Source organism: Strix aluco, chromosome 30 (assembly GCF_031877795.1).
Source record: "Strix aluco isolate bStrAlu1 chromosome 30, bStrAlu1.hap1, whole genome shotgun sequence".
Classification (NCBI taxonomy): domain Eukaryota; kingdom Metazoa; phylum Chordata; class Aves; order Strigiformes; family Strigidae; genus Strix; species Strix aluco.
This window is the reverse complement of record NC_133960.1, coordinates 753,086-883,311: the sequence shown is the minus strand read 5'-3', so window position 1 is coordinate 883,311 and position 130,226 is coordinate 753,086. Positions and strand designations below refer to the sequence as shown.

The 130,226-nt window shown below is 61.3% G+C and overlaps 15 protein-coding genes across 22 annotated transcripts in view; 8 read left to right on the top strand and 7 right to left on the bottom strand.

Annotated features, from left to right (window-relative positions):
* Window positions 1–1,701, top strand: part of TXNIP (thioredoxin interacting protein) — a 3,714-nt gene extending 2,013 nt beyond the window's left edge. The window contains exons 4-8 of the mRNA XM_074809413.1: window positions 68–170; window positions 287–543; window positions 632–788; window positions 885–1,033; window positions 1,134–1,701. Coding sequence (XP_074665514.1) covers window positions 68–170; window positions 287–543; window positions 632–788; window positions 885–1,033; window positions 1,134–1,169 — 702 coding nt within the window. The 3' untranslated portion in view covers window positions 1,170–1,701. The remainder of the gene's footprint in view (window positions 1–67; window positions 171–286; window positions 544–631; window positions 789–884; window positions 1,034–1,133) is intronic.
* A 3,524-nt stretch (window positions 1,702–5,225) lies between these two features.
* Window positions 5,226–7,414, bottom strand: POLR3GL (RNA polymerase III subunit GL). The gene is made up of 7 exons (XM_074809275.1): window positions 7,210–7,414; window positions 6,964–7,093; window positions 6,455–6,523; window positions 6,275–6,331; window positions 6,072–6,145; window positions 5,830–5,943; window positions 5,226–5,741 (listed from the first exon to the last, which is right to left on the bottom strand). The coding sequence occupies exons 1-7, from the start codon at window positions 7,327–7,329 to the stop codon at window positions 5,655–5,657; spliced, it is 651 nt and encodes a 216-aa protein (XP_074665376.1). The 5' UTR covers window positions 7,330–7,414; the 3' UTR covers window positions 5,226–5,654.
* A 1,692-nt stretch (window positions 7,415–9,106) lies between these two features.
* On the top strand, window positions 9,107–10,986 carry ANKRD34A (ankyrin repeat domain 34A). Its single transcript, XM_074809490.1, is given in 2 exon segments — window positions 9,107–9,319; window positions 9,321–10,986. Coding segments are annotated over 2 exon segments (1,293 nt in total). The 5' UTR covers window positions 9,107–9,163; the 3' UTR covers window positions 10,458–10,986.
* Window positions 10,987–12,602: 1,616 nt separating this feature from the next.
* LOC141916731 (gonadotropin-releasing hormone II receptor-like) lies at window positions 12,603–14,670 on the top strand. Its single transcript, XM_074809488.1, has 4 exons — window positions 12,603–13,185; window positions 13,285–13,489; window positions 13,690–14,096; window positions 14,256–14,670. The coding sequence occupies exons 1-4, from the start codon at window positions 12,703–12,705 to the stop codon at window positions 14,556–14,558; spliced, it is 1,398 nt and encodes a 465-aa protein (XP_074665589.1). The 5' UTR covers window positions 12,603–12,702; the 3' UTR covers window positions 14,559–14,670.
* On the bottom strand, window positions 14,670–17,190 carry RBM8A (RNA binding motif protein 8A). The gene is made up of 6 exons (XM_074809489.1): window positions 17,092–17,190; window positions 16,607–16,666; window positions 16,289–16,366; window positions 15,945–16,081; window positions 15,615–15,751; window positions 14,670–15,197 (listed from the first exon to the last, which is right to left on the bottom strand). Exons 1-6 carry the CDS (start codon window positions 17,156–17,158, stop codon window positions 15,152–15,154), a joined length of 525 nt encoding a protein of 174 aa, XP_074665590.1. The 5' UTR covers window positions 17,159–17,190; the 3' UTR covers window positions 14,670–15,151.
* Window positions 17,191–17,574: 384 nt separating this feature from the next.
* LIX1L (limb and CNS expressed 1 like) lies at window positions 17,575–31,050 on the bottom strand. The gene is made up of 6 exons (XM_074809307.1): window positions 30,672–31,050; window positions 25,275–25,438; window positions 24,089–24,229; window positions 23,289–23,384; window positions 21,496–21,573; window positions 17,575–21,367 (listed from the first exon to the last, which is right to left on the bottom strand). The coding sequence occupies exons 1-6, from the start codon at window positions 31,003–31,005 to the stop codon at window positions 21,125–21,127; spliced, it is 1,056 nt and encodes a 351-aa protein (XP_074665408.1). The 5' UTR covers window positions 31,006–31,050; the 3' UTR covers window positions 17,575–21,124.
* Window positions 31,051–31,658: 608 nt separating this feature from the next.
* PEX11B (peroxisomal biogenesis factor 11 beta) lies at window positions 31,659–33,932 on the top strand. The gene is made up of 4 exons (XM_074809460.1): window positions 31,659–31,766; window positions 31,879–31,994; window positions 32,090–32,291; window positions 33,404–33,932. The coding sequence occupies exons 1-4, from the start codon at window positions 31,711–31,713 to the stop codon at window positions 33,768–33,770; spliced, it is 741 nt and encodes a 246-aa protein (XP_074665561.1). The 5' UTR covers window positions 31,659–31,710; the 3' UTR covers window positions 33,771–33,932.
* A 4,238-nt stretch (window positions 33,933–38,170) lies between these two features.
* On the top strand, window positions 38,171–40,618 carry LOC141916552 (toll-like receptor 2). The gene has a single exon (XM_074809176.1). The coding sequence runs from the start codon at window positions 38,171–38,173 to the stop codon at window positions 40,616–40,618; it is 2,448 nt and encodes an 815-aa protein (XP_074665277.1).
* Window positions 40,619–41,054: 436 nt separating this feature from the next.
* On the top strand, window positions 41,055–54,859 carry ITGA10 (integrin subunit alpha 10). 2 transcript variants are annotated; one of them, XM_074809300.1, is made up of 30 exons: window positions 41,055–41,420; window positions 42,665–42,776; window positions 43,939–44,036; window positions 44,191–44,270; window positions 44,368–44,482; window positions 44,565–44,692; window positions 45,496–45,644; window positions 47,302–47,452; window positions 47,554–47,719; window positions 47,839–47,912; window positions 48,223–48,367; window positions 49,236–49,384; window positions 49,480–49,623; window positions 49,962–50,165; window positions 50,303–50,433; window positions 50,659–50,825; window positions 51,436–51,578; window positions 51,693–51,800; window positions 51,868–51,953; window positions 52,037–52,178; window positions 52,684–52,776; window positions 52,862–52,938; window positions 53,068–53,151; window positions 53,238–53,322; window positions 53,392–53,505; window positions 53,600–53,701; window positions 53,792–53,905; window positions 54,028–54,123; window positions 54,230–54,343; window positions 54,454–54,859. In XM_074809300.1, the coding sequence occupies exons 1-30, from the start codon at window positions 41,369–41,371 to the stop codon at window positions 54,517–54,519; spliced, it is 3,489 nt and encodes a 1,162-aa protein (XP_074665401.1). In that variant the 5' UTR covers window positions 41,055–41,368; the 3' UTR covers window positions 54,520–54,859. The 2 variants fall into 2 exon arrangements, with proteins under 2 accessions (XP_074665401.1, XP_074665400.1); XM_074809299.1 differs by having other exon boundaries at window positions 41,056–41,420; window positions 44,182–44,270.
* Window positions 54,860–55,561: 702 nt separating this feature from the next.
* On the bottom strand, window positions 55,562–76,076 carry RNF115 (ring finger protein 115). Its single transcript, XM_074809311.1, has 9 exons — window positions 75,855–76,076; window positions 65,661–65,719; window positions 64,515–64,566; window positions 61,780–61,991; window positions 61,235–61,306; window positions 60,978–61,050; window positions 59,220–59,313; window positions 57,672–57,787; window positions 55,562–57,055 (listed from the first exon to the last, which is right to left on the bottom strand). Exons 1-9 carry the CDS (start codon window positions 75,939–75,941, stop codon window positions 56,924–56,926), a joined length of 897 nt encoding a protein of 298 aa, XP_074665412.1. The 5' UTR covers window positions 75,942–76,076; the 3' UTR covers window positions 55,562–56,923.
* Window positions 76,077–76,186: 110 nt separating this feature from the next.
* Window positions 76,187–86,256, top strand: POLR3C (RNA polymerase III subunit C). The gene is made up of 15 exons (XM_074809306.1): window positions 76,187–76,263; window positions 76,837–77,013; window positions 78,218–78,473; window positions 78,800–78,985; window positions 79,102–79,190; window positions 82,612–82,716; window positions 82,869–82,961; window positions 83,113–83,193; window positions 84,169–84,220; window positions 84,324–84,384; window positions 84,457–84,607; window positions 84,750–84,851; window positions 85,657–85,706; window positions 85,825–85,974; window positions 86,058–86,256. The coding sequence occupies exons 2-15, from the start codon at window positions 76,867–76,869 to the stop codon at window positions 86,137–86,139; spliced, it is 1,605 nt and encodes a 534-aa protein (XP_074665407.1). The 5' UTR covers window positions 76,187–76,263; window positions 76,837–76,866; the 3' UTR covers window positions 86,140–86,256.
* A 99-nt stretch (window positions 86,257–86,355) lies between these two features.
* On the top strand, window positions 86,356–89,503 carry NUDT17 (nudix hydrolase 17). 3 transcript variants are annotated; one of them, XM_074809309.1, is made up of 8 exons: window positions 86,358–86,548; window positions 86,905–87,027; window positions 87,112–87,295; window positions 87,379–87,404; window positions 87,522–87,614; window positions 87,730–87,828; window positions 88,416–88,540; window positions 89,089–89,503. In XM_074809309.1, exons 1-8 carry the CDS (start codon window positions 86,477–86,479, stop codon window positions 89,255–89,257), a joined length of 891 nt encoding a protein of 296 aa, XP_074665410.1. In that variant the 5' UTR covers window positions 86,358–86,476; the 3' UTR covers window positions 89,258–89,503. The 3 variants fall into 3 exon arrangements, with proteins under 3 accessions (XP_074665409.1, XP_074665410.1, XP_074665411.1); XM_074809310.1 differs by lacking the exon at window positions 89,089–89,503 and adding an exon at window positions 88,642–88,822; XM_074809308.1 differs by lacking the exon at window positions 87,379–87,404 and having other exon boundaries at window positions 86,356–86,548; window positions 88,642–89,222.
* PIAS3 (protein inhibitor of activated STAT 3) lies at window positions 89,472–107,880 on the bottom strand. 5 transcript variants are annotated; one of them, XM_074809303.1, is made up of 15 exons: window positions 107,754–107,880; window positions 106,614–106,671; window positions 102,898–103,354; window positions 99,128–99,212; window positions 98,342–98,392; window positions 96,429–96,519; window positions 94,808–94,942; window positions 94,545–94,650; window positions 93,904–93,977; window positions 93,210–93,370; window positions 92,635–92,771; window positions 92,017–92,188; window positions 91,632–91,765; window positions 90,726–90,763; window positions 89,472–90,203 (listed from the first exon to the last, which is right to left on the bottom strand). In XM_074809303.1, exons 2-15 carry the CDS (start codon window positions 106,626–106,628, stop codon window positions 89,967–89,969), a joined length of 1,893 nt encoding a protein of 630 aa, XP_074665404.1. In that variant the 5' UTR covers window positions 106,629–106,671; window positions 107,754–107,880; the 3' UTR covers window positions 89,472–89,966. The 5 variants fall into 5 exon arrangements, with proteins under 5 accessions (XP_074665404.1, XP_074665406.1, XP_074665403.1 ...); XM_074809305.1 differs by lacking the exon at window positions 102,898–103,354 and having other exon boundaries at window positions 107,754–107,874; XM_074809302.1 differs by lacking the exon at window positions 106,614–106,671 and having other exon boundaries at window positions 107,754–107,855.
* Window positions 107,881–109,064: 1,184 nt separating this feature from the next.
* ANKRD35 (ankyrin repeat domain 35) lies at window positions 109,065–115,232 on the bottom strand. Its single transcript, XM_074809287.1, has 12 exons — window positions 115,088–115,232; window positions 113,705–113,835; window positions 113,512–113,600; window positions 113,171–113,235; window positions 112,732–112,789; window positions 112,572–112,642; window positions 112,385–112,491; window positions 111,742–111,896; window positions 110,084–111,633; window positions 109,510–109,599; window positions 109,357–109,422; window positions 109,065–109,195 (listed from the first exon to the last, which is right to left on the bottom strand). Exons 1-12 carry the CDS (start codon window positions 115,124–115,126, stop codon window positions 109,136–109,138), a joined length of 2,481 nt encoding a protein of 826 aa, XP_074665388.1. The 5' UTR covers window positions 115,127–115,232; the 3' UTR covers window positions 109,065–109,135.
* A 480-nt stretch (window positions 115,233–115,712) lies between these two features.
* Window positions 115,713–129,610, bottom strand: ARHGEF2 (Rho/Rac guanine nucleotide exchange factor 2). The gene is given in 25 exon segments (XM_074809284.1): window positions 115,713–116,422; window positions 116,514–116,706; window positions 117,317–117,733; window positions 118,618–118,668; window positions 118,805–118,846; window positions 118,939–119,006; window positions 119,126–119,221; window positions 119,563–119,754; window positions 119,837–119,904; window positions 120,021–120,190; window positions 120,270–120,346; window positions 121,146–121,403; window positions 121,493–121,509; window positions 121,511–121,608; window positions 121,847–121,911; window positions 121,914–121,971; window positions 122,064–122,224; window positions 122,227–122,313; window positions 122,909–123,055; window positions 123,155–123,264; window positions 123,355–123,484; window positions 123,723–123,786; window positions 123,929–123,996; window positions 124,415–124,561; window positions 129,497–129,610. Coding segments are annotated over 25 exon segments (2,922 nt in total). The 5' UTR covers window positions 129,549–129,610; the 3' UTR covers window positions 115,713–116,336.
* Between the last annotated feature and the right edge of the window lie 616 nt (window positions 129,611–130,226).

The following is a 130,226-nucleotide window of genomic DNA, read 5'->3' as shown; positions in this document are numbered from 1 at the left end:
CAGAAGGAGGAGCGGGGTGGGGACGGCGGGCGGGTTTCGCCCGACTAACAGCCTCCTTCCTCCGCAGTCCCCGGTCGCTGCCAAGAAGGAGAAGAAGGTGACTTGCATGTTCATTCCCGACGGGCGCGTGTCGGTCAGCGCCCAGATCGACAGGAAGGGCTTTTGTGAAGGTGAGGGGAGAGAGGGGCGGCGGGACGACCCGCACCTGCGCGTCTCCGGCTTAAAAACCTCCAGAGGGGGGAAAAAAAAGAAAAAAACCCAATCCCGGTGATGCTTCTCTCACCAGGTGACGAGATCTGCATCAACGCCGACTTCGAGAACACCTGCTCCCGCATCGTGGTGCCCAAAGCCGCCATCGTGGCCAAACACACGTACCTGGCCAACGGGCAGACCAAGGTCTTCGCCCAGAAACTCACCTGCGTCCGCGGCAACCACATCATCTCGGGCTCCTCCGAGTCCTGGCGCGGCAAAACCATCCGCGTCAAGAAGCTCAAACCCTCCATCTTGGGCTGCAACATCCTGCGCGTGGAGTATTTCCTGCAGGTGAGCCCCTCGCCGCCTCGTTAACCCGCCTCGCTTCGTTAGCGAGCCCGCGACCGTTCCCTCACGCTCCCGCTCCTCGTCCCGGCAGATTTACGTCAGCGTCCCCGGCTCCAAAAAAATCCTCCTGGAGCTGCCGCTCGTCATCGGCAGCCGCTCGGGCATCGGCAGCCGCAGCTCCAGCATGGCCAGTCAGACCAGTTCCGAGATGAGCTGGGTGGACTTGAACCTCCCGGACGCCCCGGAAGGTGAGTTGTGCCCCCTGCACCCACCCCTCGAGAGTTTTTGGGGGGGGGATTTAAGGCGGGTTATGATGGGGGGGAACTGACGGGGTCTCTCCACAGCCCCCCCGTGTTACCTGGACATCGTCCCCGAGGACCATCGCCTGGAGAGCCCCACCACCCCCCTGCTGGAGGAGTCCGACAGCTTCGACAGCCCCATCTTCATGTACGCCCCCGAGTTCAAGTTCATGCCGCCGCCCACCTACACGGAGGTGAGGAGGGGGGGCCTGTCCTGTGCTGGGGCAGGGGGCCCGTGCCGAGACAGGCCGGCGTTTAGGCTTGGGATTAATTAAACTTTGGTCTCGGCCGCAGGTGGATCCTTGCGTGGCCAACAACAACGTCCAGTGAGCGCCGCGGCGCGGAGGGGGGGGGCAGCGGCTCCGCTCCCGCTTTTCCTGGACTCTGGAATTCCGCCGGTGCCGGACGCCGGGCAGCGGTGAGGGCTCGGCGCGCGCGGAGGAGGAGGAGGAGGAGGAGGAGGCGCCGCCGTCGCTACCGAGATTTGGCCTTGGTTGGGCCCAGAGGCCCCGCGGCGGCTCGGGGAGCCCAGAGGCTGAAAAACCGGAGAAGGGGGGAGAAGAAAAAACCCCCAAAATGTCCCAAAAAATCACCGTTGTGATGCCTTCGAGCCGCGGTGCCAAAGCCGGGGGGGGGGGTGTCGGGGCGGATCCCGGCTCCAAAACCCACCGGCCGCCTCTGGCAGCCGCAAGGTCAAGGTCGTGAAGAACTTTTGTACTGTTTTGTATTTTTTTTCTTTTTTTTTTTTTTGAGGGGAGGGAGGGAGAAAAATTTAAAAAAAAAAAAAGTCTATTTTGTACTATTGATGCTCTGTGCGCCCCTGGGGGGCGACGTTTTTAATAAAGATGGAAACGAGCTGGTCCTGAAGCCTCTTGGACTTGACCTTGGGGTGGGGGGGGGGCCCAAAACGGCCTGTGAGGGCCCTTTGGGTGCGGCCGCTCGTTAACGGGGCAGCTGCTAATTATGTTCTCACACTCCCCCCCCCAGTGTTCTTGGGCTCTGCTCCCCAAAAACCGTGAGGGGAAACTGAGGCACGTGGGGGGGGACCAGGGGGCCCCCCCCAGCCCTTTTTTTGGGGGGATGTAGGTGAAAGGTGACACCTGGGAGAAAAACAGCCTTGACCTTGGGGGGGGGGGGCTCTGCGCCCTCACCCCTCCCCGACTTGGCACCCCCCTGCCTCAGTGTCCCTGGGGGGGGGCTGGGCCCTGGCTGCCCCCCAAGTGGGTGAGGGGTCAGTCCCAGTATGGGTGGGGGGGGGCTGAGCCGGGGGGGCCCCCCCAGGGGTATTGTGAGGCCTCAGTCCAGCCCAGGCCATATGGGGGGGGGTTATTTGCAGCGAGCTGGGGAAGCAGCGAAATTGGGCCAAAAATAGTGATTTCCTAGGGAAAAAAAAAAAGGGGGGGTGCGATGTCCCCCCCCCGCGCTGGCCCCAGCTCTTGGCACGAGGCTGGTGCTGGCCCCGGCCCAGCTGGGACAAAGGGCCCGGAGAGGGGGGGGGGGACACACACAGGGCCGGGGCCCCTCCCCACACAGGCAGTGGCAGGCGCTGCCAGCGCCTGCTGCCTGTGCTCCTGCCCACACTGCCCACACTGCCCGCATTCCTGCCAGTGCTCCTGCCCACACTGCCCACACTGCCCGCATTCCTGCCTGTGCTCCTGCCCACACTGCCCACGCTCCTGCCCCTGCTCCTGCCCGCACTTGCCTGCACTCCTGCCTGCACTCCTGCCTGCACTCCTGCCTGCACTGCCTGCATTCCTGCCCCCACTCCTGCCTGCATTCCTACCTCTGCTCCTGCCCACACTCCTGCCCACGCTGCCTGCTTCCCTGCCCACGCTCCTGCCTGCATTCCTACCTCTGGTCCTGCCCCTGCTCCTGCCCACACTCCTGCCTGCATTCCTGCCCACACTGCCCACGCTCCTGCCCCTGCTCCTGCCCACACTTGCCTGCATTCCTGCCTGCACTCCTGCCTGCACTCCTGCCCACACTGCCTACATTCCTGCCCATGCTCCTGCCTGCATTCCTACCTCTGCTCCTGCCTGCACTCCTGCCCCTGCTCCTGCCTGTGCTCCTGCCTGTGCTCCTGCCCACGCTGCCTGCTTCCCTGCCCACGCTCCTGCCTGCATTCCTACCTGTGCTCCTGCCCTTGTTCCTGCCCACACTCCTGCCTGCATTCCTGCCCACACTCCTGCCCCTGCTCCTGCCCACACTTGCCTGCATTCCTGCCTGCACTCCTGCCCACACTGCCTACACTCCTGCCCATGCTCCTGCCTGCATTCCTGCCCCCACTCCTGCCTGCATTCCTACCTCTGCTCCTGCCCACACTCCTGCCCCTGCTCCTGCCTTTGCTCCTGCCCACGCTGCCTGCTTCCCTGCCCCCACTCCTGCCTGCATTCCTACCTCTGCTCCTGCCTGTGCTCCTGCCCCTGCTCCTGCCCACACTCCTGCCCCTCACAGTTTTCCGTCTCCCCTTGGTGACTCGGGGCGGCTCTGGGGGTCCTGGCCGGGGGGATCTGTCACACTCAAACCCCCCAAACCCCCCTGGGACCGACCCCCACCCCCCCCCCCACCCCTTCCGCGGGGGCAGCGGGAGCCCCACGCGCCGCCGGGGAAACTGAGGCACGAGCCTGGCCCGTGGCGGGCGGGGGGGGGGGTATGACACCCCCAAATCCCTCCCCAGCTCCTTTCCCAGGGGATTTGCAGCAGCTCCCCCCCCCCCCCCCTCACCCCGGTCCCAAATTCCCCCTTCCCACACCGGGGGCTGGAGGTGGGAAATCGCCACCTCCTGGAGTCCCGTGATGGGGGGGGGGGGGGGGGCGCAGGAAGCGGGGGCGCAGGCGGGAGGGAACAAGTGTCGGGTTTTGCTGAGCGGCCGCTTCTGGTCGGGGATTTTTTTTTTTTTTTTTTTTTTAATCACTCGGAGCCTGAAAATCCGCCGCAAACAGGAACCGGCCGGGGGAGGGGGGGGGGGCGGGGGGGGGGGGGTGGCAGCGCTTCCCCATCACATGAGCTTCATGTGAGCGACCCCGCCCCGCCCCGGCCTTGGCCCGTCGCACAAAACACCTCCCCCCCCCCCGAAAAACACCTTTCCCCCCCCAAAAAAAACCTTTTCCCCAGAAAAAACACCTTTGCCCCCCAAAAAAAACCCACCTTTTCCCCCCAACACTTTTTCCCCCCAATAAAACACTTTTCCCCAAAAAAAACCCTTTTCCCTCAAAAAACACCCTTTCCCCCAAAAAAACATTTCCCCACCAAAACTTTTTCCCAAAAAACCCCACCTTTTCCCCCAAAAAAATCACCTTTTCCCTCCAAAAAATCACCTTTTCCCTCCAAAAAAAACCTTTTCCCCAGAAAAAACACCTTTCCCCCCAAAAAACCCACCTTTTCCCCCCAACACTTTTTCCCAAAAAACCCACCTTTCCCCCCCCAATAAAACTTTTCCCCAAAAAAACCCCCTTTCCCCCCAAAAAAACCCTTTTCCCCACCAACAAAACTTTTTCCCCCAAAAAATCACTTTTTCCCCAAAAAAAACCTCACCTTTTCCCCCAAAAAAAATCACCTTTTCCCCCCAAAACCTTTCCCCAGAAAAAACACCTTTCCCCCAAAAAACCCCACCTTTTCCCCCCAACACTTTTTCCCCCCAATAAAACACTTTTCCCCAAAAAAAAACCCTTTTCCCTCAAAAAACACCCTTTCCCCAAAAAAAACATTTCCCCACCAACAAAACTTTTTCCCCAAAAAAAACACCTTTTCCCCCCAAAAAATCACCTTTTCCCCTCCAAAAAAAAACCTTTTCCCCAGAAAAAACACCTTTCCCCCCAACACTTTTTCCCAAAAAACCCACCTTTTTCCCCCCAATAAAACTTTTCCCCCAAAAAACCCCCTTTCCCCCCAAAAAACACCTTTTCCCCAGAAAAAAAAACCCTTTTCCCCACCAACAAAACTTTTTCCCCCAAAAAATCACCTTTTCCCCAAAAAAAGCACCTTTTCCCCCCAATAAAACATTTTGCCCAGAAAAACCACCTTTCCCCCAAAAACCACCTTTTCCCCACCAATAAAACCCTTTTCCCCCCACAATAAAACACCTTTTTCCCCCCAAAAAACCCACCTTCCCCTCAATAAAACTTTTCCCCCAAAACCCCACTTTTCTCCCCAAAACCACCTTTCTCACACCACTTCCCCCCCCCCCCCCCCAGAACCCAGAGCTGCCCCCACAGCCCTGGGACAACGTGGGGGCGGGGGGGGGACACACACGGTGCTGCTGCATCCCCTGACTCCAGGAGCTGGGGATTTGTACACACAAGGGCGCAGTGTGAGAACCCCATTATCCCCCCACCCCAAAATCCTGGGGCGGGGGAGGTGAGGCCACGGGACAAGACAAGCTGGAAATACACAAATCCACTTTAATCCACCCAAAATTTGTTTTTTAAGAAAAAATAAAAATCATAAATGTTAAAAAGCTGCTGCAAAAAAGGGGGGGGGGCACAAGGGAGGGGTTTGAGGGAGCCCCCCGCCCCCAAACTGCCTCTGGAAGGGACGGTCCTACCCACCGCTGGCTTGGGGATAAACCCGGGGGGTCCTTCCCCCCCCCCCCAAAAAAAAAAGTTTGGGAGCCCCGCGGGACCCCCCCAGGTTGGGGGGAGGGGGGTGTCCCCATGTCCCCCCCCCCCATCCCTGGAGCACCAGCACCACCTGCAGGCCGCAGGGGGGGACACAGGGGACACCAGTGTCTGTATGGGGGGGGGGGTGTGAGAGGGGCCCCCCCGTGTCCTGGGGGGGGGACAGGGGCCCCCCCGTGTCCCCCCGGGGGGGGGGGTGTCAGTAAACGGCCTCGTCCATGTTGTCGTCGCTGTCGGCGCCGAAGTCCTCCCCGTTGTCGAAGTAGGACATGATGTAGTCGGTCTCCTGGGGGGGGACACACACGACATGGGGGGGGTCAGGGGTGTCCCCAGGGATGTTCCCAACCCCCCCGTGCCCCCCCCTCACAACTCACCTCCTCGTGCTCCTCCTCGTCGTACTCCTCTTCCTCCTCTTCCTTCCCTTCTTCTTCCTCCTCCTTCTCCTCCTCCTCCTCCGACGTCACCTCCTCCTCCTTCTTCTCCAGGCTCTGGGAGGGGGGGGGGGAGCCCCCACAGTGTTAAACGCGGGGGGGGGACACCCCAAAATCCAACCGGGCCACCCCAGCGAGGACACCCCCCCCCCCCCCACCAGGGGACGAGCCTTCGGCCTCGTTACCTCCAGCTTCTTAATGGCCTCCTCCTTGTCCAGGGCGACCCGCTGCTTGCACTTGGGGATGAGGATGGTGGTCCCTGGGCGGGGGGGGGGGGGCAGAGGGCAGCGTTACCCCCCCGGGGGGGCAGAGTCCGGCCCCACGGAGGGGATGGGGGGGGGGGGGGACACAATGCAGGGGGGGGGACACAATGTGGGGGGACACTCACTGCCTTTCCGCAGCCGCCGCACCCGGATCTTCAGCTCCCGCGGCAGCCGCCTCCAGTCTGTGGGGCAGAGCGAGGGGCTGGATCAGGCCCCCCCGCCAGCCCCCCCCCCCGACCCCCCCCCAGGTCCCCAGCCCCCCCCCCTCGGTCCCCTCTGTCCTGTCCCGTCCCCCCCCCCCAAACCTGGGTTCCAGTCGATGGCGCTGTCAACGGGGCTGGAGATCTGGTACTTGTCTGAGTAGCGCTCGATATCTGGGGGGGGGGGCGATAAGGGGGGGTCAGCGGGGTGTGGGGGGGTCAGTGGGGTGGGGGGGTCACTGCGGGGGGGGTGGGGACACTCGTGGGACACGCAAGGAAATGGCTACAATGGGGCCGGGTGCTGCGGGGCTGGGGGGGGAGCACGACACATCAGTTTGGGGGGGTCACAACAGTGAGGGGGGGGGGGTCACGAAAGTGGGAGGGGGTGTCACAAAAATGGGGGGGTGTGTCACAAAAAATGGGGGGGGTGTCACAAAAATGGGGGGGGGGCACAACGGTGTGTAGGGGGTCACGAAAGTGGGGCTGGGGGCTATGGGGAGGGGGGGGGGGCGCTATGTAAGAGCGTGTGTGTCCCGCCGCTCAAACGGGGGGCGCGGGCGGATCGGGGCGGGGGGGGGGGGGGGGGGGGTCGGGGTGTGCCCCCCCCGCGGTACCTCTCCGGGGCGCCCCGGGTTTGACGAAGTAGGGGAGCCCCTTCATGGCGCCCCGCAGCTCCTGCTTCAGCGCCAGCATGTACTCGCCCTCCTCCCCCCCCGGCAGCGGCGCCGCCCGGTGCTCCAGCGGCTGCGGGGGGGGGGGACACACACACACACACATGCAGCGAGTGCGCCAGGGCTCAGCGCCCCTGGGGACCCCCCCCTCAAATCGGGGACACCCCCCCCCCCCCCTTAAGGACTTACCGGGAAGAGGGGGGAGGGCTGGAGGGTGGGGGGGGGCAGCGCGTCCCCCTTCCCGATCCCCACCGCCTCCACGTTGAAGGTCATTTGCCCGCGGCCGCGGCCCCGGCCCCGACCCGCCATGGCTGGGGGGGGGGGGGCCGGGGGGGCGCTGGGGATGAAGCGGGGGGGACGCACAGGGCAGCCCCCCCCCCCCCCCCGGTGGTGTGTGTCTGCCCCCCCTCCCGCTCCTCGCACGGCGCATGCGCGGCCACGGCACCTGGCGGTGACGCGAGGGGGCGTGGCCGCGCGCGGCAGCGCGGGCGCTGATTTGTGGGGGGCGGAGTCAGTCAGAGGGAAGGGGCGGGGCGGGGGGAAGGAGGGAAGGGATGAATGAAGGAGGGAAGGGATGAATGAACGGGACGGGGGGCGGGAAAAGGGGGCGCGGAGGCGCCTCTGCCCCCCCCTCCGCCCCGCCCCGCTGCCCTGGGGCGTCTCAGCGCCCCCCCCAGCCCCGCTCCCCCGTGGCCCCCCCAAATCCCCAGGGCCCCCCGCCCCCGTGCTGTGACCCTCCCCCGACGCTGCCCCACGGCCCCCGTGACCCCCAGTCCCGCTGCCCCACGGCCCCCCCCAATCTCCGATACCCCATGGCCCCCCCCAGCCCCACTGCGCTGGGCCCTCCAGTCCCGCTGCCCCATGCCCCCCCCCCCCCCCAATCTCCGATACCCCGTAATCCTCAGCCCCGCTGCTCTGGGACCCCCCTCCCCGTGTCCCCAGCTCCCCCGCGCTGTGCCCCCCACTCCCGCTGCCTTGTGCCCCCCCCCCGCCCCCCCGCGCAGGCAGCTCGGCGCAGCGGGTTCGTCGCTGCCTGCGCCGCCGGGTGATTCATCCGGCTCCAGCGCTCCCCGCGCCAGCGGCTGCCAAAAATAGCGATGCAGGGGGGGGAAAAACCCTCCAAATAACCTCCCCTGCCTCCCCCCCCGCACTCCCCGCCCCCCCCTCCCGCCACGCCGGCGGCGGGCCGGGATGGCGGCCACCGGCCGATGTCCCCGACATCTCCATCCCCGGGACACCCGGGACCGGGACCCGTCGCTGAGGGATACCCCGCTCCGGTTACCATGGTAACAGAAGAAGGGATGGGGGAGAGAAAGGGGTTGGGGTGGGGGGGGGGGTCCCCTCTCTGGGGTGTCTCCCCTAACGGGGGGGGAACGGTGCAGCCCCGAGTGCCGGGCCCAGGCTCGGTGGCAACGGGGGAAGGCGGGGGGGGGGGGGCGGTTCACCAGTGGGGGAGATGAACTGGGGGGAGTGGGAAGGTTGGTGGTTTCTCCCCCCATTTTCTTGGCTGGTCAGAGGAGCGGGATGAGCTGCCGTCACCATGGGAACCGTGCAGGCAGGGATGCAGGAGGGGGTGGGGGTACGGGCAGGGATGCAGGGGGGATGCAGGACAAGATGGGGGGTGCAGGAAGGGGGCGGGGGGTACGGGCAGGGGATGCGGGTACAGGCAGGGGCTGCAGGAGCGGGGGGGGGGTACGGGCAGGGGATGCGGGGGAGGCACAGGCAGGGGATGCAGGAGGGGGATCAGGCAGGGGGAATGAGGGGTACAAGGAGAGGGTGCAGGAGGGGATTTGGGGGAGCACGGGAGGGGATAGAGGCAGGGGACAGGCAGGGGGGGGTCACAGGCAGCGGGAGGGGGGGTGGAAGGGGGACACGGGCAGGTGGCAGCGGCAGAGAGGCCCCGGGGGGGGGGGCTCAGGACACCGCGGGCTGCGGTGACCCCCGCAGGAACCGTCCCCTGGGTGGGCCCCAGCTGGGGAAACTGAGGCAGGGGAGCCGGGGGGGGGGGGGGCTCATTGAGGGGGGGTGTGGGAACGGGGCAGGGGGGGGGCTTCAACGTGCACCCCGTGTCCCGTTGCAGTGAGCGGGAGCCGCTCCCGGAGCAGCCGCCCCACGCGCCATCGCCGCTGCCGTGAGCGCCGCGATGCCCAGCCCCGTCCGGCGCCCCCCCGGCACCGCCGGCCCCCCCGGTTTAACCCCGTTACCGGCGGACGGGTCGGCGCTGCTGCGGGCCGTGGCGCAGGGCAAGTTTCGGCTGACGCGGCTCTTGTTGGAAGGGGGAGCCTACATCAACGAGGGCAAACGCCGCCGGGCAAACGCCGCTGATGGCCGCGTGCCGGGCCGGCTACGCCGACCCGCCGGAACAACCCCGCATGGTGCGATACCTCCTGGAGAACGGCGCCGACCCCAACATCCCCGATAAAACCGGCAAGACGGCGTTGATGCACGCCTGCGCCGAACGCGCCGGCCCGGCGGTCGCCGCCGTTTTGTTGGCTCACGGCGCCGATCCCAGCGCCCGCGATTACGCCGGAGCCTCCGCTTTGGTTTACGCCATTAACCGGGGCGACCGCGAGACGCTGCAGGTGCTGCTGGACGCCTGCAAGGCCCGGGGGAAGGAGGTGATCATCATCACCACCGACACCTCGCCCTCGGGTACCAAAACCACGCGGCAATACCTCAACTCGCCCCCGTCGCCGGGCCTGGAGGAAAAACGCTCGCCGGCGCTTTGCATGTCGCCCTCCGACATCGAGGTGCGGACGGCGGCGTCGCCGGCCGGCAGCGAGAAAGAAGAGGAGAGGGACGTCTTCTGCTTCCCGCCGCCGCCGCCGGCACCGGTCAGCGCCGTACCGGAGCCGCCGCGTGCCCGGGGCCGGCCGCTGAAGCGCCTCAATTCGGAGCCCTGGGGGTTGGTGGCCCCGGGGTCGGAGGGGCCGCGGGGTCCCCCCGAGCGTTTGGTGACGGGGATGGAGGGGCTGAGCCTGGGCGGGCGCCCGCGGCGGCACAGCGTGGAGGGGCGGGAGGCGGCGGGGCTGCCGGGGGCCGCCTGGGCCGAGCGGGTGCCCCCCGCTTGCCCGTTGGCGCGGCGCAACACGGCCCCCGACACGGCGCGGGTCAAACCGCCCCGCTGGGAACCCCCCGAGGTGGAGGTCATGGCGCTGCCGGCCGCCGAGTCCCCCCCCGGCACCCGCCGGCGCCCGCCCGGTTTGTTGGAGCGTCGCGGCTCCGGCACCCTCTTGCTGGAGCCCTTGGCCCCGGGGAGGGCTGGCTTCTTGCCCCCCCTGCACCCTGGCCCACACCCCCCTGGCCCCCGCGGCCCCCCGGCCCCCGGCTCGCCCAAGGGTCGCCGCAAGCTGCTGCGCCGCCACTCGATGCAGACGGAGGAGATGCGGCAGTTGGCCAACTTCCAGAGCAGCGCGGCCCCGGAGCCGGGCAGTTAGGGACCCCCCCGTGTCCCGTGTGTCCCCCACCGGAGTGGCACCCGGATGCCTGGGACCCTCTCCCGGCGTCCTCAGGGACCCCCCCCGTGAAGGGATCACCCCCAGCCCTGCCCGGCTGCTCTCATGCCAGCGTGGAGCCTCTTTGTGCAGGCGGTGGCAACGTTCACTCTGAACCCTACTGATGACTGCAGGCATACGACAATTCTTCCATTGCTGCCATTGGCAGAAACTTTGCACGATCCCAAATTCCTTCAGGAGCCCGCGAGTCCCCTCTCTCCGAGCTCCCCTGCATCTTCCTCCTGCTCCCTCCTCATCCTCCCAGCAGCGCTTTTCCCTACGGACCTGCCGCCAACTGCCCGACCTGCCCCACATTTGGGGGTCCCCACGTCCTCGCCGGCGCCAGGCGCTGCGCGGGGCTGGGTGCTGTGAGCAATAACAGCCGCCGGACCCCCGTGCCCCCCGACAGTCCCTCCCCAGGGGGGGTTCTCCCCCTGGTTTTGGGGCGCGGGGTCCCAGCGAGGGGGTGCCAGGGTGGGAGCAGGTTGGGGGTGGGGGGGAACACGCTGTCGGTGTCCCGGTGAATAAAGGCCCCAGCTCAGCTCAGCCCGTCTCCGAGTTCTGGGGGGGCCGGGCAGGGTGGGGGGGCAGCACATCTGGGTGCCAGCACATCTGGGCACAGGGACCCCGAGGGGTTTTGCTGGCGGAGTTGGGGGGGGGGGGGAGGAAGAGGCTGCAGATGTGGGGGGGTCCCGAGCTGCGGTGTGGCCATGGGACGGGGTGCCCCAGCCCCCACGGGGCCCCGTGCTGTTCCCCCCGGGGTGGGGGTGGGAAGTGGGGGCACTGGCTGGGCCCCCCGAGGGGCAGCGCTGTGCCGGGGGTGGGGGCGTGGGGCCCGTGGCCCCCCGGTGAGACCGAGGCCGGGCCTTGTGCCGCAGCGGGAGGTTGGGCTGTGCCGGGCGCTGGCGGCACCGGCTGCGGCAAAGCGTGGCCGGGCAGCGCTGCAGAGCGGTACCGCACCGGGGGGGCTGCCGGGCTGGGGGGGCACTGCTGGCGCTGGGGGACACTGCCGGTGCTGGGGATACTGGTGGGGCTGGGGGACACTGCTGGGGGGCACCAGTGGGGCTTGGGGACACTGCTGGGGGGCACTGCCGGTGCTGGGGGACACTGCTGGGGCTGGGGGACACTGCTGGGGGGCACCAGTGGGGCTGGGGGACACTGCTGGGGCTGGGGGACACTGCTGGGGGGCACCAGTGGGCCTGGGGGACACTGCTGGGGGGCACCAGTGGGGCTGGGGGACACTGCTGGGGGGCACTGCCAGCGCTGGGGGCACTGCTGGGGCTGGGGGACACTGGTGGTGCTTGGGGACGCTGCTGGGGGACACTGGTGTGGCTTGGGGACACTGCTGGGGGGCACTTCTGGGGCTGGGGGACACTGCTGGGGCTGAGGGACACTGCTGGGGTTTGGGGACACTGCGGGGGGGCACTGCCAGGGATGAGAGACACTGTTGGGGGACACTGTCGGGGCTGGGGGACACTGGGGGGCCACTGCTGGAGCTGGGGCCACTGCTGGGGGGTCCTGCTGCTGCTGGGGGGGCACAGCCAGGGGACACCGCTGGGGCTTGGGGACACCAGTGGGACTGGGGACAGTGGCATGGGGGCACCCCCACTGCCTGGGGCCACTGCTGGGGACGGGGGGGGGGGGGGGGGGGGGGGGGCGGGGTGGAGGACACTGCCCCAGGGCACGGCTGGGGACACGGGGACAGCACCCAGGGGACAGCCAGGCCCTCCCCCCGTCCCCTCCCACCCCCCCAAAGCTCAGCTGGATAAAAACACCCCGCGGGGGGGCCCTGGGGGGTCAGACATGAGGATGGGGAGCAGCCCCCCCCCCCACTGTCCCTTTCTCGGTGACACGAGGGATTTTCAAACCCCCCGCAGGGTTATTCCCAGGGCGAGGAGGAGGAGGAGGAGGAAGGACACGGCCGGGGTGATGGTGGGGGACACGGGTGAGCGGCCTCGTCCCGCTGGGTGCTGAAGGGTCCTGGGGGTGACCTGGGCGGGGGGGGGGGGGGACGGGACCTCAGCGACGGGCTCCTTGACCCGGGTCCCACCACCACCCCCCCAGGCTGAGACCTGACAAAACTCAGGACACGCGCTGGCAGAATCGGGGGCAAACCCCCAAAAATGCCGAACGTCCCCACGTCCTGCTGCGGGGACGAGCCCGAGCGCGTCCCCGGGCTCCGGCCACCATGAACGTCACCGGGCTGGCGGGGAACCGGAGCTGCGTGGGCGCCGGCGAGGAGCCCGTCCCGCTGCCCACCTTCTCCACCGCCGCCAAGGTGCGGGTGGGAGTCACCTGCCTCCTCTTCCTCTCCTCGGCTTGTTGCAACGGGGCCGTGCTCTGGTCGGTGGCCCGGGCGCGACGGCCACCCCGCGTCCGCGTCCTGATGGCCAACCTGGCGGCGGCTGATCTTCTGGTGACGGTGGTGGTGATGCCGTTGGACGCCGCTTGGAACGTCACCGTGCAGTGGTACGGGGGGGAGGCGGCGTGCCGGGGGCTTATGTTCCTTAAATTAGCCGCCATGTACGCCTCGGCCTTCGTCACCGTCGTCATCGCCGTCGACCGGCACGCCGCCATCGTCAACCCTTTGGCGGTGGCTCGCGCCGAGCGGCGCAACAAGGCCATGCTGGGCGCGGCGTGGGCGCTCAGCGCCGTGCTGGCTCTGCCCCAGGTGGGTGAGAAAAGCGCCGGGGAGGCCTCAGCGGGGATGAAGATGAGGAGGAGGAAGGGCGGGCGGGCGCTGACAGCCCCCGCGGGGGCCCCCTCGCAGGCGTTCGTCTTCCGCACGGTGAGGCGGCGGCGGCCGCGGCGCTTCGTGCAGTGCGCGACGGTGGGCAGTTTCGGGGCGCACTGGCAGGAGACGCTCTACAACATGTTCACCTTCGCCTTCCTCTTCCTCCTGCCGCTCCTGGTGATGCTGCTCTGCTACGGCCGCATCCTCGCCGCCATCTCGGGCAGGACCGGGGACGCCCGCGGTGAGCACGCGCCGGCGCCGCTCCCCGACCCTTCCTCGGTCACCGTTCTCCTTCTTCACCTCTCGCCGTTCCGTTTGGGGTCCGGCGCCCCCGCTCAGGTCCCCTCTCCCCAGCTCGTTAACGCAGCGCTCTTAATTAACCGCCGGGCGACGCGTTCTTCCTCTCCCGCCGCTACCTCCGGCTCCGTTTCCGCCCCGCAGTCGCCTCCCGGGAGATCCAGCTCCGCCGCTCCTGCGACAACATCCCCCGGGCCAGGATGCGGACGCTCAAGATGTCCATCGTCATCGTCCTCACCTTCATCGTCTGCTGGACGCCCTACTACCTCCTGGGCCTCTGGTACTGGTTCTCCCCCGAGATGCTGACGCGGGAGACGGTGCCGCCGTCTCTCAGCCACATCCTCTTCCTCTTCGGCCTCTTCAACACCTGCCTGGACCCGCTCATCTACGGGCTCTTCACGGTGCATTTCCGCAGGGAAATGTGGCGCGTTTGCCGCCGCCGCAGCCGCCGCCGCGAGGAAGCCGCCGCCCGCGCCGGCTCCTGTCGCGTCTCTGCCGCGGCCGGGAGAACCGGGAGCAGCCTGGGGGGATCCCCAAAACAGGAGCTGGAGGTGACGGTGGGACGGAGCTGTGAGCCGCGCCGGGGGAGGCCGGCGGAGAGCTCCATGTGACGGGGAGGCCGGCAGAGCGCGGGGAAACCCCCCCAAAGTGGGGTGGGGGTGCCCCCACAAAGCCGCTCAGCAATAAACTCCCCGTTATTTTCGCAGCAGGAGCCTGTCTCTGCGCCACGGGATGGTTTCATCGGCACGTTTCCGCGCCGGGCAGGGTCTAACGGCACCGGCGATAAGCCAGAAGCAAAGCGCCCCGTGTCGGGGAAAACCTGCGTCAAAAATCCCTTTAAAAAACACCACGAGGGCTCCTTAGGGGAAAAAAAAAAAAGAACCATATTTGAATTTAAAATGAGCCCCTTCACCCGCGCTGGGGAGAACTCAACGCTACCGGAGCCGAGCTACGCCGCGAGCCCGCCGACCCGCACGGTGGAACAAACCCGTCGCTTCCAAAGACTATTTTAAGGAAAAAGCGCTTTTTCAACGGCTCCTGCCAGCCCCGAGATCCAGAGCCGTGGCGGTGACATCGACTGGTTTTAAATCTAGAAATAGCAGAGGCAGGAAAGGAACCGGGGCTCGGTGACAGCTCCTCAGAATGTTTAATTAAGGACAAATAACGAGAGGACAATTTTGCACAAAATCAGTTATTTAAAAGGCCGAGTTCACTCGCAACCGTAAAGCCAACAGAAGAAACCCCTCGGGTGATTTAAGGAACCTTTGCCTGGGGTACAGAAAACTTCTCTCCAAAAGAAGAGCAGCCAGGTCACTCGCAGGTGTAACAAAACGCTTAAAAACGTCGCGGTTTGGGGCGTAACCAGGCCCAGGGGCCGCATCCGCCGCGACCACCAGCGACAGCGACCCCCCGAAACCTCAGGTTTTGCTTCTTCAACTCGAGTTTTCTCGTTTAAAAACAATAAAATCTTGTAAGAAGCCGATGAACTGGTTTTTTTACTCCTCCAAATGCCCCGTTCCCAACATACAAACCCCACCCCGCTCCCCTTTTCCCTCCCAGTTCCCCCAGTTTGGACTTGGAACGCACGGGTGGAAATGAGGATCCATCATCGGCGTCTCCTGTCCGGACTCCTGCTCCGTCGGCGCCCGCCCCTGGAAGAGAGAGTGAATCGGGTGGTTTATTGGTATTTCTACCAATGTGGTGATGTCACTCTTCTACGGAGTGATGTCATCAGGGGATAAGTGATGTCATCGCCCTGGGTACACGGTCACCTCTACGCTGGGAGAGCTACAGGAGCGAGGGATGGACTGTTGGGGGGACACACGAGGAGTTACAGAGCTCCGGCCAACAGCTCAACGTTCAAGTGGAAACCAGTAACAACCAGCGTCCCGTACTGGGACTGCAACACCCTTCGTAGGACGGAGAGGGGGGACGGGGCGTGCCCTCAGCGGGGCTGCGGGTGACACCCAGCAGAAAACATCAAGACGGTCTTCAAAGGTCCCTCCCAACCCAAAGCCTTCCAGATTCACCCCAGTTTTCTCGGCTCGGGCTCACAGCGCGGCTCTTACCGTCTCTTCCCTTTCGGGGGGCCCCTCACGAAGCACCAGTCCACGCTGATGGGCTGCCCCATCAGCTCCTGCCCGTTCAGCCCCTCCATGGCCGCCTGCGCCTCTTTATAGGTTTCGTACTCGACCAGAGTGTAACCCTGCGGGGCGGGAGGGAGGGAGCGTGAGCCGTGGCAGAGGGGGAGCCCCGGGGAGCGGCCGGATACAGGAATAATCCTCCCGGCCTCCGCGGCAGCGCGAGCGGGCGTCGCGTCCAGCCGCCGTTCAAACACCCCGCGAGCCAAAACGGAGGTCGAGGGGCGAGCGCAGGCGGCGCTGAGCACCCCCTCCTACCTTCAGGTAGCCCGTGCGTCTGTCGAGGTTGAGGTGGATGTTTTTTATCTCGCCGTACTCGGCGAATTTGTCGTGGATGTCTTCTTCTGTCGCCTCCTCGTGAACCCCCGTGACGAAGAGAATCCAGCCCTCCACCGCTGCGGCGTGGAAGGGGTAAGAGTTACCGGAGACCTGCGCTCTTGGCGTAGCCCAAAATAAACCCTGGCAAGGCGGGGGAAGGCTCCGTCCCAGCGAGGTCTGAACCCCGATACGGAGCCAAAGACCCCGCGTTCCCCCGCCGTCTCCCCTCCCTCCAGTGAAGCGCCCACGGGGAGGGCTGGGAAGGTGCCCCCGGGGATACTCACACCTCTGCGGGCCCGGCTCATCCCCGTCCTGCTCCACGCTGTCGTAGTCCTCACGCACGCGGGCCCGCGAGCCCTCCTCTGGGCACGGGGAAAGAGAAATGGGCAACCGGTAGCATCACTCAGGAGGACAACAGGGCCCAGACAACCACAAACCCATTTAAAACGCCCCCAAAGCACGACGACAGCGGGGGGTTCACACCAAACCGCTCTCCGAGTGGCTCTGGGGGAAGCGTTTCACCCAAACAGGGAAACTGAGGCTCGGAGGGGTGGGGGACACCCCAGACCCCGGCGTGGCTGAGCGCGTCGGGTGCTCCTCACCTGAGCCGAAGCCTCGGCCTTTCCGCTTCTTGGCTTTCTCCTTCAGCTTGTGGATGCTCTCTGAGGGAGAGAGGGGAGAGGGTCAGAACCGAGGAGGGGACCCAGACCACGGCCCCGGGTCAGACAGGGCCCCCCGAGGCCAGGGACAGTCCCCCCGGGCCGGACTTGGCACCGAGACTTGCGGGGAGGGGAGAGAATCGGACCGGGACTGGCTGAGGGGGGACCCCAAAGGGAAGGAGACCGGGCCCGAAGTGGGGATGAACCCGAGATGAACCGGCCTCCAACAGGGACTGCGAGGGGGGAACGACACAGGGCCGGGGGTGACAGGTCCCGGAGTGACAGGGACGCGGCTGGGAGCTGGGCCCCAAGCGGGAGGAGGCGGGACCCCCCGGGCCGGCCCGAGGCGAGGAGGCGCCGAGCCGGAACCGGGCCAGGCCGGTCGGTGGGGCCGGACCCTTAGCGGACAGCCCCAGCACCGCCCTCACCGTCGCCATCCTCGTCCATGGCGAAGTCCTCGCCTCCCGCCTCATGTAGATCCAGCACGTCCGCCATCTTGCCGCTCCCGCTGCCGCCGGTGCCGCGGTGCACGCCGGGAGGCGCGCCGGAAGTACGGCCGCGCCGCGCGCCGCCATCTTGGGGGGGGTGTACGGCGGAAACGCCCGCGCCACCATCTTGGGGAGGGTGTACGGCGGAAACGCCCGCGCCGCCATCTTGGGGAGGGTGTGCGGCGGAAACGCCCGCGCCGCCATCTTGGGGAGGTCAACGCGTCTCGTCCCGCCCGCACTGCCATGCTGGGAAGGGCGGGAGCGCCTCTCTCCGCAAACTGGGGCCATACTGGGGACCACTGTCACCCACCGGGGGTGACACCAGTCTGGCTGCTCCCGCAGTGCGAGTCCCTGCGCAGGGACCATTCAAAGGAGAGGTCAGAGGCACAATCTGCCCCAAAAGATGAGAGAAGCCACCACAGCTACCCCAAAATCTATTGCTTTATTGTATAAAATCGTACATACAAACGGCAACGTCGCGGTGTGATTTATCCTTTCAGCTTGGCATTAGCCTGAATAAGGAGAACAACCCATTCGGATGCTGAGAAAAACCTGGATTTGTTCACTTTATCCCCTTCCAAGCGGATGCGGAGACTCAAAACGGGCGCCCAAATCGCCAAAAACACAACTCACAGAACATCAGGTTTTCCTTTTCCCTTCCGCCAGGATGGACGGAAACACCATAAATCTCCCCGATTTGTTTGCGAAGCGGCTGCCAACAGCAACGAGGCCTCTGAAACAGCTCGTGTGCGACCTGGCGCTGCAGGACAGCTTTAAAATCCCGACGCGTAAAACCCTCGGAAACGCCGCAAAGAGCGCGGAGGCGGGAGGTGACGAGGGAGGGGCTGCGAGGTTTCTCGGGAGTTCCCTGATTTCTGAGGTCAGGCCGTCGGATAAATCACCGTTTCACGCGACAGAACGCTCCAGGCTGGTGTGGAAGTGCTGGTGGAGAGCTGTTAGACTAGAGCAAGGGGTTAAACCCAAAGGCAAGGTCTAGATATTGCCCGGAAAGAAAAAAAAAACCAAAACTAAACTCCACACCATTTACAATCACATTTATAAACGTGTTAACCATTAATACTGTTGTGTAAAGAGACTGCGTATAAAAAAATATATAAAAAAACCCAAACAGGCTTGTTAGGATGAGAATACAAAACTAGAATACCTACAGATAATGCAATTTTTAAAATTTCCATCTCAAAGCAAAGACTATTGCTCGAACATCCACCCGCCTCCGCGGCCAAACGGACGGTGCGAGAGGCTGGTGCCGAGGAAGGAGAGGGGCGAGGGGTGGCTGTCGGTGGAGAGAGCCGAGTCCCGAAGGTTTTGTAACCTCGACCCCGGGGAAAAGAACCAGAGAAAGCTCAAAGCTGCGCGGAAAGAAGAAATTTGTCTGCAATTTATATTCCTGCTGGCTCTTCCGGGCGACGTTTTGGAAAAGTTTGGGAATTACCTTCAACAAGTCGCTATTTTCTTGACTGAACTTGAGCTGTAGGAACACTTTAATATCAGAAAAGGCATTTTTTTAAACTCTAATCCTCTAGATTTAGCCCTGATAGGTACACAAATAGGCAACTATTTATTTAAAAAAAAAAAAAACATAGTGCATATTGAGATTTTTGTTTCAGCAATGCTTCGTTCCAAGGGAGGGAAGAAGCTCCACTGGCTCCCGCCGCCCCCCTCTCCTCGCCCGAGGCTACGCCGTGGAAATATTCCAGGCCAGGGTGGGGGGAGGAAAAAAAAAAAAAAAAATCGCAGCCCACCCCTTCATTCTGCCCAGCCCTTCCTCCCGTGCCAGGTTTTCCCCGAGGAACAGTGAGCTCTGCGGGATCTGCTGCCCCGAAGGACTACTCAGCCCTCCGCTCTACCGGAAATCCCAAGAATTGTCCCCAATAACTGCTTTGGGGGGGGACGGGGACAGCTGCGGAGGGAGCTGGGTGGTGTAAATCAGGCACAGCCAAGGGTCAGATCCCTTTATCTGGCTGAGAGAAGTGAAGCAGAGTTGAGGCCAAATCCTAGTCTGAGCTTTGGCTGGTTGGGGCTGGATCTGCGCTCTGGTTCAGAGGATTAAACACAGGTCTGGTTAACAAAGCCTTAAACACAGGTCTGGTTAACCAAGCCTTAAACAGGTCTGGTTAACAAAGCCCTGAACAGGTCTGGTTAACAAAGACTTAAACAGGTCTGGTTATCCAAGCCTTAAGATGTGATTAACCAAGCCTTAAACACAGATCTGATTAACCAAGCCTTAAACAGGTCTAGTTAACCAAGCCTTAAACATAGGTCTAGTTAACCAAGCCTTAAACAAGTCTGGTTAACCAAGCCCTAAACAGGTCTGGTTAACAAAGCCCTGAACAGGTCTGGTTAACAAAGACTTAAACAGGTCTGGTTATCCAAGCCTTAAGATGTGATTAACCAAGCCTTAAACACAGGTCTGATTAACCAAGCCTTAAACACAGATCTGATTAACCAAGCCTTAAACAGGTCTAGTTAACCAAGCCTTAAACACAGGTCTAGTTAACCAAGCCTTAAACAGGTCTAGTTAACCAAGCCTTAAACACAGGTCTAGTTAACCAAGCCTTAAACAGGTCTAGTTAACCAAGCCTTAAACACAGATCTGATTAACCAAGCCTTAAACAGGTCTGGTTAACAAAGCCCCAAACAGGTCTAGTTAACCAAGCCTTAAACAGGTCTAGTTAACAAAGACTTAAACACAGATCTGATTAATCAAGCCTTAAACACAGATCTGATTAATCAAGCCTTAAACAGGTCTAGTTAACCAAGCCTTAAACAGGTCTGGTTAAAACTGACTTGTATTTGCAAGGCTCTTCAGGGAGAAGCTGAGCAGTTCCCCCCTCACTGCCAGCGAGCTCTCAGACTCTGGCAAAGCTTTTTAAACCTCCCTTGGAAAGGCCAAGTCTGACATTTGGTTTGGAAGCTGCTCCGGAGAGAACAGCACGTCCATCTCCCATTTCATGCAAGATTTTCAAAGATTCACATCTCCCCAGCTTGGCTGGGGAAGCCAAAAAGCTTTAACGCTCCGTTTCCAGCAAAATAAACCAGCCACTTCATCCCCCCCCCCCCCCCCCGCATCGATCGCTGGTGCTTGGGACAGCACTTCAGCATCTCCGCCCTGCCAGACCGGGCTAAACTCTGTAAAAACCCAAAAAGGAGCAGAGCAGGAGGCTCCGTCTGGTGCAGCCTAATCGAACTGCCAAGTCCAACCCCGGAGGTACCGCAGGGCTCGGAGTTTGTTATTATTTAGAGAATGAAGAGCGTCCTACCCACGAGCCAGAGCAGGGACAGGTCACAGCCACCGGACAGTTGTAGCAGCGAATCCTGCCTGAGCCTGGAACTGGAATGCTGTAGACTGACCCCTAAACTTAAGTCTGGCCAAAAAAAAAAAATCCCAGTTTTAAATCCTTTTTACGTGCTTGGGAGTATCCCCCCGCGCAGCTTGCATCGTAGTGTTAAAGAGAAGGCGTTGGCTGTTTTGTTGGGTTTTCTAGTTAGTGTGCTTATCAAGAGGGAGCTTTGATAGACCCCCCTCAACTACAGAAGCAGAAGGAGGGACAAAAAAAAAAAAAAAGCAGCTCTGCATGACATGCATCAGCTCCAAAGAACAGAAGCTTTCCGGAAGAAGTGCTACGTTTCATGGAAAACTGCCGACTCTACAGCACCAACGTAGAGCGGAGGTCTTCAGCGTTAATACTGAAAAGCTGCATTTTTAACGCCGTCTTTAAAAAAAAACCAGAAGGAATTCTCTAGCGGATAGGAGGCTGAGGAGTAGGTCTAGAAGCAAGTATTAAAAGGTTTAAAAATCTGTACAGGAGCTTTTTCTTAAAACAAAAAAACAATTCTTTAAAATGTGCAAATGGGCCACGATTCTGGAAGAGGCATGACATGCTTTACGTGAGCCGGATCCCGTCGGGAGGTGTTAGTAGGCCCTGGGGGGGGGGAAGGACTTGCCGCCGGTCTAGCAGTTGGAGGAGTGGATGCTCCCCAGCTGGCCGGCCGCCAGCATCAGGATGTCTTTCTTCTCCTTATGGAAACGCAGCTCCTTCCCGGCCAGGCGGGCTTCATCCAGCTCTCTCTCGGTGGAAGCCAGCTCTCTGGAAAGGGCCCCGGGGCTGTTCTGCTCCCTGTTCACCCAGTCCATGGCCATCTGGTTCCTTATGTCGTCGTCCAGAGCGCGGTGGGAGTAGTGAGCCAGGACCTCCTGGTGGGAAGGGACAGAGGAAAGATAAGTGGCTACGTGGGACGCGTGGCACTGCGCGGCGCCCGGCTGCCCGGCCAGCCGAGAAGGTTGTTGTGACCCCAAAACCCCCGGGGGACACCCGGACTCACCTGCCGCGAGCACTGTCGCTCCCGCATGGCTTTGAGGCTGCCGTTCCAGTGCAGCAGCTGGAAGACGGTCATCAGCTCCTGCAACGGCAAGAGGCGGGTCAGGCCGCGAGCGAAGGTGGGGACGAGGACTCAGCCCCACGAGGAGCCCCAGCGAGAAGCCGAGAAGGACTTTGCAGCATCACCACCAGTCCTTCGCGATGGCCGGGGATCACAGCAAACGCTTGCAGCCTCAGAGGCCACAAACAAAAAACTTCCAGCGTTAATGAGTTTGGATTTATCAAAAAGACAAAAAAAGCACAGCAGCAGGGCGGGGGGGGGGGTGGAAGGAGCCAGGATGCGAGGGCAAAGCCCGGCTTATCCCGCCAGACAATCGTCCCCCGCCCAGTGCGACAGAGACGGAGACACTGGTGCTTCCCTCTGCCCTGGGGATTTCAGGAGCCTGCAGGCAGGACTCTCACCTCGCAGCCTCGGAGCTAAACCACCGCCCGGAGCGGGCGACACCCCGACGTTTTCCAAGCAAACATGCCTCTCTCAAGGCCACACAAATTTTCCTTTGCAAACTTGCAGCCACTACTTAGGCTTCCCAAACACAAACCCAGCCTAAGGAATATACATAACAGAGTCACCCTGTGTAAACAGGCCCATTAATATAAACACTTCTGTCTTCCGCCTGCAGAGTATTTCCATTCAAGGGAAACGAGCCAGGCAAGAAGTCAGCTCCGGGAAAAGGTTGCCTACAGCAAAGAACCCCAAATCCAGCCACGCTACAGACTGAAGGCGCCTACTTTGAGAGGCATCCAAACCCTGCTTCACTGTCTGGAGCAGAGTTACGATCTAGTTTCTCCTCTTCTAAAAACCCAGTTCCAGTTGGTGCACCGAGAGTCAACTCGTCTGCACAAGAATCCTTCCGAGTTCTTTCGGAAGCTTCACTTGAAACGAAAAGGACTCGCTCACCTCCGAGCACCGTCGTAACGGCGTCGCTGTACGTGCGGGGACAGACGTCCCGCCTGGCAAGGAGCGTGCTCAGAGGTTATCAAGTCACACGCAGAATTCCGAGTTTTCCCCCAGCAGTCTGTACTTTTCTGTACTTTGCAGGTAAATAAGACTGCTCCGCTCCTAGGAGCGGTTTCCTCCGCAAGGCTGGAACAAAGCCCAGCTCAGTTCTCAGTCATCTGTTCGGCACGGACTCCTTCTGCTCCATTAACCAGAACCGATAAGTGTTACAGCAGCTTCCCTCAGCAGTTTGTACTTTTCATTTCACAGATGTTTTGTCGTAACGAGAGACAGACTGAGCATATTTCAGTAGGATAGCAAGACTGCTCAGATAACACTGTGGTTTGAGGGCATGTAACGACAGTAATCAGACTCCTAATTCCACAGTCAAAATGCCTTTGGATGAAAGATCTTCGCCAGCTTTCCTGAGGGAAGCGAGACCTCTCCCATTTTACAGGGAAAGGATAAAAACCACAAATGAAACGCCTCGCTTCACGCCATGAGTTCAGGTACCTGGAGTCTCTGGACCTCCAGCACCAGTTACTGAAATCCTGCGTCACCGACGCTGCCGGACCAGAAGAGTGCACAACCCTTTCCCATCACTGAGCCATGCAAATAGCAGAGAGCGTTTACAATTCCAACTATTTCGCTGCTAAACCAGCACCCGCAAGTGCCACAAATCCCAAGTTGTGTTCTAAGAGGAAAGCCCCGCTCTTATTTTGAATATAAACCACTACAGATGTAGCTGAAAGATCAAACCACCCGCCCCTTGAACCGTGTCATTAAGTGATGAGCAGTACCTGGAACTCCAGCATTGATTTTCCCTTGTTGGATTCCAGCATGAAGCGAAAAGCCCCGATCCCGGTGTTGGGATTATCAGCTTCCTCTCGATTGCCCTGCAAGAGACATTTCACACAGGAGCTGCAATTCCCGACCGCGTGCGGTTCACCTGGAACCCGCCACTCGTGCTACATCGTCTCCAGTTCCAGGTCAGATTAAGGAGGATGCCTTAGGCCGGCAGACCTGCTCATTGGTCTAATTCAGCCTCCAGCACTTGCGTTGTTCACTACGGCTCTGACGGAGTAACAAAGCCCCCTCTGCTTTTGACAAAGCCACTTGAAACGGGATTTTTTTCTGCAGCCCGTTATGGCGTTTTTTCTTACAATACTCCGGGTACCGTCAAGCGCCGTGTGACTGCACAGCAAGAACTCCCTCCAGGATAAGGTATAATTAGAGCAGTAAAAGAAGAATGCAAAGCTCCCGCCGCTAGAAATAAAGTTTCTGGAAAACATTTGGTTTAAAGAAAGCTAGCCAACGTGACGATCCGGTCACAGAAGGGCCGCGTGAATCAACATCTTATTATCCTGCCCAGCCCGCTTTGAGGGCAGCACAATCAAAGTCGAGAAGTGTGAGACTGTGTGGGAGGGGAAGCAGGAGAATTAGAGCTACAGTTAAAAGTTTTAATGCTCAAAAGTCACTGAAAAAACCCTGCCATAAAGAGTTCCAGATGTAAAAAAAACCAACTTCTTTTCCCATGATTTGAGCTTTTTCCCCCCCTGTCCCCATCGCTCGCTGCCGTCTGGGCACTGAAGAGCCTTACGTTGAAAGATGCCAGGGCCTCCGAAACGCTCTTCTCAATGAACTCGTCCGTGATCCTCCGGGAGGGATGCTCATTAAACACCGAGTTCATTAGCGCAATCTTCGCCGCGCTCCTTCGGGCTTCAGCCTTGGTTGGACAGAACTGAGGAGAGACAAACGCTGTCAGGACAGAAAGACAGCGAAGACGACCGAGATCCCTTCGGCCCTGACACACGAAACGGGAATTAGGTGGCGGTGTTGTGTCGTAGTTTTGGAAAGTCGTGCTCTCAGACATCCTGAAATCATTAGGAGCTGGTTTGAAACCACAGCTATCCCAACCACGCTAAACACAAAAATTAGGCAGGCAGCTGAACTCAGCACATAGTATCTGCACCAGGAAACGCCACCCATCAGCTCGGCAACAAAATTAATTAGCTTAAAACCGAAACGTAACCAAATTACTCTTAGGCACAAGGACTGCTCGTCAGGATGGGCAGAGCGTGGGACGGCTGGAACTGTTTCTTTTGGATACGTTCTTCAAACCAAGACTAGAGAGTAACTGCCTAAAGCCACTACGGCAAAGGAATCCGAAACGCAGTCAGGACCCGTTGTGATTTTTGGACCTTAATCTTTCAGTGAGGTTATTTGGGTTGGACATTTTCCTTTTAAACAGAAAGAGGGGAGGAACTATCGATCCAATGTTACGATTTGATTTCTAGTCTTTTGGCACCTTGAGAAGAGGCTCTGGGTCAAATCCAGAGCCCTCGCAAGGAAATATTACTCTACCAGTTCGTCCGAGCTGCGTCCTGTCGGTTCACCCCACTGCTTAATCCTGGGAAGGAGCACGAAGTCTCAAAACCAGCCAACCCACCCGTTTTCTCTGATAGCACCTACCTGACCTCAGCTCTGCTAAGGTCCAGGTCAGTCACGTGTGGGGAATCCGGGACACACAGCAAAGTAAAACGTAGAGCCCGACCGCCCCGGGTTGAAGTGGGAGGGGGGGTTTATAGGCAATTAGAGACATTTACTAGCCAGCCCGAAATTAAAGAGGGTTACAGTCAGACCCACGTCATTCTCATGCTTCAAATCAGCAGGAAAACGTTAACGCTGTGCCCGGCGCAGAGCGGATCTGAGCAGTAACACCGGGGGGGGGGAAATCTCGGGGCACCCAAGTCAGTCACCCAACCAAGCCAGCCCCGCCAGCGTACCTGGAAACTGCCAAAGCAGCTCCCTCCCGGCAAGGTGACGTAGCAGACGTACGGGGGACTGTTGGAAGGGACCATCTCGTAGACCACGAGGGCTCCGTTCTTCAGATCGGCCCCACGCGACTGTTTCATCTGCCAGAATTCCTGGAGGGCCTCCACGACGTTCACTGAGGAGAGAGAAATAAAAATCGAGTTCAGACACAGAAAAACGAGAGGTGGAAAGCTGCTTCCGCCAGGAGCGGCCGCATCCAGCAACAGGACGGCATAAATGTCAGTGGATTCCCACCTGCCCAGGGAGCTCAGCCCCGTCTCGTGTTAGAAACCGCCCGCTTCAAGGGAAGCTGCAGACGCACGACGTCAAACAAATCACAGCAAGAGAGACGTGAGGAGAACCCCCGAGTTACAAAGCAAAGCTCCCTACAGAAAAGCTCTTCTCATCCCAGCAAACCAGAGAAAATTTTTCAGAAGAGGACTTGGAAAAGGCTGCAAGAGGGCTCAACCGGCTCGGCAGGTTTGCTCACCTGCCCCTCAATATTGACATTCTTACGCTCAAGATAAAAATAAAGCGGCTGACCTGCGCGTGCACCGTCGGGCCTGCAAAAACCACCTGCCTTCACGCTGAACGTCGCGTACCGAGCTCCAAACCACACGATGGAGACACAAGAAACGACCTGAGGTGGAAAGCTGCCTTCTGGCAGAACTCCCTGTCATTTGGGTGGGAGCGTTTAACTGTCACGTAGAGCGTGTGTAACAGCACGAGGAGGATGGAAACATCTCACTGGAGAATCTCGTTTGTGCCATTCGGCTTGGGAGGAACCACAGGATAAAACCAGGATTAGCTTTGTTACAGTAAGTGGGTTTTCCATCCCAGGTAGGAAACCAGAGCCTAAAACATTAGCCCTCGCTGATTCTGGTGATTAGAGTCTTTCCAGAAGTCGTTTTTAAGCAGGAACCTCTTCTGGAGCACCAAATCGGGGTTTGAGCACTCGCCCAGTTTTAACCACCCAGCAGCTTGTCCACACCACGCACAGGCAACCAACGCACGCAGCCCTCGGGGCAATCGGCTTGTAGCCCAAATCCGCGAGATTAAATTCTTATTTTAATATGTATGCAAGAACCAGGGGTGTTTACTGTACCAAAGAGCCAGCTGTCCTGTCTGTCTCTTAATTTCTGAACGCCCAGCACCACGAGGACTTCCTCCGAGCAGTTCTAAGTTTACCCACCCTTTATTTTGTCAAGGTTTGGGCAAGAAAAACAAACCTCGGAGCGTCTAACGCTCTAAGTCCCATCGAATTTGCTCTAAGCTTCTTTCTGTGCTGAAGTTTGACAGGCAGCTGGAGGGAGAGCCTGCCCTCAGCTCCTCCGCAGCGCTCCTGCTCTGAGCCTTTCTAATCTCGGCGATCGCTTTGAAGCGAGGCGATCTGCAAAACAGATTACAGCGACTCCTCGCTCACGCAAGGCTGTTAAAAGGACGCTACCCCACAGCTCACCTGCTCATTAAAACGAGAAAAGAAGCCCCAAAATCCCCACGCAAGCTCTCCCGGGGGGAGCTGCGCACGATCGGCAGAGCACCGAGCGAGGCGAGGCTGTTCTCAGCCTCCCGGGGTAAGATAGACAAGGGAGGTTAATCCAAGGCCACGCGCGACGCCAAGCCCATCCCAAGCCACCTTGGCTTAGGTTTTCGGTTGCCCATCCAGCGCTGTAACTTTTTTGGCTTTTTAGGAAGGCGGCAAGCTTGAGCCTTTTAGTTTTTATTGCTTTCTGCAAGATGAAGCGAGGCGAGGAGTCGCTACCACAGTAGTTCCTCACTAAGCATTTCCCTCCTCTTTCAACCACAGGCTTTTCAGGGCATTTGTTCATAAAGCAGTCGCTCTGGATTATTTTCAAGTTTAATTTGTTGGGTTTTTTGGTTTTTTTTTTTTTGATGAAACATGCAAGACAGGGACAATTTTCCACTGAAGACTTAACAAAAAAAACGTACAAACAATACAGGGTTCCCTGCCAGTTCTGCACTGCACCAATACCCAGACAAGACTTCCCATCCAGCCAGGCAGATTCCCGGCCCAGGGACAGCGTCAGTCGTGCACATAATCCCCAACAGATTTGGGGAGACAATGCCCAATTCACTAACGGCTTCAGGGCCCGTTTGGCACGGGACAACCGAGACTTCGCAGCAGCGACCACACAAGAAACTGCAGAGAAAAGCTGAGCTACACCAGGCAACGCAAACTCTCACGGCACACAGAATTACGCCGAAAATTCAGAGAAATTATAGTTTAGTTTAATTTAGTGAAGTCTGAGAAGCTGGCGTTAAGAGCAGGTTAATGAGGAAACGCCATGCGACATGCGCACGGGCACGGAGTTGTGTTTTCAGCCCAAAACAAGGGTTCCTCTGTGCCAGACGCTGGCTGGGCACTTCGTTAGCGACTGGAGCAATAGGTCAGACAGCTGAGACGCATCCAAAAGAGGTTTTTATCCCCAGACTGGATTCAATGTTCCCAGCTGCCGCAGGCGGGATGGTTTTAGGAGACGAGAGAGTAAAATACCTAATTGCAACTCCCCAAATGCTTCAGAAAAATTTTATAGGACAGTCCTCGAGAAAGCGGGGACCTTCTGCACCCTGAAGGATTTTAATCCCGTACGAAGCACAAAAGACAACGCAGCGCTCAGGCTGGGGAGAGGGCAGAGAGGAGAACGACTGGATGGCTGGAACGCAGGTAGACGCTGAAAAAATGATGTTATCTTTGCACCTTGCAGGAGGCTGCATTTAACGGGAAACCCAACGTGCAAATAAAGGTATTTTAAACACCTGCAAGTAGAACAAGTCTCTCTACCAGCTCAAAACACTGGAGCTCTCACTATCGGCAGCAGTCGATGCCTTTTAGGCTGTTTGCTTGCATTTCTGAGCGCAGGAACTGGAAATGCTGGTCTGCTCGAACAACTCTGTCCCCCATCTGCGTGGGGGAGCCCCGCAGATTTACAGAGCACGGCTTAACCCCCCCCTCCCCGGGGCGGCTCCTGCCAGAGGCTCCCCCCGTTCGATTTGCCGCTCCAGGCAAAGGCGAAGAGAAGCTGGGAGACACGAAGCAGAGCCTGCTCTGACCATCAGTCATATCTGTTTATTGCTTTGGAGCATAACCCCGTATCCCGGCGTCGTGTACACGATAGCACATCTGACTTGCATATTAAATACAGAAGAGTAAGTGATTCCACATGGCGCTGAGCGGCTCCGGAGCCAGGCGAGCAGCGGTTCCCCCGCGCGCCGGTGGTGCCGGCTGCCAAGGACTCACCATTTGGAAGCCTCCGACCGCCTCCGCTGGACCTGCTGCCGTAGCCGGAAGAAGCCGGGAACTCAAAATAGTTGCAAAGTGTCTCCTTTTGGGTGGGGTGGAAGATTCTTTCCATCACAGGGCCAGTCAAATATGTGCTTTAACCTTTTTTCTTGCTTCTGTACTTTTTTTTTCTTTTTTTTTAAATAAAAAGGAGAGTACAGGAAACCCAGATCTGAGCCTCCTCCAGGGGCTCTCGCACGACCGGGCGCCTCTGATGCAATACTTGGAGCCCCGCGGTGCCGGAGCGTGGAGGAGTACTTAACACCCCCACAGAGCTGATTTTTCCTCGGATTTTCATCGACAAGGTGCAGCCGTGCGGAGCACAGAACTGAGGGGGATCCCAGGAAACCTGCAGACACCCGGAACAGGCAAGGATTGCCCAGCGGAGCCCTCTTCGCTGCTGCCTTCGTTGAAAGAAATGAGTTTGTTTTTTTTTTTTTTTATGGTCCTGACATCAAGTTGAAGTAAAGGAATTACACAGAGGACTAAATCGCACAAGAAGAATCCTCCTTCTTAAAAATATCTAAAAAACATTAAAATAAAATAAACAGCCTCCACTTTCTCTAACTTTATCACACGTTTACCTGTTACACGTACAGCACAAGTAGGAAACTTCCTCAGCTTTAAGCCACTTGTCCGCCCAGCTCAGGTTCCTTCGTGGTCACCTACGTACTTGCCTACCCCTACCTTGTCTTCTCTAATTTACCAAAAGCAAAAACCCCACGTCAAATTTGGTATCTGGAAATGGTTGATACCATAAAAACAGGAGTTTGCATTTAAGAGGCTATAGAGCTTTCTAAGAAAAGGAGATCCATGAATGTTTCTCAAGCTTGACCCCTGAAACCACGAGTCTCCTCAGGGAAAAAGCCGACCCAGAGAAACCACGGACTCAGCGGTTTTATTTTACTCACTTTTACTTTACTGACTTTCTTGGTTTTGGCACGAGCAGCCCCAGATAGATCAGGGTGAAGCAGGGATTGTCCCTTCCTCCCCACGCTCACCTTTAACATCGCCCAAACCAAACGAGCTCCCTCTGCACGGCCGGGAGATCCCAAGCACGAGGGTTGAGAGAGCAGCAGACGCCCGCAAAGGCTCCACAAAGGGCACAAAACGCTTGTTACTGACATTGAACCTAACGACAACAATAAAGGAAGCCTCCTCGGTCACCTTACAGCCCATTACACGGGCAAACCACCAGCAAGTGGTTTATATATATATATAAAAATATATATTTATATATAGAGCCATGCAAGAGGGTCCCGACTCTCGTCTTTTCTCCAAGTCATAGATCTGCAGGGGAAAGGGCGCTCAAAGCTCGGTGGTGGGGAGGAAAGGGAAGCAGAGCCCTCACCCAACAAGGCTGCCAGGCAAATTCCAGGGAAGGAAGAAGGTCTTGGAGAGATCCACACCTTAAAGCTGGAGAAGATATACAAGGGGAAAGGTAGCATGGACCAAAGAAAATGGGTTATAACAGGGATCCCTGACAAGGGAGAATTAATGGGGAAAGAGGGTTGGGGCAGGGGAGTCCCAGGCACAAGACTGGAAGGAAAAGAGGGAGCTGACAGGGAAACACCCCGAGAAGATCCCAAACCCTGCAGTGATGGGATGGGACACGGGGGGCCCGAGCTACAGCACCGGGAGGGGAGGGAAAAGGGGCAAAGATGAGCCACAGCCCTGGGGGCAGAGACTGTGCGGGAGAGGCGAGATGATGATGCTCCCGTTCCCGGGGGAGATGATGATCCCGTTCCCGGGGAGATGATGCTCCCGTTCCGGGGGAGATGATGATCCCGTTCCCGGGGAGATGATGCTCCCGTTCCGGGGGAGAGGGCGATAAGGAATAAGATGGAGGGAGAAAGCGGCTCAAGCTGCAGAGGAGCCAGCCCTGGGCGAGGAGGGCGGGAAGGCGGCCCCTCGGGAGGGCTGACACCGGGGAAACGGGGCCAAGCACGGGAAAAGGGTCTCCCTCCGGATCCCTCGCACTCAGTCCCCCCCCAGGCATCGGTCCCCCGGAGCCCCCACCCGCCCCGAGGCCCGCTCCGCCGCCCGTCCCCCCAGGTCCCCAGCTCACCGCGGCCGTAGCCCTGCGTGTGCTTGGCGAAGCTCCTCACCACCGCCTCCACCGCCTCCCGCAGCACGGCGGGCGGCCCGGCACCGGGCGGCGGCGGCGCGGCGGGGCCCTGCAGCCCCAGGGGGGGCGGCGGCGGCGGCAGCCCCAGCCCCAGCCCCAACCCCAGCCCGGCCGGGGGCGGAGCGGCGGGCAGCGGCGCCGCCACGGCGGCGGGCGGAGGGGCGGGAGGCGGGGGGGGCGCTGAGGCGGCGGCGGGGGCCCCGGTGACACCGGGCCGCAGGGAGCGCAGCGTCCCCACGCCGGGCTGCAGCCGCTGCGCCCGCACCGACTCCATCACCGCCGCCAGCCCGCTCCGAGGGAGAGCCCCGCCGCGGAGCCGCTGTCACTCACCGCCCGAGGGTCCAATGGGCGTGGAGATCACCGCAGGGAAGGGGCGGGACGACAGTAGGAGATGGCCAATGGTAGCACGGAGGAGACTTCGGAGGGACGGCGGTGGGAGGGAGGCGGTGAAAGCGGCAGCACGCCAATCGCAGGGCAGAATAGCGGGAAGGTGGGCGGGTCTGGGAGGGGAGCGGCCAATCAGAACTCGCAGAGAGGGAGGGGCGTGCTCGCCTTACCCCAATCAGAAGTGAGCCACACGGCGGGAGGGCGTGGCTTAGAGGATAGCTGTCTAATCGTGCTGCAGGATTCGTTATAATGACAGAGGAGAGAACGAATCAAAGTGCAAAGCAGCGGAGGTGGAGGTGGGGAAATGTAACCACATCCTCCTTGGTCGGGAGAAGGGGGCGGGAAATGGAAAAGTTAACCAATCAAAGGCTTCAGAGGAGGAGACCGTTGCAATCGCCCATTCACGGCCTCTGTTTTGATGGAAAGGGGCGGGGCTTGTCGCAATGCAGCCAATAGGGACAAGCCGTGAGGGCTCTGTTCTCCCCCCGGCCGCCAGGTGGCGCGAGTCCCCGCTTCGCGCTAGGTCTGACCCGCGGCGGCTTCCGTCGCGCTGCCGGAAGTGGCTTCGCGCCGTTGCGCTGCGCCTCCCGCCATGGAGACCTGGGTGCGCTTCAGCGCCCAGAGCCAGGCCAAGGAGCGGCTCTTCAGGTGCGGGGAGCGCGCGGTGCTGGCTCCGGGGCGGGACTGCCCGGCCTCCCCTCACCGGGGCCCCGGGAGAGGGCGGTCCCGGAGGCCCCTCACGCCGCGGCGTCTCTTGCAGGGCCGCGCAATACGCCTGTGCCTTGGCGGGGGACACGCTGCGGAGGAACGGGGCGAGCGCCGGGGTCCTGGCCAGCGTTCAGCAGCTGGAGGCTCACCTCAGCCTGGGCCGTAAACGTGAGTCCCGGTGCTGGTGGGGAAACGCCCCCCCCCTCCCCTCCCCTCCGTGTGTGTGTCCCCGTCCGGTAACCGTCTGTCTGTCTGTCCCGCAGTGCTGCGTCTGGGGAGCTCGGCCGAGGCGTTGGAGGCGGCGAAACGGGCCATCCACCTGTCAGACATGGTGCTGCGGTTCTGCGTCACCCTCAGCCACCTCAACCGCGCCATGTACTTCGCCTGCGACAACGTCCTCTGGGCGGGGAAGACGGGGCTGGTCCCCGGAGTGGACCAGGAGAAGTGGAGCCAGCGATCCTTCAGGTGAGGGCTCGGGCAGCTGCCCCGGGGTGCTCAGAGCCACAGAATTATAAAATCACAGACCGGTTTGGGTTGGGAGGGACCTTACAGCCCATCCAGTCCCACCCCCCTGCCCCGGGCAGGGCCACCTTCCACTAGCCCAGGTTGCCCAAAGCCCCGTCCAACCTGGCCTTGACCCCTTCCAGGGAGGGGGCAGCCACAGCTTCTCTGGGCAGCCTGTGCCAGGGCCTCACCCCCCTCCCAGGGAAGAATTTCTGCCTTAGATCTCACCTAAATCTCCCCTCTCTCAGTTTAAACCCGTTCCCCCTCGTCCTATCCCTCCCCCCCGATCAAGAGTCCCTCCCCCCTTTCCTGTAGCCCCTTTCAGTCCTGGGAGGCCGCTCTAAGGTCTCCCCGGAGCCTTCTCTCCTCCAGCTGAACCCCCCAACTCTCTCAGCCCGTCCTCACAGGGGGGTGCTCCAGCCCCCCGAGCATCTTCGTGGCCTCCTCTGGCCCCGCTCGAGCAGGTCCGTGTCCTTCTGCTGTTGGTGCCCCCAGAGCTGGACCCAGCACTGCAGGGGGGTCTCCCAGAGCGGAGCAGAGGGGGAGAATCCCCCCCTCGCCCTGTTGCCCACACTGCTCTGGGTGCAGCCCAGCACACGGGTGGCTTTCTGGGCTGCCAGCGCCCGTTGCTGGCTCACAGGCAGTTTTCCACCCCCCAGCCCCCCCAAGTTCTTCTCCTCGGGGCTGCTCTCCAGCCACTCCTCGCCCAGCCTGGGTTTCTGATCTTCCCCAGGGCGAGCAGGTTTCTCCTCTCTCTTCTGCTGCCCCACAGAGTGGGGGTGGATGAAGGGGGCTGAGCTGCCCCTCAGCGCTGCGTGCAGGGGCTTTTTCCCTCCTTTCACCGTACCAACAGCAGGAAGATGGGGGGCGCTTCGCCCGGCTCAGCCCCTCGGCTGTGGGTAGAATGTGGGCTCTTCCTCCCGCACCAGACGGGGTTTTTAAGACATTTTATTTTTGTGGCTGATGAAGAAACAGCCAGAGGGTCCTGGTGCTGCCGCAGACCGTGGTCCCCTGCGCTGTTTGCCGGCTCTCTCTGCTCTCCCCCTGCCCCATTCCTCTCCCCTCTTTTTCAGGTATTACCTCTTCGCCCTCGTCGTGAACCTGAGCCGGGACGCCTACGAGATCCAGATCCTGATGGAGCGCGAGGCGAGCGGGAAGCGAGCGAAAGGCTCCGAGAACGGCCGCCAGCTCCGGGCTGACAACGGGCTCCAGCAGCTGGGGCTGAGGCTGCAGATCCAGCTCCGCCTCCTGATCCGCGTCCTCCGGAACAACCCTCCTCTGCTGCTGGACGTGGTGAAAAACGCCTGCGACCTTTTTATCCCTCTGGACAAGCTGGGGCTGTATAAAACCAACCCGGGCTTTGTGGGGCTGTGCGGCCTGACTTCCTCCATCCTCTCCATCCTCACCATCCTTCATCCCTGGCTTAAACTGAAGCCTTAGTTGTGCTCAGAGCCTGTCTCCGGGCTCTAAGCCAGCCTAGGCAGATATCTGGGGACCCCGGGGGTTACTCCTGGGGCTGGGACACGACTCAAGCTGACTGTCTAGGTCCCGTTGCGCGCGGCCTGGCTGCTTTAATAAAACGGGCTGCGGAGATGGGAGGAAGGTGGAGGGAGTTTGCGGCGTCGGAGCCCCGCAGGGACCTGCTGCAGCTGCCTCGGCTCCCTGCACCACCGGCGAGGAGGGCGAGACTCAACAGACCTAAATTTGGTTCTTTTCCCCATCGACTGTAGGGCCTGTCCGGCCGTTTTAGGGCTTTAACATTTCCCCTCCCTCTTTAGGGGGGGCTCTTAACACGCAGCCAGCCGAGAGGGAAATATTTGAGGCTGGAGGAGGCTGCCTGGGGCACCGGGTGCTTCTCTCAGACTTGGGGGGGGGGGGGGTGTCTTAAACCACAGGGTGAGGGTGCGTCTAGCGCTGGCCGGGCACATCCAACACCTGTTTTGACCCTTTATCTTCCTTTTAAAGAAGTTTTAAGTGCAGAGAGGGTGAGTTGAAAGGACTTGGGCTGCAGATGAGCCGGACCCAGCTGGGCGTTCGGAATTGAACTTGGGGTAAGTCCGTGGGGCCTTGGCCGGCGCCGCTCTGCCGGCGGCGGTGGGTTTGAGGTGAGGTTATTTCCTCGCCTGCACCTTCCCCACGATGCCACCTCACTAAATTTGCCCGTTTTCTTGGTTTCTGTGACACCAGCTAACGCTGCTAATGCCAGGCAGCGGGCTTGGCCCAGCTCTAAAATGTTTTACTTAACCCCAGACTGAAGGACGGGCTCAGACTGGGGATTATTTTTATTTTTTATCCGGGGGGTGCGACGTCCCTTGGGCCGTCCCCGGGAGGGCGACGTGGAGGGAGGGAGTGACCCCACGTGCTTTTCAAACCCTCTGGTGTGGTTTTTTTTTTTTTTTTGAGCTTTGTGCACAAACAGCTGGGGCTGAACCCCCTTCCCCGTGGCAAAGGACACAAACACGTCCAGCCTGTCGCGGCGGGGGGGGGCTCGTGCGTTTTGTCCCGGGCTGTGAGTGATGGGGACACCCCGGGGACTCGTGTGTGTGTGTCCCCCCCTCAATATTTAGGGTCCTTGCTTGCTTTTTTGGGGGGGTTTTGTGGTGCACTCAGGAGGACCCTGGATCTTGCTCTGCGACACCCCCCCCCCCCCACTGCGCTTCTGAGCTGGTGTGGGAGAAACTGGGAAGACAAACGAGCTCGTTTCATCTTTTCCTTGAGGTTTTTCCCCCCTTTCCAGGTACTTTTTTAATTTTTTTTTTTTTTTTTTGGCTCAGCTGCTGTGAGCAAATGAGTTTGCCAGTGCTCAGCCCCAGCAGAGCGCGGTGACCCCCCTTTTGTCTCCGTGGCTGGGGGGGGGCGGGTTGGACCTGAGCTCCGGTGCCCCCCCCTGAGCTCCAGCTTCTCCTGCTTTTAAAAACCCTGGGATAAGGGAAATCGTCACTAATTGGACGAGGCTCTTCGTTAGCCGGTACCTAAGGCTGGGGCTGATGACGGTGACGGGGGTGACCCCACCACGGGGGGGGCCAGGGGGGTCCTCACGGTTCTGCCGTGCGCCAGGACACGGAGGTCTGGGGCTCGGGGAATTTATTACAAATTACTACAAAATTACTATTAATAAAAATATATAGAGAGAGATATTATGTATATTTGTTTTTATATATAGAAATATTTATTTAATTTTGCTGCTTATTTAATTTTCTTATTGCTGTATATTGATCTCATCCTTAATTTTCATCCTTAATTTAATTTTTATAGTAAATATGAAAGTTTAGGAGCTAAACTTTCTACCAAACTCTGGAAGTTTGGGCAGCTGTGGGGGGGGGGACTGGGATGGGCTGGGGATGCTGGGATGGACTGGAGGCACTGGGCTAAACTGGGGGAGTCCTGCGTTGGACGGGGCGTGCTGCTCTGGGGTCACTGGGGGTGGGCTGGGGACACTGAGCTGGAGTTGGGGAGCCTGGAGACACTGGGATGGACTGGGGGCACTGGGCTGGTGGTGCTGGGCTGGATTTGGGGGTACTGGGCTAAGCTGGTGGTACTGGACTGAACTGGTGCTGCTGAGCCAGACTGGGGACACCGAGCTGGATGGGGGGTACTGGGCTGAACTGGGTATGCTGGGCTGATTTGGGGGCACTGAGCTGGACTAGGGGTGCTGGACTGGGGTCGCTGGGCTGGACTGGGGGTGCTGGGCTGGACTGGGGGCACTGAGCTGGACTAGGGGTGCTGGACTGGGGTCACTGGGCTGGACTGGGGGCACTGAGCTGGACTAGGGGTGCTGGACTGGGGTCACTGGGCTGGACTGGGGGTGCTGGGCTGGACTGGGGGTGCTGGACTGGGGTCACTGGGCTGGACTGGGGGTGCTGGGCTGGACTAGGGGTGCTGGACTGGGGTCACTGGGCTGGACTGGGGGTGCTGGGCTGGACTGGGGCCACCAGGCTGGACTGGGAGCGCTGGGCTGAACTGGGGGTCCTGGGCTGGGCTGGGCTGGACTGCGGGTGCTGGGCTCATTTGGGGACACTGAGCTGGACTAGGGCCACCAGGCTGAACTGGGAGCACTGGGCTGAACTGGGGGTCCTGAGCAGGACTGGGGGCACTGGGCTGGGAGTGCCGGACCCTGGCACACGAGGTCACCTCGTTTTGGGGCGCAGGGGCCTTTGGGGACAACACCTGCCCCCCTCCCCTCCCCAGGCCCTTGGCACAGCTGCCTCCTGCCACCCTCCCTGGGGACAAAGTGCAGCTGGGGGGCGCCGTGGGGGGGGGGACACCCCAACTCGGGACGGACGGACGGACGGACGGAGGGAAAACCGAAAACCTTCCTCTCCCCGTCCCGGCTGCTCCGGCGGTTCCTGGACGCGGCCGTTCCCGCCCCGGCTGAGCTCTGCCAAACTCGCTGCATCCCAGGCGCCACGTGGGGTGAGCGGGGTTCGGCAGGGGGGGTGTGGTGGTGGTGGTGGTGGGGGGGGGGAGTGGAATTTGGGGTGACCGGTTGCGTTTGGGCTGGGCTGGCAGCGAGAATGAGGAAGAGGTGGGTGCTGGGAGGGTTTTGCCAGGGCGGGACAAGGGTCGCCTGTGCCTCAGTTTCCCCACCCGGGCACAAGACTGTCCTGGGGGGGGTCCTGGGGGATTTCAGGGACCCCCCCCCACCCCCTCCCTCACCCACCCGCCACCCTTTTGGGCCAGTTCCAGGTGGTTTTCTTCCTTTTCCCTGCAAGCCCAGGGAGGACCGGGAGGCGCGGGGGGACGATTTGGGGACGAAGCGGGGTGGCTCTGCCGTGTCCCCCCGTGTCCCCCCCAGGCTGGGGTCTGGCCCTGGACATGGGGGGGCAGCGCCGGGCCCCCGGGGGGGCCATGCCTGGCCTGGCTTTGCCGCGTTTGCCAGGACAGACACCGTCTGTTTTTCTCCTCCAGTTTCCTGTTGTTTTTTTCTTCCCCCCCCCCCCCCAATAAAAATACCAAAACTCTTGGCCACAACCGCCCCGCGGCCAAGAAGCACAAGTTGGTCTCTGTGCAAAAAAGCTAATTTTTACATTTTTAAAAAAATTTTTTTTTTTTTTGGGGGGGTGGGGGGGATTGGAAAATAAAACCCACCCTAAAAATCAGCAGAAAAGCAAACCTGGGGGCTCAGCCTGGGGGAGCCCCCTCGCCCCGCTCCAGGCAGCCCAGGCGAGGAGGAGGAGGAAGAGGAGGAGGAAGAGGAGGAGGAGGTTGGGTGGCGTGTTTGCGCTGGGTTGGGCCCCTCAGCCTGCGGGATCTGGTGTCCCAAATCCCACGGGATCTGGTCGCTGAGCTCCGCCCCGGGATCTGCGAGTCCCCAGGGGGATTTGATCCCTGAGCCTCCCCCCCCCCCCCCCCCCCCCCCCAAAGTGCCTGTTGGAGGCCCCCGGGGATTTGGTCCCTGACCCCCCGCTCTGGGGTCCAATCCCCTTGGGGTCCAGCCCCTGATCCCCCTGGGATCCCATCGCCCCGGGATACGGTTCCTGATCCCCTGGGGATCCAGGCCCCAGCACCCCCAGAAGCCATTTCCTGATCCCCAGGATCTGACCCCCCCGGATCCAATCTCCTGTCTCTCTGGGATCCAATTCCCCCCCCCCAATCCAGTCCCTGATCCCTCTGGGATCCACTCCCCGAGCCCCCAGGGGACAACTGACCCTGCCACTGGATCCAGGTGCCACCTCCCACCCCCCCTCTTGGTGCTTCCCTTGGGGGGGGGGTGTCAGGATCCTCCCCGAGCCACCTGCGGCACCGCTGACCCCCATCTCCCGCCGCAGGCCGCCTCCGTGGGGGCACCCGGATGCCCCTTCCAGCCCCGCCGCAGCCGCCCCGCTGCCCCGCCGGAGGCCATGGGGCCCCCCCCGACCGCCGGCGCCCGGGGGGTTTGGTACCTGGTGCTGCTGGCGCTGGCGGGGGACGCGGCGTGGCCGTCGTGCCGCATCGACGCCGACAACCGGACGGGGCTGTGCAAAGGGCAGGACCTGGGGCGGGTGCCCCGCGACCTCCCCCGCGGCCTGCAAGGCCTCGACCTCTCCTACAACAAGCTGCGGGAGATCACGGCGGACGACTTTGCCGGCATGACCCAGCTCCGGCGCTTGGATTTGGGTTACAACAACATCTCCCACATCGCGCCGGACGCTTTCCTCTCCAACCTCCTCTTGGAGCAGCTCCGGCTCTTCAACAACTCCCTCAACTTCATCCCGGCGCCGGCGTTGCGACCGTTGGTCAACCTCCGTTGGTTGGACATGTCCAACAACCTCTACGACAGCGCGGCGCTGGACGGCGTCTTCGGCGGGCTGCGGCAGCTGCGGGAGCTGTCGCTGGGGGGGCCGCTGCTGCGGGTCATCTCCCAGGGGGACTTTGCCGTCTTGAAGGACACGGCGCTGCAGAAGTTCGCCGTCAAGTCGGCCTCCAGCCTGCGGCGGTACGAAGCCGGGGCTTTCTCGTGGCTCAACACCACGGAGCTGTGGTGCGACATCGCCTTGGACGAGAACGCGGCGGCTCTGCCGGTGATGCTGCGGGACCTGCGGGGCAAACCCCTTGACTACCTGCGTTTCCGTAACCTCTTCGAGTTCACCTACTACACCGGCGACGCCGATCCCTTCGCCGGCTTGGCCGACCTGCAGATCACCAAGTTGGTTTTCTTCCGAGGCAAGTTCAACGAGAACCTCCTCCGCTTGGCCTTGCTCAATGTCCAACGCTCCCGCGTCCGCGACTTGGCGCTGGTGGCCATCGATTTCGCCCGCTCGCCACGGCGGAACAGCTCCGGCGTGGGCGCGGCCGCCCCGCGGCTCGACCGCCTCTTGCTGCAGGACATCAGCAACCCCGACGTCCTGCGGTTCGACTGGACCTTCACCTGGTTGAGCGGCGTGGCCGCCCTCTCCATCATCAACGTCAACTTCAACTACGTCCCCTGCGACGTTTGGGGCGAGATGCGTAACGTGGAGGTCTTGGACATCTCCGGCAACCGCCTGGAAGACAGTTATATCTACAACCAACGTTGCAACTACCAGGACGTCATGCCCAAGCTGGAGAGCTTCATCGTGGCCACCAATCAGCTCCTGAGCCTGGCCGTGGTGGCCGCCTTGACGCGGACCTGGCCCCGGCTCACCCGCCTTGATGCCAGCCACAACAGCTTGGGCAGCCTGCAGGAGACGTGCCAATGGAGTCCCACCTTGCGTTGGCTGGCCCTCCACCACAACCGGGTGACGGCGGGCACCTTCGGGTGCCTGCCCACCACCCTGGAGTACCTGGACCTCTCCTACTCGCAGCTCGACCGCTTGAACATGGACTACTTCACCCGAAGCCCCCGGCTGCGGGAGCTGCGGTTGAGCGGCAACAAGATCAAGTTCATCCCCTCGGAGTGGAGATGCCCCCGTTTGGAGGTGCTGGCCATCGACGGCAACTCCTTCGGCGTCATCAACCGCGGCTCCTTCGTCAACATGCCGCGGCTCGTTAGCCTGGCGGCCGGCAACAACCCCTACCACTGCACCTGTGACCTCTACCTCTTCCTGGAGGAGACGCGGCGACGGGGACGACCCACCTTGGCCGACTGGCCCCACAACTGGACCTGCTACCACCCCGAGCCTCTGCTGGACACGGCCGTGGCCGCTTACGCCCCGCGGCCCTTGGAATGCGACGTGCCGGCGCTGGTGGCCGTGGCGGTGGCCAGCACGGCGCTGGCAGTGGCGGCGTGCGCCGCGCTCTGCTGGAAGCTGGACGCCGCTTGGTACCTGCGAGCCACGTACCGCTTGGTGCGCGCCAAGTACGGCGGGCGGCGGGCGGGCGCCGCGCGCCGATGTTCCTACCACGCCTTCATCTCCTACAGCTGCGCCGACGCCGACTGGGTCCGCCGGGAGCTTCTGCAGCGGCTGGAGAGCACCACGCCGCCGTACCGGCTCTGCATCCACGAGCGGGACTTCACGCCGGGCCGTTGGATCATCGAGAACATCGTGGAGAACATCGAGAGGAGCGCCAAGGTCATCTTCGTCCTCTCCCGCAGCTTCGTGGACAGCGAGTGGTGCAACTACGAGCTCTACTTCGCCCACCAGCGCGCCGTGGGGCTGGGCAGCGAGGACGTCATCTTGGTGGTGAAGGAACCCATCGACGCCCGGGGCTTGCCCCGGCGTTTCGCCCGCCTCCGGAAGATGTTGGGCACCAAGACCTACCTGGAGTGGCCCCGCGAGCCCGGGAGACGATCCTTCTTCTGGCTTCAGCTTCGTAGCCTCTTGGGCAACCCTGAGGGGCTCGGGCCGGCCAGCGGCGAGGAGGAGACGGCTGTGGATGCCACCACGTAGCCCCGTGTCCTTCTGTAGCTGGAGGGTGGTCTTGGGGTGCCACCGTGTGCTGGGCACCCCACTGCCTCACCAGGGGCGGCGCAAGGAGCAGCTGTTGGGGTGGGATGGGGGGGTCCTCGCCAAGCTCACCCCGTCTTCTCCACCTCCTCCAAGGGCCAGGAGATGGGGACAGTGTCCAGGAGGTGGCAGTGTCACCCGGAGGACGTGGCGACCCTAAATCCACCCTAAATCCACCGAGGGACCAGCGGTGACCCCCAACCCCCCATCCCGACGCCCCCAGCCTTAAGCCGAGCTCCCGGGGGACAAGAACCGCGTGTCCCCGCCACGTCCGTGGGGTTCAATCCCTGGGGGGGGACACACACAAACCACGGGACACGCTTCCCACCCCGTGCAGGGACCATTTTGCCGGGAAAAGGGGAAAAATCCTCTTCGGCAGCACCCCGAGCATCGCGGTGCCCCCCCAGATCCCTCCTCCCCCTTTCTCCTCCTTCCCTCTCCTCTTTTTTTTTCCGTGTTTTTCTCCACTTTGCCTTTTTTTCCGAACTCTGTCCCGTCCCCCCCCCCCCGAAAAAAAAAAAACACCACTCAGGCTGTTTATTTTTAGCAGCCAATTGAAGATGAAGGAGGAGGAAAAAAAAATATTAAAAAAAAAAAAAAAAGAGGGAAAAAGAAAAAAATATCCCGTCCGGAGACAGAGTAACCTTTGAGCCGCTCCCGGCCGATGCCGGCGGCTCCGGCGACGGTCGGGCGATGGAGGGTGGTGGGTGCTGGCGGCTTCTCCCGGCGCTGCTCCTGCTCCCAGGTAACGTCACCCCAAAATCCATCCGGATTTGGGAAAAAGAGGGTGGTTGGGGGTTTTTTTTGGGGTGAATCGGAGGCGTTTGGGGGATGCTGCGGGGCTGGGGGGGGGGCTGGTGCTGAGCTGGGTACCCATTAACCCAGAGCGCAGCGATGTGTGGGTGCCCCCCACCGAGCTGGTCGGGGGGGTGGGTTTGGGGAAAAAAGCGCCTAGTTTTGGTCCTTATCCCACCCCCCCAATATATTTTTGGCTTTTTTCTGATGGAGGGGGGACCCCAAAACCTCGCCTGGGTTTGGGGCCAAGGCCGGCGTGGAAGGGAGCCAAACCCCGCTGAGAGGGACTCAGAAAGAAAACTTTAATGGAAAATCTCTACGGTTTTTTTTGGGGTGAAAAAAAGACAAAAAAGGGTTTTTTCCATCCCCGCCAAGGGGAAGGTTGGTGGTTGGGTCCCTGGTCCCTCTCTGGCCCTCGGCCGCCCCGTGCCTCAGTTTCCCCGTCGGGAGCCGGAGGGGTGGAGGGAGGGGGGGGGGGGGGGGCGACACCCACTTTGTGGGTCTTTTGAATTTTGGCCCCCTTGGGCCCCCCGAAATGCCCCCCCCCCCCCACCCTGAGTTGTCCACTGCGGAGCCTCCTGGGGTGCTGGGTGCTGCCATGGGGTGCTGGGTGCTGCCATGGGGTGCTTGGGACCACGCGTGGGGTGCTCAGCACCCAGCACCTCATCCCCACACCCCCCCCCCAGTACAGGGCCCCCCCCCAAACCCCTTGGGCTGTGCTCCCCCCCCTCCCTTTCCCGACAGTCTCCCCCCGGGGGGGCGAGGGGCACCCCACGCACCCATGGGTGCCAGGCCCGTGCCACAACTCACCCCCCCCCACCCCCCCTTTCTTCATTTTCCCACCCAAACCCGCTGGGGGGGGGCAGGGGGGGGCATCGCCCTGTCTAATTACGGGGCTGCGGCCGCAAACGAGGCGGCTGCGGGGCGCACCCATCCCTGTGTGTGTGTGTTTGTGTGTGTGTGTCCCCCCCCCCCGTTTTAATTCCCCGCTGGGTGGGAGGTGGGTGCCCCCAGCAGCACCCAAAAAAATCTGGGGGGGCTTCGTGTGGCCCCCACGTCGCGGTTTGGGGGTTGCACCAAAGTGGCCCCGTCCCTATAGATGGGGCGGGGGGGGGGGCTGCGGGACGCCTGGGTCTGTGGGTGCCCCCACCCTCAGCACTCGCCATCCCCTTCCCCCCCCCCGAACCCCCCCAGGGCTCTGCGTGGGGTTCAATGTCGACGTGAGGCGCCCGCGGCTCTTCCACGGGCCGGCCGAGGCCCAGTTTGGCTACAAGGTGCTGCAGAGGGCAAGTGACGGGGAGAAGTGGTGAGTGGCACCCATGGGGTGGGGGGGGGGGGACACGAAATGGGGGCTCCTGGGGGGCTTTCACCCCCCTCCCAGAACATCCCACGGCGGGGGGATATGTGGGGCAGGGTGAAGGGATGGGGGGTGCAGGGCTTGTGATGGCCTGGGGAGGGGGAAACTGGGGCAGGAGGGGGAAATGGGGCAAGAGGGGAAAATGAGGCAGGAGGGGGAAATGGGGCAGGAGGGGGAAAATGGGGCAGGAGGGAGAAATGGGGCAAGAGGGGAGAAATGGGGCAGGAGGGGGAAAATGGGGCAGGAGGGGGAAAATGGGGCAGGAGGGAGAAATGGGGCAAGAGGGGGAAAATGGGGCAGGAGGGGGAAAATGAGGCAGGAGGGGGAAATGGGGCAGGAGGGGAGAAATGGGGCAGGAGGGGGAAAATGGGGCAGGAGGGGGAAAATGGGGCAGGAGGGAGAAATGGGGCAAGAGGGGGAAAATGGGGCAGGAGGGAGAAATGGGGCAGGAGGGGGAAAATGGGGCAGGAGGGAGAAATGGGGCAAGAGGGGGAAAATGGGGCAGGAGGGAGAAATGGGGCAGGAGGGGGAAAATGGGGCAGGAGGGAGAAATGGGGCAGGAGGGGGAAAATGGGGCAGGAGGGAGAAATGGGGCAAGAGGGGGAAAATGGGGCAGGAGGGAGAAATGGGGCAGGAGGGGGAAAATGGGGCAGGAGGGAGAAATGGGGCAGGAGGGGGAAAATGGGGCAGGAGGGAGAAATGGGGCAGGAGGGGGAAACTGGGGCAGGGAGCTGGAGGGCAAAGCCCCCTCGGTGATTTCTGGGGACAGAAATGGGGTTTTAAGGCTCCCTGTGGGTTTGTGCTTTGCGCCAGCACAGCTTTGGGGGGGGGGTGGCATGAAACTAGGGGTCCCCTCAGTAAAACCGGGGGGGGCGCGGGTGCCTGCGCCGGCGGCGGGGTTGCGGATCCAAGGGAGGACAGCCAGACACACAGCCAGCCAGACGGACGGACGGACGGACGGAAACCGCCGGCTGCCCGGTGGCGGAAGCGCCGTGGCACGGTGCCGGCGGCGGGGGCGGGCAGGGTTTGGCCTCGCGCCCCGAAATGCGGCGGCGGGAGCGGGGTGGTGACCCTGCCCCGTGTCCCCTCACCCTCTGCCACGTCCCCGCAGGCTGCTGGTGGGGGCCCCGTGGGACGGCGACCGCCAAGGCGACGTCTACAAGTGCCGCGTGGGACCCCCCAACGCCACGTGCACCAAAGCCAACCTCGGTACCCCCGGGGGGGGGGAAGGGGGTGGCCGCAGCCGTGGCTTTGGCCTTTGCAGGCCGCTGAGGTCACGGTGGGGTTCGGGGTGGGGGGTGTCACCCCGGTGCTGACCCCCCCACCCTGTTCTTTCTCTTTCCGTGGCACCGAGGGTCCGCAGCCGCCGGTGTCCCCCCCGTCCCCGGCCGCAACGTGCACTTCGGGATGACCCTGGTGGGCTCCAAGGACGGCGGCTTCGTGGTGAGAGGAGCCTCCCCCGGGGGGACCTGAGGCACGGCCGGGGGCAGGGGCCGGCTGCCAGCCCACGCTCTGTCCCCCCGTGTCCCCCCCCGGCCAGGCTTGCGCCCCGCTTTGGTCCCAGGAATGTGGCACCTCGGTCTTCAGCACCGGCATCTGCGCGCAGCTGGACGACGACCTGCGGCCGGTGGGGACCATCGCGCCCACGGCGCAGCGTGAGTGGGGCCGGCGGCGGTGACAGGGGACACGCGGGGCCGGGCCGCGCCGGTGCCAGCTGCGTGTGTCCCCCCTGGCCAGGCTGCTCCACCTACATGGACATCGTCATCGTCCTCGACGGCTCCAACAGCATCTACCCCTGGTACGAGGTGCAGAACTTCCTCAGCAACGTCCTCAGCAAGTTCTTCATCGGGCCCGGCCAGATCCAGGTGAGGTGGTGTCCCCAGGGCCATGCTGGTGTCCCTGAGACCATGCCAGTGTCCCCAGGGCAATGCTGGTGTCCCCAGGGCCATGGGAGTGTCCCCAGGGCCATGCTGGTGTCCCCAGGGCAATGCTGGTGTCCCTGAGACCATGCCAGTGTCCCCAGGGCCATGGGAGTGTCCCCAAGGCCGTGACGGTGTCCCCAGGGCAATGCTGGTGTCCCTGAGACCATGCCGGTGTCCCCAGGGCCATGCCAGCATCACTAGGGCCATGCCGGTGTCCCCAGGGCAATGTCGGTGTCCCTGGAGCCATGCCAGTGTCCCCAGGGCCATGCCAGCATCACTAGGGCCATGCCGGTGTCCCCAGGGCAATGTCGGTGTCCCTGGAGCCATGCCAGTGTCCCCAGGGCCATGCCAGCATCACTAGGGCCATGCCGGTGTCCCCAGGGCAATGTCGGTGTCCCTGGAGCCATGCCAGTGTCCCCAGGGCCATGCTGGTCTCCCCAGGGTAATGCCGGTGTCCCCTTGTCCCCAGGGTGATGCCATCCCCTGGATGCTGCCATCATACACACGCCAATGCCGTCATCCCTGGGGTGGTGCCACCCTTGGGGTGATGCCACCCCTGGGGCAATGTCATTGTCCCCAAGGCGATGCCACTCTCAGAGTGATGCCACCCCCTGGGGCGGTGGCAGCTGCGGATGCTTTTGGGGGGTCAAGGATGCGCTTTGCCGTGTGGGGAGGGGGACGGGGACACCCCCCTGCACATCTGGGGGAGGTTTTGGGGCGCGGGCCTGAGCACCCTCTCGGCGCAGGTGGGGGTGCTGCAGTACGGGGAGCGGGCGGTGCACGAGTGGGTGCTGGGGCGGTACCGGACGGCGGCCGAGGTGGTGGAGGCGGCCAAGAACATCAGTCGGCAGGAGGGGAGGGAGACGCGCACGGCCCTCGCCATCCACCGGGCGTGGTGCGTCGGGAACGGGGCTGGGAATGGGAATGGGAATGGGAAATGGGGCTGGGAATGGGGAATGGGAATGGGAATGGGGAATGGGAATGGGAATGGGGCTGGGAATGGGGAATGGGAATGGGAATGGGGAATGGGGAATGGGAATGGGAATGGGGCTGGGAATGGGAATGGGAATGGGGAATGGAAATGGGGAATGGGAATGGGGAATGGGAATGGGAATGGGGCTGGGAATGGGGCTGGGAATGGGGAATGGGGAATGGGAATGGGGAATGGGAATGGGAATGGGGCTGGGAATGGGGCTGGGAATGGGGCTGGGAATGGGGAATGGGGAATGGGAATGGGGAATGGGAATGGGAATGGGGCTGGGAATGGGGCTGGGAATGGGAATGGGAATGGGGAATGGGGAATGGGAATGGGAATGGGGCTGGGAATGGGGAATGGAAATGGGGAATGGGAATGGGGAATGGGAATGGGAATGGGGCTGGGAATGGGGCTGGGAATGGGGAATGGGAATGGGAAATGGGGCTGGGAATGGGGCTGGGAATGGGGAATGGGGAATGGGAATGGGGCTGGGAACGGGGCTGGGAATGGGAATGGGAATGGGAAATGGGGCTGGGAATGGGAATGGGAATGGGGCTGGGAATGGGGCTGGGAATGGGAATGGGAATGGGGAATGGAAATGGGGAATGGGAATGGGGAATGGGAATGGGAATGGGGCTGGGAATGGGGAATGGGAATGGGGCTGGGAACGGGGCTGGGAATGGGAATGGGAATGGGAAATGGGGCTGGGAATGGGAATGGGGAATGGGAATGGGAATGGGAATGGGAATGGGGCTGGGAATGGGGAATGGGAATGGGAATGGGGAATGGGAATGGGAATGGGGCTGGGAATGGGGAATGGGAATGGGGAATGGGTCTGGGAATGGGGAATGGGAATGGGGCTGGGAACGGGGCTGGGAATGGGAATGGGAATGGGAAATGGGGCTGGGAATGGGGCTGGGAATGGGGAATGGGAATGGGAAATGGGGCTGGGAATGGGAATGGGAATGGGAATGGGGAATGGGAATGGGAATGGGGCTGGGAATGGGAATGGGAATGGGGAATGGAAATGGGGAATGGGAATGGGGAATGGGAATGGGAATGGGGCTGGGAATGGGGAATGGGAATGGGGCTGGGAACGGGGCTGGGAATGGGAATGGGAATGGGGAATGGGGAATGGGAATGGGAAATGGGGCTGGGAATGGGGCTGGGAATGGGGAATGGGGAATGGGAATGGGAATGGGGAATGGGAATGGGAAATGGGGCTGGGAATGGGGCTGGGAATGGGGAATGGGAATGGGAATGGGGCTGGGAATGGGGCTGGGAATGGGAATGGGAATGGGGAATGGGAATGGGAATAGGAAAAGGGCCAGGAATGGGACCGGGAATGGGGTTGGGAATGGGGTTGGGAGTGGGGTTGGGGTTGGGATCAGGATTGGGGTTGGGGTCAGGATTTGGGGCTGGGATTCGGGGTTGGGAACAGGGTGAGAATCGGGATCAAGACTGGGGTTGGGATTGGGATTCGGCTCAGGGTCAGGATCAGGACCGGGATTTGGATTGGGGTTGGGATCAGGGTTGGGAGCGGGATGGGCCTCACACCACCCACCCTTCCCGGCAGCACCGAAGCCTTCAGCCCCGAGCGGGGCGGGCGGGCGGATGCCACCCGGCTGCTGATCGTGGTGACGGACGGGGAGTCCCACGACGGCGAGGAGCTGCCCGAGGCGCTGGCGGAGTGCGAGAAGCGCAACGTCACCCGCTACGCCATCGCGGTGAGCGCCGCGTTTCCCCGCTCCCGCTTTGTGCCGTGGAGGGGTGTGCGGTTGGGGCAGGATCTGACCCCCGGCCGGCGCTGGGCCCCCCCCCTCCCCAGGTGCTGGGGCACTACCTCCGCCGGCAGCAGGACCCCGAGGATTTCATCCGTGAGATCAAGTACATCGCCAGCGACCCCGACGAGAAATATTTCTTCAACGTCACCGACGAGGCCGCCCTCAACGACATCGTGGACGCTTTGGGCGACCGCATCTTCAGTCTGGAAGGTGCCGTGGGGCTGGATCCGGGCCTGGACCCTGAAGCGGGGCGGGGGGGGCTGCAGAAAAAACAGCTGGAACCGCGTCTGGAGCAATATCCCCCCCTCCTTGCCCCCCGCCTCCTCCAGGCACCCACGGCTACAACGAGAGCTCCTTCGAGCTGGAGATGTCCCAGATCGGCTTCTCCATCCACCTGCTGGAGGTGCGGCCGCGGGGACGGGCAGGATGAGGCCCAGGGAAGGGTTTGGGGGGGTGGGGGGCAGCGACCGCCTGCCCCCGAGGCTTTGCAGAAGCGGAAAATAATCCTCAGCCCATCCCGGGGTTGTCACGCCGGACACTGAGTGACATTGTGGGGGGGGGGGTTGGGGACAGTGAGGCATCACCGCGCACGTGATGTCCTCGAGGTGTGTGACACACGCGTGTGTGTGTGTCCCCCCACTAAGCTCCCATCGCGCTGCAGCGTCCTGTCACCCCCACACACACACCCCCCGACCTTGTCCTCGGCTCCCCAGGACGGGATCCTCTTCGGCACGGTGGGAGCCTACGACTGGGACGGGGCGGTGCTGGAGGAGAGCCCCCGCGGCCGCATCGTGCCCCCCCGGGAAGCCTTCGAGAAGGAATTCCCGCTCGAGCTGAAGAATCACGCGGCTTATTTGGGTACGGAGGGATGGCCCGGGGGGATGTAGGGGGGACGGGGATGCTCCGTGTCCGGGAGATTTGGGGTGAACTGGGAATGCTCCATGTCGGGGAGATTTGGGGTGAACCAGGGATGCTCCATGTCTTGGAAATTTGGGGTGAACTGAGGATTCTCCATGTCTTGGAGATTTGGGGTGAACCGGGGATTCTCCATGTCTTGGAGATTTGGGGTGAACTGGGGATCCTCCATGTCTTGGAAATTTGGGGTGAACCGGGGATGGTTCATGTCTTGGAATTTTGGGGTAAACTGGGGATTCTCCATGTCGGGGAGATTTGGGGTGAAGCGGGGATGCTCCATGTCCTGGAGATTTGGGATGAACCAGGGATGCTCCATGTCTTGGAAATTTGGGGTGAACTGAGGATTCTCCGTGTCCTGGAGATTTGGGGTGAACCGGGGATGCTCCATGTCTTGGAATTTTGGGGTGAAGCGGGGATGCTCCATGTCCTGGAGATTTGGGGTGACTGGGGATGCTCCACGTGCTGGAGATTTGGGGTGAACCGGGGATGCTCCATGTCTTGGAGATTTGGGGTGAACTGGGGATTCTCCATGTCTTGGAGATTTGGGGTGAACTGAGGATTCTCCATGTCTTGGAGATTTGGGGTGAACTGGGGATCATTGGCAACTGTGGGATGCTCAGTGCCCCAGGGACGCTCGGTGCCCCGGGGATGCCCGACGTCCCAAGGATGCTCAGTGCCCCGGGGATTCGGGGGAAGGGGGCTGAGGATGAGCACCCCAGAGATGTGGAGCAAACAGGGCGCTCAGTGTCCTGGGCATGGGGGGAAACCAGGGGTGCTGGGTGCTCTGGGTGACCGAGAAGGGCCACCCCAGGCTACGCCGTCTCCTCGCTGCGGCTGCCCCGCGGGCAGCGCCTGTACGTGGCCGGAGCCCCTCGCTTCCAGCACAAGGGCAAGGTGATCCTCTTCGAGCTGGACGCTGCAGGGACCGTGACGGTGGCCCAGGCGCTGACGGGGGAGCAGGTAGGGGCTGCTGGTGGGAGTTTGGGGGGCCAGGCAGCCGTGGGAAGGAGCTAACGGCAGCCCCCAGCCTCACACGGCCCCGCTGCGACCCACAGATCGGCTCCTACTTCGGCAGCGAGGTCTGTGCCCTGGACGTGGACGGTGACGGGGTGACCGACGTGCTGCTGGTGGCAGCTCCCATGTACCTGGGGGCCCAGGGCAGGGAGACGGGACGGGTCTACCTCTACAGAGTGGGGCAGGTGAGGGGCTGGGGGGTGCAGGGGGGCTGGAGGGGTGTGGGGGGATCGGGATGCACAGTGGGGCTGGGGTGGGATGCAGTGGATCGGGGGACACAGCAGGGTTGGGGGGTGCAGTGGGATTGGGGGGACACGGCAGGGTCAGGGGGGTGCAGTGGGATTGGGGGGGGCATGGCAGGACTGGGGGGGCAGAGCAGGGTTTGGGGGGGCTCACAGCAGGGTCGTGGAGGACACACAGCCCAGGGGATCCCCCTGTGCTGGGCTCCCGGGGCTCCTGGATGGAGCACATGGGGCCAGACTCGGCACCGTGGGCTACCGAGGGCCACCCTGCGCCCCCCCAGCGGCTCCTGGCCCCCGCCGGCACCCTGCACGCCGACAAGAAGCCGCAGGACTCCCGGTTTGGCTACGCCATGGCCGCCGTGCCGGATCTCAACCACGACGGCTTCACTGACGTGGTGGTGGGGGCTCCGCTGGAGGACGGGCACCGCGGTGCCGTCTACGTCTACCACGGCGCCCCGGGCACCCTCCTGCCCCAGTACAAGCAGGTGAGATGGGACTGGGGGGGTGGGGGGTGGGGGGGGGAGGATCTCGCTGCCATCTGGGTGGGGGCTCCATTAGGTTGAGCACAACCTTATACGAGACAGCAGCGAAGCCACTGCTCGCCCTGCTCTCACCTCCCCAGCGCATCGAGGCGGCGGCGCTGGGCCCAACCCTCAGCTATTTCGGGCGCAGCGTGGACGGGCAGCTGGACCCGGACGGGGACGGGCTGGTGGACTTGGCCGTGGGGGCGCAGGGGGCGGCCGTGCTGCTGCGGTGAGGCCTGGGGACAGGGGACAGCGGAGGGGACAGCGCTGGGCCCCCGCGCTCTGCAGGGCCACCCCCCTCAGCCCTGCCTGGCGGGATGCCCTGGGGGGTCTCCTGGACTCCCCCGTGCCTCAGTTTCCCCCCGCTCTCCGTGGAGGAGAGCCTGGGGGCGGTGCAGGGATGGATGTCACCGTCCCCACGAGCATCCCGGTGACGCTGTCCCCTCGCTGCCAGCTCCCGCCACATCGTCCAGGTCAACACGTCGCTGACGGTGGAGCCACCAGCCATCAACGTCATCCAGAAGAACTGTCAGCGCGGTGGCACCGGCGCCGTCTGCCTACGGGCCAGGGTCTGCTTCCGCGCGGGGACCCGAGCCCGGGGCCAGCGGGACAGGGAGGTCGGTGAGTGCTGGGGACTGTGGGGACGGGACAGGAGCTGGAGCATCCTGGGTGGTCCCTGGAGCATCCCAGCGTGTCTCCAGAGCATCCCAGGAGCATCCCAGAGTGTCTCTGGAGCATTCCATGGTCCCTGGAGCATCCCAGCATGCCTCCAGAGCATCCTAGGAGCATCCCTGGAATGTCCCGAGTGTCACTGGAGCATCCATATGCCATCCCAGAGCATCTCGGGGTGTCCCTGGAGCATCCCGGGGTCCCTGGAGCATCCCAGGAACATGCCAGGGTGTCCCTAGATCATCCCTGGGTGTCCTTGGAGCATCCCAAGGGCTTCCCCAGAGCATCCCAGCAGCATCCCTGGGGTGTCCCCTGAGTATCACCAGAGCATCCATGTGCCATCCCTGGAGCATCCCAAGGGCTTCCCCAGAGTCTTCCTGGAGTATCCCGGGAGCATCCCTGGAGTATCACCAAAGCATCCATCCGCCATCCCTGGACCATCCCTGATGCACCCCCTGACCTTCTCTGCAGCACCCCTGGGGTGTCCCCAGAGCATCTCCATGGTGTCCCCAGCCCCGCGGGTGTCCCCAGGCGCTGACCCCCCATCCCCGTCCCCCCACAGAGCTCCGCTACAACGTGTCCCTGGAGGAGAGGACGCCGGGAGCTCGCGCCGCCTTCGACTCCGGCGCCCGGCGGCTGCTGCAGCGGCGCCTCGAGCTCTCGCTGGGGAGGCAGAGCTGCCTCCGCTTCCCCTTCCACGTCCTGGTGAGCCACGGCGGGACCCCCCCAGCACACGGGGGACTTTTTCCACACCCCACCCCCCCACCGCCTCCCCGCAGCACTAGGGGGGGGTAATGGGGACCCCTCTGCCCTCCCCAGGACACCACGGACTATCTGCGACCCCTCAGCTTCACGGTGAGGTTGGCCATGGCCGAATCCACCGGGCCGGTGCTGGATGAGACGTCCCCCACCACCATCCGGAAACTGGTGGGTGCTGGAGGAGGGGGGTGGCTGGATCCAGGCTCATCCCTGGATGACACCCGGCTCCTTCCAGATCCCCTTCTTCAAGGACTGCGGCGAGGACAACGAGTGCGTCACAGACCTGGTGCTCAGGGCCACCATGGACATCGCCAGCTCCAGGTACGGGGTGTCCCCGAGGTGTCCCCAGGGCTGAGCCGTGTCCTGGGAGCCCCCCGGGGCCGTAACCGTCCTGGTGGCTGCAGGCAGAGCCCCCACGTCCTGCGCAAGGGCAGGAGGAAGGTGGTGCTGGACGTGGTCCTGGAGAACAAGAAGGAGAACGCCTACAACGCCAGCCTGCTCCTCCGCTTCTCCAGCAACCTCCACTTCTCCAGCCTCGCGCTCCAGGTACCCACGAGGGGGGCCCCCCCGGATCTGTATGGCCCCTCCAAGACACCGTAGTCCTTCCAGCCCCATACAGACCCCCCAGCCCATCCCAGGACAAAGGTTGGGGTCTCTCCGGTCTTATAGAGACCCTCCAGCCCATTCTTATTCCCAACCCATCCCAGGTGGGAGGTTGGGGTCCACATGGCCCTGTTGGGGTCCATTGGGCCCCATATGGGTCTCTCAACCCATCTGAGGTGGGAGTTGGGGGTCCATTTGGCCCCGTTGGGGTCCATTTGGCTCCATATGGGTCTCCCAACCCACCCCAGGTGGGAGGTTGGCGTCCATGTGGCCCCATTGGGGTCCATTGGGCCTCACATGGGTCCCCCAACCCATCCGAGGTGGGAGGTGGGGATCCCTTTAGCTCCATATGGGTCCCCCAACTCATCCAGGTGGGAGGTGGGGTCTGTGTGGTCCCACATGGGGCACCCAACCCATCCCAGGTGACATGTGTCCCCCCCCCCTGCAGGACACCAGCCTGGTGAAGTTGGAGTGCACGGCACTAGCGGGCCACCACCAGCTCTGCAGCGTTGGCTACCCCGTTTTCCGCTCGCTGGCCAAGGTAGGGGACCAGAACCCTCCCCCGGGACCCCCCCGGGACCCCGTGCACCCATCCCACCCCGCTGATGGCCCCACTCGCCCCTCAGGTCTCCTTCTCCCTGGAGCTGGAGTTCAGCTGCTCCGTCCTCCTCAACCGAGCTGAGGTCACCCTCGAGGCCAGCAGGTAGGAGCGGGGTGGGGTGGGGTGGGGGGGGCTGCACCCCACGGGGTAACCGTGGCGGTGGGTTTGGGGGATCTGGGGGGGGTCTCGGGGTCCTCCTGAGCTCCCTGTGGCCTCATCTCCCCCCTCCAGTGACAGCACCGAGGCGACGCTGGAGGACAACGTGGTCCAGTTTTCCACCCCCATCCGCTATGAGCCCGACCTCTTCCTCTCCAGGTGGGGCTGGGGGGAGTGGGGCAGAGATGGGGGGGGGGGTTCGTGGTGCTGGGGAGCAGGATCCGACCCCGCTCTCATCCCGGCAGCGACTCCAACCTGCACCGCTACGAGGTTCACCCGCTCGGCACCTTCCCCCACGGCCCCGGCCCTGAATTCAAGACCACGGTGAAGGTGAGACATGGGGGTGCAGATGGGGGGTCCTGGGGGGTTCCTGGCTCACCCCACTCTCCCCCCACCCAGGTGCAGAATTTCGGGTGCTACCCAGTCCGAAACCTCACCCTCCGCATGGCCCTGCCAGCCCTGGGCTACCGCCGGGCCACCTTCCTCTCCGTCACGCGCATCCTGGCCGATAATGTGAGTCCCTCACCCGAATTGGGGGTCCGGGGGGGGGTGGGGGGTGTCCCTGCACCCCCCCAGCGCTGAGCCCAGCTCGTCTCCCCCCACCCAGGCTACGTGCACGCTGCGGACCCCCCCCGAGGAGCCGCGGCAGCGGGGCACGGCCATGGTGGTCCCCGTGCACCCCGAAGATCTCCTGCACGTGGACAGGCTGGTGAGCATCACCCCAACGACCCCCGAGCCGGGGTTTGGGGGGGCTGGGGGTGCTCCCCTGCTGTGTCACCCCCACTTTTTGTCCCCGTAGGACTGTGGCAACGCCTGGTGCCAGGAGCTGAGCTGCCAGCTGGGGCGGCTGGACCGTGGCGGGGAGGTCTCCATCCACCTCCTCCGCACCATCCACAACGACTTCTTCCGTGGGGTGAGGAGGGGATGGGGGTGACCCCGCCCTGCCCCCCCCCACCTCATTCCAACCAGGAGCAAAGAGCTCGAGGTGGGAAACAGGGCTTGAACCCCCCCATACCCCTTTTTTCCCCTCCCCAGGCTAAATTCAGGAGCGTGAAGGTCGTCAGCACGGTCTGGCTGGGGGTCCCGGGGAGCAGCGTGCTGGTGCTGGAGGAGGGGGCACATCGGAGGGAGGTAGGAGCCCCCCCAGACCCCCACTGCCCCCCAAACCTCAGGGTGCTGGCCTGTGGGGACACCCCCACCCCCGTTTGCTCCCTGGGGACCCTTCATTTTTCTGCAGATGGTGCTTGAAATCATCCAGGGGAAGCGGGTGCCCATCTCCCTCTGGATCCTGGTGGGCAGCATCCTGGGGGGGCTGCTCCTCCTGGCGCTGATCATCTTCTGCCTGTGGAAGGTGAGAGCGGGGCTGGGCTGGGCTTTGGGGGTGAGGGGGGACAGCAGGGGACACGGCTGGGGACACGGCCCTCAGCCACGCTCCCCTCCATCCTCTCCCTCTCGCCCCAGCTGGGCTTCTTCACCCGCAAGAAGCTCCCCGAGGAGGAGGAGGAGGAGAAGAAGGAGGAGCAGTGAGGGCTGGCGGGGGCCCCTCGAGCCCAGCACCGTCGGGAGGGGACACGGCCCTTCCCCATCCTTGGGGACAACGAGGGGCTCGGGACTCTGCCACCCCCCCGCCTCGGCTCCATCCTCGCGGAGGGCGATGCCTCCGCGGGGGCTGGATTGTGCTGGCACACGGATGCAGCCAGGTGAGGTCGGGGGTCCAGCGTCGGGGCGAAGGAGGCCCCCCAGGTTTGACCCGAAGGACTTTGGGGGGTTGGTTGTGGAGATGGTGAAAAGGGGAAAAAAAAAAAAAAATCACCCGGGGCTAAAACAAGCAGCTCCCCCCCACCCCAATAAAGCTCAGCCCCGCCGAGATGCTCGAGCGTGTGGTACCCGCCGCCGCGCTCTGCCCGTGCGTGGGGATGCTCCAGGAGCAGAAACACTTTCCCCTCCCAGAAAACCCCAAAACGCTCTGGAGTGACACCAGCCAGGGCCAGAAAACACAAAGGGAGGGGGAGATAAGGGGTGCACGGCCCCCGGATACCCCAACCCCCCCCCTCCACGGTCCCTTCAGCCCTACATCTCCCCCCCACCCTTGCCGGGTCCTGCCTCCTCGGCCCTGGGAAGCATCTGGCTTAAATTCTGCTTCATAGGGAAAAAAATTCCCAATTTGGGGCACTTCAGGGAGGGGGGAACCAGGAGAGGAAACCTGGCACGAGCCCAAATAACCCCCAGCACCCCCAAACCTCAGGACCTGGGTGGGGGCGGGGGGAGCCTGAAACGCCGAATAACAGGGAAACGCAGCGAGATAAACCCAGCGAACACCTAAACCAGGGTCCTGCTGCTGTCACAACTTTTTCCCGTGGGTTGTCACCACCCCCCCCGCGGCCAAGAGCCCTTTTGCAGCTCCGAACTCCCCCCCCCCCGCCCAGCAAAGCGCAGGTCGTGCTTTAAAGCGACGCTGGAAAAGCCCTTTCCAGCCCCTCCACGAGGTTATTTCCCCCCCTGTCAGTCCCCCAGACCCTCCCGGGGGTCCTCAAGCACCTTCTTCCAGCCCCAACGATCTTCCACCACGTTTGATCTTCTTTATAAAGGCCTTTATTTGACTTAATAGCAAACAAAACACTAGTTTAAACCGAGTGTACGTAGTACACTGTTTACAGCAACGAAGCGGCAACACGTTTAGACGCGACCTACCTCTCCCTCCCGCCCGCTGCCAGGCCCAGGCGGGGGTTTAACATCGCCACGGGGTGGTTTAGTGGGTGCCCTAAGTACAGACGTTATTCGGACGATAAAAAACAAGAAGTCAAACATGGATGAAATGTTACAGAAGTGTGTGTGGGGAAAAAAAAAAAAAAAAAAAGACCAAAAAAACCAAACAACCCAAACAAACAAAAAATCTGCAAAAATTAAAGAGACTCTCGGACTAAGGGAGAATTAAGATTGTGTGTTAAACACTGAGGAATCGGGTGTTAAAATGTTAAACGGTTGGGTGTCTTTCCCTAAAGGATGCCTTTAATGTGGTCCATATGATACAAGCCAGCTACGGATCCTAAACGACTCACAGTGGGGGGGGGACGGGTTGGGACAGACCTGGGGACACAGGCACGTGAAGAAGGGCCGGAAAACAAAAAAACCCCAAACGAACAAAAAAACAAACAAAAAAAAAAAGGTCCACAACAAGACAGAAACTCCTGCTTGGTGCATTCCTGTTCCCAGAACCAGGGGGGGGGGCTCCTGTGCGTCCCGAGAGGATCCAGAGACCCTTCACTGCCTCCATCTTCACCTCTGCCTCGAGAAAACCTACAACGCTTTTATAGGAACTTGAATTCAAGAGGGAGCGAAAAAACAACAACAAAACCCCCCAAAAAAATAAACCTCCTGGATTTGATTCCATCCCCACCCGGTTCGAGGGGCAGGGAAAGGGGTCAGAGGAGAGAAACGGAGAATCTTCTCCTTCCCACCCCCTCCTTTACCGCGAGGAGCAGCGCAAGGGGGACGCTCCCCCCACCCAAATTTGTCACCTCCTTGCCGGGGAGGGAAGGGGGGGGGACAGGGGGAGCAGAGGCGGCTGCAGGTGAGACCTCAGGCCCCAGGCGGGGTCTCCCCAAACCTCCTTGCGCTGGCTTAACCCCCCCCCCCCCCGGCCCCCCTTCAAATTGGAAGTAAAGGTTTCACAAATATAAAATCAAGTCAAATCACTCAAAAAAAGACTGAATTTGGGACTAAAGAGGCGATTCCGATGGAGACGCGACGCGCTCGGAGAGGCTAGGAAAAGTTTCGGGAAAAAGACAGCATCATCGCAGCGACACCACAGGGTGGGTTCCCCCCCCTGCACTATATTTCCTGCTACTCTTTTTTTTTTTTGTTGTTGTTGTTTGAATTATAATACAATGTACATCCGTAGTAACGATGCTCCGGCCAGAGCCCCCGAGCGTCAGAAAGTCCATCGGTCGTGTAGTTGGCTTTCACTGCTAAAGCTGTTACTCGCTGAGGCCTCGGGGTTTTGTGTTTGTCGAGTCGAATCTTCCCCTTTTAAGCTCTTCCTGCACACCGGACACGTGTCGTGCTGCGAGAAAAAAAAAAAAAAAAAAACACGGGAGCTTCGAGGAGACGGCGGTTTGACCTGGGTGTGCTGGACATGTGGGGCTCGGGGTGGCCCTGGGAGCGCTCAGCCCCCTCCCCAGGGCTCGGGGTGTCCCTGGGAGCCCTCAGCCCCCCCCCTCGGCGCTCAGGGTGTCCCTGGGAGCCCTCAGCCCCCCCCCTTGGCGCTCAGGGTGTCCCTGGGAGCCCTCAGCCCCCCCCCCCGGCGCTCAGGGCGTCCCTGGGAGCCCTCAGCCCCCCCCCAGGTGCTCGGGGCGTCCCTGGGAGCCCTCAGCCCCCACCCCTGGGGCTCGGGGTGTCCCTGAGAGTCCTCAGCTCCCCTGCCGGGGCTTGGGGCGTCCCTGGGAGCCCTCAGCCCCCCCCCAGGTGCTCGGGGCATCCCTGGGAGCCCTCAGTGCCCCGCCTCCGGCACTCGGGGCATCCCTGGGAGCCCTCAGCCGCCACCACCCCGGGGCGTCCCTGGGAGCCCTCATCCCCCATCCCTGGGGCTCGGGGTGTCCCTGGGAGCCCTCAGCCCCCACCCCCGGGGCTCGGGGCATCCCTGGGAGCCCTCAGCCCCCTCCCTGGGCGCAGGCTCTTACCAGCTCTAACCACGGCACGATGCAGTTGCTGTGGAAGAAGTGATTGCACGGTAACTGCCGCACTTGCTCCGCTACTGTGTAGTCCTCTTTGCACACAGGACACTCCAGACCCGTATCTGGAAAAGAGAAAGACACGGGCTGAGGAGGGGGAGGCTTCAGCCCACCCGGGCTATGGGCTCTGGGCTCTACAAGCCGTGTACAGACCAGGGAGGGTGGCACTCACAGCCAGGGATCGGAGAAATTCTCCGCGTACGGCCAACAACACCACAATGCATCGAACTGAGGGTATTTGTAGATCACACTCAGGTTGGAGAAGCCCCTCGGGATCAGCGAGTCCAACCCTCAGCCCAACTCTACAAAGTCCTCCCCTACCCCACATCCCCCCACAGCTCATCCAAACGACCCTCAAACACACCCCAGGGTGGGGACTCCACCCCCTCCACTCTTTCTGGGAAAGATTTTTTTCGTGATATACAGTCTAAGATGGACTCAGATGAATCCTGACAAAATTTCCTCGCCCAGGATACGGGGGGCACCGCGGAGCCTCGTCCGCAGGAGCCTGGCGGACTGCCCACGCGCCCTCGGCCACGGGAAACGGCCAAAACCTGCTGCCCCCCCCCCCCTTTTTAATGCCCCCCCGCGAATGAACGCAGATGAGAGCGTGCTCCCGGCCTCCTGCCGCGGCCCCAGCCCTCTCCGTTCAAACAGGCGAGACCGAGCATTACAACATGGAAATTCTTGGCTTCCCAGACAAGAAGAGGAGACTTGGGTGTACATAAAAAGCGCCAGACAAAAATATCTGTTGTGGAAACAGCTTTTCTAATCAGTTTGTCTTAATGGAGCGTTTTAGTTTCCAGTAATAGAGCAGCTTGGAGGGAAAGGGATCCTCTGAGCAGCCTTCGGAGACAGCCTTCTGCAAACACGGGGAGAAAAATCCCCGGGACGAGCTAACTGCAAAACCATAAATGTTCTGAGAAACCCACAGGCCCTTCGCTGGCAGCTGCGCTGCAAGAACCTGCGAGCTCGACGCGACATTTCCAGAGAAGTTCGGCACAAACACATCCCGAGCCTCCTCCACCAGCCCCGCCGGGAGCCGGGTTGAAAGGGAAGAAAGCGCCACGCTGAGCCCAGCTCTGGTGAGACCATAAACAACAGCACAAGCAGAAGAATTCTGAGGAAGGTAAAGCAATCAGGGCCTTGGGAGGCCAAAAAAGTAGCGTTTAGGGGCCGCGCAAACACCCTGCAGGATGGAAAAGGTCTTTGCTGATGGCTTGAACCGGCGGAAATCTGAGAGTCCCACAAGAACTGGACACCGAGGGCAGCAGGAGCAAAGCTCAGGATCTCCTGAGCTGGAAGACACGAGGGTCTCCAGCCCAAGTCCAGGCAGGAATTCAGGAGGCCGGAGCCTTCCAGGCCCCTGCGGCAGCCAGGGAAGCGCCAGGGCAGAGCAAAGCAGAGGCCGAGCAGGGGCGGGGGGAGCTCAGGACACACACGACAAAGCATCCGGAGACGAGTGACATCGGCCACGCGGCGCCTGATGTCACCTACCGACTTGTTCCTGAGTTACTGTCACCGTCGGGAGAGACGAGATCTTCTCTTTGTCGGCTGGAGGCGGTCCCGTGTTCTCCAACTGCCCCAAGAGCTGCGGGGAAGAAAACAGGCGGCGCTCAGGGCCACGGCTTCGCCGCGCCGAGCATCGCCGTAGGAACGCGGAGCACGGAGAGCGCTACGTCCCACCAGAGGCCAGCCAGGCACGGGCCACCCCCGGGGGACATCCAAGTGACAGATGCCACCAGCTTCCCAGGCCCTCGCCAGAAAAATTCCTGTTGCCCAACCCTAGGAGGGAGCTCAGGCCGGTTCAGCCCGGCTTAAATTAAGCGCACAAGTGACTGTTCTCTGCTGCAACATTCTGGGGGGTGAAACTTTACCGTCACGCCTCTGATCTTGGCAATCCCCCTCCCACCATCGCTGCCCTCCGGGTATTTTCTCTCGCATGGACAGTTGGGAGATGCCGCAGCCATGGGTGAGGGGGCAAAGCTGCTCCTGGAGGATTTTACTCGGCGCTGCTGGGGGCGGGGAGGGAGGAGGAAGGTGCCATCTCTGATCAGACTCATTTTAGGAAGCGGTGAGTAAGGGGGGCGAGACGGGCCCGCGACGCAGCCTGGGAAGCCGGGGGCTAGTTATGAATGGCAGCAGATGGCCCCGCCAGGCGCTTTCGGGAGGTGTCAGCACGACAGCAGCAGCCAAATTAGCTCTGGGTAAAGCATCCGTCTGCTCTCCCCGTCCCAGGGATGCCAACACCCTGCAAGAGGCTGTTTGGGGATGGAGGCTGGACACCCCCGAGCCTCAAAGGAGCCAGACAGAGCTTCTGGGGAACGGGAGTGGACTCGGCTCATCCCTCCACACACCACAGGGGGGAAATGGCTCATGGCTGAAAAATGCCAAGTTTAGTGAGAGATCCGGGGCTGACGCTGGAGATTTTCATCTCCAGGCTCTGCGGAGCCCGTTGCACCACGCGCCCGGTGATAAAGAGGTGAACGAAAATACTGTATTTCCACAGGAATAAGCTCTGACCCCTCTGAAGAGGCAGGAGACAGGCAACCACCACGCCAGGGACTGACGGCCTGTTCCTGCTCCTCACCCGGAACCCGCGGCTCACCCCCAGCACGGGGACTGACCAGAGAGGGGCACAAAGATTTAGAGGCCCAGATCCAAGCCCAGGTTGGCCAGCGTGGGCTTCTCTCCACCCAGGCATGTCGGAGGGTCAGAGAATCACTCAGGTTGGAAAAGCCCCTCGGGATCAGCGAGTCCAACCCTCAGCCCGACTCTACAAAGCTCTCCCCTACCCCACATCCCCCCACAGCTCATCCAAACGGCCCTTAAACACCCCCAGGGGTGGGGACTCCACCCCCTCCCTGGGCAGCCTATTCCACTCTCTGACCACTCTGCCGGGGAAACATTTTTCCCTCCTGTCCAGCCTGACCCTCCCCTGTTGCAGTTTCAAGCCGTTCCCTCTCGTTCTGTCACTAATTCCCTGGGAGCAGAGACCAGCACCAACCTCTCCACAACGTCCTTTCAGGGAGCTGCAGAGAGTGATGAGGTCTCCCCTCCCCTTCTCCTCCTCACACTGAACAGTCCCAGCTCCTTCCATCTCTCCTCACAGGATTTATTCTCCAGGCCCTTCCCCAGCTCGTTGCCCTCCTCTGCCCTCGCTCCAGCCCCTCGAGATCTCTCTCAGATTGAGGTGGCCAAAACTGGACACAACCCTCCAGGTGTGGCCTCACCGATGCAGAGCACGGGTCCTACCTGGGTGACAATAGCATCAAGGCCGCTCTGTCCCCACGCGTAGTCGCCGGGGTTGGAGTGCAGCATCCCGCTCCTGCGGACGAGAGCAGAGAGTCAAGGAAGCTGTTTCACCCACCCCAAAGCGGCCCCGAGGGTTGCACAATCCTCCCAGAGAAGCCACAGTGGGGAGATGGAGCTCCCAGGCACCAGACCACAGCTCTTTACTGGTGTGGACCGCCGTGATCAAAGCCACGGTCTAAACCACGCTCGCTACTCACCAGGAAAAAGGGTGTTGTGAGCCAGGAATCGCTGAGTTTGCAAAAAACCCTGCAAAGATCTGCTGTATTATTCTAAAGAGGGAGGAATTGAAAGAGAAAAAAAAAAAACAAGTTGAGCAAACAAATAAACGGCGGCGGTTTAGCAAGAATGGGCAGCAAAACACGAAATACTGCTTCGATCAATCGTAGCCGTGTTGTCGTGAGACTCGGGTAACGCGGGCACGGCCCGGAGGAACGCGGGATGCGAACTCATCCGAGTGTGGGAGGGCTGGGAGAGGAAATGACCGAGTTTCCCAAGCACTGACTCGTCTTCCTGTGGTGAGAGTTGGCACCGTCGCAGGCAAAACCCACCTTTCCCACCACGCAGCTTCGATTCGTACCGAGGGGGACAAAGGGTAGAGGTGAAAACCTGCGTTTTCGAGGTGCGAGGGGTCACCTACCATCAGCGCCAGGATCCCATTTCACCAGGTTTCTCCCCGAGATCCTACATTTTTTCCACTGGTGGGGGAAGGAGACACTTGCAGGGGGTAAATTGAGGCCCTTACCCTTCGATGGCAGGGGATCTGTCGGGGCGTGAGCTGCCCCGGGATCGGTACCTCCGCGTCATGGGCAATCGCGGGGGTCGGCTTGGTCCCCAGAGGTCGGCGTGGGCTTGGTGGCCCCTCTCGTTGTCCCTGCTGTCTTGATCCAGTGAGCTGCTACTCAGAAAGGGTCTGAAGTCAGGAAAGAACATTGTGTGGTCCAAATGGTCCCAAAGCTGCGGGGAGAAAAGGGGAGACACAAACCACACACGGCTCCGTCACTGAGCCCCACACGGAGGCAGGGAAGCCCACCTCGACAGAAGCAACCCAGCAAATTCCTACGGTTACCATGGCTCCCAGAAAAAAGTCTGGCAAAAAACGCTTAATTATAGCCCAAACTAATCAGATGTACCACCCCCGGGAAGACCAACACGTCAGCTCTTTCCTGCTCTCTACAGATCCCAACAACATCTGTTTTGTTAAGCCACCCCAGGGCACTGCGAGGGTCGGTCTCTCTCTCTCCAAGGAGAGTTGGGGGGGGATAGTGCTGCGCACCCGGGTCCCCCCACCCCCGGGCTCTGGGTCCTCACAGCCACGGGTGACAAAAGGATGTGGCCCAAAGAAGCAAAGCACGGCCCCGAGGAGGAGGGTTTGTGTCCCTGGTTGCGTCCTGCGGTTCAGCGTACGCGACACGGCAGGACAGAGCAGCGTGAAACGGCCGAGAAGGAAAAATCTCGCCTGGGTCAGGCTGTCTGGGGGGGTCTGTCCACGCAGGGAAAGCCACCTCCCGGCCCTGCAGCAGATCTACGCGCTGCTGGTGCCGCAAAAACCCACCTGGCTCCTCGACCAAGTCAAATTGCCAGCCCTGAGCCTCGCTGAGGGGGAGTGGGGCCACAAGTCAAGAGCTCCTGGCTACGGACCCTGCTGCCAGCCTGCAGAGAAACTGGGGGGTGCACAAAACCACCCAGGAACCCACAGCAAGGCGCCCCCACCCTGAGCCACAGTTTGGAGCCGAGAGCCCCCCTCAGCGACCCTCTCCTGGAAAACCCCTTCGGTTTTATTCCCTCCGCAATTCGGATCGCCCACGGATTAAAGTAACAGCTGAGGAGGGCACTGAAGATTTATTGTGGGTTTATGGAAAAAAAAAATAATTCATAGAGGACAAGAAAACAAGGAGCATGAGACAAGAAACCCTTCGTGTGCCACGTGGGGGCAAGCGGCTGCTCACGCTCGGTGTGCCCAGGCCGAAAGCGCTCCTGGAAGGAGCAGTGCCCTCGGCTTTGCTGCGGGAATTAAACGCTCCAGAGCGTAACACCAGGGTTGTTCTTTTCTTATTTCTACTAAACCCTCCTCATGTGTTATGACACGATCAGAGCGGCTTCGTTTCCATTTCACACCAAATTAGCTCACTTGAAAAGTCTCTCGCGTTGCCTGGTTCAATTTGGTGTTGGAGGAAAGGGAGAAGTCAAGTTTATGACCCGTTCTCTGAATTAATACCCCGCAGACAAGAGCTTTGCTTGTTCTCCTGCTGCTTATGATCAAGACAGAGCTCTGCCTGCCCGCAGCCACCCTGCTGAGAGAAGACTTTCATTTATTATTAATCCTAAAAGGTATTTAAATTTACACAGCGCCTTTCATGCCGAGGCATCCCAAAGCTCTTTGTAAACCGGCGCACGGGCTACGAGAGGAGATGGCTCCATCTCGCCGGAACACGGGCTGCGGCGCCGGGGAGGAGCAACGTAAAGGCGACGGTTTTGTTCAGGAGACAAATGGAGAGGAGGGGAGGAGGGGAGAGGCAAACCAGCCGTAGGCCGGGAAGGTGGAAGCGAACGGGAGGGATCCGGATCCGAAGCACAAAGCCGTAGAGGAATTTCAGTGATTTGGTGACCCTGTTTCTGGCACTGAGGCAGCACCCGAAGGAGCTCAGCGACACCACAGCCCCCCCAGATCTACCCCGGCCAACCAGCTGCGGCTCAAGACAGCGGCGCGCTCCCCTGGCAGAAAAACAGTTAAAACTCCTCAAGAACCGAGGAAATTAATAACCTGATCTCCGAGCAAGGCCTGCTGGCGGAGGAGCCGCATAGAAGTTTTATTTCTGTTTTACAGAGCTGAACTGAAGGGAAACAGAGCCCTGAGAAAGGGAGCCTGGAGCCACCCTGCCTTCCCCGGGCTCTGGGCGAGGAGCTGCCGCCGCAGCCACGGGCCCGGGGTGACTCAGGCGAGGCCACGGCACGAGTCCAGGGCGCGTATTCGCGGAGCTCGGCTCAGGCCGCTGGCACGTGCCCACCCGTTTGGGGTAAGAAAAGACGCTTCCAGCCCTCGCTGCCCAGCAGCCCCTGCTCTGAGGGCCATGCAACTGAATCACAGGACACGGATTTTAATATGAGTTTGGGCTTTTTAGACAGTTGCGTTTCTGGTGAAACTGGGAGCAGCGATGAGCAGGGAGGAAAGGGCAGTCAGGCAACACCCTCCCTGCCCGGCCGAGCGTCACCGACACCAGGGGCCAGTGTGTCTTTCTAGCATCTTCTCTCCCTGCCCTGCCCAGTGAGGACATCTCTGGCAGGTCTCAACCCCGGCAACGTCAACAGTCTCCTCAAAATTCACCAAGTTCCTGAAAACTCTTAGGAAGGTCCTTTTCACAAGGCAACGCGTGAAGATGCTTCGACATAACCGCAGCCGGAGCTGAGGCTGAAAACCTCTTTGTGGCAACAGTTTTAAACAAAAAAAAAACCCCAACAAAGCAAGATGGCAAAACTCACCTCTGCGAACTGTGTGGATGGGCTGTCGTCTATGCCGCTGCCATCTAGAAAACTGGAGGAAAAAAGAGGTGGGTGAGAGCAGGTCACCCTCTGGAAATCAGCTCCCGCTCCAGGGTTAAACACCGACGGGAGCTGATGGGAGCTGATGGGAGCAAGACAGTCCCCGTGTGGTCTGAGAGAGAAAGGGATGAGCAAACATCCTGCCTGCGTGAACACAGCGGAATAATTCCTAGGGGGAGCAAAGGACTATTAAAATGAAAAGGTTTGTTTACGTGCCAGCACGCTACGCACAACCTGACCGTGGAAGAAACGTGGTTTCTAACAGTCCAGACTCTGGAAGAGCCTCTGAAGAGGAGGTGTCTGAGACGGAGCATCGTCATTCTGCAACGGGGATCGTGCGCTAAGCGCCCCAGAGGAGCCCTCCAGTCTCGCCTTAAGTGACAAGGACACATTTCTATTTAAGAAGAGGACGTAGTGTGACATTAAGTCACCCCCTCAGTGACACCCGGCCCCAGATTCCTGCTGTGGCAAGTCTCGGATAGCACAGGGTCACGTAATCACTGCTGCCCTTTCAACTCGCCTACCCCCACCCCAAATCAAGCCATTTTCTCAGCAATTACTCAAGACTGAATATAGTAAGTGCTGAACAGGCACCGTTTGGGATCCAGCACCGTGTTCTGCTGGGTGACCACTGACCAAATCGGCGCTCCCAGAGAGAAAAGGTCTTTCTGTCTCTCTTTGAACTGAGCTGTGAGAGCAGAGAGGTGGTCAGGAGGCTGAGCTGGGGCCGACGGAGGGAAAAAGAAAGGTACTGTGAGTCACTGGGATACAAGCTGGGTTCCTAAAAAAAAGATAAAGTAATGCTTTTTGCTCTAATAGACCAAAAACCTGTAAGAGCTTTTGTTGACGGGACCCTGTACAGCCTTAACTCACAACTCCCACCTTCCTGGAAATCATCCCCAAACCCCTTCCTGTGGCTCCAGCACCACTTTCAGGCTCATCCAGTACAAAGTCCAAATTCACCCGGATATATGAGCTTTTCTTCTGCATTCCTTACTTTTTAGAGGCTTTACACCAGGCACCTTATAAACCCAGAAGAAACGTAAGCGCGTGGCAAAGCAAGCAGCGCATCGACGCGGACGTTACCTGGAATCATCTGTGACTTCTTCGATAAAGCCGGATTCACATCTCGGGCAGGTGTACTCCTGCAGAGACAGGGGGAGCTGGGGTTAGCCACCAAGCATTCGCTCGGGATTTCAGGGAAAAAAAAAAAAAAGCAGAGCTCAAGAAGTTACACGCCAGGAGCCTAATGGGGGGCGGGGGGATTCCTGATCTCCACCTCCCCGTGCAGGCACTCCGGAGGACCAGGGTTTCGGTTTCATTAAGAGGATTTCAAAGCCCGGTGATTACAGCAGATATTATTAACCTCGACTGACAACTGTGGAATAGAAAAACACCCTTCTCAAGACCACGCACCGTTAGCGGCGGATTGAAGAAAAATAAATTAACCCCCCCACACACACCTACAGCTTCAAGCCTGTCCAGATAATGACATTTAAGAAAAGAGCCATTTCCAAGCTTGCTGCAAGGCCCCGGCCAGGGAAAGCCAGTCATTTCAATTAAAGTGGTGTCAGAAAGCAACGAGCTGCCGGGAGCTGCCTTTGGTGCGGGCGGCTCTCGCAGGGAGCTTACAGAGACCTTCCGCAGTTATCGGAGTTAGAAAAGAAATATTTTTTCACTTTTCTCCACCAAACCGTTTCAGCCAGGCTCGCCGGCTGTTGGATCGCCGGTACCACCGGTACCCTCCCTCCGAGCACGTCGGCCCCTCAGCAAGCTGAAGGATTTGGGCTGTGCAGCAGGAACACACAGCCCCGGGGCTGCTCTCCCTGGCACATCACCTGGAGAAAAAAGCAGAAAAAGCAGCTCCTCCCAAGGCCACAAAACCCCAGAGTGAAAGGCTGAAACATGCACCTTTCCCACTGCCGGCCCCCCCACCCCGAGCCTGTCCCCCACAGCCGAGGCGCTGGGCACCAGTAAAGCAGGACGGAGGTGGATGGGTTTGCTCTGGGGGTGCAAAGCTTTTAAGGATGGGAGAGAGGGAACTGGATAATCCAGAGGCTTCCCGGCTCCGGAAGGTGCTGCCAGGGCCGTCAAGGCAGGGTCTGCCGCAGGGACAGACGGACATGCGCAGCCAGGGCACGGCACGTGGAGAAGAGTCACCTCTGGGTCCACCTTGCAGCACCGCCCTGAACTCGGGGCCCCCACGGGCACCCCCCGTCACCTCCCTGGTCAGAACGAGGGGGGAAAACCTCCCGCAGCTCCTCCGAACTCCTCGGCCCACACTCTGCCAGTGCTACAGGAGCCCAAGTTCTGCGTCAAGGGTGAGGAAAAGCCACTATCCAGCCTCCCCACCCCCAGCCCTCCTCAAAACCAGCCAAAGGAGAAAAACCCCCATTTCCCCCGCGGTTCCTCACCCGCCCCGGGGCAAACACGGACACAGGGAGTATCAGCCCAGGCTCCGTCTTCCCAGCCACGCGCGTTTGCCAGCTCCTTATCCCCCCGGAGAAACACGAGCGCTGCCCCCCAGAGCGAGAGCGGCCTCGCCAGCCTCCACCCGGGCCAAGGGCGCATCCAGCTGCACCACCACGATCCTGCCTTCGGCTCCGGGGAGCTGGAGCTTTTAGAAGCAGCGGGGAAGATTTCTTTAGAGGAGAAAAGTTTTCCTCTGTTTTCAAGCCCTCGCTTTGTCCCAGAGCCGCGGATCGGCTTCAAAAAAGGCCAAAGCATTGCCAAAACCCAAAAGCACCCCCAGACCCTCCCTCCCCAGCCCATCCCGCCGCAGCGCTCCCAAAACCCGCGCTCCAGGCAGCGATTTGCCAACCGATTTGTGGGGGCTTTGTCTACAAATAAACCCTCCTGATACGAGCCTTGCTTTCTTCGCTCACGCTGCCCAGACCACAGATAAAAACCCCACCAGTGTCCCGTGAGCCACAGCCCAGCGCCCTCAGAGTCCAGCCCCGCACCCTAGACCCGGAGCCCGACAAGGAAGAGGAGAGATAAGACAAGACACCGAAGACGGCGGCACAGCGGCTGCTCCAGCTCCTTCCTTTGAACTCCCAACACGCCGCCGCGCTCCAGGACCGATCAAATTCCCGGCGCAGCGTTACCAGAGCCGGGGCGCAGGCGAGACACCCCCCCACCCTGTAACACAATTCCAGTTCACCCAAAGGCTTTTTTTTTTTTTAGGTTCAGCTTCCCATCCCCGCACGGCTCCGGATCATTTTCCCACCGAATCTGTATTTCCCTGGGAACAGCACAAAACTCCTCTAGACCCCTCAATTCATCTCATTTTGCTTTTTTTCGTCCCCGAAGCAAAGCAATATTTACCAAGGGCTGTGGGGGCAACTCGCTTGCCAGCTTGAGCGGCTTCAGAGATGGAGAAGAGCACGGTGGGGGGCTGCCCGCAGCAGCTTCGCTCCCAAACCGTGCGTGACACCCCGGCCTGCGACGGGAGAGGTCGAGCGCAGGTTTGCACAAAGGCTCATTTAGGCGGCCGAACATGTGGTGTATTTTCAAAAGAGCTCCAGCCTTGAGTATAATGGGAACTGATGGGTGATGAGCTCTTAGAAAGGAAAAAAAAGGAGGGGGAAAAAAAAAAAAAAAAATCTGTCTGGGGCTTTCGGTTTTGCATCCGTGAACTGCAAGGCTAACGAGAACAGACGCGTGCGTTTGGAAGAGGAATGTGCGTCGCTCGGTTCTGCGTAGGAGCAAACCGCGGGGGTAAATGCCACCACCGCGGAGAGCGAGCCCGGCGGCCCGCCCGGGACTGCGGTGGGTTCCAGTGCGGACCCACCTCCCAACAAAAATCCTAATACGGCGGGGGGGCGGAAAAAGAAAAAAAAAAAAAAAAAAGAGCTCTTTTTCCGGGCTTTGCGAAATGCAGAGTACTCGCAGGTGTCCCTCTTCAGAGATGCCGGGGCTGAGCTGCAAACTCGAAGCGAGGAGCAGCAGACGCCTGGCATTTCTTAAAAGTAACAAATACGTACGGAACCTAAAGCCAGGCACTGAAATACTGGGGTCAAAAAGCTCATTTCATACCACACCACCCCATTTCATACCACACCACCAGGCTTCAGAGCCACACCAAACCAGGAGGACATTCTACGCTGCCTAAAAATCCTTCACTTAATTAATTTCCAGCCTTTTCCCTGTCAAAATGACCACGTCAGAAAGATTTTTTTTAAATTTTTTTCCCCTAAACTTAGCAGGAGGCCGCGCCATCAGGGACGCTGCAGGTCTGAGGCATTTCTGGAAGCTTTTGAATGTTTCTTTTTATGTTACAATCCGTATGGAAATTACCAGCGTCTTGCCCAGAAGCTCGACTGTACAGTCAGAGCATGAAGAGAGATAAAAATGGCATTTGGGATAAATAGCAACAGGGGGGAGGGAGAAGGGAAACCAGAACAGACGACGGGAGGTGGGTGGGACACTGCAGAGCCATCACACGCACGGAGCGGCACGAGCCCCCCGTCTTACCTCCCCGCTTTCTGCGGGAGGTTTAGGGATGCATCGCCCGGCCCCGGTCTCTGCCTGCAGGGAAAGAGGTTGATGGGTGCCCCGAGCCCCAAAAACTGCCACCGCGACCGTTCTGGTGAGCACAGGGACCTCGTTCCCCAAGCAGGATCCAGCCAGAGCGTGACACAAAAAAAAAAAAAAGAGACTTTCCAGGGAGGAACGACAGCGTCCTATGGCTCCGAGCCCCCTTCAGCTTGGTGGTCTGTGCTTCCCAGAAGGAAACGAAACCAAAAATCCCAGGAGGAGCCCCGGCGGCCCGCGGCTCTGCCCAAGGGGAGCCCGCTGTGTCCTGCTCGCCGGAGCCGCACGCTCGTCAGCAGCCAGATGATTTCCCAAGCAGCCAGAACTGGGTGGCACATCCAAGTCTAGCCTAAGCCCGTCTGTCAGGAGTGGAGTTGCTAGACTTGATCCCACATCGGGGTAGAAAGGACGGACTGAAGGTTTTTCAGCCCCTGGTTCGTGGGTCTGTACACCCAGGCGGTCCCCAAGCCCCCCTTCACCTCCAAAACAGAGGGAATATAATTGCAATTAAGCAGCAAGCAAAGGTGTGTGGCACCAACCCGGTCTGAGTTTAGAGGTCGCTGCGGAAAACTGAATTTAGAGACTACAAAGCACCAGGAAAAGCAACGTGCAGGCTGCTGCGGTGCATCGATGGTGCCGTTTGGGTTCCCGGGCTGCGCAGGCACGTGGCCAGGCTCGGGCAGAGGCACCGTCCCTGCCTTCACCCCGTTCATCCGCCCTTGCCCTCTCCTGGCTCTGCCAGGCACCGGCAGCTGGGAGAGGAGACATCACAGCAAGCTCCCTGATCAGCAACGGGCTCCAACAAAGCAGAGAGAATTAGGCAAGCTGAGAAGTTTTCCCCGATTCTCGCTCCATCCAGCAGCGGCGCACGCTTCTCCCTCGGTCGCTTGTCCTCTCCTCGATGGCCGCGAGCCCGTCCCAGGGCTCTAACCCCGACATAATGACCTTCCCCTCTCTCCACCAGGCAGCTACGGGCAGGGTAACTCAGCTCCACCACTCCGGGCTTGGGTTGACTCATTCGTCTTGTCAAATTAAATATCCCTCCTGTAATCCCCACAGCTGCAGCGACAGTAACTCCTCATCTTTACGGACTGTGCAACATCCCTCCGCGCCGTCCAAACCGGCTTCACCCAAGAGGCGGCCGCTCCTCGCGTTCAATAAACCACGTGGTTTATGTTTGACGTGGGGAAAAAGAGAAAGAGCCAGAGAACTGACCCGAATTCAACACTTTAGAGCCACATGATCGGGTTGCACCTGATCACACACCTCAACCCTCAGACAGAAAAAGATGGTTCCTGCATTCTCACGGGAGGAAGCAGCAGCAAAAACAACCTCCCCGGCATCTCCTCCCCCGGCGGGACGCGGGAGCTCCCCAGATCTGCTCCTGAGCCAGGACCACGCGTCTCAGCTCTGGGGCTCAACAGCTCCTCCCCAGGACCCCGCTCCTCGGGGCAGTTTATCGCCTCCACACACGCGTTTTCACCACCCAAGGACTCTCCTCACGCTACGCGTCGGCCGTGGAGGCTGCGGCCAGAGGGTGCTGGAAGCCAGAAGCATAAAAGCGTCTTTAAAAAGTCAGTAGGTGAATTCTTGGAGGATTGTGATTCTTAAACTCAAGAGCGCAGGCACAGCCTCCAGCTCAGCCTCCCTAGTCCCTCTCAGAGGGGAGCTCCAGAGCTCAAGTGACCCAAAACAGCTAATTTTATGCAAAAAGGTCGTTAGCTTTTGGGTTTGGGGGGTTTTTTGTGGTGTTTTTTTTTTTTTTTTTAAATTAAAACCATTTTGCCAAGAGAAGACAAAGCAGTTGTCACACCAGAGAGCAGGTGACGTCCAACGCTCTGGGACAGCATCCCCTTACCCGCTCGCTGCCAAACAAAGCCACGACCCCAAACCCCAACCCCAGAATTTGCTGCTTCCTCCTCCTCCTCCTCCCCCCGGCGCAAGGACAGGGCCCTCGGCGAGACGCGGACGCGCCCTTCGCTATCAATATTAATCGTGTTATCAGCGGGGCTGCAGCCGGGGGCTGTCGTCTCCCAACCTCGCCTCCCCTTCAGCATCGCCGCTGCGGGTCACCGGCCGATTCGAGCGTTTCTCTGAAGCTCCATCACCGAAACGCCGGGCGGCAGCTCTCAGCCTGGCACCGCGGGAGCGCCAAAATCCCTGCTCGGCTTTGCCTCTCATCGAGCCACACGGTCTTTTTCTCTCTCTCTCAGGTTTTTCCTCCCCACTTTAAAATAAAAACACCCGCAGGGCTGCAGCCCCGTCAGGCCGTGCACACAAATTGGAATAGTCGGCAGAATCGTTGAACATCGGCCGGCTTCTGAGCACCAAACCAGCGCTGCAGCCCCAAGGCCCGGGCAGCAATGGGCCCAAGGTAAGCCCAGCCCAAGGGCCAAGGCAAGACCACCCCAAGGCTCAACGCAAGACCAATCCCAAGGCAAGACCACCCCAAGGCTCAATGCAAGACCAGCCCCAAGGCAAGACCAGCCCCAAGGCAAGACCAGCCCCAAGGCAAGACCAGCCCCAAGGCCCAAGGCAAGACCAGCCCCAAGGCAAGACCAGCCCCAAGGCAAGACCAGCCCCAAGGCCCAACACAAGACCAGTCCCAAGGCAAGACCGCCCCAAGGCCCAACGCAAGACCAGCCCCAAGGCCCAATGCAAGACCAGCCCCAAGGCCCAACGCAAGACCAGCCCCAAGGCCCAACGCAAGACCAGCCCCAAGGCAAGACCAGCCCCAAGGCCCAACACAAGACCAGTCCCAAGGCAAGACCAGCCCCAAGGCCCAACGCAAGACCAGCCCCAAGGCCCAACGCAAGACCAGCCCCAAGGCCCAACGCAAGACCAGCCCCAAGGCCCAACGCAAGACCAGCCCCAAGGCCCAACGCAAGACCAGCCCCAAGGCCCAAGGCAAGACCACCCCAAGGCCCAAGGCAAGACCACCCCAAGGCCCAAGGCAAGACCAGCCCCAAGGCCCAAGGCAAGACCAGCCCCAAGGCCATCCCAACCCAATGCAGCCATCAAGACCCAACCTCCCATCAACGCTACAGGCTCCTGCTGACACAGAGACAGCCCCCAACCGCCCCGAAAGGGCCAGAGGTGACCTCTCAAGGTGCTGTCCCTGCTCGGGGCACCCACATGTCGGCGTGTGCAGGCAGGGAGGAAAGTTTACGCCACCTCTGCCCACTCTCGGGAAGGTTCCAGCTCACTGATGAAGCCAGAGGATGCAGCAGCTCTGCTGAGGACGATTGCTGCAGCTAAACCTGATGCGCTGGGGGCCCTCGCCGGGTCCCACAATGGCAACAGACACCGTGGCGGTGGCGTGTTCGCGCTGGGAGGAGGCAGCGGCCCCGTGCCTCTAAATCTTTCCTGAGGAGCAGCAGCTCCTCTTGCTCAGACCGGACAGACAAAACGATCTGCAGGCGGGGTTTTAGTTTAGGTTGCCATTATCCTGGTGAGAGCAGCTTTAAAAAAACCCAAACCAGTGCGCTCAGCATTTGTTTTGTTTTTGCAAAGACAGGGAGAGAAGTTACTTGTCTGGGGTGAGAGGGGAAAAAAAAAAAGGTCAGGGCGTAGAACTGCATGCTGATCTCGGAAAACGGGTCCAACTTCTCCCAACTTCTCACTTTCAGTTTTGTAGATCCTCCCCCACGGAGACAGTAATGGCTCTGCTGATGGTAAACTGAGGCACTGAGGGAGAGTTACTGGCCCAAAAGAAACCCGCGCTGGGCCAGGCTGGGGTGCCCACGGCCAGTGCTCCTCCTGCAAGGCAGGGTGACAGCCACGCAGCCCGGCGGGACAAGGGGACCCTCCGAGGACAGAGCAAAGGGAAGTGGCAAAAGCAACTCCCAAGGTCACCCCGTTGCAGCCTCGCGGCCACGTCCTCCCCACAGCCGGGGGTTGGGGTGACACCCCCACGCCGACTGTCCCCAAGCCACGGGGACAGCACCGACCCAACGCAGCGGCTGGTCAAGTCACGCTCCTCAAAGCGCGTCCTGGCGCTGAGTGAAGATTGCAAAAGCCTCTCCCAGCCGAGCCGACCGGCCGGGGAAGGGCGTAAGGACGTTCCAGCCACGCTTTCCTTCAAAGGGACGATGTGAAGGAACAGGTTTGGGGACAACTGACAGTCCCCAGCAGGTCACAGGGAACCTGCCCGTCCCCATCCCCGCCCCAGGGCCAGGACAGAAAAGCAGAGATCTCAAAAGAGCAAAAATATTCATTACCGTGGCAGGCACAAGCTCCAAATAAATGTTTTTAGAAAGCCAGGACTGTAACAACCTGCATTTCTAGACCCACCAAAAGCTGGTCCCTACCGAAATCCATCTGTATCCGGAGGGGAACCAGAGAGGCAAAACAGCCTCCACCAAGGCCTCAACCCTGCGCTGGGTTTCTGGGTGCTCTTGAAATAGAAACTGGAGCAAGACACGCCGGGAGAGCTGGGCAAGGCCCCCTCCAGGCAGAGGATTCGGCGACCTCTTTAATGCCCACGCAAAGCAGAAGGGACTTCGGTCCGCCCGGGCTCCCGATTTAGAAGCGAAGGAAAGCGTTCGCAGCACGCCGGATCCGAGGGAACGACAAAGCAGCGGAGGTTTGATGTAAAGGTGTTGTGTGGAGCAGGCCTGGACTTTTATTCCCAGGACAAACAAGATTATTGAGGCACCAGGACAGCCTGAGTCTCATGGACAGACACGGTTTGAGCAGGTTTTGGACAGTAATTCTTTTAACAAAGTGGATTTTGAAACACTGGAGGGTGAAGTGCTGAAGTCAGCAACAGAAGGAAGTGGTAGAAAAAGAGAGTTAAGCAAAATCTGGGAGATGGGAGGGAAGAGAAGCACCCAAAGGTGAAGCTACCGGCTCCAGAGAAGAGGAGCTGGGATGGATTTGGACGCAGATATCTGATTTCCATCCCACCAGACGAGGATAAGCCTCGGGGGGATGCTTGTGCCTGCAGAAGCCCCCGCTGGAGGCTGTGCCGGGGCCGAGCACTTTCGGGGCCTGCACACACCCCTCTCGGGGTGGCCAAGGGGCCACGTCGCTCCGTTTCCCTGGATTTGACAGAAATCAGGGAAGGGGGCTCGGCGCCCGAGGGGTCTGCGCGGGGCCTCGCTCCCATCCTGCCAACGGGCAGCAGGGAGGGCTCCAGCACCCTTGGAGAGTAAAGGAGCAGAGAAAATCCACAATTCACAGCTCAGAAATGAACTTTTTGGGTTAATGAAGCCCATCACTCCCTGCCTGAGGATCCCAGGGTGACTGCAGGTGCCGGGAGACACAGTCCCCAACCAGCAGCCGAGCAAGGGCGGCTCACAAATGGGACTTGATGTAGGTGCAGCCCGTCCCACGCCGACCCCTCCGTCCCACGCCGACCCCTCCGTCCCACGCCGCTCAGCCGGGTGAAGGTGGCCGCCCGGTTCACCCCCTCCTGCTGCCGCCCCACACGCCAGCCCTGTCTGCATCCCCCCAGTCCTGCCCCTACCCCCTCCCAGGCTGGGCACTGGGATGATCCCCACCGCTGTGGGGAACGGGAGCGTCAGCCCAGTCCTGCCCCCTCTCCCCAGATGTCCCCCAACCTCAGCAATCACAGGCCAAACCTTTCAGGCTTAAAACCCCAGAAAAAGGGAAGGGGGGAATATCGAGGTCAGGTCAGCCCAGACCCACTTTGAGCTGCCTTGCTGAGGGGTCACGGGGATTTGTCACCTCCCTGCTCACCCCTCTGGGCTTGGGGGTGTTGGGCTGCCCAGATACGGGGGGCTCAAGCTCCCCTCTGCCCCTCACCCGGAGGGACAGCGGCAATGAAAAACCCCTCGCAGGCTTGGTTAGGGGGTGAAAGCTGGGGGTCACCCCTGGGAGGGGGCCATATACAGCCCCCCCAGCTACTCTCTGCAGCCTTCTGCAGGGCCACCGGCGCTTCCCAGAAGGATGAGAGGCCCCATCCTCTCCTACAGCCCCACAGATGTTGGGTGTGGGTCAACCTGTGCTCAAGAGGGGTTTTTTGGGGAGGGGGAGTCACTGCGCTCAGCCCCCACAACCTTCAACAGGATTTGAGAGTTCACCCCTTTCTACAGGGCCTGGGCTGTGGGGGGGTCACCCCTAACCGATGGGTTTCTGAAGAACCACCCCTTCCCTGGGGGATTTTGGGGGTCACCCCTTCCCTGCAGGGTTTAAGGAAGTTTGGGGGTATCACAGCAGCCTCCGAGGCTTTGCAGGGCAGCCCTGGTTCGGGGGGCACCCCTTCCCCACAGGATGGGGGGGCACCCCTTCCCCACGGGGGGCAGTAAGTAATTTGGGAAGGGGGGTGTCCCATCTGCCTGTAGGGTGTCATGGGAACGCCCCTTCCCCAAAGGTCAGGGAGGGGATTGGGGGGGGGTCACCCCTGCCTGCAGGGTTTGGGGGGGCTGCCCTTCCCCAAAGGTCAGGGAGGGGATTGGGGGGGGGTCACCCCTGCCTGCAGGGTTTGGGGGGGCTGCCCTTCCCCACAGGGGTCAGGGAGAGGATGGGAGGGGTCACCCCCACCTGCAGGGCTTGGGGGGGATAATCGCCCCTCCCCAGGCTGAATCCCGGGCAGGAACCCCCGCCCTGAGGGGAGATCTGGGGAGGGAAAGGCGGACGATCCCCTCAGCCCCGGGGCCGGCCGAGACCGGCCCGCGCCCACCGGGGAAGGCGAAGGGGGGGGGGGGGCAGCGGCGCTGAGAGGCCTCGGCCTCCCCCCAAACCCCCCTCCCCGCTGCGGCCGCAACCCCCGGTGCTTACCGGCAGCTTGGGGCTGACCTCCCCCTTGCAGCTGTGGCAGAAGAAGCGGTGCTGGGACACGGCGGCCGCCGCCGAGGCCTCCGCCATCTTCTCTCTCCCCCGCCTCCGCCGGCTCCTGCCGTCAGTCCTCCGCCACAGCAGCGAGGCCGCGATCCGCCATAGAGCGTCGGCGGAACGACCCACTAGCCACAAACTTCCGGTCTACTCGTCTGCTCCAGACCGAGCAGCGAGGGGGCGTGGGTAGAGCGTCACCTGGGCCCAAAGAGACGGCGCGGGCAGAGCGTCGCCCTGGCCCGGTCCTCCAGAGCGGCCAATGAGGGGCGGCGGCGCCGAGCGCGACCGGAAGTAGCGGGGGAGAACCGGAAGTGCCGGTTGCCATGGTCGCCGCATGGGCCTAGGCCGGGCCTGGGTGAGTGAGAGCCTGGCCGGTCCCCCTCCGGCTGCGCTGCTGTCCCCCTGGAGGGGACACGGGGACCCCGAGCCCTCTGATAGGACCTCGACCCTCTGTGGGGGACACAAGGGACCCCGCTCCCTCTGACATGGCTGCCCCTTGGGAGGGGGACCTGTGGATCCAGGCCCCCTCAGACAGGGCTGCCATCCCCCCTGGGAGGAGACACCGGGACACCTCTGAGAGGGCACCATTCCCTGGGAGGGGACACAGGGACCCCTGTGATGGGGCTGCCACCCCCCCAGGAGGGGACACAGGGACCCCTGTGACAGAGCTGCCACCCCCCCTGGGAGGGGACACAGGGACCCCGACCCCTGTGACACAGCTGCCCCTTGGGAAGGGATCCTTTAGCCCCAGGCCCCAAAGAAAGGGCCGCCATCCTCCGAGAGGGGACATGGGGACCAGCCGTGTGCCACAGCGTCCGTCCCCTCTCAGCGCCAGGGGCTGGTGGCCTGGTCTCCCGCCATACATCCATTTTGGGACGGAGCACAGGTGGGTTTTCCCAGCCATAATAACACCAGCGCTCTTCCCCAGCACCACCGGGTGTTTTAATCTGCTGGCAAGATGACTCAGGCGGAAATAAAGCTGTGTTCCCTCCTGCTGCAAGAACATTTTGGGGAGATTGTGGAGAAGATAGGGACTTATCTTATCAGGACGGGCACCCAGCCGCTGCGGATCATCGTCAGTGACACGGGGCTGTTGCTGGATCAGGTACGTCTCCAACCCGCTCACGGCGGCTTTCACCCGGGGGCGATCGGAGGCGTTAGATAACGCAGCCTGGACCGCTCTGATATCAGCCCGAGCTGCCAGTCCCCACCGCTGCTGCTCCTGAAGGAGAAACTGGGAGGAAAACCTTGAGAAGGACAAATGAGCGCTTTACTGCTTATAAAATAAACGATCAGATTTTCTTAAGCGGGAGAGGTAAGGCCAAATGCCGGGTGCTGCACTTGGGCCACAACAACCCCCAGCAGGGCTACAGGCCTGGGGAGGAGTGGCTGGAGAGCTGCCAGTCAGAGAGGGACCTGGGAGGGATTGGTAATGAGCCAGCAGTGTGCCCAGGGGGCCAAGAAGGCCAATGGGGCTTGTACCAGCACTAGCGTGGCCAGCAGGGACAGGGGAGGGATCTGACCCCTGGGCTCGGCACTGGTGAGGCCGCCCCTCGATGAGTGGGTTCAGTTTTGGGCCCCTCACTCCAAAAAGGCCATTGAATGACTCGAGCGTGTCCAGAGAAGGGCAACGGAGCTGGTGCAGGGTCTGGAGCACAGGTCTGATGGGGAGCGGCTGAGGGACCTGGGGGGGTTTAGTGTGGAGAAGAGGAGGCTGAGGGGAGACCTCCTGGCCCTCTGCAACTCCCTGAAAGGAGGGTGCAGAGAGGGGGGAGGAGTCTCTCTTGACCCAAGGAACAAGCGATGGGACAAGAGGGAATGGCCTCAAGCTGCGCCAGGGCAGGGTCAGACTGGCTCTTAGGAAGGATTTCTTTGCAGAAGGGGTTGTTGGGCGTTGGAATGGGCTGCCCAGGGCAGGGGGGGAGTCCCCATCCCTGGAGGGGTTGAAGAGTCGGGTTGACCCAGCACTGAGGGATCTGGTGGAGTTGGGAACGGTCAGGGTGAGGTTCATGGTTGGGCTGGAGGAGCTTCAAGGGCTTTTCCAACCCAGAGGATTCTGGGATTCTGTTATTTCACTTAAAAAGTAGTCTGGGGAGGAGGAGAGTAGCTCTGACTTCTTGGGAGGGAGCGAAGCAGGGAACAGAGTGTCGAGGGTGATGCGCAGGGGACACGATGGTGGCACAAACACCAGCAGGTCTCAGCGGGGGTAAACGGTGGCTGCGCAGGGAGGAGGCGAGCGCCGTGAAGGTCGGGTGAGCACAGCGGGGGCTTCTCTGTTGCGTAACCGAGCCCCGCTCTGCCCCGGGCAGGTTAAAAAAGCCCTTTGCGTCCTCATCCAACACAACCTGGTGACGTACCAGCTGCAGAAACGAGGCTTCGTGGAGTACGAGGCCCAGTGCAAGCGGGTCCTGAGGATCCTCCGCTACCCGCGTTACATCTACACCGCCAAGACCCTCTACAACGACACGGGCGAGCTCATCGTGGAGGAGCTGCTCCTCAACGGCAAGATGACGATGAGCGCGGTGGTGAGGAAGGTGGCGGACAGGCTGACTGAAACGATGGAAGGTGGGAAGCTCCTCTCCTTAAATCAAAGGGTCTGGGAGCGGGAGGAGGCTGCCGGGGGCTGGTTTCGCTCGGTGAATGTGGTACCAGAGGCTCTTCGGGCGGCCTCGCGGTGCAAAGCTGGCCGTGAACTTGGAGAAGGAGCCACCCAACGTGGCCTCGCTGCCGGGGAGGGGGTTATAAATGCTGCCCCCCGCCCCAAAACAGCCTCTGAGCAGCCTGTTCACGGGGGTTCTTTGAGGAACACAGTGTCCCCTCGTCCTCTGGACCACGGGAACGACACGGGGCTGGCGGAGCTTGACGCTGCCGTCTCTCCCCTCTTGGCCTAGACGGGAAGACCATGGATTACGCCGACGTCTCCAACACGTTTGTGCGTCTGGCCGACACCCACTTCGTACAGAGGTGCCCGCAGGTCCCCGAGACCCCCGAGACCCCTGAGGCGCCGCCTCCCCCCGCGCCCACCTTGATGATCAACGAGAAGGACATGTACGTCGTGCCCAGGCTGAACCTCGTGGGTGAGTAACCCCGGATGGTTTGGGGGGGGTCTGGGGAGGACTCGGTGCCCCCCGCCCTTCACCTCAGACCGTAACAAGAGTTTTTAAAAGGCGACGCCGTCGTCTGTCTTTGACAGGGAAAGGGAAGCGGAGGCGATCGTGCGACGAGGAGGAGGACGGTGAACGCAAAGCGAAAAAGCAGAAGCAAGATGGAGAAAGCTCGGAGGTACCGGGGACGCTGCAGCAGCGTCGCCCTCGGCTCGACGGGGCCGTAAACCAGAGCGGGGGGAGGGCGGAGGCAGGACCCCGGGCCCTGGCTGGGGAGGGGACGCGCCACCGGCCCTGTCCCGCCGAGGGCTGAGCTCTTCCTCCTCCTCGGGGCTGAGGGCTTGAGGGATCCAGCGTCTTCCCAACACATTCTCTGGGGGAAACCGAACGAGCAGCTTTGTGGCTCCTCTCTTGTTTCATGGCCCCTCTCCCTCACTTTTGGTGGCTCCTCTCCTTCATTTTATGTGGCTCCTCTCCCTCACTTTTGGTGGCCCCTCTCCCTCACTTGTGGTGGCCCCTCTCCCTCACTTTTTGTGCCTCCTCTCCCTCACTTTTGGTGGCTCCTCTCCCTCACTTTTGGTGGCTCCTCTCCCTCACTTTTGGTGCCTCCTCTCCCTCACTTTTGGTGGCCCCTCTCCCTCACTTTTGGTGGCCCCTCTCCCTCACTTTTGGTGCCTCCTCTCCCTCACTTTTGGTGGCTCCTCTCCCTCACATTTGGTGGCTCCTCTCCTTCATTTTATGTGGCTCCTCTTCCTCACTTTTGGTGGCCCCTCTCCCTCACTTTTGGTGGCCCCTCTCCCTCACTTTTTGTGCCTCCTCTCCCTCACTTTTGGTGGCTCCTCTCCCTCACTTTTGGTGCCTCTTCTCCCTCACTTTTGGTGGCCCCTCTCCCTCACTTTTGGTGGCCCCTCTCCCTCACTTTTGGTGGCTCCTCTCCCTCACTTTTGGTGGCTCCTCTCCTTCATTTTATGTGGCTCCTCTTCCTCACTTGTGGTGGCCCCTCTCCCTCACTTTTTGTGCCTCCTCTCCCTCACTTTTTGTGCCTCCTCTCCCTCACTTTTTGTGCCTCCTCTCCCTCACTTTTGGTGCCTCCTCTCCCTCACTTTTGGTGGCCCCTCTCCCTCACTTTTGGTGGCCCCTCTCCCTCACTTTTGGTGCCTCCTCTCCCTCACTTTTGGTGGCTCCTCTCCTTCATTTTATGTGGCTCCTCTTCCTCACTTTTGGTGGCCCCTCTCCCTCACTTGTGGTGGCCCCTCTCCCTCACTTGTGGTGGCCCCTCTCCCTCACTTTTTGTGCCTCCTCTCCCTCACTTTTGGTGGCTCCTCTCCCTCACTTTTGGTGGCTCCTCTCCCTCACTTTTGGTGGCCCCTCTCCCTCACTTTTGGTGGCCCCTCTCCCTCACTTGTGGTGGCCCCTCTCCCTCACTTTTGGTGGCTCCTCTCCCTCACTTTTTGTGCCTCCTCTCCCTCACTTTTGGTGGCTCCTCTCCCTCACTTTTGGTGGCCCCTCTCCCTCACTTTTGGTGGCTCCTCTTCCTCACTTTTGGTGGCCCCTCTCCCTCACTTTTGGTGGCTCCTCTCCCTCACTTTTGGTGGCTCCTCTCCCTCACTTTTGGTGGCCCCTCTCCCTCACTTGTGGTGGCCCCTCTCCCTCACTTTTGGTGGCTCCTCTCCCTCACTTTTGGTGGCTCCTCTCCCTCACTTTTGGTGGCTCCTCTCCCTCACTTTTGGTGGCCCCTCTCCCTCACTTTTGGTGGCTCCTCTCCCTCACTTTTGGTGGCTCCTCTCCCTCACTTTTGGTGGCCCCTCTCCCTCACTTTTGGTGGCCCCTCTCCCTCACTTTTGGTGGCCCCTCTCCCTCACTTTTGGTGGCCCCTCTCCCTCACTTTTGGTGGCTCCTCTTCCTCACTTTTGGTGGCTCCTCTCCCTCACTTGTGGTGGCCCCTCTCCCTCACTTTTGGTGGCTCCTCTCCCTCACTTTTGGTGGCTCCTCTCCCTCACTTGTGGTGGCCCCTCTCCCTCACTTGTGGTGGCCCCTCTCCCTCACTTTTGGTGGCCCCTCTCCCTCACTTTTGGTGGCTCCTCTCCCTCACTTTTGGTGGCCCCTCTCCCTCACTTTTGGTGGCTCCTCTCCCTCACTTTTGGTGGCTCCTCTCCCTCACTTTTGGTGGCTCCTCTCCTTCATTTTATGTGGCTCCTCTTCCTCACTTTTGGTGGCCCCTCTCCCTCACTTTTGGTGGCCCCTCTCCCTCACTTTTTGTGCCTCCTCTCCCTCACTTTTGGTGGCTCCTCTCCCTCACTTTTGGTGCCTCTTCTCCCTCACTTTTGGTGGCCCCTCTCCCTCACTTTTGGTGGCCCCTCTCCCTCACTTTTGGTGGCTCCTCTCCCTCACTTTTGGTGGCTCCTCTCCTTCATTTTATGTGGCTCCTCTTCCTCACTTGTGGTGGCCCCTCTCCCTCACTTTTTGTGCCTCCTCTCCCTCACTTTTTGTGCCTCCTCTCCCTCACTTTTTGTGCCTCCTCTCCCTCACTTTTGGTGCCTCCTCTCCCTCACTTTTGGTGGCCCCTCTCCCTCACTTTTGGTGGCCCCTCTCCCTCACTTTTGGTGCCTCCTCTCCCTCACTTTTGGTGGCTCCTCTCCTTCATTTTATGTGGCTCCTCTTCCTCACTTTTGGTGGCCCCTCTCCCTCACTTGTGGTGGCCCCTCTCCCTCACTTGTGGTGGCCCCTCTCCCTCACTTGTGGTGGCCCCTCTCCCTCACTTTTTGTGCCTCCTCTCCCTCACTTTTGGTGGCTCCTCTCCCTCACTTTTGGTGGCTCCTCTCCCTCACTTTTGGTGGCCCCTCTCCCTCACTTTTGGTGGCCCCTCTCCCTCACTTTTGGTGGCCCCTCTCCCTCACTTGTGGTGGCCCCTCTCCCTCACTTGTGGTGGCCCCTCTCCCTCACTTTTTGTGCCTCCTCTCCCTCACTTTTGGTGGCTCCTCTCCCTCACTTTTGGTGGCCCCTCTCCCTCACTTTTGGTGGCTCCTCTTCCTCACTTTTGGTGGCCCCTCTCCCTCACTTTTGGTGGCTCCTCTCCCTCACTTTTGGTGGCTCCTCTCCCTCACTTTTGGTGGCCCCTCTCCCTCACTTGTGGTGGCCCCTCTCCCTCACTTTTGGTGGCTCCTCTCCCTCACTTTTGGTGGCTCCTCTCCCTCACTTTTGGTGGCTCCTCTCCCTCACTTTTGGTGGCCCCTCTCCCTCACTTTTGGTGGCTCCTCTCCCTCACTTTTGGTGGCTCCTCTCCCTCACTTTTGGTGGCTCCTCTCCCTCACTTTTGGTGGCTCCTCTCCCTCACTTTTGGTGGCTCCTCTCCCTCACTTTTGGTGGCCCCTCTCCCTCACTTTTGGTGGCTCCTCTCCCTCACTTTTGGTGGCCCCTCTCCCTCACTTTTGGTGGCCCCTCTCCCTCACTTTTGGTGGCCCCTCTCCCTCACTTTTGGTGGCTCCTCTCCCTCACTTTTGGTGGCTCCTCTCCCTCACTTTTGGTGGCCCCTCTCCCTCACTTTTTGTGGCCCCTCTCCCTCACTTTCATGCCTCCTCTCTCTCACTGTTCCCCCACAGCCTCCCCCCGACGACGGCATTTACTGGCAGGTCAACATCGACCGTTTCCACCAGCATTTCCGCGACCAGGGGATCGTCAGCGCCGTGGCCAACCGCATGGATCAGGTGCGTGGAACCGCTCGGACCCCTCCTCATCGCCGTGGGGGGGGGGGGGTCCGGGTGGTTGCGGAGGTTTTAAACCCCTCGGAGCAGGCAGGGCCGGCCCCGCCGCTGCGGGACAAGCTCCGCACGGGCCGTTTCCTTCCCCCCAAACGCAGACCAGCAGCGAGATCGTGCGGACGATGCTGCGGATGAGCGAAGTCACCACGAGCTCCAGCGCGCCCCACACCCAGCCGCTCTCTTCCAACGAGGTGGGCTCCTGCCCCCCGAGGGGCCGCGGCGGCGCCGGGGACCTTCTGCCCTCGCGCGGCTCCGCCTTGGCCTCGGGCAGGAACATTCCGGAAAGCGCCTGCAGGGCTGGAAGAGCCGCTCGCTCACCCTCCGCCTGGTTCCCTCCCGCAGATCTTCCGCTCTCTCCCCGCCGGGTACAACATCGGGAAGCCGGTGCTGGACCAGTACCTGACGCTGCTGGCCGACGACCCGGTGAGGGCACGGGGGGGCTCTGCCGCGGCGCGGGGGGGGGCCAACGGCGGCTCCTGGCCAGCGGCCGCGCCCCGAGCGGTGCCAGAGCTCAGAGCCAGGGAAGAGGCGTTTTCTGGCCGGAGTGAAAACGGGGCTGAAAGCGTTAAAACACCTGGCCCGTGTTCTGAGGCTGTTAAGGGCAGAGATGGTAATTCTGTTTTCATAAAGTCCACGTAGTGCTTTTTACAATCAAGATTTTAAGGAAATTGGGATTTTTATGACTTTGGGATGTACTGAACTTTATTTTTTTTAAATTTTTTTCTTTATTTTTTCTTTTTTCTGCTTTATTTTTCCTTTATTTTTCCACTATTTTTCCTCTATTTTTCCTTTATTTCTTTTCTTTATTTTTTCTTTTTTTTCTTTATTTTTCCTTTATTTCTTTTCTTTCTTTTCTTTTTTCTTTATTCTTTTCTTGATTTCTTTACTTTTGCTTTACTTTTTCTTTATTTTTTCTTTTTCTTTATTTTATCTTTTTATTTTATCTTTTTCTTTATTTTTTCTTTTTCTTTATTTTTTCTTTTTCTTTATTTTATCTTTTTCTTTATTTTTTCTTTTTCTTTATTTCTCTTTATTTTTTCTTTATTTCTCTTTATTTTTTCTTTATTTCTCTTTATTTTTTCTTTATTTCTCTTTATTTTTTCTTTATTTCTCTTTATTTTTTCTTTATTTCTCTTTATTTTTTCTTTATTTCTCTTTATTTTTTCTTTATTTCTCTTTATTTTTTCTTTATTTCTCTTTATTTTTTCTTTTTTTTCCTTTATTTTTTCCTTTATTTTTCCTTTATTTTTCCTTTGTTTTTCCTTTGCTTTTCCTTTGTTTTTCCTTTGTTTTTCCTTTGTTTTTCCTTTGTTTTTCCTTTGTTTTTCCTTTGTTTTTTCCTTTATTTATTTTTTCCTTTATTTTTTTTCTTTTTTTTTTCTTTTTCTTTTCTCATAGCTCGAGTTTGTGGGTAAATCCGGCGACAGCGGCGGGGGCATGTACACTGTCAGTATCCTTTGTGGGTGAACCACCCCCCCGCCCCCCCAGTGCTTTCCAGCGCAGGAAGCGATTCCCGAGCGCCGGTGTTGTCCCTTGACCTTGACCTTGTCCAGACCTGCACAAGGCTCTGGCCTCTCTGGCGACGGCGACCCTGGAGTCCATCGTGGAGGAGAGGTAACGGCCGTTTGAAGGCTTCTTGACTCTTTCTCGCTTCCATCCACCGATTTCTTTCCCTCTCCCGCTCAGGTTTGGCTCCCGCTGCGCCAGGATATTCCGTTTGCTCCTGCGGAAGAAGCATTTGGAGCAGAAGCAAGTGGAGGATTTTGCCATGATCCCGGCCAAGGAAGCCAAGGACATGCTCTACAAAATGCTGTCAGAGAATTTCGTGTCCCTGCAGGTGAGCGCGCCCAGGCTGTCCCCAGAGCCGAGGGGGGACAGGGAGCGAGGGGGGGCCCGGCACCCCGCCAGCGACGCCGGCACGACCCCAGCTCCGTCACCAGCCCCACGTAGCTCACGGGCTCCTTCCCCTTCTCTCGTAGGAGATTCCCAAGACCCCGGACCACGCGCCGTCCCGCACCTTCTACCTCTACACCGTCAACGTCCCGGCCTCCGCGCGGATGCTGCTGCACAGGTGCTACAAGGTACGTCCCGGGCAGCGCCGCGGAGGCTCCCGGGGAGCTGCTGGTGGCTCCACCCGCCCGTCCCCAGGCACCGCCGGCACCTGCCGGGTCCCCGCGCGGCCTCCACCCACCCCAGCGTTCCCAAGCAGGGGGGGAAGTCCAGGCCCCTGGGCGTGTTCCTGCTCTGGGGGATGGAGTCCAGTGGCTCTCCACGGCCACCACCACCACCGCGCGTGGTTCTCCTCCTCCTCCATCACTGCGCGTGGTTGTTCTCCTCCTCCTTCATCACCACCTGTGGTTCTCCTCCTCCATTGATGCACGTGGTTCTCCTCCTCCTCCTCTTCCTCCTCCTCCATCACCACGTGTGGTTCACCTCCTCCTCCTCCTCCACCATCACTCCCACACGTGGTTCTTCTCCTTCATTGCCACATGTGGTTCTCCTCCTTCTTCACCCCCACACGTGGTTCTCCTCCTCCTCCTCCATCACCATGTGGGGTTCTCCTCCTCCATCATCACCCCCACACATGGTTCTTCTCCTCCATTACCACGTGTGGTTCTCCTCCTCCTCCTCCACCACCACTACACATGGTTGTTCTCCTCTTCTTCCACCACGTGGTGTTGTTCTCTTCCACCACACACAAGTGAGAGCGGCTGTTGGGCCACCCCCACGTGTCCCCTCGCAGCCCCCAGCCTCGGCTCTTCCACCTGGGCGTAACACCCACCTCCCCCATCCTGGGGCCTCTCCAGGCTGGTGCCACAGGGCGCGGGGTGTCACCACCCCCGGGGGGGGGTCTCACCCTGCCCCATTTCTCCTCCCTCTTCCCAGAGCGTGGCCAACCTGATGGAACGGCGCCAGTATGAGACCAAGGAGAACAAGTGAGCGCGGGGGCTGGGGCGTGGCGAGGCCGTATGGGGGTGCTGGATCTTGAGGGGGGGGGCGGGGGCCTGAATCCACCATTTTATTGTCTGTGTGTCCCCCCCCCCGCCGCCTCAGGAGGCTGCTGGAGAAGTCGCAGCGGGTGGAAGCCATCTTGGCGTCCATGCAGGCCACGGGCGCCGAGGAGACGCAGCTGCAGGAGATCGAGGAGATGATCACGGCCCCCGAGCGCCAGCAGCTGGAGACCCTCAAACGCAACGTCAACAAGTGAGCACCGGGGGGGGGGGGGGGGGAAGGGGGGGACCGGGGACCCCCTTATTGACCCTCCCACCACTCCGTCTGCCCCCCAGGATCGACGCCAGCGAGAACCAGGTGGACGAGACCATCTTCGTGCTGGAGTCCTTCATCGAGAGCACCGTGAAGAAGCCCTGAGGGTGCTCGGGGTGGGGGGGGGACACACACGTGTTTGCCCGTGGTGTTGGCGGCGGCCGCTGAGGCCAATAAAGCAAAAGCCACCGGTGCTGCGCGAGTGGCCCGTGGGGACGCTGGGGACAGTGTCGCAGCGCTCTGGGTTGGGGGGGTGGGTTGGGGTTTTGGGGGGGGGCACAGGGTGACACCGTCGCCCCCCCCGCCCCTCCACGCACCTGCCCGGGGCTGGCGCTGTCCCGGCGGCCGCCGGCAGGGGGCGCGCTCGCTAGCGCCAGCCCTGGCCCCGCCCCGGGGAAGCTCCGCCCCCCCGCGCACAGGCCACGCCCCCCCCCGAGCGGCCATGGCGGGGCTGCGGCGGGTGCTGGTGCACGTGCGGCGGGGCGGGGCGGAGCGGCCGGCGCGGGTCGGGCAGGTACCGGAATGGCGGGGGGTGGTGTGCAAAAGGGGGCGGGGCAACGGGGGAGGCGCGGGGCGGGACGTGTGCAAGGAGGGGCGGGGACGGGGGGAGTGCGGAAGGGGCGTGTGCAGAGGGGAGGGGCGTGTGCGCGCATGCGCAGAGGATGCACGTCATGGGGGGGGGTGTATCATGGCGGTGGCCATCTTGGTGCCAGGGTGGTGGCCATCTTGGCGCCATCATGGTGGCCATTGCGGTGCCAGGCTGGTGGCCATTGCGGTGCCATGGTGGTAGTAGCCACAATAGTGCCAGGGTAGTGGCCATCACGGTGGCCACGCCGCCTCCGCGTGTGTTCCCCCCCCCGGCCCTCGCAGAGCGTCACCGGCACCTTCTGCCCGGCGCACGAGGACGCGGCCGTGGTGAGCTGTGGCCTGGACCGCGGCCGCTTCCTCCTCTCGGACGTGGCCTTCCCCGGCTCCACCGTTGCCCTCCTCGAGGTGGGTGGCGGCCGGTGGCCCCCGGGTCCGTCCGTCCCCCCCCCAAGTGCTGCCACGTCCCCTCACGTCCCCCTGTCCCCACAGAGACCCTCCTCCTGCCCCGCCAAGCACCTGGGGGAGCCGCCGGCCGCGGGGCTCCCCGCTGAGCTGCGGGGCCGGGGCGTGGCCGCGGCGGTGGCCGTGCTGCTGCAGGCCAGCACTGGCCACATCCTGCTGACCCGCCGCGCCGGCGCCCTCAGCACCTTCCCCAACGTCTGGGTGCCGCCCGGTGAGTCCGGCCCTGCCCCGGGAGGGGGGAGAGGGAGGGCTGGTGACTTTGGGGGGCCCCGAACCCACTGTCCCTCCTCCCAGGTGGGCACGTGGAGCCGGATGAAGAGGTGAGGGGACATCGGGGGGACTTTTGGTGGCCGCTGAGGAGGGGACGGGGCCAGCGGCAGTTGGGGGGTGCTGGGGCACCCTGACCCCCCCTGCCCCACCTTTCTCCTCGGCCGCAGCTGCTGCCCGCGGGGCTGCGGGAGCTGGAGGAGGAGACGGGGCTGCGCCTGGCAGCCGGGACCTTCTCCTGGAGGACGCTCGGCCTCTGGGAGGTACCGTCCCGCCGGGCTCCGGGGGGACTCAGCGCCGCCGCGGCTCCCCGAGGGAGCTGAGCACCCCTGGGTGGGGGCCTCCCCCTCGGGGTGTCACCTCACGCTGTCCCCACAGTCCATCTACCCGCCGGCGCTGAGCCAGGGGCTGCCGCGTCACCACCACGTCATCGTCTACCTGCTGCTGCGCTCGGCCGAGGGCCGCCGCCGGCTGGAGGTGAGTGTGGGGCCGCGGTGCGGTGGGTCCTGGTGCATCCTGGTGTGTCCTGGTGCATCCCGGTGCACCTCTGTGTGTCCTGGTGCATCCCCGTGGGTCCTGGTGCATCCCAGTGCACCTCTGTGTGTCCTGGTGCATCCCCGTGTGTCCTGGTGCATCCCGGTGCACCTCTGTGTGTCCTGGTGCATCCTGGTGTGTCCTGGTGCATCCCGGTGCACCTCTGTGTGTCCTGGTGCATCCTGGTGTGTCCTGGTGCATCCCGGTGCACCTCTGTGTGTCCTGGTGCATCCCCGTGGGTCCTGGTGCATCCCGGTGCACCTCTGTGTGTCCTGGTGCATCCTGGTGTGTTCTGGTGCATCCCCATGTGTCCTGGTGCGTCCTGGTGCATCCCGGTGCACCTCTGTGTGTCCTGGTGCATCCCCGTGTGTCCTGGTGCATCCCCATGTGTCCTGGTGTGTCCTGGTGCATACCAGTGCATCTCTGTGTGTCCCGGTGCATCCTGGTGTGTTCTGGTGCATCCCCATGGGTCCTGGTGTGTCCTGGTGCATCCCGGTGCATCCCTGGCTGAGCGCTGCCATGTGGCACAGGCCAGGCTGCGGCCCAGCGCCAGCGAGGTGAGCGCCTGCGCCTGGCTGGAGCCGTCGGTCCTGGAGGCCATCGCCGGCGCCGCGGAGGAAGCCGAGGAGGGGGGACACGTTGCCACCACTGTGGGGTGAGGACGGGGCCAGGGGTGGCTCCCCGCGGGCTCTAAGAAACGGGGTGCGGCGCCACGGGCCCCGTGTCACCCCGGCCTCGTCCCCCTCTGTCCCTCAGCGTCACCGAGCTGAGCAGCGGCTCCTCCGGCACCGCCCGGCGCCCGCCCGGCCCCTTCCTGCCCCCGGGCGGGGAGCGGGTCAGCGCCGGCACCAAGTTCGCCCTTCGGCGCTGGCTGGGGGCCCGGGGGGCAGCTGGGCCCCCCCACAGCAGCACCCAATAAAAAATTTCCGCTCGTGGAGCCCCATGTGCGTGTTGGAGGGGGACGGGGGGACCCCGCTGGGGTTATAAACAAGCCGGGGCGCCCCGGTGGGACCTGGAGCAGGATTTTGGGAATCCACAAGTTCAGAATCTCTAAAAACCCCTCATGGGGGGGTCTGGGGCACTTGGGGGCGAGTCAGGGCCAAGGGCCCGGGGGCCTCTTGCCCCCCCGAGCGGCAGCGGGTCAGCTCCGGGGTGGCAGCGGCCGATCCTGGGGGGTTTAACAGCTTTATTGCATCGAGACAGTCCCCGCGGTTACGATACAAGAACCAGGAAATCGTCCAAGCAGAACCCCCCGCGCCGCTCCCCCGGCCCCGCGCGGCCTCTGAATCGGGGGGGAAGGAGCAGTGAAAAAAGGTGCTTCAAAAAAACCCCCAAAAAAACCCCCCAAAAAAGGAAGAATTGCTACATGTGATCCCTGCCCGCAGGCGCGGGGGGATGAGCGGGGCCTGGCGGCAGGTCAGGCATGGAGGGGGGGGGGTACAGACTGAATTATACGTTTAAATACATAAATAATTTGTGCAAGGGGCGAGAGGTCAGCCCCGGAGACAACGCAACCTTCATTTAGTCCTCGGGGGGGACAGAAACGGGGGAGTCTTTGGAGTTTTTCTATGTACAAAAGCTGCAACTGAAAATATAGATCCTCTATTTGTTCTCTGTACAGGTCTGCGCTGGAAATATTTAAAAGGAGGGAAAAAAAAAAATCTACATTTTTTTTGATTTTTTTGGTTTTTTTTAAAAATACAGCGTAATTACAACTGAGGCAGCGCTGTCACCGCAGGGACAGGCAGGAGGCAACGGGCCCCGCTCACCTCTGCTCTGCCCCCCCCCCGCCGCCGCCTTCTGTAAAAAAAACGAGGGAAAAATTCCCCGTGGGAGCGCGGGGGCAGCCCCCGCCCGGCCCCGGGGGGCTCCAGGGGGGGTTTGGGGGGCAGCGAGCGCAGGACATGGTGGGTTGAACCCCCCCTCCTCGGCTCTCTGCTACCTGTAGCAGAATCCTCCATCGCAGAGATGGGTTGAAAAACAGTTGTAAAAGTCAAGAGGTTTGGTCAAACCCTCGGCCCCGGCGGCCCGGGGGGTCCCAGCACCCACCTGCCCCCGCTCGGGGCCGAGGGGGGAGCGGCTCAGTCCAGGGAAATGACGTCGGGGCGGCAGCCGGGCAGCGCCGCGCCGCTGCTCCCGGGGGTGTCGCGCAGCGCGGGGCCGGGGCCGAGGCGGGGGGCGGCCGCGCTGCCGCTGCCGTGAGAGCCCACCCCGGGCGCCAGCGGGTTCAGGAAGTGGCTGGAGGCGCCGCGGTACTGGAAGAAGTGGCCGAGCGCGTCCTGTTCGTCCAGGGAGGTGATGACGGAGGGGCCGTAGTGCTGCCGAGCCGAGGGAGAGCCCCGTCAGCGCGCGGCGCCCACAAACCCGCCCTGCGTGTGCCCAGAGCCCCCCCCCAAACCAGGGACCAGCTTCCCAGGACTGAACCAGCAACACCCGCCAGCAGAGGAAGATGATGGAGGAGGCTGCAGCGCCCGCCCGGACGAGCCACGTGTGCGCGGGGCCGTGCCCGGTGCCCAGGCAGCTCCGCGCGGCGACGACGGGACGAACCGGCTCTCGCCCAAACCCCCCCGGCGTCCCACCAGCGCTCTCCTGCGTCTGCGCGGCTTCGGCCTCGGAGCAGCAAAAAAAATATTTCCAGCCCGGAGCCCTCGGCGGTTTGGGATTCGCCTCAGCGAGGGGGATGCTGAGAGGGGCTGGGCAGACGCTGTGGAACCCCCCACCTGCCCCCCGCCGTTCTCCCAGAGGAAGAGGATGCAGGAGGAAGGTTGGCTGAGGGAAGAGGGATGCAGCTTTGGCACAGAGAAAAGAAATAAATGAAACAGAACGATCTCCAAACTTACCTGATTTTCACTTTGAAGGAAGGAAAATAAATCCAGACCTAGAAAAATAAAGAAAAAAGGGGAAAAAATAAATCTCTTGATGATAAATAAAACTTCTTGGCGCAAGGGGAGCCGGACCGCGCCACGCAGAGGCGGGTGGGTTCTGCCAGCCCCAGCTCCGTCCCTCCAACCCCGCCGGAACCCACCGCGTGGCCTCAGCAGCGTGACGGCGCAGGGAGAATTAAATTTTGCTTCTGGGAGCTGCCGTGGGGCCGGGTCAGCACCACCCGGACCGGGCGGCGACACCACGACACCCCAAAACGCTCGGGGGTCCAGCGTGAGCCAACCTCCCCCCCCGCCGAGCAGCCGCACGGGCAGCCATGAGGGACGCCCGAGCGGGTCTCATGGTGGGCTCAAGCCCGTCACTTCATCCCTCTGCGCCTCCCTGTCTGTAAAGCCCAGCTTAACTAAGTCCTGAGAGGTGCAGGGGGACCCCCAGCCCAGCGGTTTCTTATCTCCCCCCAAGCAGGGAGGGTTTGGTGCTCGGCTGCGGACCTGGGCCAGGAAACACCCAGGAACAACAGCCCGTGGAAGAAAGCCACGACCTCCCTTCTTGGTGGCCCTGGGACACACCAAGGAGCCAAAACTTGGGTCGTTCCGACCCGTGATCTGTATCTAAGCACCAGATTTCCCCAGGAGGGGGGTGACTCTCATTCCCTTCTTCCCTCTTCTGTGTCGGGCCGGTCGCTCCAAAACTCTCGCTCTGATCTGCGGTGGCTGCCAGGCCACGAAAAACCTGGTGTGCGAGTGACCCAAAGGCCCCCGTGGCTGGGTGGAAGAGGCGGCCAGCACACCGGCCGCTGCTTGGGCTGGTAAACTGGTACAACTGGGCGCGTTTGCAAACCGCTGCTGGGTTTTTGTTGGTACCTTGAAGCTCTGAGGACACCTGGTAGGAGGGGTGGTAGTCAGGAAGGGGCAGGTTGGAGAGATAGTCGCTGCCCAGAGCTGCCATGGGAGGACTCCGAAGCACCGAAGACGGCTGGTGATCGATACTTAACACCCTGGAAGAGAACACAGACCCACGGACCGTCACAAACGACACGCTGAGGGGCACTGATCACCAAAATAAACCCCTGGGGCTACCGCACCTACAGCCAAAGCAACCCCCCCACGTCCCCTGTCCCGCGGTGGGTCACCAGCGCTTCCCAGGGAGAGCAGCTCAGATCCGGTTACCGCGACGGCACCGGCAAGCGGAGAGCAGGAAGCAAAACGAGCCGAGGCCCAGCAAAGCCGGGCTCTGGCGCTGCCTTACCCCTTAGGCCCGGCCGCTGTCGGAAGAGCCGCGCTGGAGACCGGGCACTGCTTCTTGGCAGGCGGCTCCTCCTCGTCCGACGAGCTGTCCAGAGTGAGATCAATAACCTCCACTTTTTTTTTGCCCTCCGAAGAGTTCTTGCCCTCGGAGCTGACGGTGTAGAGGGAGCTGGCTGCAGGGGAAAACCAGCCATCAGCGGCGGCTGCCGAAACGGAGACGAGCAAAACGCCACCAATTCTACGAGCGCTGCAACCCGGCGAGAAACGCGGGGCTTCCCAACGGCTCGTGGCAAATCCAGACCCCACCCCAGAACAGAGGCAGCATCCCCACGCTAGGGTCAGGCCTCCACAGCCCGCCTGGAATTAATGCTGCAGTTTCAGGAGGAAACTGCTTTTTTCTTGCTTTTTCTAGCACTTACTCCACAGCGGGGTGCTAAGTGCCTGTCATGCTCCTGGTATTTCAGTGTGATCCCAAATACCGGCTCCCAGGCGGGATCTGAAACGCTCCGAATGTTGCTTTGTAAATGTAAAAATTTTAAGTGTAAACGTTGCTTTGGCAAAAAAAAAAAAAAAAAAAAAAAGCGCAAACCCAAAGAGTCGGTGAGCAAAGCTGCCCTACCCTCGATCCCAGCGAACGCAGCGGCCTGGCACACCTCCTGGTTCTCCTTCTTCGGCTTCATGGGGCACCAGGAGCCGTCCTCCATGAACTGGATCTCGTCACAGTCCGTGCAGGAGTTCAGGATTTCCATGAACAACCTGGCGGGCGAGAGCACAAGCTGGGGAGAGCCAAGACGGCGCAGAAACGCCGGCGGCAGCAGCGACACAGGAGCGACGGCGCTCGGGAGGCGGCTCAAAGGGCTACGAGGAATCGCTGCTCTCAAATCGGTGCCGCTATCACCTGCCGGTTGGGTTTTACGACGGGCTGGTCAACGGACATAGGAGGGCTCTGTTCAGGTTCCCTCGTTACTGCCTCTGCAGAGGCTGCCAGCAGGGAAGCCAAAATTCTGACAAAGGCGTCTTGTTCTTTGGGAGAAATCTCTCCCGATTGGCATCGAAGCAGTTTCGGGAACGAAAAATCAGATTTTAAGTTACTCGAGGCTGTAACTTGTCTCTATATGCCAGCGTTAGGGGATAAGCCTTCAAAGAAAAACATTATCCAGGCTAAAGGCTGCGGGAGCAGCCCGCTCAGCTCACCCGTCGATGATCAGGGCGTCGTACGGGGCTTTCTTATCGCACACGGGGCAGGTCCACGTGGGTTTCTTCTCGTTCATCTGCAGGTAGAGCGCTGCGTCGAAGCACTGCAGGTGGGTGCAGGTGATGGCTCGGCAGGGCACGATCAGCCTCATCTTACCCAGCTGGGGGACAAGGAGGAAGAAACAAAGTTGGGTTTGGGGGTTTTTTTGTTTGTTTGTTTGTTTTTTCGCACAGCACCAAGTCAAGGCAGCGGCGTTGTTCCCTGTTTACTCCCCTCACTCCCTGCCCAGCACTCTGGTGTTTGACCAGAGAATAAACTAGATATCAATGAAGAAATAACACACGAGATAAAAGAAACGTTCCGGAGGGTATTTTTGCCTTTTTGCTTTGTTTTTAAGAGCACTTCCACCTCAAGCACGTGCTCGTAGCGAAGGTGGAAGGCAAGGATCGGGCCAGCAGAAGGCATTTTTTGGCTAGGCAGTTGAGGCCAACAATCTCAGCTGGTTTTTTTACGCATGAAAGCAAGCGCTTCTGCTTTTATTTAGGAATGAAAGCTGACTGTTCAACACAAGCGGGGCTGCAGCAGCGTTAGCTCTCGTCTCACGCCAAAGCGTTCCTACGCGACCGTAACGCGGGAAGCTGTTCGCAAAGGCCTGTCCAGGAGAGAAAAAAAAAAAATAATGTAGAAACCTACTGGACACATCAGGGAAACTCGTAAGCTCGTCGTAGCTATCTCACTGTCAGGATCAGCTGTTAGTTTTTCTTTGACTGAAAGAAGAAGAGGGGAAAAAAGGTCTGTCAGCATCCTCCTCCTTGTACACGCACAAATATGCAGAGACATGATTTATAATTTGCACCACGACACTTATTATCCGAATTACAGGCAGGTAACGCTCACGGCAGCGACATTATTACCATTCAGAGCTCTGGCAAGAGTCTCCGTGGCTAGACCGTGTGTGCAGCACAAAGAGACAGCCCCTACCCTCAAGATTTCAGAGCCTGCCTGTCCAACAGCCGCACGGGGGAAACGTCTGGTTGTCGGGAAGGAGCGCGGAATCTGAGCGTAAGCAACGGCCCCACTCCCACTGCTGCTCACGGGACAAATGTTTTGAGAGTATCACAACGGAGGTGGGCAGCGCCCTGAGGGACGGTTTGATTTCGAGCTTTGTTGAATGGGATCACAGAAAAATAATCCCTGATTTTCACCATCTTTACCTTCCTGTCAACAGGGCTCGGCGGGCGCGGGTGGGCTCGCACAAAGACCTGCTCTGCCTTCCCAGGCGCAGCTCAGGCCCAGCCCAAGCACAGTTACACCTTCGCAGGGGTAACACTTACTGAGGGCTCGCGAGTGGTCGGGATTTCGGATGCCCTTGGCTCTCAGCTTCTGCAGCAGCGTTACCGACGTCAGCTGCTTCACCAGGTACACTGACAGGGAGTAGTTCTGTCGGGAGGAAGTTGACGCTGCTCAGACCTAGAAAAACCCTCCGCAGAGGAGAGGGCTCTCCCGGATCTGCACAGCTCGGTGCTGCTGCAGAAACGTCCTCGGTTCTGCCGTGAAGGAACAGCAAGAAACGGGCAATGGTTTTCACCGCGCTCACCCTGCCGAACTCCGAGGACCAGTTCACCACAATCGTGTTGGGGACCGTGGCCGACAGTCGCGCCAAGGGAGTGATGTTAACGGGGCGGCTGGGTCGCTTCGGCTCCGCGCCGTTTTTTGTGGGTGGGAGGTAACCCTGCAAACAGAGAAAGAAAGAAAGGTTCCCTGGCGTCAGGTGAATCCTCTCCGAGGCGTTAAGGCCACGTACAAGAATCTACAAACCCAACTTCTTCATGACACGCTGCCCCTCAAGACATTTCATGTCACACCTTGGAGCTTGCAGAATTTCTCTACCAGTCTCAAAGCGGTACATTATGACGCCTCAATGCCGAGAAATTAAGAATAAAGGTTCCCTCTGCTATCCTTACGCTGACGAGCACACTGGAATCCCATCGTAAGCCGAACCTCCCCGCAAACACAGAGCTGTCAGTCCGGGATGTGCCCAAACAGCACCGAGTTAAAACCCAAATCCTACGGGGAGGATCGAGGCTGGGAAGCTAAAAACTTACATCCCGTGACAAACCTCCCGCTGATCTCATTTTTGCTTCATTATATCCACATTCCAACTCGATTAGAAACCCATCCCATTATTCAGCCCAAGAGTGCCTTTTCTGTGATTCAGAGAGATTTACATCACCCTTTTTTCATCGCTCTCAGTTAGACTGGGCAGCTTGAGGCTGATTCAGGAGCCACCCATCACAGCTTAAGCAGAAGTGAAACAAAGAACAGGGTTCCCGTGGAGCTGCTGTGCTCTGCACGGCCCCTACGGCGGCTCCTCAGCTGCAGTGACTCACCCAAACCAACACAAGAAACTTATCTGTGACCGGGGGGACCCTTGAGCCATCTTGCGTCTCACACGCGCTTCCCTCTTTCCGCCCCACGAGGCTGGAAACGACTTCTATTTTTTTTTTTTTGAAGCAGGTTACTTATTGTCTCAGCCAAAACCAGGCAGAATATCTGAGGCCAAAAATGCAAATCTCTAAAAATATTAAGGGAGCGGCTCCAGCGGAGCGTTAGAGGCTGCTCTGCAGGTTTGATTGCAAAAAGTGCCAGCTCCAGCGGAGCGGAGCCAGCGTGGGGCAGCTGGCAGGGAACTGGCCCAACACTCTCAAACCCCTGACACCTTTCCAGGTTGTGACACCGGATCGCGCCCCTTTTTGGGCTGTGAACTGGGGTAAACACTTTTTTTTTTTTTTTTTTAAACACATTATCCAGCACAAAGCCTTGGCTGGAGCACCCAGGTCTTCCTGCAATGCGATAAAACTAAAGGCAGTGCATTATTCCACTAACCTCAGAATTTACTCTGCATTTTTATTATCAAGTTTCTTCTCAAAAAAATGAGAGGGAATCTGCTGGTTAAAAAAAAAAAACCACACCATCAGGCCCAAAGTTTGCATATTCTTCTACTTAAAGACCACACTCCTTGAATCAAAGAGCAGCTTTCATCACCAATCCACAGCCCTGTACCATGAAATCAGTTCTGTGCTCTAACCACACCATGTCTTCAAGTCAGGCTTTAATCTCCGGAAAATACATTCCCACTGCACTCACAGGGAGCTGCAGCTGTGTAAAAGGGCAGATTTTAGTCTACAATGTATTAGGAAGAAATAAGATTTACTCACAGGCAGGGGACAGAGTTTTCCGTTGACCTTGACAAATAAATTAGGAGGGAAGTAATCTTCTTGGGGACAGCTGGTTTCACACAAGCAAAACCTAAGAAGCAGGAGGGAGAAACTGGCAAGTGAGTGGTGACGCTCACAAAAAACAGCAGCTGAACTTCCCTTTAAAAAGGGAATTTTCCAAGCGGGACAGATCAACGGCTGGAAAACACACACGCAGATGAACAGCCCCTACGCGCGTCTCAAACCCCTCGCGCGGCGAACGAGGAACCAGAGGAAGGCCAGCGACTTCGAACAACGGCCAGCGCGCACGGTGGGAAGCGTGCAGGGGCAGGGCTAATTTTATTCGGCCCAGATGACGATGATTTAGGCTACCCAGAGTCGCCGTTTCAAAGGCCAAGTGTATTCCTCTGGCCTAACATCATTCCAAGAAGGACAGGAAGCGCGCTCTGGGCTCAGGCGGGGCGGGAATGGAGTTTAACGATGGTTTAACCCATGCGGAGCCGCACCACCAACGTTCTCAAAAACTAAACTTGATCTTCTTGGGTTTTAACCTCTCTCTCCGCTTGCCAAATAAAACAAAGAATAAAACCGCAAGTTAATCTTTTTCCTGCTTGGGGACATGAGATACCGCCTAGGCCGAGGCACGTCAGCAGGAGAGAAGAAACGGCGCCACCGTCGTTTTTAACTCCTGCACTAAAGTTTGCTGAACAAGGGTTCACTTCTTCGGGTGAAGGGGTGCACTCTGGACACCCCAGGAGGCTCCTGAAAGCTTCCTGGTGGACTATTTGTAAACTCTGTCTCATCCCCAACATCCAAACCACAGCAAGAGGCACATTCACCGAGAGCGGTCCTTTAAAAACACCCCCGGTGTTGTTTTGTGCTACAGAAGAGACATTTCCAAGCCTCCACCTCCTGATGCATTTCAGGGAACAGGATGCCCGTCGGCTTCGCTCCAGCAGCTCTGTGTGCAAGAGCGGAACAGATGGACACAGCAGGAAAACCACGACGGTAAAGCCCCAAATCAGAGACACTGCCACGGACTCGTAATTAATACAGAACGCCCCCCTGAAAGGCAACGTGCTCTCTTTTGAATTAAATCAGCCTTCGAACAACTTCGCGCTCCCAGGTATCGCACCTCAAGCCCTAAACCCGTCGCTTTTTTCCAAGAGCACAGCAGCGATGCTCCGTCTCTTCGCCAAGTTCAAACCCCCGATAACAGAATTTAACATTCTGCCAAGGGTTGAGCGTTGGGCAAGAGCCTCCTCAGTTCCTGTTCGGTGCCGCAGGACAGCGTGGGAGGCCCTGAAAGAACCACCCGGCACCGACTGCAAGATCCAGAGGATCGTCTGTGAAGCACTTGCAAGTATTTTTCTACTCACAGTCTCCAACAGGTTTTGCATTCTCATGAGTAATAACTAGGTGGATATCAAAAAATGTTCAAATTTTAAGGTCATGTAGGTTTTTGCCTCTTATTCCGCCCTTTGCAATCAATCTGCAAAAAGGCAAATCATTAAGATGGAGAAGAGAAAGAAGCACGTTCTACATAACTGTGTGAAAAAGATTAAATTTTACTATACTTAAAATTGAAAAATCTTGCGTGCAAGGCCACGTCACCCGGGCCAGCAAAGTGTCACCCAGAGACAACTCTTGCGGCCTCACCGAGTTCAGAAAGACCCTCGTGGTTTGGTGTTGCACCACACGGTTTAGCAGAGGCTCGTGCCCCGACAGAAACCCCGACAGAAACCCGTGCTCCGAACACAGCACCAAACTGTAACATTTCCTCTGAGCAAATCGAGAGGCAACTTCAAACCAAATCAAGTGCCAAGAGCGTGATTCACCCAAATCAAGGACAAATTAATACTGATGCTGAGGGAACAGGGCTTAACGCATTCATCAAAAAGACAGGACCTTACCTTAATTGCACCTGTATGGTATAATCACATTTGGCACCTGGTAAGATATCTCTGCAACAGAAAAGCAGCTCTTCAGACCATCAGCAATGCTTAACAGAGAATTACAACTCCAACAGCATACCATTTTATTCAATTATATTGGTATCAATACACGTTAGCGGTGGGATGAGTAAAACCAGCGCAGCTGGATTGTCAGAACAGGTACTACCTGTCCGAACTGGCAGGCAAAATTCCCCAACAAGGACGTAAAGCAAAAGCCCATCGAACAGAAGAGAGAGTGGTGGGAAAAGGAGAAAAATCAACCGCAGAATCTTGCTACTGCGGAGCGCTAAGAACATAACGCCAACTGCAGAGTCGCCAACGCAAACCAACGGCTGCGTTTGTAGGCACGGGTGGAGGGCAGGCCTGAATTTTGGGATGAACTAGCGTGTTTTTATCCCAATTGCCGTATTTTCTTCCCTCCATACAAGAGTTCCACGCCGCAGGCTTTGAGGCAAACCCTCAGCGGTGCAGCACGGCTCCGCCAACATCAGGGAACTCCCCTTTTTACACCCAACTCGGCGTTTGTTCTCCGGGACTGCACTGGAGCTGAGGAACAGGAGGAGCTTAAGATTCAGCTCTTCCTCCTGTGCCGACCATCCCTGACGCCTCATCTGCCAGGCTCACTCACCCAAACTCTGCCCGTTTTTCCTCCTGACTCCACTCTCCGTTCTGCCGGGGAAGAGAACACAAGCAGAGAAGCCACACGCGCTCACACGGCGTCCAGAGCGACGCTGTCTCGCTTACCGGGAGGTGAGGATCTGTTGAACTTGCTGGGGGGTTAGAGCGAAGGTGAAGTGAGCTTCTTCAAACCGCTGACTGTTCGTTGAGGCTGCAGAAGAGAAGTTCAGACAAATTAAATCATTATGAAGTCATCCTTACACCTGCAGGCGCCAATAAACAAAGGACACCATCCACAAAAAGCAGAAAAATTAACTGCAGTTCCACGCAGGGAAGTCCCTGACCACGTAACCAAGCGCCAGGTCTGTCCTTCGAGGCAGACGTTCGCTTTCCATCGGTTTATTTACAAGGAAAATTAAGGTTTGGAAAGCAAAGGTGGCTCGCACGGATGGGGAGGAAATGGGGAAGCCCGCCCGCTCGCTCTCCCGGGCCAGCAACAGCCTCCCGAGTCCACGAAGAGCCACACGGCGCTTCCCGGGGATCACCGGAGGGGTTGGGAGGAGCGAGATCCAGTGGGGAGCTCAGGGAATGCCAGAGGTCACCCCCTGCCCTGGAAACTGTAATTACCGGGGGTAGGAACAAGTACAGCTGCTGAAAAACAACCATCTTCTCCTCGGGCACATGGACAGAGTCACGGCCAAGTCAGAGAAAACCAGCCCGTGCCCTTGATTAAAAATAAACACACACAAGAAACCCACCTAATGGGAGAATCAAGAATTCAACGGGAAGGTTGGTGACCAGCACGGTAAAAACGTTTAGTGTCAGAGACATGTAAAAAGAAACCAGGATTTCCCCCCTCTCTTACCCTGACCTTAACCAAGTTACTTCTCCTGCACCTGAGCTTCTCCCTTGGTACAACTGGCAGGTGTCTGCCTCCCTCACCACAACATTGAGCTGTTTCATTAATATTTGCAGAGCATCGGTATTCAAGCCAACGTGATTTGCAAAGAGCCAATTTGGCCTCTTTTGCCCTCGTTTTTACAGCCGTCAGGAGAGGTCCTGAGCAAGAGCAGCTCCCGCCGGGGCTCTCTGGGACGCGGAGCATCGCTGGGTCAAGAGAAAATGAAGCCGAGGACGTTATCACTGTGGCTCGTGTTCGTGTAAATCCCACACTTTGATCCTTTATTTATTTTGAGGAATTTGGTGACACTCGTGACGAGCTGGTCGTGGCGCGACCACCCGAGGCGACTGCAGACCCGCGGAGAAGGTTGGCTCCGTCCTCGGGGCCACCCTCACGCTGGCCTCCCCCAAAAGCACATTCGAGCACAGATTCTTCAGCCGGGCGAAGGGTTTTTCCTTCTCCAGCCTCCTGCAGCTCAGGAATGCCAGGAATGCAAGGCCCCGAGTTTCCTGGCAGATCATCTGCCAGATCTTCCCCGGACCAGCAGCGCCGACAGGCTGGCAGACCGGACTGCAGGAATTCAGAGGAATTCTGACCATCTTAGGACTCTCTGTCCTTTCTCGATGACAAAATCGGATCCTGATTCTGCTCCGAACAGAGCCAGAGTAAAGCTGCTCAAAATTTGCAGCTTTCTCTGTGCTCTGCTGCCTCCGTTTATAACCGATACCCAGCCTCCACCTAATAAGCAATTTCTAAGCGGTGTTCTTGCGCTGTTGGCAGCGCGCATCCACCCCGGAGAGGAACACCGACGTCTCCGGGCGTCGCGGTAACTCCGCGAGAGGTTTGGTGTAGATGGGGAGTGGGAAAGCCAAAGCCTGGACCTTCCTCCCTTGCGGACCAGGAGGCTTTATCATTAACCCCCTGTCGCTGTCTTCTCCCTCTCCATCCCCATTTTCATTATTTCTTCCCACACCTTGCTTATTTCTGGCTTTTTTTTTTTTTTCCTGACACCACAACCTTCATATCTGGAAATAACAAGTTGCCCCAAGTAATTAAAATAAAAGAATGGGAAGGGGACGTTTACACAGCAAAAGGGAGAAGACAGACACAAACCACCAGAAGCCAAAAATAAAAGTTGACGATCCCCTAGGAATTACATAAAAACTCTTCCAAGTTCAAACACAGACACATAAGTACGGGAGTTTTATCAGGGGAGAGAAAAAAAAAAAAATTTCTTTTGCAAGGCGAGTATCCCATTTCAGGGAAGAGGCTTAACCGCAGGTTGTCTGAGAGGCTGGACAAAGCCAAACCTAAGAAAAGGCAATTTTTAGCAAAACAGTAACGAAACCAAACCCCCCAACAAAACACATGGGGTTTGGTTGGAGCAGAGACACTTATCTCCACTTTAACAAACATTACTATGTTTATATGAAAGAAAAACAACCCTGAATCCAAGCGAAAACCATTTAAAAGGCCTAAGATGGGTGGATCTAGTCTGGAGAGGCCAGAAGGGCTCAACCTAAAGTAAAAATACAACTTATAACTTATTCTAAAAACCAGAATAAAACCTTCTTCGTGGGCCCAAACGATCCCAAGCGAAGCCTGCAGCAGCGCTTCCAAAACCACCAGCAATTACCGGGCTAACTCTGTACTCTACGTCTCCCCACCAGCATTTTAAAGTTAACAAGAACCACAACTTTTTTGGAATTAGGCAAAAACCCGCCTTTTCTTTTCCTGTTTTACAAACGGGGAAGCATCGGAGCGCTCGGCCTCCACAGCACATCGAGAAACAACCTTTGCCCTTTTGCTGTACCCCATCTCTGCTCCAAGATCCCTGTTTGCTTCCTGCCCGACGTCGAGTTTTCTCATCACCACAGAGCCGACCTCTCTCATGTTTGCCACAAGCTGGATCCTAATGCATAAAACAGTTCATTAATTTTATATACTGGGAGGTTTTAGGACTACGTTTTTGTTAACAATTAAGGCAGAATTAGGACTCAAAGGTGGCAGAGGATTTTTTAAGAAGCTGTTTTGCTGGAAGTTGTAACACCACTTGTTTGCAAAAATAACAAATCGCTTTTCATAATTAACTGTCCTGGCACTCACTAATTTGTTTGGAAAGGGAGCCCGTGCCAACTGAACCAGGTTTTTTATTCTCTCATGGTTAGGACCCAAACGCTGATGGTACCTCAGACCAGAGAAAGCTTCACAGTTCAGAACACAAAGAAAACCCAGGCTCTGCCAGGTAAAAACAGTAAATAATCCAAAACTTTTATACACTTATGAAATACATACTGAGCAGAAAAGGTGTCAGCTGGGAGAGAAATAGCCTTTTTCATGCAAATTAGTTTGGAACAAGACTGACAAGCAACTAAAAGCTTCCATTTCTGGCAGCCCACACGAGCTGGAGTTGGAAGTTATTGGTGGGATGGAACCGTGGAACCGCTCTCCTGTGAGGACGGGCTGAGAGAGTTGGGGGGTTCAGCTGGAGGAGAGAAGGCTCCGGGGAGACCTTAGAGCGGCCTCCCAGGACTGAAAGGGGCTACAGGAAAGGGGGGAGGGACTCTTGATCAGGGAGGAGGGATAGGACGAGGGGGAACGGGTTTAAACTGAGAGAGGGGAGACTTAGGTGAGATCTAAGGCAGAAATTCTTCCCTGGGAGGGGGGTGAGGCCCTGGCACAGGCTGCCCAGAGAAGCTGTGGCTGCCCCCTCCCTGGAAGGGTTCAAGGCCAGGTTGGACGGGGCTTTGGGCAACCTGGGCTAGTGGAAGGTGGCCCTGCCTGAGGCAGGGGGATGGACAAGATGACCTTTAAGGTCCCTCTCAACCCAAACCATTCCATGGCTCTACGAAGCCCCACTCTGAGCTGGGCATCATCCTTCTGGACCCGCACCGACGGAAAGCGAGCCGGCTCCTGACCTGCTGAAAGCTCTCCAGCTCAGAGCAAACAAAAGGAGCCTCCAAAGAACAGGAGGAGCGAGCGTTTCCCAACATACCTAACGTGGTGGGTTTTATCAGCTCATCGTAAACATCGTAGAAGGGCAGCCTCTTCATCTTGACATCCGGGTGGACGGGATGGATGGGCGGCGAGAGGTGCTGGACGTCCGTCTCGTGCTTGGGCCCCAGCACGGGCACTGGTGGCAGCAGAGCCGCCGGCGCGGCGGAGCCGTGCTCGTAGGGCAGGTGACACACCGTGCCCTGCGTCAGCGCGGTGGCCGAGGGCAGCTGCCCCGCCTGAATGTGGAGCATCGACAAGTCCGAAGGGGTTAAGATCTTTCTCGGGAACCTCCGCCGGTACAGCTCTTTGATTTTCATCTGGACAGCCGGGCTGCAGCCGGATTTCAGCAGCTGCAACGCCTTTGTGAGAAGTTCGTGTTTCCTTCCACTTTTGTTCCTTCCAGCAAAGCCCAAGAGAACTTGTAATTCTGATACCCTAAAGCTCATAACCATATGCTGCAAGAAAATAAAACAACCACCATTACAACCGCTGCGTGAGCAAACACAATCCCAACACAAGCCGTGGGCTCACTAAGGAAGATGGTGGAGGCCTTAAAAGAGACACTGTCAAGTTCAAAGTTCCCCTTGTCATCAGTAACTCATCGGTGGCAGAACTGTAAATAGATTTAGTTTTAAATACTTTGCTTGGATCTGGAAATGCAAAAGATCACATTCACTTCCGATTTGATGGGTGGCTGAGTGGTTTCCAAGACCCACACAGTCGTTTAACGACCTTTCCTTCAAACAAACGCTGACAATTTCTTGTAGGGTCAACCTCGCATTTAAACTAAAGCTTCTGTAACTCTCTGGGTTTAAAGCTCTCGCTTTAAGTCCCCTTCAGGCTGGCTTAGAAAGGCCAAGCCCCAGAGCGACCGCAGAAGTTTTCAGCCATCGCTTTTATTCTTTCACTTCAAAAAAAATATATACTTTGGGAATGCCCGGTTTGGGCCCGATGTTTCTCTAAGGAGAGACATCAAATCTGAAAATAGATGTTGGTCATTAATGAGACAGGCTGCACTTAAGGAAAAACATACCTCAGGCACCACTTCTAAACCCAGGCTGGCATCATTTATCAACCTGCCTCGCTGAGGGGAGTCTCCCCAACAGCGACCTGCTCACTCTCACCACGAGTCCAACAAGCCTGACAGGGTTAAGCTGAAAGATGCCCAAAGAGGAGAAAATACAGAATTATTCCTGTTACACAGGAGGAAAAAAAAAAAATCAGAAGGGTCTCAGAGACCTCTCTGCAGTCACACCAGCCAAGTTAGTAGCAGACCAAAAAACTCAGCTCAATCACACGGTCGTTCGTAAAATCGTCCTTCTGAAGTCGTAATAGGATTTCAGAATTGTGTTTACACAGAAACACCCACGGGACGGCAAAGAGCGCTACGGAAGCACGTGTACACTTGTATATAGGTACACGTTACAGCACAATCTGTTCTTTCATGCAAGCAAAAAAGGGTTAAACCTGGGATCAAGCAGCTCCCGACACTCTCCCTTTTCAATCAGAAAGGGCACGCAGAGTTTCACCGCGTCTCTGCATCTAGAAACTTTCCCCTTTAGCCCCCAAAACGCAGCCGATTCCACAGCAGAGCGGTTCCCCAATCAGCTACAACCTCGTGGGGTTTAAATCCACGATTTTGGTTCCACCTGGCTGCAGCGGAGCATCACGGGGGGGAGAGGGGAAAAGGTCGGCTTCTGCAAGTCCAGAAATGCCAAAAAACTGCAATCCCTTCCATAAAAGAGGTGCAAAATAAAAGCTGAAACCTCGCGGGTTGAGCAAGAGGCCGCAAACCCGGCGGAGGGAACTCTCCTTCCAGAATTGCTGATGGGAACATCTCGACGTTACATCTTCCAGCCCAAGTTTTCCAGAGTCACTTATAAACACCAAATTAAGAGGCGCATCGCCGCGACCTACAGGTCAGGCTTACGAGATAGTCCCATTGACTCTGGCCTACGTGCCAGGAGGTTTTAAGGCGGTTTAATTCGCTGTACGAGGATCGCGTTACCCACACGCTGAAAACGCAGCATCTCGGGACGACGTGACAGATGTTCTGCTTCCCAGCGGGACCAAAAAAAAAAAGGGAAGTATTTGGTAAAGCTATCAAAGGCAGTTCTGTCGTTACAAAAAGTGCCATGTGCTCCCTGATGCAGAACAGACACAACAGATCAAGGTTTCGTGTCGAAAAAAAAAAAAAAAAACGTAGGTCGCGTGGGATTTGCCCGTTACCTTTGCTGGGTGACGCGTTCAAGATGATTATAGGTTCAAGTGATTTTTTTTTCCCCCCCGCCTCCCTTTTTGGAGCCAGGAGAATTTGTTAGGAGCAGGAAACCTCTGTCATTTTTAAGAGGAAAAAGCTTGACTTGGGGTCTCTCAACTTTGACAGTGCCTGTTTTAAAGACCTCCCGGAGAAGATACATTAGGGATGCGCATGTATCGAATATTCCTCCTACCAACGCCCTCCCCTTTTGCGACAACAGTTGTAAAGCAACCGACCTCCTCCCACCTCCATTCCTCCTACAAATCCTCCGGACAGAGTCCTTAACGGGCAGGAGATTAGTGTAGCATGGCTCACCAGCACAAGATTCACGTTTATCGTTAAAAAAAAAACCCCTCGCATTCGGGACATAGGATGGCTGTGTCACCACCGCTGCGGCAGCTGTGGACTCTTATCTACCCCCGAAGCCTCTCCGATTACTGCTCTGAGCGTCAGGGCAGCGGAAAAAACTCTTTATGGCCGTGAGAGATGGCAATCGAGAGCTCTCAGAGGGCACCTCAGGCTCGGGGAGCGGCTGGATCTGCAGCAGAGTCGAGTCCGGCCGTGCCGCTGTTGAACAAGGCACGTCCACAAGCCTCTTCTCCTTCCAGGGGAGTCACCGTTCGGTCTTTGAAATAAAGGAAAGTGTCTTACGCCAACTACGGGCTTTATAAGGAGAAATCATCCTGCTTTCAACTGGCTCGTCTTGCTTTTACAATGAGACACAGATGGTAAAAAGCTTAAACAAGCTCCTGGCGAGGAAACCAGAAAGGGGGTTAGGGGAGATGGACGAGGGGAAGGGAGCAGAGATTCAAAAATAACCTGAAGAAGCCTCAAACCACGCCAAGCTCCACCGAAAGGGCTGGCGCCCGGGCGGCCAAAGCCCAGAGCTGTAAACCTGCGCGCTAAGCTACACCTAAGTCTTAAGCCACAATTCCTCTGCAGGGATTTATCCGCAGAGGGAGTGGAGCAGAAAACATTACAGATACTTCACCCTGGGTCACGCTCAGCTTTACCACTTGCTAAACTATCGCAGGATTACGGACGCGGTTGCCGGAGCTCGACTTCTGCGCAGTCCTAAGTCATCCAGTTACAATTATGGGATCCAATTTCTCCGCTAATATCGTTAACGTTTTGCCACTTGATAGGGCTCCCGCTGTAGTCAGGCTTAAGTTTTAGGGGAGGGAGAAAGATCACACCATAAAGCTCTATCAAAATGTGGACAGGGCACTGCTGGGAAGATTACAGACAAATCTGACTCCAGAGAATTATGTTCTTGCTGTGGCTGGCTGCCAAAAAGGTGCCAGTTCCCAAACATCTTATTGTTCCCAGCACGGGGAACGGGGCCACTTCAGCCAGCTAAGACCTATATTGCAGCCTGTGGGGGGAAAAATATTAAACCGCCAACAAGGAGGAAAAAAAAAAAAAAAAAAAAAATCAGCTTTGGAATTAGTTACCAGGGGCAATTTCATATTCCACAGTCTGGTGGGCAAAGGTGGTGACACACTCTGACTCCTAAAAAAACGAGAAAAAGAGAGTGGAGGGAGATGAAACCCCATCCAGCTGTGAGCACTGGTGCAGCACTACCATGTTACACGCTCTCTGCTCCCTCCGCCCCAGACCTGCCTCCGCATCGGCCCCTCTCCTGCCTGCCGGTACCTTCTGCTCCCCTGCCACCCCCAGCATCCTTCGAGGCTCTGAACCACTCCGCCTCTCCCTTCCTTCGGGTTTCTACCTCTCTTCTCCACGGCTCTGCGCCTCCGAAGCCCCCCGAGGTCTTCCAGCCCCCTCCTCTCACGGACGAGCCCACCGGGCTGGCTGCCGGAGCCTTCAGCCTCACCCGCCGCTCAGGTCCAGGCCCCGGCACCCTCCCTGCGGCCCCTTCGCCCCAGTGGTCCCTGAGCCTTCCCCCAAGCCGGGACCCCACGGCTCACCTCAGCCCCGACACCCCCACCCTCACCTCTGCTGCCCCCACCCCACAGCCCCCTCCGCTGCCTCCCGGCCCTCTTGGCCCACCGCTGCCCCGCACCCTGCTACAGCCCCAACCCCTGGCTCGGACACCCCACAGCCCCAGGGGGCCACCCCGCCTGGCTCCCAAACATCCCCCGCCCCACACACCTCCTCGGGCCCACTGCAGATTCCCTCAGCCCCACACATCCCCCAGGACCACCCATCCCCTCAGCCTCTCATATCCCTCCAGCCCCAGACACCCCCTCAGCCCCACAGAACCCCTCAGCCCCATCTTGAGAGACCCCCTCAGCCCCACACTGCCTGGCCCCAACCCCACAGATGCCTCAGGCCCACCAGCCCTCAGCCCCATTCTCAGAGACCCCCCTCAGCCCCACAGACCCCCCTCAGCTCCACACTGACTGGCCTCAACCCTACAGACCCCCTCAGCCCCACAACCCCCTCAGCCTCACCCTCACAGACCCCCCTCAGCCCCACAGAACCCCCCTCAGCCCCATCCTGAGAGACCCCCTCAGCCCCACACTGTCTGGCCCCAACCCCACAGGCCCCCCTCAGCCCCACACTGCCTGGCCCCATCCCCGCTCTGCCGGGCTCCTGCCCGCCCCGCTCCCCCCCTCCCCGCGCCGCACCTTCAGCTCCGCCGCCTCCGCCATCTTGGGACATGGCAGCCGCCGCGCAGGGACCGAGGCAAAACTCCGCGCCCCGCCGCGGCCGCACGGCGCAGGGGACGGGCGGGGGCCGCGGGGCGGGGGCCGCGGGGCGGGCGGGCAGGGAGCGTCGCGCAACTCCGCGCCCGCCGCGCAGCCGCAACGCCGCGCCCGCCCCATCGCCACGCCCCGGGGCGGTCCCGTATAGGCCGGTCCTATATGGGCTGGTCCTATGTGGGGTCGGTCCTATGTGGGGCTGGTCCTATAGGGGCTGGTGCTATATGGGCCGGTCCTATAGGGGCTGGTCCTATAGGGGCTGGTCACAGCATCCCAGAATCCTCTGGGTTGGAAAAGCCCTTGAAGCTCCTCCAGCCCCACCATGAACCTCCCCCTGACCGTTCCCAACTCCACCAGATCCCTCAGCGCTGGCTCAACCCGACTCTTCAACCCCTCCAGGGATGGGGACTCCCCCCCTGCCCGGGGCAGCCCATTCCAACGCCCAACAACCCCTTCTGCAAAGAAATCCTTCCTAAGAGCCAGTCTGACCCTGCCCTGGCGCAGCTTGAGGCCATTCCCTCTTGGCCTGCCGCTGGGTCCTTGGCTCAAGAGACTCCTCCCCCCTCTCTGCACCCTCCTTTCAGGGAGTTGCAGAGGGCCAGGAGGTCTCCCCTCAGCCTCCTCTTCTCCACACTAAACCCCCCCAGGTCCCTCAGCCGCTCCCCATCAGACCTGTGCTCCAGACCCTGCACCAGCTCCGTTGCCCTTCTCTGGACACGCTCGAGTCATTCAATGGCCTTTTTGGGGTGAGGGGCCCAAAACTGAACCCAGGAATCGTGGGGCGGCCTCCCCAGTGCCGAGCCCAGGGGTCACATCCCTTCCCTGTCCCTGCTGGCCACGCTGGTGCTGGTACAAGCCAGGATGCCATTGGCCTCCTGGGCACACGCTGGCCCATTATCAACCCCCCCCAGGTCCCTCTGACCAGCAGCTCCCCGGCTCCTCCCCATGCCTGGAGCGCTGCTGGGGGCTGTTGTGGCCCGCGGGGCTGGTACCGCACAGGACTGGTGCTGTGTGGGGCTGGTGCGCTGTGGCACCGGTCCTGTCCATACAGGATGGGGCTGGTGCTGTACGGGGACCAGTCCTGGCCTGGGGTCGGCCCAGCACCACTGCCCAGTCCTGCCCGCGGTGTGAGCCATGAGCCCTCCCAGGGCGTCACCCCCCAGGTACCCCGATGGGGCAGGATCCCCCCCCCCCCGGCCAAACCCAGCACCCCCGGACGCAGACGGGGACACGGGCTGGGGGGGACACGCAGCTTTTCCAGTTTAATGCCTGGGGGGGGGCGATGGGACCAGCACCAATCCTGCCCCTCACTCCTCCGTCCGCAGGATCCGCAGCAGCATGGCGTGGACCCCCTCGTCCATGAACCCCTGCGGGGAGGAGAGCGTTGCCGTGGGGCCGCATCCGGTCTCCCACAGGGGACCCAAACTCGGTGCTGGGTTCCAAATTTGTATTTTCCAGCACCACAGCCAAAATTATCCCCCCCCCACCCCCCATGTCACCCCAAAGTGAGGGGGACGCGGGGTCCCACCTGGGCAGCGTTGAGCAGGTGGGTCCTGTAGACCGCTACGATGTCCCGGTGGTTCTTCTGCTGGACCTGGGGGGGAGAAGAAGAAGGAGGAGGTGGGAGGGGTGACGAGGTGACAGCAGGTGACAGTGGGTGACACCGAGTGCTGGCACCCACCTCGAGCTGGAGCTGGAGCCGGGCGCTCTGGCTGCGGAGCCCCAGCACCTCCGCCGACAGCTTCTCTGTCTCCACCAGCAGCTTCTTCATCTGGGGTGGGGTACGGGGGGCAAAGTCGGGGTGCTGGTGGGGACTGGCTGCTCCCTGTCACACCCCGGGGTTTGTCCCTTTGGATCCCATCCGCTCCCCCCCCAAAATTTGACTGGAGATGGACTTGGGTGGGAAGAAGCTCCCGGTTGCCCCAGAGGTCCTGGGCAGCCCCCGGCCCCCCAAACCCAGCTCCCTCGGGGGTGTCGGGCTGGTGAAACGCTGGGGCAGGGGCGAGGGGTGGTGGGGGGAGTGATGGGAGGGGGACGGCGATGGGAAGGGGACAGTGATGGGGACAGTGATGGGAAGAGGATGGTGATGGGAGGGGGACAGTGATGGGGACAGATATGGGAGGGGGATGGTGATGGGAAGGTGACAGTGATGGGGACGGTGATGGGGACAGCAGTGGGCAGAGGATGGTGACAGGGAGGGGATGGTGATGGGAGGGGGGTGGCGCTGGGCCGGGCCGTGCTCTGGCCACCCTCACCTTCCCCTCCTTGTCGCGGCAGGCCCTGGCCAGCTCGCCCGCCCGGGCCCGCAGGTCGCCCACGCTGCGCTCCAGCCCCTCGGCCTTCTCCCGCAGCTCCCACGCCTCCCGCTCCCGCTCGGCCGCCCGGGCCACCGCCGCCTCCTTCGCCCGCTTCTCCTCCTCCGCCGCTGCCCGCCAGCGCTCGGCTTCGGCCCCCGGCTGCTCCCCGGGCAGCTCCCGGCTGCGCAGGGCGGCCGCGGTGCCAACGAGCCGCTCCAGCAGCCGCAGCGCGCGGGGACCCGCCGCCGGCCCCAGCTCCTCGCCCAGTTCTCCCAGCACGCCCTCCAGCTCGCCCAGTAGCTCAGCTCCACCATCCCCCTCCCCGCTGATACCATCCCCCTCCATCTCTGCCACGAGTTGCAAGGCCTCATGCTGGGACCTCACCAGCCCGTCCAGCTTGTGGTGCAGCTCCCGCAGGATGCCGGCACCGGCGTCACCGGCCACCTCCTGCGCCCGCTTGCCCACCCCGTCCCGCAGCGCCGCCAGCTCCCGCCGCTGCCCCGCCAGCCTCCGCCGCAGCCTCGCCACCTCCTCCCGCTCGGCCGCCAGCTCCTGGGCCAGAGCGGCCGCTCCGGAACCTTCCGGCACTGATTCGGCGCCGGGATCCTGCTCCCGCAGCGCCCGCAGCTCCTCCTGCAGCCGCTCCCGCTCGCGGCCCAGCCGCGCCAGCTCGCCCAGGAGCGCCCCGTTGCTCTCCCTCAGCTCCAGCATCTCCTTCTCCAAGCTCCCCCCCTCCCTCGGCAGCTCCTCTCGGCTCTTCCCACCCCGAGCCGGCTCCGTGCCGTTCACCGGGCACCGGCAAGGTGCCATCTCGGCGAGCGGCCGCGCCGGCTCCCGCCGGAGCTTCTCCAGGAGGACGCGGGATCCCTGGAGCATCCTGGCGTGGCTCTCGTCGGCGTGGCTCAGCGTCTGCTCCAGCCCCACCACCATCTTCTCCCACGCGGCCAAGCTCCTCCGCACGGCGTCGGCCGACACCACCTCGTAGTGCAGTTTGCTCCGCAGAGCTTCCTCCACCTCCTTCCGCAGCCCCTTGCTCCGGGCGACGGCGCTCGCCTTCGCCGCCCGCATTTTGGCACACTCGTCCCCCAGCCAGGCCAGGAACGGGCCCAGCGCCGGCGCCCCGTCATCACCGTCGCGCTGTGCCGCGGTTTGGTGTCCTCCATCCCCTTCTTCCTCCGCCATCATCCTCTTCCTCAGCTCCGCCACGTGCTGGGCCAGGAGGGCCAAGCAGGCGCCGTCCTCATCCTCCATCCCGTCCCCGGCCTCGTGGCCGGGCAGGAGCCGCGCCAGCTCCCGCACCCGCTGCCGGATGCTGTCGGTGGCGGCCGCCAGCCGCTGGCATTCCCGCATCTTCCTCGCCAGCCGCTCCTGCAGCCGCCGCACTCGCCGGGCATCACACTCATCCTCCTGCTCTTCATCCTCCTCCTCCTCGCTGTCGCTGCCCAGGGTCCCCTCTCCCTGGCTTCCCGCCCGCGGCACAGGGTCCCCGGCACAGCCGGCGCCGTTTTCTGCCAGGAGGAAAAGAAGCGATCCCCTTTTTCCCTTTTTCCCCCCTTTTTTCCCCTAAACTAAGCAGCCGGGTGAGGCTGGATGCGCGGTGGCGGGTGGGGGCTCACCTCTCCCCCCACCGCGCAGCAGCCGCCGGAGCGTGTGGCCGGGGCTGTGCCCGGCGTGGTGGCAGCGGTCCCCGTCCCCCACAGCTGCCCCGTGGCGCAGCAGCAGCTCGGCCGACTCCAGGCTGCCGCGCTCGTAGGCCAGCGTCAGGGCGGTCCTGCGGGAGAGGTGACACGGTGACACGATGGCATGGTGGCATGGTGGCACAATGGCGTGGTGACACAGTGACATGGTGGCACGATGGCACAGTGACATGGTGGCACAGTGGCATGATGACACTGATGTCATGGTGGCACAATGACATGGTGGCATGGTGGCATGGTGGCACAATGACAAAATGGTGCAGTGACATGGGGCAGAGTGACACAGTGACATGGTGGCACGGTGACATGGTGCCACAGGGCCCTCCCCCCCTCGCCCCCCCTCCCTGGGGACCCGCCATGACTTTCCCACGGGCACCCGTGTCCCTTGGGGACAGGGGACAGCATCGGGCAGCTCCAGGGTGGGGTGTCCCCCCCAGGGGCAAAGCCATCGAGCCACCACCCCGGGCATGGAGGGGGGGGGGGGAGGCAGAGGAGAGACACCCCCCCCACTGTCACCCCCAAATTGTCCTGCAAGTGTCCCCCTGTCCCCGCAGCCACTCACTTCTTGTCCTTGTCGGCCAGGTTGGGGTCGGCCCCTCTCTGCAGGAGCTGGGCGCAGATGGCAGCCTGGTTCCCCCGCGCCGCCAGCATCAGGGGGGTCTGTCCGTGCTGGGGGGGGACACGAGGCGCCCGTCAGCCCCCCCTGTCCCCCCCCGTCCCGTGTCCCCCCCTCCCCGGTCCCCACTCACGGCGTCGGTGACGTCCAGGACGGCCCCGTGGTCGCAGAGCAGCAGCACGCTGGAGGCGCAGCCCGAGGAGGCTGGGGGGGGCCGTGTCAGCGCGGGGTGGGGGCGGCCTGGGGGGGGCCGATGGGCCCCCCCATACCACCCCCAGTCCCCCGGCACTCACCGGCCCAGTGCAGGGGGGTTCGGCTCTGCCCGTCCACGTGGCCCTCGTTGGCACCGTGCTGGGGGGGGGACAGCGGGCAGGGACCCGCCCCGAGCTGGGGACAGGACTGGGCGTCCTGCCCTGCCCCCCCCAGGCCTCTGCCCATCCTCATCCTCACCCCTGTCCCCATCCCCCGCCCTGGCCTTCTCCCCGTCCTTTCTCCTATCTCCATCCCCAGCTCCATCCTCATCTTCCTCTGCATCCCTGTCCCCATCCCTGTCCCCATCCCTGTCCCCATCCCCGTCCTTGTCCCCATCCTCATCCCTATCTTCATCCCCAGCTTCATCCCCGGCCTTGTCCCCATCCTTACCCTTATCTTCATCCCTATCGCCATCCCCAGCTCCATCCTCATCTTCCTCTGCATCCTTGTCCCCACCCTTGTCCCCACCCATCCCCGTACCTGCAGCAGGACCTTGACACACTGGGGCTGGCAGGAGATGGTGGCCAGATGCAGAGCGGTGCTGCCTGCAAGAGACCCACGGGCTGGGGACATGGGGGACAGGGCCAGCGGGGACCCCCCCGGGGGACACCCCGCCTTGGGGACACCTGGGCAGGGCGGGGCAGGGCGCTGTCCCCACGTTTGGTGCCTTTGGGGTGACGGTCTGGGGTACGCGCAGCCCTTCGTCATCACCCGGGGTTGGAGGGGGGGGACACAGGACACGGGGACCAGACCCTGTCCTGGCTCTGTGCCCTGTCCCCCCCCCCCGCACCGAGGTGTCCCCACCGGTGTCCCTAATTTACCGTCATCGTTCTTCTCATTCACGGGGGCCCCGTGGGCCAGCAGCAGCGTCAGGCACTCGGTGAGACCCGTCGACGCAGCCAGGTGGAAGCTGGGGGAGCGCGAGAGGCGGCTGTCACCGAGGTCCCCATCCGCCACCCCCCCCGCCCCGGGGGACCCCGGGGTGTGTGTGTCCCCCCCCGGGGGGTGACGTACGCGGATTGTCCCACGGCGTTGAGCTTGGCGGGCCGGGCCGTTTTGCGGGAGGCGAGGGCGGACACGCGGCCCACGTCGCCCCTCTCCACCGCTTCCAGAAGCTTCTGGTCCTGCTTGTTCCAGGTCTCGACCTGGGGGAGGGGGGGCAGGCGGCTGCGGGGGGGCTGCGGGGACGCGACCCCCCACCCTGCCCCGCCGGAGGAAACTGAGGTGCAGCTTCTGCGGGCAGAAGGGCCCCCCCTGGAGCTGGAGGAGCTGAGGCCGGACGCACTCGTGTCACGCGTGAGCGCATCTCTCACCCCCCAGACGCCTCCCTGGGTGGAGCCTCAGTTCTCCCTCAGCGCCGGGGGGGGTGGGGGGGGGACACCCCAAATCCCCGCGGAGCCGGGCCCTGGGCGCGGGCCGGGGAAGAGGCGAGGCCGGCGAGCGTGTCCCTGCCTGCGCCCGCCCGGCTGGTTTGTCGGGCCGAGGCCGCCGCCGCTGCGCCGGGTCGGGCTCCACCGCGGGGCCGGGGCCTGGGGGGCAGCGGGACCCCCACGGGGCAGGTCTGGGGGCAGCGGCGCTGGGACAGGGGTCGGGGTTGGGACTGGGACTGGGATTGCAGGTGGCAGCGGGGCTGGGACTGGGAGTGGGACTGGGACTGGGACTGATCGGCGTCGGAGATGGCACCGGGACGGGATGGGGGCTGCAGCCGGTATCAGGGGTGGGGCTGGGGCTGGGATCAGGATTGGGATCGGGGCTGGGATTGGGATCAGGATTGGGATCAGGATCGGGATCGGGGCTGGGATTGGGATCAGGATTGGGATCGGGGCTGGGATTGGGATCAGGATCGGGATCGGGGCTGGGATTGCACCTGGCAGCGGAGATGGCACCGGGACAGGGATGGGGGCTGCAGCCGGCATCGGGACTGGGGTTGGGGTTGGGATTGCAGCTGGGACTGGGACTGGGATTGGGACTGGGATTGGGACTGGGATCGGGCTGGGATCAGGGTGGGATCAGGGTGGGATCAGGGTTGGGATCGGGGTTGGGATTGGGCTGGGATTGGGGCTGCAGCCGGCATCGGGGCCGGCGTCAGGGCCAGGATCGCAGCCAGCACCGGCGCAGGCCCAGCGCTGAGCACCGCGGCTGGATGGGGTCCAGGACCGGGGGGGGCACAGGGGGGGCCGGCTGGCAGCAGGGGGACCCCAGCACCCCCTCACCCTAAACGTGGCCCCAGCCCACCCCCCCCCAGGGCACTGTGGCAGCACCCCTGGGTGCTCACAGGGTACCGAGGCCGGGTGTCACCCCCATCCACGGAGGCGGGGGGGGGACCCCCAACCCCGGGACAGACAGGGGGGTCCCCCCCTGGGCAATTTTTTGGGGGTGGGGGGGGCCGGGACTCACCGCCACCTGCGAGCTGGAGCAGGAGAACATCCGCTTCATGGTGGCCGGGGGGGGGTTCCCCAGGGCCCCCCCTACCCCCGCTGGGCCGGGGCGGGTGCTGCAGTGTCGGAGGCGGGTGGTGCGGGCGCCGTGGGTGCGCGTCCTCTGCCCCGTCACCTCCCCACGCCCCGCCCGGGCTTGTCCCGTCACCTCCCCGGGGACCTCCCGCTCGCGAGAGCCGTGGAAACCCGTCCCCGGTGCTCCCCCCCCCACCCCAACACCCCCCCCCTCCCCGCCCCGGGCACCCTGGCCCTGGGTGCCCATCACCCCGGCATCAGGCACCTGCTGAGAACGGACACGCTCGTCTCACCCCGAGGGGACAACACAGGGACAGGGGACAGCCTGGGGGTGGGGGGGGAGGACACAGACACCCACCACCGCTCTCCCACCGCGGGGGGGGGACACGGGACAGCGCTGGACACAGGTGGGGGCTTGAGCCCCGACACACTCATTGCACAACTGAGGCCCCACGCACTCAGTGCACGCCACGACCGCAGCACTCCATCCTCCCCCCCCCCCCCGCCCCCCCACCAGCCACCCACCTGCACAATTTGGGTCCAAACTGGTCTTTTTAATTATTTTCCAATTTTTTTTTTCCTTTTTTTTTTTTTTTTATTATACAGTTAAACCGAGGGGAACCGACCAATTAACACCACCTGTCCCGGCCCCCCCCACCCCCCCACCCCCGAGCAGCCCCCCCCCCAAAAAACCAGGGGTGGGGGACGAGCTTTGGTCGAGAGGGGCTCACCCCCACTGGGGACGTCACCACTGTCTGAGGGGGGGGTGGCGGGGGGGGTGGCGGGGGGGCCGCATCCTGCCCAGCGCTGGGACAGACCAGGACACACACCCCCCCCCCCGGCCGCCTCCTCCCACCCCAAGACGACAAAATAAATAAATAAATCCGAGCGGAGAGAGAGGAGGGGGGGGGACACTGTCCCAAACTGCTGCCCCCCCCCACTCCCCGTCCCCACGCCGCCACCAGCTTGGAGGAGGGGAGGGGGCAACCAGACACACCCCCCCCCACGTGCCATAAGGCTCCCATGGGAATAGCAGCTCCCCAAAAAAACACCCTCGGGTGCCCCCCACCCCGCTGTTCCCAACCCCCCCACCCCGCCCCCCAGCCGGATCCTGCCCCCAGCATCTCCTTGGGGGGGGCGGAGGGGGGGTTTGTGGGGTGCTGGGGGGGGCGGGGGGGGGCTCAAGCCGGTCCCTAACTGTCCGAGGAGCCCCCGTCGCCCTCCTTCAGCTCCTGGCTGCTCTCCACCTCCTCGGGAATATCCTGCATCCTCAGGAAATCTACGGAAAAATATGGGGTTACCCCCCCGCTCCGAGGGGAAAAGGGGGGGCCCAGGGCTGGTTCCCCCCAGACCCCATCCCGGGGACCCACCTCGGGGGCTGGCGGGGGGGGAGTGGCGGCTCCCCAAGGCCTCGTCCTCCAGGAGCGCGTCCAGGGCGTCGTCGCCCTCCTCCCGCAGGCGGTCGGGGTCCCCCCCGCCCCGGTAATCCAGCTCCTGGCGGGGGCAGGGGGCGAAGGCGGGGTGGTGGTAGCTCAGGCCGGCGGGGTGGGGGCCGTGGCTCAGCTGCGGGGGGGGTGGGTGGGGGGGGGTCAGGCCTGAGGCCCTGCACGCCCCCCCCCAGTACGTGGGGGCTGAGGCCGGACACGCTCGTGTCACGCATGAGCACATCCCTCCCACCCCCTGAGGCCCCAGAGCCGGAGTAGCTGAGGCCGGACGCACTCATGTCATGCATGAGTGTATCTTCCCACGCTCCAGGCCCCAAACCCGGTCGGGCTGAGGCCGGACGCACTCGTGTCACGCATGAGTGTATCTTCCCCCTTCTCCAGGCCCCAAACCCTGGTGGGCTGAGGCCGGACACACTCATGTCATGCATGAGCACATCTTCCCCCACCCCAAGCCCCAAACCCGGTCAGGCTGAGGCCGGACGCACTCGTGTCACGCATGAGTGTATCTTCCCCCTTCTCCAGGCCCCAAACCCAGGCGGGCTGAGGCCAGACGCACTCATGTCACACATGAGTGTATCTTCCCCCACCCCAAGCCCCAAACCCGGTCGGGCTGAGGCCGGACGCACTCGTGTCACGCATGAGTGTATCTTCCCCACCCCAAGCCCCAAACCCGGTGGGGCTGAGGCCGGACGCACTCGTGTCACGCCTGACCCCCCCCTCCCCGCTACCTGGGGCGGGGTGAAGCTGAGGTAAAGCGCGTCCCCGGCCGGCAGACTCCTCCGCCGCGGATCCACGCGCCGTCCCCTCGGGCCGCCATCTTGCCGCAGGGCGCCCAAGTGCCGCCGGGCCTCCTCCAGCTCGCGCTCCAGGCGCCCGCGCTCCTGCTCGCTGTCCCGCAGCCGCGTCTCCAGCGCCGCCGCCTCCTGCGCCCGCTCCTGGCAGAGCTGCCGGCAGCGGCCCAGCTCCTCCTGCAGCAGCCCGTGTTGCCGCTGCAGCAGCGCCAGCTCCGTGGTGCCCGGCTTCTCGCCCGCTGCCCGCGCTGCCGGCTCGACCGGGGCGGCCGCGGAGCCGCGGCGGGACGGCGGCTTCTCCGGACCCTCCTGCAGCTGCAGCTCCAGCAGCGTGTCCTGCTGGCTCACCACCGCCTGCGGGGAGGCGGGCAGGGTGGGCAGGGGCGCGGGCAGGGGGTGCGGGCAGGGGGATGGATGGAGGCAGAGGGGTGCAGGCAGGGGGATGTAGGCAGGGGGATGATGCAGGCAGGGGGATGATGCAGACAGGGGGATATATGTAGGCAGGAGGATATATGTAGGCAGGAGGTACAGGCAGGGGGATGCAGGCAGGGGATGCATGTAGGCAGGAGGATGTGTGTAGGCAGAGAGATGGGGTGTGTGTAGGCAGGAGGATGTGTGTAGGCAGAGAGATGCATGTAGGCAGGGGGGTGTGTTTAGGCAGGGGGATGCAGGCAGGGGGATGGATGTAGGCAGGAGGTGCGGGCAGGGGGATGCAGGCAGGTAGGGGGTACAGGCAGGGGGATGTGTGCAGGCAGGGGGATTGTGCGGGCAGGGGGATGTGTGTGGGCAGAGGGGTGTGGGCAGAATGGTGTGAGCAGGAGGATGTGTGTAGGTAGGGGGATGGATGTAGGCAGGAGGTGCAGGCAGGGGGATACAGGCAGGTAGGGGGATGTGTGCAGGCAGGGAGTGCAGGGAGGGGGATGTGTGTAGGCAGGGGGATGCAGGCAGGCAGGGGGTGTGGGCAGGGGGGTGCAGGCAGGCAGGGGGTGTGGGCAGGGGGGTGCAGGCAGACAGGGGGTGTGGGCAGGGGGGTGTAGGCAGGCAGGGGGTGTGGGCAGGGGGGTGCAGGCAGACAGGGGGTGTGGGCAGGGGGGTGCAGGCAGACAGGGGGTGTGGGCAGGGGGGTGTAGGCAGGCAGGGGGTGTGGGCAGGGGGGTGCAGGCAGGCGGGGGGTGTGGGCAGGGCAGGGGGGATGCCGGCTGGTCCCCCCCTGCCCCCCCGAGCGTGGCCCCACCCACCTGCAGCCCGTGCAGGAGCCCGTAGAGGTTCACCAGCCGCTGGTTGATCTCCTGGGGGGGGGAGAAGGGGGCGGGACGTCACCCCCGGGGAAACTGAGGCACGGCCGCACCCCCGGGAGGGAGCCCCTGAGCTGCCCCCCCTAAATCGTGCCCCCCAAACTGCCCCCCCAAAACCGCCCCCCCTTACCTCCTGGGGTACCCTCTGCAGCACCTGGTTACCGTTCCCGTCCTACGGAGAGAGACCGGTGACACCACGGTGGCCCCAGCGCGGGGTGGGGGTGTCCCATGCCCCCCCTCCTCGGTGTCCCCCCCCGCACTCACCCGCTGCCCCGCGTCCGACTCTGCCCTGCAGAACTCCAGGGAGCCGTTGAAGCTGCCGGTGTCGCCGTCTGCAGGGAGAGGCGGGGGTTGAGCCCCACCACGGTGCCGGGGGACCCCCCCCAGCCAGGCACAGACACCCCCCAGCCCCCCCCCGGTCATGGACAACGCCCCCCAGCCCCCATCTTACTGCTGGCGCCGGGGCTGGGGCAGCTCTCGGCCTCGACGAGGTTGTTCTGGTCACGGTCGCGGCCGGCGCCCGTGAAGATTTCCTTCAGGCACTCCACTGCGGGGAGGCGCAGGATGAGGCCTGCGCCGCCCGGGGACCCCCCAGTCCAGCCCCGTGCCTCAGTGTCCCCACCCCAGCGCATCCCGGAGCCTTCCAGAGTGTCCCGGAGCGTCCCAGAGCATCCCAGAGCACCCCGGAGCCTCCCGGAGTGTTCCAGAGCATCCCGGAACGTCCCAGAGCCTCCCAGAGCATCCCAGAGTGCCCCAGAGCATCCCAGAGCCTCCTGGAGCGCTCCAGAGCGTCCCGGAGCATCCCAGAGTGTCCCAGAGCATCCTGGAGCCTCCTGGAGCATCCCAGAGCCTCCCGGAGCCTTCCGGAGCCTCCCGGAGCGTCCGTACCTTCCCGGATGGCGTCGTGCAGCAGCTTTTCCCCTCGGGAACCCTCGGCCGAGTCGGAGCGGAAGAGGGAGCGGGGGGCCAGGGTGGGCGAGGGCTCCTCGCAGCCGCTGGCCAGGGCCAGCATGTCGGCAAAGAGCCCCACCTTCTCCTCCAGCAGCGCCGTGATCTTCCGATCGTGCTGCAGGATACGGTCTGCGGGGCAGGGGGAAGTGAGCAGGGATGGGGGGGGGGGACAGAGGGGGACAGGGGGGACCCCCGCGGCAGCAGCACCCACCTTTCAGTTTGCGTAAGGACGCTTCGATCTCCGTCTCGATCAGGGGAAAGTCCTGGCGGCTGGGACAGCTGGGAGGGATCGGGGCGGGTCAAAACCACGACCTGCACCTTGCCAAAACTCAAAGGATCCCCCCCAAAAATCCATGTGTGGCCCCCCTCCCCTCTGCCCCGGGGCTGGCACTCACAGGCCGACCGTCTGCTGGATGACTTTCATCCAGTTGTTGCGGTCGTCGCGGGAGGCGGCGTGGACCTCGTACATCTCCGGCGGCGCCGCGCTGATCAGGAACATCCCCTTCTCCTGGTTGGCGATATCTCGCACGATGAGGTTTTGCAGGGAGATGACGGCCGGTTTGTCCTGCGGGATGCGGGGGGACGGGCTCGGAATGACGTTGGGGGGCTGGGGGGGCCGGGGGGGGCAGGCGACGGTAGCTCACCAGCATGGGGAAGGTGTATTTCTGGTCCTTCTCTTGCAGGAAGATGAGGACATCGGTCATCAGCAGCACCAGGACGTCTGGGAGGGAGCGCAGGGCCGTGAGACGCCGGGGTGGGGGCAAGGCGGGGGCGTGTCCCACCCCACAGAGCCCCAGGGACCCCCAGATTTGTCCATGGAGGGTGAGGGCCACCCGGCACCCCTGCGCCTGGCACCCTGCCCCACAGGCATCCCCGTGCCCTAGGACCTCCATCCCCTGGTACCCCCATCTCCTGGCACCCTGCTCCCCCAGCACCCCAATGCCCAGGTTCCCCCTGCCCTGGCATCCCAGTCTCTGGGCATCCCAGTACCCTCATCCCACAGCACCCTGGTCCCCCAGTACTCCCACCCCATAGCTCCCTGGTCCCCAGTATCCCCATCCCCTGGTCCCCCATTCCTTGGCATTCTGGTCCCCCAGTATCCCCATCCCACAGCACCCTGGTCCCCCAGTATCCCCATCCCACTGCTCCCTGGTCCCCCAGTATCCCTATTCCCTGGCATCCCCATCCCACAGCAACCTGGGCATCCCCATCCCCTGGTCCCCCATCCCACAGCACCCTGGTCCCCCAGTATCCCCACTCCACAGCACCCTGGTCCCCCAGTATCCCCATCCCACTGCTTCCTGGTCCCCCAGTATCCCCATTCCCTGGCATCCCCATCCCACAGCAACCTGGGCATCCCCATCCCCTGGTCCCCCACTCCACAGCACCCTGGTCCCCTAGTACCCCACCCCATAGCTTCTTGGTGCCCCGGTGTCCCCATCCCCTGGCACCCCCATCCCACAGCACCCTGGCCCCCCAGTATTCGTGCCTCCCCCCCCCCAGCACCCTGCGCTCCCCACCTTTGAAGCGCCCGGCCGCCGTTTTCCAGAGCATGCAGCCGCTGTGCACCAGCTTGCGCCGCAGGAGCTCGTCCTTGCCGAAGACGCCGGCGCGGCTCTCCCAGGGCAGCTGCACTTTGGCGCGACCGTCCACGCGCCTGTAGACGTCCCAGAGCCGCGCGTTCATCTCGCACGTGTGCACCTCCTCGTTGACGGAGGAGATCAGCTCCTTCACCAGCTTCAGCGCTCGCGACAGGTCCGCCGAGTCACCCTCGTTGTCTGGGAGGGGTGTGGGGGGACACGCTCAGGGCTGGAAACCCCCCAAGCCCTCCCAAAATGCGGGCGGCCCCCCCATGCGGCCCCGTTACCTTTGGAGTTCTTCAGATGCGCTCAATGAGCACCGGTACTTGGTGATCCTCTGCGTCACCAGCAAGATGCACTCGGGCACCCCGTGACGGCGCAGCAGCGGCGAGCGCGTCATCCTCTGCCCGGCCGCGGGGAGGGGAGGAAGCACAGGGCACCCTGTTAGCAGCCCCCGGCCCCCCCCCACGGGGCTCACAACCACGCTGGGAGGCATTCGGGGGGACGCGCAGTGGGGGAAACTGAGGCACGGAGTTGGCAGAGGCTCATCCAGCGGGACACGAAGCCCGGAGCCTGCAGGGACACCCCGACACCCACCCTGGGGGTCCCCCCGGAGCCGCGCGGGGACGACGGGGGCTCACCCGGATGAACTGCTGGAAGCGCTTGTCACGGGCGAGCAGGTCCTTGTACTCCTTCACAGCCTTGTGTGCTTGCTGCAGAACTCGGAGTAGGCTTTCTTCAGCTGCTCCGCGCTGGCACCCGAAAACTGGGCGGAGGGGAAGACGAGGGGACGTCAGCGAGCTGTATCCCGCCCCCCCCCCTGCCGCCAGCACCCTGGTGGCCCCGCGCCATCCCCACCTGGTTGACCAGGATGTCCCCCAGCCGGTTGATGACAAAATTCTTGTTGCTGTCGTGGGCCAGGGACTCGCGGCGCCGCTCCAGGAGCTGCGCCAGGAACCGCTCGTGGATCTGGCTCAGCTCGTCCACGCAGGGGAAGATCTTCTGCACCGTGCCGGGTCCACCTGCAGGTCCTCCAGCATGGCCTTGCGGAACATGGTGGCCATGATCTTCAGCGTGCGGACGTGGTGGATCTCCGTCTGGATCAGCTCTGCGGCGCCGCGGGGCGGGTCAGAGGGGACGGCCACCGCGGCGGGGACCAGCCCGCTCCGCCCCGTGGGGACGGCACCTCGCCCCAGCCCCACCGCCCCCAGGTGTCCCCAGCCCTTCATCCCCACCCCTGTGTCCCCTGTCCTGTCTCTGTGTCCCAGCTCTGCATCCCCATCCTTGCATCTCTGACCCATCCTTGTGTCCCCCACCCTGTCCCTGTGTCCCCCATCTTTGCATCTCTGATCTGTCCCTGTGTCCCCCACCCTGTCCCTGTGTCCCCATCTCTTCATCCCTGTCCCTGCATCTCTGACCCGTCCTGTGTCCCCATCCCTGCACTCCCACCTCTGATGTGTCTCTGTGTCCCTGCCCTGGCCCTGTGTCCCCATCTCTGACCTGTCCTCATGTCCCCAACTCTTCCCACCCATCCCCACACCTCCGACCCATCCCTGTGTCCCCCACCCTGTCCCCACATCCCCCATCCCGCACCCCCACGCCTGCAGCTCCGACCCACCCCTGTGTCCATCCTCCATCCCCCAACTCACCCCGTGTCCCCGCGTCCCCTTCCCCGTCCCACCGGTCCCCAGGGGGCCGCTCACCGTAGATGACGTCCTGGCGCTTCATGACGTCCATCTTGTGCTGCTGCAGGTAGCTGTTGTCCACCGCCAAGCTCCAGGAATCCGCCTCAAAGTCCTTCCCGTCCGTCTCGAAGTCGCTCATCAGCTGGTTGAGGATGACGTCGGGGCCTGCGCAGGAGGGCAGGGCGAGTAGCGAGGGGGTGGCCCTGTGCCCCGTGTCCCCCCCACACACCCCACCCCACGTCCCCCGCCCCGGTGGGTCCCCACCTTCGTCGATGAGCGACTCCACGGAGAGTGTCCGGTTCCGCATGTTGAGGGAGTCTGTGGACTGGGACAGGATGCGCCGTATCCCCAGGGGAGACTCATCGTTAAACGTCCTGGGTGGGGGGGTGGCACATGTTGGGGACACTCTGGGGACCCCCCTGGGACCCCCATTTCCACGCCATGCCCCCTCCCACCCAATTTACCCCGCGATGTTGGTGGTGGAGACGCTCTTGGAGAGGGAGAGGGAGGGTCGGCCACGGCGGGGACCCAGCAGCGTCTGGCGGAAGCTCTCCGAGGGGTAAATGGCCGAGTTGGGGCGCTCGCGGATGGCGGCTGGGGGGGGACACACAGCGGGGGGTCAGCGCCGTGACCCCCCCGGGCTGCACCGCTGCCCCCACTGCCCACGGGGGACACCCCGATACTGCATCCCCCTGCTCTGTGTCCCTCGGCCTCCCCGGGGGTGTCCCCACAGTGCGGGGGGGGGTGTCTCCTGCCACAAGGACACCCCAGTGACAGGCAGCATGGGGGGGGGGGGGAAGGGCCCCCTCCCACCACATCGCACCCCACTCACTTTTATTGCGCAGCGAGACCGACTGCAGCGCCGAGCTGTTCTTCAGCAGCGCCGCTTTCTGTTGCTGGGGGAGGGAGCGGAGGCGTCACGGCGGGTGTCACCATGTCCGTGTGTCCGTCCCTCCCCCCCCCCCCCCAAAAAAAGAAAAAAACCACCCTGGAGCGGCTGAGACCGGCCAGCTCGTGTCACTTGTGGTGGGCGCTCACCTTTTGCTTCACCTTGGTGCAGTTGGGCAGCGTGTCCTTGCAGCGGTTGTGGATGGTGACGTTGCAGGCTGGAAGGGGTGGGAGGGGGGGGACACAAAAATGGGGAGAGGTGACGGCAATGCCACCGCTGGAGACATCGCGGGGGACCCTCCCGCCACCCCCACGCCAGGGGAGCCGCCAGCGCCGGAGCGACGGGAGCAGATGTGGGGGGAATCCGGGCGGATGCGGATTAAACGCAGCTGCCGGGGAGCAGCTGAGCCGCCGCGGTGGCACCGAGACCCCCCCAGCCCCGAGCACGCGCCGCCCCGCCGCCGCCCCGGAACCACCGGAGCTGGAAGGTGTCGGCCGCCTCACCGGGACATGGCGGGTCGGCACGCCGGCATATTCCAGGATATCACGGAACCAAACCGAGACCAAGCGGCCTCTCGGCGACGGGAGTCACCGTGCCGCCCCGGCAAAGCCACCGCGGCCGTTTTGGCTACTCACTGGGGCAGATCAGAGCTTCCTTGGCCGTGATGCTCTTGTTGCAGGCGAAGCACATGGTCATGCCGGAGACGGTGATGGTGGTGAAGAGGTGGCCGTTGGTGTAACGGGCGTCCTTGTCCTTCCCTCCTTCATCTCTCCTTCTCCTTGCTCTGCCCGGAGAGATGCGGCGGGCGCCTGATGGGGCTGCGGCACAGCGGGCGCCCGGAGGCCCCCCCCGGCCCCCCGGCCCCCGCTTGCCTCGGGACGCGGCTCATGGTGGCGGGGAGCTGGGGGTGAAGCGGGACACCCCGCTCCCCGCCGATGCTGGGGGGGTCCTGCCGCCCCAGGGAGGGGGGCACGGGGAGCCGAGCGGCTGGGGAGAAGCCACCCCGATCGCTCCGCTCGCCCGTGCTTCCCATCATCCCATAACCATGACAACCGGGCGGCTGCGGGAGAAATCCCCCCCGCCCCAGCACATGTCCCCCCCCCCCCCCCCCCCAGCACCGCAGCCGCCAGCCCCAATGGGGACGAGATGCGGGGGCTGCGGGGGGGAGGTGACGATGCTCTCCAGCACCCACGGGGGCTGGGGGCATCGCCGGAGCATCGCAGCCGCCAGCCCTGCGCCTTCCCACTTCCTTATTTTTATCCAAAGTGGATATTTCCACCCTTTTTTCCCCCAAAATGGGGGTTTGGAGGCCAGCTGCCCCCCCCCACGGGGATGGTTTTGGGGTCCAGTTTGGGGACCCCGAGGCTGCCGGCGCCTCGCCATGGTTTTTCTGGAAAAGGGGAGCGAGCCGGCGTTATCCCGAGCGTCTCAAAGGCTCCTGCCTCGGACCCCCCCGCGCCCCGAGCGGCACAGAGGAGCCTTTGTGCGTCCCCCCCCCACCCCCCCAGCACCCGGCCGCGCCTGGCACCGGGGCACCCATCAAACAGACCCTCTCCGCACCAGCCCCCCCAAACCGACAGCGCTTGGGGTCCCCAATCCCCCTTCCCGCGGCTCAGCGATGCCGAAGGGGGGGCCGCGGTTTCCATCCCCACTCCCGACCCCCCCACACCTCCTGGGAAGGTGGGTGAGAGGCCGAGGCCCCCCCCCTGCAAGGAGCCAGGTGGGGAGGAAGGTGAGGAAGACCACAGGACCCACGGGACAGGAGTGGGGCCCCCCCCACGCCGTGGTCCCCAGGGAGAGGAGAGGCCGGGGTGGGGGGGTCGCGGCCGTGGGCCCCGCTCCGTGCTAGGGAAGGGGGGGGGACACCACAGGGTCCCCCAGGAGCCGGGGGGGGGGTGGGATCGGGCGCTCACCCGCTCTCCGCAGAGGGGTCTCTCCACCTCCCCGGCCGCCGGGAACGGGGCGCAGGAGCAGCAGCACATCCCGGCCCCCCCCGGCCCCCCCGGCCCCGGCTGGGAGCGAGCGGCACCCGCCGAGCCTCCGGCCACAACATCTGCCCCGCGATTGTTCCCGGGCCTGGTTTTTTTTTTTTTGCTTTGCTTGTTTCTTTGCTTTGCCTTTTTTTTTGTTGCGGCTTTTTTCTGTTTTGTTTTGTTGGGTTTTTTTTAACTTCTTTTGCCTTTTGATCTTTCCTTTTTTCCTTTCTTTTGCTTTACTTCTTTCTTTCTTTTTTTTTTCTTTTTTTCTTTCCTTTTTTTCCTTTCTTTCTCCTCCTTTCCTTTTTTTCAGCCTTTTTTTCCTGCTTTCCTTTTTTCCTGGCCTTTCTCCCCCCTTTTTTTTGGGCCTTCCTTTTCTCTGCTTTTCTTTCCTTTTTCTCCGCTTTCTTTTCCTCCGCTTTCCTTTTTCCCCCTTTTTCTAATTTTCCTTTTTTATTCCTCTTGTTTTGTTTTTGCTTCCCCCCCCCACACCCCGCAGTTCCTCCAGCCCCGGCCGCAGGAAACCGAACCGCCACCAGACAAAGGCGGGAGGCGATTCCCCTTCCTGCAGCCGCAGCCCCCCCCCCCCCGCCCCCCGCCACCAGCCCCCCCTGGATTTGCTCCCCAACACCGGCTCCCACCCACCACAGACCCCCACCCTGCCTGGGTCCCCCCCACCCCACAAAGGCCACACTGTGGGGGGGGTCAACGGGCCCAACCGGTGCCCTAAAATCCCCCGAGGCTTCAGTATCACCCCCAGATGCTGCAAGTATTTTTTTTGGGGGGGGGGGGGGGTGTCACACGCAGCCCCTCACCCGTCTATAGAAGGCAGAGTACATGGAGGGGGGGTTGGGGGCTTGGAGCCCCACAGCTGCCCAGCATGGATAGAGGGGGGGGCCATTTCAGACCCCCACCCAGCCTGCACGCCTGGGTGCGACAGCAGGTTTGGGGGTGTCAGGCTGCACCCCACGACCGGGGCGGGGGACACACGACGACAGAGGTGGCAGGACACGAGTGTGGCAGTAAATAGCCTGGCGGGCAGGGGGGGGAACTGGTGGCCACCACCTCCATCCCTGGTGCCCCCCAAAAACACCCCGCAGTGGCTGCCCCAATGCACACACCCCCCCCCGGCATCACCCGGCACCGAACCCCAACCCCGGCAGCACCGAAACTGGGGTTCAGCCAAACCCCCGACAGGGGCACCGCGGCTTCTCCAGGCCGGTTTCGGGGGGTCCCTCTGCATCCGACCGCCGCGGTGCTCATGGGGAGCAGAAAGTTTCTCCGCTTTAAATAGAATTTGGGGGGGTTTTTTTGGGTTTTTTTGCCGGCGCCGCGGTGCGACGCCTACGGCGGGTGTATTTCTGTTGGCACCGACACGACTTCGCCCAAGATAGCCGATTTCTTTTCCTGCGTGAGAACACACCCGCGCCAACCTCCGGAGCCGACGAACTCCAGCCAGACCCGGGGCGGGGCGGGGGGAGAGATTTTGGGGTGATGACAACCCCAGCGCCACCACCCCATGGTGTGTCCCCCTCCCCAAAAAATAAAAGCCACCTGCGGCGTCACCACCTCCGGGTGCGAAGAGCTGAGGTGGGGGGGAGCAGCCCCCCAAAAGAGCGAAGGTCTGACCTGGGTGATGGATCCGACCCCCGGAACAGCCTCACGGAGCTGTGTGGGTCCCCTCCTTGTTGGGGGACCGGCCCCCCCCCCTCGCTGGGGACGGTCCCCCCCTCCGCGTGCCACCCCGGCGTTGAACAAAGCCAGCGGCGTGGCAACAAAAGATGCCGCCACGCCGGGGCCGAAACCGCGCCGGGATGCCTGGCAGATCCGTCCCCCCACAAAAAAACGGGGTGCCCTGCCCTCCCAGTGTACAAAAGTCCCGTTTTGGCCCCAAATTTGTCCCCTCTGCGGTTTCAAGCCACCAGAGGAGCGACGCTGTGGTTTTGGGGGGTTCAGCTGGGGGGGGTGCAGCGTGGGACCCCCTCTCTGCTGTTTTGGGGGTCCAAGGAAGGCAGCAGCGTCGGGAAGGGGGGGGGGTGCCCCCAAAAGCAGGTCCCGCCCCAGGAAACGGGGTCCCCTGCGTTATAAATCCATGGTGGGATGGGGGGGGGGGGGTGTCCCCCACATATTCCATCTGCCACCAGCACAACCCAGCCAGGGGGGTCCCATGGCTGTGTCCCCCCCCCACTGCCTTGGACGGGGGCCCCCCCCATTTTAAAGCAGTGACAGCTGGCAGCGGGGACGGGGGCCACTCTCCGAGCGCCTGGGAGCCGTCCCCTCCCCGGGGGTGGGGGGGGGTCACACCAACAGCCCCCCCCGGCCCAGGACACGGCCCTGGGTGGGGCGAAACAGGCTTTGATGAAACTTTCTTTAAACAAAAACCGCCATTTCCCCCCGCCCCCGGCCGGCGCAGGAACCAACAACCACTTCCCCCCCCGCCCCTCGCCACCCCGCTCCGCCCGCCCCCCCCAAAGCCCAGACCCCAGGGCCGAGCACCCCCAAAACTCCAGCTGCACCCCGGCCGGCTCAGACCCGACAAACTCGGTGCATGCAAGGCCGGGCCACGCCGCTTGAGCCAGCGCTGGGGTTTCCCCCCCGCCCCACCCAAAAATCCCCGTTTCGGGGTAAACTGAGGCGGGTTGGGGGGGGGCACAGAGCTTCGCACGCCGGCCTTGCACACCCACCTGCCTCGCACGCCCGCAGCAGCAGCACAAAGCCCTGCCAAGCGCAGGCAGCGCCCGGCACCAGCTGGGTCCGTCCCCCCCCCCCCTTTACCCCCCCCCCTCGCCCATCGTTTCGCCACGCCGGCGATTGCCACATGCTCCGGTAGCACGACGGCGCCGGCCCCCCCCTCACACCCCAGTCCCGGGCGGTGGGAAAACGCTCCCCCGGGACACGAGCACCCCGGTTCTCCGTGCCTCAGTTTCCCCATCGCCCAAATAACGGCAGAGCTTTGTCTCAAACGGGCTGCGGGCAAGAAAACCGGGGTGCGGGGGGGTCCCACCTGGCTCCCACCCCCTCGGCAGGAGGAGAAGGCGACTTCCTCACCCGCCGTGCCGGAGCTGGAGGGTTTCCACGCCACCAAAAGGCCTTCGGCTTCGGCGGAAACAAGGCTGACGGGCGCGAGCGATGGAGGAAGTTTGGCCGTCGCTTCGCCGAAGAAGAAGTTGCCGGCGGGATGTTCGGCGGGGGGCGGCGGTTCCCGCCCGGTGACGGGGCGTCAGGGCGAGGACGGCGGGGCGAGGGCGGCGGGCAGGAGCGCAGGCAGCGGTGCAGGCAGCGGTGCAGGCAGGAGGGTTATTGTCTTCCCAGGAGACCCCGCTGCACAATGGGGAGCGGCTGCGCCGAGGCTGGCGGAGGATCCTCGCCCACCGCCCTGCGCCCCCCCTCCCCGCGCTTTGCTAGGGACCCCCCCAAAGTGCATAAACACCCCCCCCCGCTTCTTACGAGCGCCGGTCTGAGCATCTCACCCCGTCCCCACAACCCCCCTCACCCTGGCAGGACCCCCCCAAACTACCTCCCCCCAGCTGGATGGGGAAGGGCAGAACCCCCCTAAATTAGGGGGGAAGCGACCTAAGCAAGGACCCCCCCCCCCCGGGGTGCGGGATTGAACCCCCCTATGCTGGATGGGGGTGACCCCCCCTCCCCCAGCAGGGGCAGGGGGGGAAGCGCCCCCCAAAAAAGAAGGGGGGTGCCGGGGGGGACCCCTCGCTCGGGGGGGGCTGCACCGCCCGCCGGGACCCACCTTGGCACGATCGCTCCTCGCCCGGGCCAGCGACTCGATGCGGGACATAATCCGCGGAGCCGCTGCGCTCCGGCCGCCCCTGCCTGCTCCTGCCTGCTCCTGCCTGCTCCTGCCTGCCGCCGGGCTCCGCCCCCACCCCCCTACCCCCCCCCGGGGGCGGGTCGCGCTGCCGGCCCCGGCCTCGTGCTGCCCGCGGGCCTTTGTTCGAGCCGGGACCGGTAACGGGCAGGATCGGGCCCCGGGGCGGGGACCGGCAGCCTGGCAGCGGCCGCTCGGGAGTCGCTCCGGAGTCACTCCGGATCGGGCCGCGGGTGGTGAGAACGGGCAGCCCAGCGTCGCTCCGGATCGCCCCGGATGGGTGCCCCGGCCCTGCCTCCCCTGCCTCAGTTTCCCCACCACACACTTTCGGGGACCACGACCCACCCGCCGCCCTGGGTGACACCAACCCCGCAGCCACGGGGCTGGAACCCCAAAAAGAGAGGATTTCCCCAAAAGTGGGATTTCCATCCCCCCTCACCCATCCACCACGGGACTCCCCAAAACTCCCCAAAGCCCCAAATACCCCCCAAAGCGCAGTTTTGGGGTGACACACGAATCGCATCCCCGCACAGGGGACCCAGCGCGACCTTTTTTCTCATTTTGGGGCTTTTATCTCCCAAACGGAGCGAAGCGGCGCCAGAGCTGGCCCCCCGCGAGCTGCTCTGGGGGTGCTGATGCTTCCCCCCG

Coding starts and splice junctions, on each gene's coding strand:
- POLR3GL (XM_074809275.1), bottom strand. CDS start 7,329: ATGGCGGGTCGGGGCCGGGGCCGCGGCCGCGGGCAAATGACCTTCAAC. Junction 6,332..6,454: donor CGCCATCGACTGGAACCCAG/GTTTGGGGGGGG, acceptor TCTGCCCCACAG/ACTGGAGGCGGCTGCCGCGG. Junction 6,146..6,274: donor GCGGCGGCTGCGGAAAGGCA/GTGAGTGTCCCC, acceptor CCCCCCGCCCAG/GGACCACCATCCTCATCCCC.
- LOC141916731 (XM_074809488.1), top strand. CDS start 12,703: ATGAACGTCACCGGGCTGGCGGGGAACCGGAGCTGCGTGGGCGCCGGC. Junction 13,186..13,284: donor CCGTGCTGGCTCTGCCCCAG/GTGGGTGAGAAA, acceptor GCCCCCTCGCAG/GCGTTCGTCTTCCGCACGGT. Junction 14,097..14,255: donor CCCCAAAACAGGAGCTGGAG/GTGACGGTGGGA, acceptor TTTTCGCAGCAG/GAGCCTGTCTCTGCGCCACG.
- RBM8A (XM_074809489.1), bottom strand. CDS start 17,158: ATGGCGGACGTGCTGGATCTACATGAGGCGGGAGGCGAGGACTTCGCC. Junction 16,367..16,606: donor AGGCCGAGGCTTCGGCTCAG/GTGAGGAGCACC, acceptor CCCCGTGCCCAG/AGGAGGGCTCGCGGGCCCGC. Junction 16,082..16,288: donor TGAGCCGGGCCCGCAGAGGT/GTGAGTATCCCC, acceptor TCCACGCCGCAG/CGGTGGAGGGCTGGATTCTC.
- LIX1L (XM_074809307.1), bottom strand. CDS start 31,005: ATGGAGTCGGTGCGGGCGCAGCGGCTGCAGCCCGGCGTGGGGACGCTG. Junction 25,439..30,671: donor CACGCAGGGCTACGGCCGCG/GTGAGCTGGGGA, acceptor CTCTCTCCTCAG/TGAACGTCGTGGAGGCCCTC. Junction 21,574..23,288: donor AATCAATGCTGGAGTTCCAG/GTACTGCTCATC, acceptor TTGCCGTTGCAG/GAGCTGATGACCGTCTTCCA.
- PEX11B (XM_074809460.1), top strand. CDS start 31,711: ATGGAGACCTGGGTGCGCTTCAGCGCCCAGAGCCAGGCCAAGGAGCGG. Junction 31,995..32,089: donor CCTCAGCCTGGGCCGTAAAC/GTGAGTCCCGGT, acceptor TCTGTCCCGCAG/TGCTGCGTCTGGGGAGCTCG. Junction 32,292..33,403: donor TGGAGCCAGCGATCCTTCAG/GTGAGGGCTCGG, acceptor CCTCTTTTTCAG/GTATTACCTCTTCGCCCTCG.
- LOC141916552 (XM_074809176.1), top strand. CDS start 38,171: ATGGGGCCCCCCCCGACCGCCGGCGCCCGGGGGGTTTGGTACCTGGTG.
- ITGA10 (XM_074809299.1), top strand. CDS start 41,369: ATGGAGGGTGGTGGGTGCTGGCGGCTTCTCCCGGCGCTGCTCCTGCTC. Junction 42,777..43,938: donor GCAAGTGACGGGGAGAAGTG/GTGAGTGGCACC, acceptor ACGTCCCCGCAG/GCTGCTGGTGGGGGCCCCGT. Junction 44,693..45,495: donor TCGGGCCCGGCCAGATCCAG/GTGAGGTGGTGT, acceptor CTCTCGGCGCAG/GTGGGGGTGCTGCAGTACGG.
- RNF115 (XM_074809311.1), bottom strand. CDS start 75,941: ATGGCGGAGGCCTCGGCGGCGGCCGCCGTGTCCCAGCACCGCTTCTTC. Junction 65,720..75,854: donor AGGTCAGCCCCAAGCTGCCG/GTAAGCACCGGG, acceptor CTGTCTCTGCAG/GAGTACACCTGCCCGAGATG. Junction 64,567..65,660: donor GAAGTCACAGATGATTCCAG/GTAACGTCCGCG, acceptor TTTTTCCTCCAG/TTTTCTAGATGGCAGCGGCA.
- POLR3C (XM_074809306.1), top strand. CDS start 76,867: ATGACTCAGGCGGAAATAAAGCTGTGTTCCCTCCTGCTGCAAGAACAT. Junction 77,014..78,217: donor CGGGGCTGTTGCTGGATCAG/GTACGTCTCCAA, acceptor TGCCCCGGGCAG/GTTAAAAAAGCCCTTTGCGT. Junction 85,975..86,057: donor CTCAAACGCAACGTCAACAA/GTGAGCACCGGG, acceptor TCTGCCCCCCAG/GATCGACGCCAGCGAGAACC.
- NUDT17 (XM_074809308.1), top strand. CDS start 86,477: ATGGCGGGGCTGCGGCGGGTGCTGGTGCACGTGCGGCGGGGCGGGGCG. Junction 86,549..86,904: donor GGCCGGCGCGGGTCGGGCAG/GTACCGGAATGG, acceptor CGGCCCTCGCAG/AGCGTCACCGGCACCTTCTG. Junction 87,028..87,111: donor CCACCGTTGCCCTCCTCGAG/GTGGGTGGCGGC, acceptor CTGTCCCCACAG/AGACCCTCCTCCTGCCCCGC.
- PIAS3 (XM_074809301.1), bottom strand. CDS start 106,715: ATGGGGTTTCATCTCCCTCCACTCTCTTTTTCTCGTTTTTTTAGGAGT. Junction 98,393..99,127: donor CAACAGATCCTCACCTCCCG/GTAAGCGAGACA, acceptor TTTCTGTTGCAG/AGATATCTTACCAGGTGCCA. Junction 94,651..94,807: donor GGTCCTCGGAGTTCGGCAGG/GTGAGCGCGGTG, acceptor TCCTCCCGACAG/AACTACTCCCTGTCAGTGTA.
- ANKRD35 (XM_074809287.1), bottom strand. CDS start 115,126: ATGAAGCGGATGTTCTCCTGCTCCAGCTCGCAGGTGGCG. Junction 113,601..113,704: donor AACGCCGTGGGACAATCCGC/GTACGTCACCCC, acceptor GCGCTCCCCCAG/CTTCCACCTGGCTGCGTCGA. Junction 112,790..113,170: donor GTGTCAAGGTCCTGCTGCAG/GTACGGGGATGG, acceptor TCCCCCCCCCAG/CACGGTGCCAACGAGGGCCA.